Below are 144,179 nucleotides of genomic sequence, written 5' to 3'. Positions count from 1 at the left end.
ACAGATGCCCATTTTTCACTTCTCTTCTTTGTGCTATATAGGTCCTAGCCTGAAAAGAAAAAAAAAAAAAAAACAAAGAAAGAAAGAAAAAAAGAAGGAAAGAAATGCAAGCCATGAGAATTGGAAGGGAAGAAATAAAATTTTGCATAGGAGATTTTCTGCATAGAAACCCCCTCCACAATTTACTAAGTTTTAGAAATAATAGAATTTATCAAAGTGGATACCTAGAAGATCAATGTACTATGCTTTCTACATCAATAACAAAATAATTTTAATGTTATTTTATAAAAAATTTACAGAAACAACAGTAAGTACTTAAAAACATAAAATACTTAGGAAGGAATGAAACTAACAAAAGGCAAGCAAGACTTATTTGCAGAATATGCAGATGACTTTTTCTAAAAGAATGTCATGTAAAATAATGTTGAGATTCAATACAGAAAGATTATCCTTTTGATAAAGTTAAGCAAAACTAAAGTTAAATAATACTTTGTTGAGCTGTGTGTATATAAATAAAACTAATTTTAAAAAGCAAGGGAGTGACGGGTGCACAACAGTGTGAATGTACTTAATGCCACTGAACTGACACTTAAAAATGTTTAAGACAGGGACTTCCCTGGTGGCGCAGTGGTTAAGAATCCGCCTGCCAATGCAGGGGACACAGGTTCGATCCCTGGTCCGGGAAGATCCCACATGCCGCGGAGCAACTAAGCCCCTGAGCCACAACTACTGAGCCTGCGCTCTAGTGCCCATGAGGCGCAACTACTGAAGCCCACACGCCTAGAGCCTGTGCTCTGCAACAAGAGAAGCCACAGCAATGAGAAGCCCGTTCACTGCAACAAAGAGTAGTCCCCGCTCGCCACAACTAGAGAAAGCCCGCATGCAGCAACGAAGACCCAACGCAGCCAAAAGTGAAGGGAGGAAGGGAGGGAGGAAGGGAGGGAGGGAGGGAGGAAAAAATGTTTAAGATAGTAAAATGTTATGTGTGTTTTACCAAAATATTTTTTTAACATCTTTATTGGAGTATAATTGCTTTACAGTGTTGTGTTAGTTTCTGCTGTATAACAAAGTGAATCAGCTATATGCATACGTATATCTCCATATCCCCTCCCTCTTACGTCTCCCTCCCACCCTCCTTATCCCACCCCTCTAGGTGGTCGCAAAGTACCGAGCTGATCTCCCTGTGCCATGCAGCTGCTTCCCACTAGCTATTTTACATTTGGTAGTGTATATATGTCAATGCTACTCTCTTACTTCATCCCAGCTCACCCTTCCCCCTCCCTGTGTCCTCAAGTCCATTCTCTACATCTGTGTCTTTATTCCTGTCCTGCTCCTAGGTTCATCAGACCATTTTTTTTAAGATTCCATATATATGTGTTAGCATACGGTATTTGTTTTTCTCTTTCTGACTTACTTCACTCTGTATGACAGACTCTAGGTCCATCCACCTCACTACAAATAACTCAAATGCGTTTCTTTTTATGGCTGAGTAATATTCCATTGTATATATGTGCCACATCTTCTTTATCCATTCATGTGTCGATGGACACTTAGGTTGCCTCCATGTCCTGGCTATTGTAAATAGAGCTGCAAGGAACATTGTGGTACATGATGCTTTCTGAATTATGGTTTTCTCAGGGTATATGCCCAGTAGTGGGATTGCTGGGTCATATGGTGGTTCTATTTTTAGTCTTTTAAGGAACCTCCATACTGTTCTCTATAGTGGCTGTACCAATTTACATTCCCACCAACAGTGCAAGAGGGTTCCCTTTTCTTCACACCCTCTCCAGCATTTATTGTTTGTAGATTTTTTTGGTGATGGCCATTCTGACTGGTGTGAGGTGATACCTCATTGTAGTTTTGATTTGCATTTCTCTGATGATTGGTCATGTTGACCATCTTTTCATGTGTTTGTTGGCAATCTGTATATCTTCTTTGAAGAAATGTCTATTTAGGTTGCTGCTCGTTTTTGGATTGCGTTGTTGGTTTTTTTGATATTGAGCTGCATGAGCTGCTTGTAAATTTTGGAGATTAATCCTTTGTCAGTTGCTTCATTTGCAAATATTTTCTCCCATTCTGAGGGTTGTCTTTTCATCTTGTTTATGGTTTCCTTTGCTGTGCAAAAGCTTTGAAGTTTTATTAGGTCCCATTTGTTTATTTTTGTTTTTATTTCCATTTCTCTAGTAGGTGGGTCAAAAAGGATCTTGCTGTGATTTATGTCATAGAGTGTTCTGCCTATGTTTTCCTCTAAAGGTTTTATAGTGTCTGGCCTTACATTTAGGTCTTTAATCCATTTTGAGTTTATTTTTGTGTATGGTGTTAGGAAGTGTTCTAATTTCATTCTTTTACATGTAGCTGTCCAGTGTTCCCAGCACCACTTATTGAAGAGGCTGTCTTTTCTCCATTGTATACTCTTGCCTCCTTTATCAAAGATAAGGTGACCATATGTGCGTGGGGTTTATCTCTGGGCTTTCTATCCTGTTCCATTGATCTATATTTCTGTTTTTGTGCCGGTACCATACTGCCATGATTACTGTAGCTTTGTAGTATAGTCTGAAGTCTGGGCGCCTGATTCCTCCAGCTCTGTTTTTCTTTCTCAAGGTTGTTTTGGCTATTCGGGGTCTTTTGTGTTTCCATACAAATTGTGTACTTTTTTGTTCTAGTTCTGTGAAAAATGCCATTAGTAGTTTGATAGGGATTGCATTGAATCTGTAGATTGCTTTGGGTAGTATAGTCATTTACACAATGCTGATTCTTCCAATCCTAGAGCATAGTATATCTCTCCATTTGTTTGTATCATCTTTAATTTCTTTCATCAGTGTCTTATAGTTTTCTGCATACAGGTCTTTTGTCTCCTTAGGTAGGTTTATTCCTAGGTATTTTATTCTTTTTGTTGTAGTGGTAAATGGGAGTGTTTCCTTCATTTCTCTTTCAGATTTTTCATCATTAGTGTATAAGAATGCAAGAGATTTCTGTGCATTAATTTTGTATCCTGCTACTCTACCAAAATCATTGATTAGCTCTAGTAGTTTTCTGGTAGCATCTTTAGGATTCTCTATGGATAGTATCATGTCATCTGCAAACAGTGACAGTTTTCCTTCTTCTTTTCCAATTTGGATTCCTTTTTATTTCTTTTTCTTCTCTGATTGCCATGGCTAAAACTTCCAAAACTATGTTGAATAATAGTGGTGAGAGTGGGCAACCTTGCTTTGTTCCTGATCTTAGAGGAAATGGTTTCAGTTTTTCACCATTGAGAACGATGTTGGCTGTGGGTTTGTCATATATAGCCTTTATTATGTTGAGGTAGGGTCCCTCTATGCCTACTTTCTGGAGAGTTTTTATCATATATGGGTGTTGAATTTTGTTGAAAGCTTTTTCTGCATCTATTGAGATGATCATATGGTTTTTCTCCTTCAATTTGTTGATATGGTGTATCACATTGATTGATTTGCATATATTGAAGAATCCTTGCATTCCTGGGATAAACCCCACTTGATCATGGTGTATGATTCTTTTAATGTGCTGTTGGAGTCTGTTTGCTAGTATTTTGTTGAAGATTTTTGCATCTATGTTCATCAGTAATATTGGCCTGTAGTTTTCTTTTTTTGTGACATCTTTGTTTGGTTTTGGTATCAGGGTGATGGTGGCCTTGTAGAATGAGTTTGGGAGTGTTCCTCCCTCTGCTCTATTTTGGAAGAGTTTGAGAAGGATAGGTGTTAGCTCTTCTCTAAATGTTTGATAGAATTCGCCTGTGAAGCCATCTGGTCCTGGGCTTTTGTTTGTTGGAAGATTTTTAATCACACTTTCAATTTCAGCGCTTGTGATTGGTCTGTTTATATTTTCTATTTCTTCTTGGTTCAGTCTCGGAAGGTTGTTACCACAATTTTTAAAAAAGCAAAGGAAGAATAAACACAGAATTCAGGATAGTGATTGTCTTGGGGTTGGAAGAGGCAAGGGAATAGGATAGGGAAGGAGCACGTAGCTGTATTTTAAGTTATTATTAATGTTCTAGTTCTTGATTTGGGTAGTGAGTTCATGGGTCTTCACTGTATTACAAACATACGGTATATGCATGCATGGATCAGAGATGACAGTATATGAATCATCAACTAAAATGATTAATCCAAATCTGTGCACCAAATCTGTGGTCCATTAAAAAAGTAATTGACCGTACACGTCTCATTTCGGCACAGGAGTGAGAGTAAGTTTTAGATTCCTGGTTCCTCCTTTGGAGAGAAGCAAAAGGAATGTGGCATAATTATGCCACTGCTTTTCTGAGTCATTTCTTATCTTAAAAATTGGGAAGTTTCCAAGACACTCTATTAAATTGTAGCAATATTTTGGCTTAACAGAGCGACTGATGAATTTACATCAGCGTGCTATTCAGAGAGGGACATTGAGTTGTATTAATCCAGAGATCAAAGAACTGGAGAGGGAGAAATGGCCAGATTATGGCTAGTGCATTAAATTGAATAGTTGAGATGGTAGGAGATAAAACCAGAGGATTGGCATAGAAGAGAGGGAGGTGGGAATTGGTTTCCTTTCCTTTTCCTTTCTTCCTCCTGCCCCTCCCCTCCAGTATATATCTATTTCCCCCTGTGTCTCTTTCTTTTTTTCACTTTCTTTCTTCAGCTCTCTTTTTTCCTTTTCTCTCTCTCTTTTTTTTCTCTTTCTCTCTGTCTCTGTCTCATTTTCTTTCTTCATGACCCAAGTAGGGCAGGAAGACTCTGGATTAAAATGTAGTGACAAATCCCAGTACAGGGGACTCTCAAGTTATGCATGGTTCTTAAGACAAAGAGTCTGAAGGATGGCTGGTTTCCATATTAAATGTCTGCATAACCACATAGCACAGGAAGATCAGCTCAGAGCTTTGTGACCACCTAGAGGGGTGGGATAGGGAGGGTGGGAGGGAGGTGCAAGAGGGAGGAGATATGGGAATATATGTATAAGTATAGCTGATTCACTTTGTTATAAAGCAGAAACTAACACACCATTGTAAAGCAATTACACTCCAATAAAGATATTTCTTAAAAAGTCTGCATAAGCTGCTTAGCATTAGAATTTATTTTACAAAAATATATTAAGGGCTTCCCTGGTGGCGCAGTGGTTGAGACTCTGCCTGCCAATGCAGGGAACACGGGTTCGAGCCCTGGTCCGGGAAGATCCCACATGCCGCGGAGCAACTGGGCCCGTGAGCCACAATTACTGAGCCTGCGCGTCTGGAGCCTGTGCTCCGCAACAAGAGAGGCCACGACAGTGAGAGGCCCGCGCACCGCGATGAAGAGTGGCCCCTGCTTGCCACAACTAGAGAAAGCCCTCACACAGAAACGAAGGCCCAACACAGCCATAAATAAATTAATTAATTAATTTAAAAAAAATTAAAAAATATATATATATTAAAATTAATATTTACTATATGCTTTCTTTTTTGCTGTGTTGTTTTTTTAAATTTACCATATTTACTTTTAGTGACCACTCTGTAAGGTGTACCTGTTTTATAGTAAGCTAAAATGGGGTTCCATAGCAAGAACACACTCAGGCAGTCTAACTCCGGAGTCTAACCAGTGTACTATATTGCTTCTGTGAGTTGTTTTTGTCATCAGCCTCTGTTGACAAAATCTTTGACATCAATCAGCAGATCAGGGCAGCTGGTCATCTTAAATTAGTAGCATCAGTTGTCCCTCAGGAAGAAGCAGGGTCTGTTGCTGAATCTGCCTGAGGAGGATCAAGAGGAGTGTATATCAGACAGGGACCTGGGAGGAAATGGGGGTATACTCAGCTGGACTTCAGAAAAGAATTTAACGACGGTGTGGGCAGGAGTAAAGGAACCAACAGGGGATATTGAGAGCATCCAGAAAGAAGCTGTTATCATCTGTCAGAAAGAGGCAAGGTAAGGAAAGGATGTTACTGGAACCTAGTGATAAACCCATTACATATTAACATAAAAACATATTTTATGAAAATAGCTATATTTTCCAAACAAAAATAATTTAGTGAAAAGAGTAACATTGTTTTACATTTCCAGAAATCTCTTTAATGTCTAGCTTAATAAAAGATAGCTAGATTCTCATATCTCCTTCTACATTTAATTTATTGCAATATTACCTGCCATGTAGCCTCTGGGAAACTGGTGAGAGAATGAGAATAAAAAAGACAAATAAATTTTTTTTTTTTTTAAGAAACTGTCTTTTAAGTTTTTGATCCTCTTCAGCCTCTATTTGGATTTCTTTTTCTTTTTTTTACAATTTAATTTTTATTTTATACTGGAATATAGTTGATTTACATTGTTGTGTTAGTTGCAGGTGTACAGCAAAGTAATTCAGTTATACATATACATACATACATTCTTTTTCAGATTCTTTTCCCATATAGGTTATTACAGAATATTGAGTAGAGTTCCCTGTGCTATACAGTAGGTCCTTGTTGATTATCTGTTTTATATATAGTAGTGTGTATATGTTAATCCCAGCCTCCTAATTTATCCCTCCCCCCACCTTTCCCCTTGGGAAACCATAAGTCTGTTTCTGTTTTGTAAATAAGCACTCTTGTATCATTATTTTATATTCCACATATAAATCATATGACATGATATTTGAGAAAGACAAAATAACATCTTAATATTATTATGAAAATAGTTTTGACTTTACAAATTTTCTGAAAGTGTCTCAAGGACTCTTTAGAAAGTAGAGAGTAGGGAGAGTGTCACACTTTGAGAACTGCTGTTTTATAATATAGTATATTATAGCATAGTATGATCTGTGCTCATTCAACCCTTTCATAGTTGTTACACAGTGAGCAATTAAGACTTTGACTATAAAGCACATGTATGATATTCAGTGATTATGTTTATTAGAACCTTTAATGCAAAATAAAAAAAAGAACAGTAATGATGAAAGAATTTAATGAAAAAATATAAATGATACATAAGTAGTGATATACACTATCACTACTATAAATTAGAAAATCACAAGTATTTGAAACACCTGTGAGTGTTCTAAGAGCATTGTTTGATACAACATATGCCATTTATACAGATATGAGGATCACTTACTTTACAGCTTGGAGACCACTTATGCATAATTTGGTGAAAACCATTTGGTCTCTGGTGCTCTAGGCACCAAGAGTCCTATTTTACTAGCAAGTATTGAGCACCTGCCAAGGTACTGTACCATGGATGCTTCAGGAGTACAAGTTAACTATGACATGGTCTCAGTCCTGGAAAAGAAGTATTGTAAAGTAACCATTGACTGACAACCAGCCATGGATGCTCAGAGACTGTCAAAGAGATCCCATGATTGCTGAAAGGAGTCTTGGAATCTTCTAAGAGAGGAAGACCATTGTAAGCAGATGAGAGGAACGGTGTGTTATAGTGGAAGTAGTAAGATCCATTCTATAGTGTACATGTGTGGGATACCTCAGGAAGGATATGGCAGGTAACTCTTGAACAGAGTCTTGAAAGATGAGTAGGTATTCGACAAGTGGATAAAGGAGAAGGACATTTCAGATAGAAAATAGCAAGGAAATGGCAAATAATTGAATATTACTGGCGTAGAAAGTTCAAGGAGGTAACAATTAGAAGCAGCATCAGAGAGATAGGCTAAGCAATGTGGACTTTATTCTGAAGGCAATGAGAAGGTATTGAAAGGTTTTTAAAGGAGAGTAATATCAGATTCACATTTTAGAAGATGTCAGAGAAAACCAGAGCTGAACAATAGTTAAAGCAGAAAAAACAGATTTTGTTCAGGAACTATTGTAATAGGGGGAAAAGAGACCTCAGTATAGAACTGAGTTCAATTCTGAGTACTGCATGGAATAGTAGGGATTTATAGCCAAGGAGTGAGACTGTGTGTGTGTGTGTGTGTGTGTGTGTGTGTGTGTGTGTGTGTGAGAGAGAGAGAGAGAGAGAGAAGGGGAGCTGGGGATTAGTGGATGGAAAATTATGAAGGGAATAGGGTAATTTTTGCTAAACTGAGCTAATAGGATTCTGGCTGAAGGCAAGCCAGAGTGATCAGATGTCACTGGGGGATGGTGGGAGTTGAGAAGTTTGACCAGATATCAAGAGTGATTAGATATCAAGGGTGGGGATTCTTGCTAAACTGACTTAGCAGGATTCTTGCTAAAACTCCATTCTCCAAAGACAAGGAAACCTACATAAGAAGAGCGTTCAGAGGAGCAAACTAAAAGTTGGTCAAGGAGAGAGTCTTTGTCAAAAGTTACTTTGGAGCACTGTTGGAAGACTGAGGCAGGTAGACGGAAGTTCTTACAGTAGTCTGGATAAGAGCTAACTGGGGACAACTAAGCTTTACTCATAGAGATAGGAGTGAAAGGGATGAATTAAATAAATTTAATGTGATATGGATTGTATATTCATGTAATGCTATTTGGACAGGTGCTGTATATAAATGACAAGAGATTCCTAAATCCTTGCTTTGCTTCCTATTATCTTTTTTAATGGGCTGAATGGAATATATGTGTGTGAATGTGTGTGTGTGTGTGTGTGTGTGTGTGTGTGTGTGTGTGTGTAGATATAGATGTATTTGTTGTTGGATTGACATACATATTAAAGGCAATTTTTTTTTTGGCCACGCCGTGCAGCCTGTGGGATCTTAGTTCCCCAACCAGGGATGGAACCCGAGCCCCCTGCAGTGGAAGCGTGGAGTCCTAACCACTAGACCACCAGGGAATTCCCCTAAAGGCAATTTAAATGATTTTAGTTTCAGAATCTTGTGACAACTTGGGGTGTGAAGAAACCAGGGCAGGAAGTCCATAGGCATATGGCTTTATTGAAGAGAGGCCCACAGTCATGGTAGAGGTAGAGGTATGGGCAGACCTGGTATTTTTTGGGGAACTGCCATAGATGACAGAGAATAATATACCTTGGAATAGAGTGCTATGTTCCTGAATACATGCATTTGGGAGGACTTTTACAAATGTGACAGACAATCATTTGGGGGAGGAGATAACTATAAAAGATATATATATATGATAACTGTAGTGAGAGCACTATAAAAGTAAAGGTGTTTTGAAAAGTATGGTACATTTTCCCCCTCCCATAAATCAGAGATTTAAATAACGTAAATAGGAATTTTATGAATATTTTGTTCCATTTTGAATTAGAAGCTTTAGAAAAGGTCTAGTTTTTAATTTTGATTCATTGTTGTCTTTTTGGGGATGAGGAATCTTAAGTATATAGTTCAATATGATATAGTTCAATAGTACATGTTATTCCATATTTTAGATCATCATTTTTTTTCCCTGTTTCAAGAGGTAAATTTTACTCACACTGTTTAAAAAAAAAAAAAAAGCATATATGAAGATACTCACCATTGCTTTGTGTTAGAAAAATGCAAATCAAACGTACAAAGAAGCATCACCTAGAACCACTCAGAATGGCCATCATCACAAAGTCTACAAACAAGAAATACTTGAGAGGGTGTGGAGAAAAGGAAAACCTATTACGCTATTGGTGGGAATGCCAACTGGTAACAGCCACCATGGAGCACAGAATGGAGGTTACCAGGGGATGGGGGGGGGAGGGATAAAATGGAAATTGCGATTGACATATACACACTACTGTATATAAAAAAGACAACAAATAAGGACCTACTGTATATAACACAGGGAACTCTACTCAGTACTCTGTAATGACCTATATGGGAAAGGAATCTAAAAAGGAGTGGATATATGTACATGTATAACTGATTCACTTTGCTGTGCAGCAGAAAGCAGCAAAACATTGTAAATCAACTATACTCCAAAAAAATTGAAACTGAAGTGAAATGAAATGAAATAAAATAAAACAAAATAAAATAGAGCTACCAGATGATCTAGCAAGTTCACTCCTGTGCACATATCTGGAGAAAAGCATAAATTGAAAAGATGCATCTTCCCCAGTGTTCACTGCAGCACTGTTTACAATAGCCAAGACATGGAAGCAACCAAAAGGTCCATTGACATATGAATGGGTAAAGAATATGTGGTACATATATACAATGGAATATGACTCAGCCATAAAATAGAACAAAATAATGCCATTTGCAGTAACATGGATGGACCTGGAGATGATCACACCAAGTGAAGCAAGTCAGAGTAAGACAAATACCTTATGGTATCACTTATAGGTGGAATCCCCAAATTGATACAAATGAACTAACTTACAAAACAGAAACAGACTCACAGACTTAGAAAACAAAATTATGGTTACCAAAGGGGAAAGGTGGTGGGGGGGGTAGGGATAACTCCGGAACTTAGGGTGAACATGAAAACACTACTATACATAAGATAAATAAGCAACAAGGACCTACTATATAGCACAGGGAACTCTACTCAATACTCTGGGAATACCTTTATGAGAAAATAATCTGAAAAAGAATGAATATATGCATATATGTAACTGAATCACTTGTGCACCTGAAACTAACACAACATTGTAAATCAATTATACTCCAATAAAATTTAAATTAAACAATAAAATCACCTATACTTCAAAAGAAAAAAAAAGAATTCACATATATTTTTATGGCTTGACAGCTTACTTTTTTAGTACTCAATGTTATTCCATTCCCAGAATATATTAATACTATATTGTTTCATTCATCTGTTGGAGAACACCTTAGTTTCATTCACATTTTGGCAATATTGAATAAGGTGCTATAAATATCCATATGCAGGTTTTTGTCTGGATGTATGTTTAAACTACTTTCAGTATATATCCATGAGAACACTTGCTGGTTTGTATGGTAAGAGAATGTTCAATATTATAGCAAGTGTCAATCAGACTACCAAAGTAACTGTATTATTTTTCATTTCCACCAATAACAAATGAGATTTCCTATTGTTCCACGTCCTTTACAGCATTTGTTCTTGTCATTGTTCACATTTTGGCCATTCTAAGTGTTACATAGTGGTATTTAATTGTATTTTTAATTTGCTTTTTAGTGGCAGCATGTAGTCTGGATTATTCTTCCATATACTTATATGCAAAGTGTCTATTTTCTTTGGTGAGATGTCCATAAAGTATATTGGTCTACATTTTATTTAGGCTGCTTTTATTTTTTTCTACCCAATCTGTATTTATTTTATTTCTTTTTGTGCCTTATTGCATTAGCATGGACTTGGAGTAAAACATTGAAAAGGAGTGATGAAAGGGAACATCCTTGCTTTTTACCTGAACTTAGTGGAAAATCTTCACATTTTTTACTGTTAATCATGATGTAAGATAAAAGTTTTTTGTAGATTTTTTTGTTATCAACTTTAGAAAGCTTCAGTCTATTTCTTTAACGAGAATTTTTATGAAGAATGGGTGTTGGATTTTTTCAGAGGTCTTCTGAAAATCTATTGATATGCTGATGATTGTCTTCTTTAGGGTGTTGATATGATGGATATAATTATTTGATTTTAGAATATTGAAGCAGACTTGCATACCTGGGATTAATCCCTCTCATTCATGATAAAAAATTCTCTCAAAATATTGTTGAATTTGATTTGTTAATATTTTGTTGAGGATTTTTGCATCGATGTTCCTGAGAGATATTAGTCAGTAGTTTTCTCTACTATTCATATTTTCCTCTGAGTTTGGATATTTTGGTTTTCATGTCAGACATTCATTTGGGGAAATTCTCAGTCTTTTTAAAAAATATTTTCTGTTCTTTATTATCTTTATTCTCCTCCTGCCATACCCATTATGTATATTTCTCACAGATATTTCTCCTCAGCCAGCTCTTTGACTGCTTTTTTTTTAGATTCCACATATAAGCAATATCATATGACATTGTCCCTCTGTGTCTGACTCGCTTCACTCAATATAACAATCTCTAGGTCCATCCATGTTGCTGCAAAACCCTTCATTGTTAAGGATAACTCTCAATTTTTTTCCAGTGCTGTCAGCAGTTCTTTCTGGCAGACATGTGATAACACTTTTTAAACAGGGGTATTGAGACCAAGGCTCCTGACCTCTGACATGTTGACCTCCAAATGGAAAAATCCTTTCTCTGTGTGAATAAAGGCGGCCTTCGAGGTCCAGGTTTCAGGGAACTGGCCCGGGGTCCCAAGGATGGTAGCGGCTTCAGCCGGTGGGGTCCCTCCAGAGCTGGCAGCCTCAGTGAGGCCACCCTCCCATTGGGCTCCGGGGCAGCTCAGTGACAGCGGAGGGAAGAGACCCCGAGCCAGGAGTTCCAGCTCTGCAGAAACGCGGGCTCCATTCTGGGTGCTGGGGGTGGAGCTATATCACCATTTAGTTTTCTTCAAGCTCTTACTGACAATTTGTCTTTTCTTTGTGAACAATATACAGAGGAACGCTAAATCATGATCTATGGGAAATTATATGAAGCCTGTAATTTACCTCAGGGCATTTCCAATCTACTAGTAGTTTATTGAGCAGCCAGCACCAAGCAACTATATCTGCATTTATGGTGCTAGGATTTCCAGCAAATGTAGTTGTCCTTCTTTGGTACTTAAGTGAAACTATAGTTGCAGTGTACGTAATGATCTCAGTCTCAAATAAAATTTGTAGACAAGGCAAGAAGAAGCAACTAACTTTGTCTTGCCACCCACCCTCAGAAAACCCCACAAAAAACCCAAACAGTTGTGTGTGTGAGAGTGTACTATTATTATACACCACAGAATGCATTGAATACATCATGAAGATTTATATTTGTTGGTTCTGGAAATCTTTAAGGAACATATACTAAAGAGGTATATTAATTCTCTATGGGTATATTAAATACCATGCTCAGTAGCCAAAAGTAATTAAATATAATCTTTCTTTTTCTACCAGTATTATCCAAAACTGCTTCATCTGTTTCAAAGCTCCTCTTGGTTAATTAGAAGAAACAGTTCTGAACTTCTAAATCACTGTGGATATTTGACATCTCAGGTTTCATATATTTAAAACCCAACCTTCAGTTTTCTCTGCTAAACCACACCTTCCCCTGATCTACCTATTCCTGTTAGTGGCAGTACTTTTCTTCTAAACCTCAAAACCTCAGCTTCTTTTCTCGATTCCTTTCACTGCCTCTACTTCAAATTCAAATCCTTAGCATTTTCCTCGATTCCTTTCCTCAGCTTCAGCCTTCACATACAATCTATCACTAAGTCTTATTGATTCTTTTTGCAGTGTAATCTCATTATATTTCCATTTTCACCGTTACCACCTTATTTTAGCCATTATTATTTTTGTGGTAAAATACACAAAACATAAAAGCTACCATTTTAACCATATAAAATTATAAAATTCAGTGGCATTAAGTTCACAGTGTTGAACATTCACAGTGTTGTATGATCATCATTAGAATCTAGTTCCAGAACTTTTATCACCAACCCAAGCAGAAACTCTGGATCCATTAAGCAGTCTCTCCTCATTACCTCCTCCCCGTAGGCCCTGACAACTATTAATCTGCTTTCTGTTTCTATGGATTTGCCTATTCAGAGTATTTCATATAAATGCAGTCATACAATATGTTGCCTTTTGCATCGGGCTTTTTTTTTTTTTTTTTTTTTTTACTGAGTATGTTTTCAGGGTTCATCCATGTTGTAGCGTGTATCAGTATTTCATTCATTTAAAAATTTTTTAAATTTTATATTGGAGTATAGTTGATTTAAAATGTTGAGTTAGTTTCAGGTGTACAGCAAAGTGATTCAGTTATACATATATCTATTCTTTTCCAGATTCTTTTCCCGTATAGGTTATTACAGAGTATTTATTTATTTATTTATATTTTATTGGAGTATAGTTGCTCTACAATGTTGTGTCAGTTTCTGCTGTACAACGAAGTGAATCAGCCATATGTATACATATATCCCCATATCTCCTCCCTCTTGGACCTCCCTCCCACCCCACCCCCACCATCCCACCCATCTAGTTCATCACAGAGCATGGAGCTGAGCTCCCTGTGCTATACAACAGGTTCCCACTAGCTATCAGTTTTACACATGGTAGTGTATCTATGTCAATCCCAGTCTCCCAATCCATCCCACCTCCCCCTCCCCCCCCGTTATCCATACATTTGTTCTCCATGTTTTTGTCTCTATTTCTGCTTTGCAAATAAGTTCATCTATACTATTTTTCCAGATTCCACATATATGCATTAATATGCAATATTTGTTTTTCTCTTTCTGACTTACTTCACTCTGTATGGCAGTCTCTAGGTCCATCCACATCTCTGCAAATGGCACAATTTCATTCCTTTTTATGGCTGAGTAATATTCCATTGTATATATGTACTACATCTTCTTTATCCATTCCTCTTTTGATGGGCATTTAGGTTGCTTCCATGTCCTGGCTATTGTAAATAGTGCTGCAGTGAACACTGGGGTGCATGTATCTTTTTGAATTATGGTTTTCTCAGGGTATGTGCCCAGGAATGGGATTGCTGGATCACATGGTAGTTCTGTTTTTAGTTTTTTAAGGAACCTCCATACTGTTCTCCATAGTGGCTGTATCAATTTACGTTCCCACCAACAGTGCAAGAGTGTTCCTTTTTCTCCCCAGCCTCTCCAGCATTTATTTTTTGTAGATTTTTTTGATGATGGCCATTCTGACTGGTGTGAGGTGATACCTCATTATAGTATTGATCTGCATTTCTCTAATAATTAGTGATGTTGAGCATCTTTTCATGTGTTTGTTGGCCATCTGTATGTCTTCTTTCAAGAAATGTTTGTGAAGTCTTCTGCCCATTTTTTTGATTGGGTTGTTTGGTTTTTTTGATATTGAGCCACATGAGCTGTTTGTATGTTTTGGAGATTAATCCCTTGTCAGTTGCTTTGTTTGCAAATATTTTCTCCCATTCTGAGGGTTGTCTTTTGGTCTTGTTTATGGTTTCCTTTGCTGTGCAAAAGCTTTTAAGTTTAATTGGTACCATTTGTTTATTTTTGTTTTTATCTTCATTACTCTAGGAGGTGGGTCAAAAAAGATCTTGCTGCGATTTATGTCAAAGAGTGGTTTTTTCCTCCAAGAGTTTTATAGTGTCTGGATTTACATTCAGGTCTTTAATCCATTTTGAGTTTATTTTTGTGTATGGTGTTACAGAGTGTTCCAATTTCATTCTTTTACATGTAGCTGTCCAGTTTTCCCAGCACCACTTACTGAAGAGACTGTCCTTTCTCCATTGTGTACTCTTGCCTCCTTTGTCGTAGATTAATTGACCATATGTGCATGGGTTTATCTCTAGGCTTTCTACCCTGTACCATTGATTTATATTTCTGTTTTAGTGCCAGTACCATACTATCTTGATTGCTGTAGCTCTGTAGTATAGTCTGAAGTCAGGGAGCCTGATTCCTCCAGCTCCATTTTTCTTTCTCAAGATTGCTTTGGCTATTCGGGTTCTTTTGTGTTTCCATACAAATTTAAAAATTTTTTGTTCCTTTTCTGTGAAAAATGCCATTGGTATTTTGATAGGGATTGCATTGAGTCTGTAGATTACCTTGGGTAGTATAGTTGTTTTGATAATGCTGATTCTTACAGTCCAGAAACATGGTATATCTTACCATCTGTTTGTGTCATCTTCGGTTTCTTTCATCAGTATCTTATAGTTTTCTGCATACAGGTCTTTTGCCTCCTTTGGTAGGTTTATTCCTAGTTATTTTATTCTTTTTGATGTGATGGTAAATGAGACTATTTCTTTAATTTCTCTTTGTGATTTTTTTGTTGTTAGTGTATAGAAATGCAACAGATTTCTCTGTATTAATTTTGTATCCTGCAACTTTACTGAATTCATTGATGAGCTCTAGTAGTTTTCTGGTAGCATCTTTAGGACTTTTTTATGTATAGTATCATGTCATCTGCAAACAGTGACAGTTTTATTTCTTCTTTTCCAATTTGTATTCCTTTTATTTCTTTTTCTTCTCTGATTGCCATGGCTAGGACTTCCAAAACTATGTTGAGTAATAGTGGTGAGAGTGGACAACCTTGTCTTGTTCCTGATCTTAGAGGAAATTATTTCAGCTTTTCACTGTTGAGTGTGATGTTACCTGTGGATTTGTCATATATGGCCTTTATTATGTTGAGGTACGTTCCCTATGCCCCCACTTTCTGGAGAGTTTTTATCATAAATGGGTGTTGAATTTTGTCAAAAGCTTTTTCTGCATCTATTGAGATGATCATATGGTTTTTATTCTTCAGTTTGTTAATGTGGTGTATCACACTGATTTGTAGATATTGAAAAATCCTTGCATCCCTGGGATAAATTCCACATGATTGTGGTGTATGATCCTTTTACTGTATTGTTGGATTCAGTTTGCTAGTATGTTGTTGAGGATTTTTGCATCTATGTTCATCAGTGATACTGGCCTGTAATTTTCTTTTTCTTGTGGTATCTTTGTCTGGTTTTGGTATCAGGGTGATAGTGGCCTCATAGAATGAGTCTGGGAGTGTTCCTTTGCAAGTTTTTGGAATAGTTCCAGATGGATAGGTGTTAACTCTTCTCTAAATGTTTCATAAAATTCGCCTGTGAAGCCATCTGTCCTGGACTTTTGTTTGTTGGGAGTTTTTAAAATCACAGTTTCAACTTTAGTACTTGTGATGGGCCTGTTCATATTTTATATTTCTTCCTGGTTCAGTTTTGGGAGATTGTACCTTTCTGAGAATTTGTCTTATTTCCTTTTATTGTTACATTTTATTTCTATAGCAAGTGATGCTGATTTCACATGTACAGTAGTGAAAGTTTGCTTTTTATGCAAATGTAAGCAAAATAAAGGTGGTACACAGAAGTTGCTAAGGATAATGAAAATTGATCAGAAATGTGGTAAAAAAAAATTGTGATGATGGTATGAGAATGACTTGAATTTTGGTAAATACAGACCTGAGCTATGGCAACATATTTCCTTTCCCAAGCTTTTCTAGTTCCAGTCAACCTTCTATACCATTCCCAGAATAATTTAGAATAACTTGGAATAACTTGGATAAGGTCATTCTCTTATTCGTGAACATTTAATGAATCCCCATTTTATAGAAAGTAAAATTCAAGGTTGTTTAGCTAGACATTTGATGTCCTTCATACTCACTTCAACCAAACTAATTTAATTATTATTTTCAAAGCTCACCTTATACTTTCCTACCATTGTGCATTCCTTCATGACATTCCTCTGCTGTAAGTTCCTTTCCCCTTAGTTTCTATTGCCATTCAGTCATTGTATTCTTAAATATTTGTCAAGGGGTCTCATATCTGCTAGGCACTGTACTGTGGGCTAGGACTACAGTAGCTTTCTTATTGAGCTTACACTTGTGGGAGAGGAGATATTAAGTACAGGAATTGAGATTGAAGGGGTTGTTTCAAGGATGACCACTTGGAGAAAATGTCACTTAAGCTGAGATCTTATTGATGAATAGGCATTAGCTTAATGAAGGAATGGGCTAAGGGAATAGTCTGTGCAAAGGTACTGAGGTGGGAAGGATCTTGGCTCAAGTATGTTAATTCATTCATATGTTTATTTTGCTGTGAAGAAATTTAAGTTTTATGTTGTTTCTCAATAATAATGTACTGGTCTATGCTACTTTACTTTAAAAAAATAAATATCTCAATCATATGTTTATTCTATGATATATAATATAGATATATAGTTTAAAAAATACCAAATTTATCATGTAGTTCTTACTCAGTGAATTTTTTTATTTTTAAAGAGACTCTTAAAAAAAATACTGTAAATAGTCAAATAATAGATCCAGGTTTTAAAACTATCTAGGGAATTCATCTAGAAGTCCCATTTCTATGTAGAAATTTATATAGATTTGTGATATATACATATATAATATTTATACTACATATCTATATTATATATCATAGAATAAACATATGATTGAGATATTTATTTATTTATATACAAATCCCCTAGATAACATTTTGGTTTCTCATTATTGCTTGTAGGCACCAGTCAAAAAGTTAGTCAGTAGGAGGGCCTGTTAGGTTCTAGGCAGCCTACTCTGCTATTTACTTTTCTGTCCATTCTCTGATCTGCTTTATGGTTGGCTCTTTGATATCGATGAGAAGGGTACACCAAAGATGCATTTAAATTGTTCTTTTGTTTTCAAATAAACAGAAATACCTGATTTTTGGTAATTCTATAAATATTTTCATTTTTCAAATGTATAGTTGTCTATATAAACAGTGATGTAACAGCTAAGGTTTTTGGATACACGCAGAGAAACCAATTCTGGCTAGCTTCAGCAGGAAAGGAATTTAACTGGTAGTTGAAGAAGCCACAGGAAGACTGAAGAATCAAACTTGGAAAATATACAAAACCTAAGGGTGCTAGGTGGCAGGAAGGACTATAGCCAAAGTCATGCTACAGGAACGTGTTAGGAAGCCTGTACTATCAGACTTACACTGTTACTACTGCTACTTTAAATATTTCTTAGTGATAGCATCTTTGTGGTGCTAGCTGGAGTTCAAAGTCTAGGAACTTCTTACTTTGGCTTCTGCCTTTTGGCTTCCCACCAAAGCTCACATAATAAGAAATTTGCCCTGAGTAAGAAGGGAGTTTGAGCCTAGGAAGACCCTTTAAAAAAAGGGATAGCTGTCCTTCACAACTACTCATTAAAATATATTTCAATACAATTCTGTGTGATGACAGGTAGCTGTATGCCTCTTGAAATACAAGGTAAAATTGTTCAAGGCATCTCACATTTCTTGAAAACATATAATTGTTTCTGTTTTAAGAAGGGTTGTGGTGGTTTATTAGAGAAAAATTATTTTCTTTTCAAAGTGAAACTATCATAGATATCTCTAAATTTTATAGTACAGGCATGACTAAAATAGATTAGATATGTATTTTTCTAAGAAAAAGAATCACAGAAAGTAAAGGTGATTGCCAGATATGCACATATACTTATTTCAACATTTTTATTTGGTAGAGAAAAGCATTTCATATTTAAAATGTGTTCAAAATATTAGTATAATTTATAACAGTAGATAAAACCAAAATTCACGGTAAACACATACATCCTAATTGCTTCAAAATATCTCAATGAAAAAAAAGTTGCTAAAAAAAATCAAGGGCTTCCCTGGTGGAGCAGTGGTTAAGGATCCGCCTGCCAATGCAGGGGACACGGGTTCGAGCCCTGGTGTGGGAAGATCCCACATGCCGCGGAGCAACTAAGCCCGTGTGCCACAACTACTGACCCTGCGCTCTAGAGCCCACGAGCCACAACTACTGAAGCCCTCGTGCCGCAACTACTGAAGCCCATGTGCCTAGAGCCCGTGCTCTGCAACAAGAGAAGCCACCACAATGAGAAGCCCGCGCACCGCAACGAAGAGTAGCCCCCGCTCACCGCAACTAGAGAAAGCCCGTGCGCAGCAACGAAGACCGAACGCAGCCAAAAATTAAAAAAAAAAAAAAAAAAAAATCAAATCAAGACCAGAGCTACTAATTCTGTTATGAAATATTTGCACTCTTATCAGTTACCCTTAGCTTATAATTGTCTTCATAGTACATTTCATGAATTACAGCCTTTTTTATAAAACAAGATGGTGTTTAAGGACTTTTTCCAATTTGTAGGAAAAGGAATGTGGATTTGCATAAAAATATTTAGGGAATGTTCATGGCTGCTTTTGACTTATGAGTCATGGTCTTGATTTCAGTAATAATACATATGGTAATATAAAATATAGGTCAAATACAGACAGATAACTTTTAGAGACAGAAATGTTTTTATAGCCACAGCAGAATAGTTACAAGCATCAAATCTCCTAGAAAGTTTCCTAACCTAGAAGTGCATGAATGTTCATTACAACAGGCAGGAGAAAGTCAGTTTCCTATTGCAGAATTCTTATCATGTCTGTAGTCAGTTACACTTGTTCTAGGTTTTCAAATCCTCCTTTCCAGGACTTCATACTTTTTGATATTTTAAAAAATTCATTCTTTCAACTTTCTGTAATGAGAAGATGAGAGTTTTACAAACTTGGGCTGTTCTTGTTTCCCAGTGATTTAGAAGTTGACATACAAAAACATACAGCAGGAAAGGGAAGCTAATTATAACCAGAGACCCCTTATCAAAACATTTACACAGGATCATAGCAGAACAATTCTGCAGTTGTCAATTTTATTTTTTCAAAAGATTTGTCTTGGATAAAACAGATTATAAAATGGAAGTAATCTAGTAACCTACCTTCATTATAACTTTTGCTTGCTTTGACTTGGTATTTAGGCATCTTTGTCCTCTGTGTGTTTTCAGGGTGATACTGTTAAGGGAAGATCCAAAACAGTCTTAAATTTTGGATGGAAAAGCATAAGAAAAACAAAGCAAAAAAGCCACCACCATTGTTATCTTCAGTGAGTCCATTACTTACATCACTTCTGTTTTGTCACAGTTATTACTTGGGTAAATTATGGAGACTTTCTCAATATCTGCCACTTTCACTGCTTTTACTCCAGGGCCTGTGCAAAGACACCGTCCCACTTTGAACATGGGGAAGCCTAGAACAGATCATAGCATCAGTTACTAATACATCTGATTGCAATCATATAGCTATGATTTATTTATAATCTTGATTGAAGAATGTGGGCCAGGTTTTCATTAAGGCTAAAGATAGTAATTTGTCAAATAGCACTCAACACTGCTGTTACTGGGAAAGGAGCTTAAGTAAGAAGTTGATGATCTTCTCTTTAAATTTGTAAGCAAATCATTACAGAATAAGGGGAAGAATGAAAGACGTTTATTGGAGATCAAGCTTATTTGCCTCTTGCTTTTATGCTCAAGAATTTTTCCAGAAAGCTAATAACATTATCTCATATAAAATCTTCTTAGCAGACATTTAAAACTATTGCTAAAGGCTCTTACCAGATTTTGTAGCCAAATAAGAAATTCTATTAAATTTATCATCTCTAGTTTAAGTAATCATCTCTAGTATTTTAAACATTTCCAATATTCTCTGCCAAACCTATAGTAACTTCTAATGTGTGAGGTTAAATAAAAATTTACTGTATCTTTTAGGATAAAAGTGGAAGAAAAGACATTTGAAGCATTAGAAAAGAAATTTATAGGTTGAGATGTAAAAAGTACCATATACCTTGAACAATTGTAGCACAGAATATCACAGCCAGGACTGTAGCCATGCCCTTCATATTCATGTTTGTCTGTTGCTGCTGCTTTGGCTTTGATACTCTTCTTGGAGGGAGTAGAAATGCTGATCATGGAAGAGAAGTCTTAATTGGCATATGTAAGGCATTTTATACACCAGCAGTCCTCTTACGGCAATAGGAATTTCCCTCCTTGAGTCATGTTCCTTTCTTCCAATAGTTTCTATTTTGTTCTCATCTAAATATTACTCTCTCTTCCTTTTGTTACAGGGTTGAAAGTAATACGAATGTGAAAGCTCTTTGTAGGTAGTAAAGTGCTGTATAAATATGGAATAGAGTACACCCACATGGGAACCAGCCTTAAGGTAGCATTTCCTAGAAATGTATTTAATTATTGGACTACCCTGGGCAGTGAAATTCTGATTGCCATTCATTCTTCCATTCAGGAAGATTGTCTTCCTATATTCAGTCCTTTCACTCTCCATCCTTCACATAACTATATAAAAGAACATTCTTTTAAAAAATTATACTTTTTTGGACTTCCCTGGTGGCACAGTGGTTAAGAATCCGCCTGCCAATTCAGGGAACACGGGTTCGATCCCTGGTGCAGGAAGACCCCACATCGTGGAGCTACTAAGCCCGTGCTTGACAACTACTGAGTCTGTGCTCTAGAGCCCGTGAACCACAACTACTGAGCCCGTGCGCCACAACTACTGAAGCCTGCATGCCCTAGAGCCCATGCTCCGCAACAAGAGAAGCCACGCAATGAGAAGCCCGTGCACCGCAACAAAGAGTAACCCCCGCTCACTGCAACTAGAGAAAACCTGCGTGCCGCAATGAAGACCCAGCACAGCCAAAAAAATGAATAAATAACTAAATAAAGTTAAAAAAAAGTATACTTTTTCTTTTGCTTTTAAGTCCAAACTCTTACATGTAAGGCCTATTTTATTTGACATCAAACGACCTTTTATTTCACCTTATTTATATTTTGCTGACTATAATTGCATGTCTGAAGAAGTCTCCTAAACAGCTATACTTCTGAATTTATATCCATTTCTTTTTGCATGTTTAACAGTTTTTACATATATATATACGTCTCAAGCACTGTTATTTAGTACATAAAGTTGTATGAGTTGTGGATTTTTAAAAAATAATTTTCTTTTCTCATGTGATGTTTTTATTTCTTGGATTCTACTTCCATGTAACCCCTGTTTTCTTTTTCTTTTTACCTTTCCCTCTTAAGCTTTCTAAATCTGTTTATTTTAAATATGTCACTTGCAAACACTTAAAAAATCATATCAAAGGGAACTTCTAATAGGTGAATTTAATTATTTTCCATGTAATTGGTAATCTGTAAGCTTTTTAAAATGCTTCCTTTATGTATCTTTTCTGTCTTTGTTTTCTTTGATTTCTTTCTAACTTTAAATATATTTTCTTTAACATTTTCTTATGTGATTTGAACAAAATACATTGTTTTGTGTTTTGCTAGTAATCTTAGAAAAAGTCAGGTTAAAATTTTTCTTAATAATTTACATCAACCATAAATAGAATCTTCTGGTTCCTCCCTTTGTAAGATGAGAAGAATCGCTGTAACTTTCTTTCAAACATTTCTTCCTATTTCCTAGTTTTGTTGGTATAATCTGGGGTTCGTAGCTAGTTTACTATTTTCAGATGATTATTTCACATTACTCAACTTCTTTTTTGAGAATTATGATTACATTTTATTCTGAAATCATATATTTATTTAGACATATCCTACATTTAAATTATTTTATCAAACACTACAAGTCTTGAAAACCTCTTAGTCTTTATTTTAATTAATCTCAAAGTAGCTGGATATTATTTCTCATTCATTCATTCATTTAACATATATGATTCAAGGCAAATTTTCTCACAGGAAAACTGGTAAAGTATCAATAAAAGGAATATGTTCTTGGATTTCATAAATCCTTACCCATTATTTTTTCTTCACTTCAAGTTCTCAGGTAATATGTAGATCCAGAATTATGCAGAGTTGGGACAGGAGGTGGTTCTGTGCTTTAACCTTTTTCCTTCTTTATTTGGAACATACAAAAAGTAAGCCCGATTAGGCTCTGGCAGGTGCTAATATGGATGTTCTCTCTTTCCTTAACACTCTCTCCCTTTTTACTGCCTTTTCCTCCCAGAGTCCCGCCTTAAAGTTTACTGGAAAGCACCACCCCATTCTACAATAGTTCATTGCTCATTCATTCATAGAACAAATATTTATTTTAGGTGTCTATTACCTGCCTGGCACTCTTTTGAGATTTGAAAATAGAGCAGTGAAAAAATCAACCAAGTTCATTTTTGTGTCTTTCACGTTTTACAGTGTTCTATTGTAGAAGGCAGTCTGCCTAATTTCTACTGGTTCTGTAGATGTGTGTCTTTAAGACTATGACTTCTTCTGACCTAAATGCTTTCTATTATCACATGAGGAGGATTAATTTCTATTCATATGTTATGGTTCCTTTAGCACTTTCCTCAGCTTTCCTGTATCCTTTCCTTCTTTTAAGTTTTGATATCTTCATAAAGTCTTCTTCAATACATAGTGATTTCTTCTCCTGGCTTTAGAGCACTTACTGTCTTGTCTAGCTTTATCCAGAAGAAATATAATGGCCACCTACTTAACTTTAAATATTCTAGTAGCCACATTTTTAAATGTTTTTTATTTTTATTCTTTTGGCCATGCTGCGCGGCTTGTGGGATCCTTGTTCTCCAACCAGGTATCAAACCCGTGCTCCCTGCAGGGGAAGTGCGGAGTCCTAACCACTGGACCGCCAGGGAATTATCTCTAGTAGCCACATTTAAAAAGTAAAAAGAAACAGGTAAAATTAATTTTAATAATATATTTTATGAAACATGAAAAAGTTATTTCAAAGTGTAATCATTATAAAAACATTAAGAGATTTTAATTTTTTTAGTACTACATCTTCAAATTAGACTAGCCACATTTCAGATGCTTCGTAGCCACGTGTGTTTAGAGATGACCATATTGGACAATACATGTCTAGTTATTCATTTAGCGTATTCTACTACCTTGATACTAAATTTTAAATAAAGATGGGTATGGAAAGAAGGAGAGATACTGTGCTTTTTTTTTTTTTGGTTTGTTTTAGAAACTTTTCTAAATCTTCCTAGTCCTTTTGTTCTTTCTCTCTTCACTAAGTCATTATATCTCATTGCTCTTTCTTTTTGTTTTATTTATTTATTTATTGGCTGTGTTGGGTCTTCGTTTCGTGCGAGGGCTTTCTCTAGTTGCGGCGAGCGGGGGCCACTCTTCATCGTGGTGTGGGAGCTACTCTTCATCGCCGTGCGCGGGCCTTTCACTATGGCGGCCCCTCCCATTGCGGGGCACAGGCTCCAGACGCACAGGCTCAGCACCTGTGGCTCACGGGCCCAGTTGCTCCACGGCACGTGGGATCTTCCCAGACCAGGGCTCGAACCCGTGTCCCCTGCATTGGCAGGCAGATTCTCAACCACTGCACCACCAGGGAAGCCCTGCTCTTTCTTTTTGATTAAGCAGGACAAAAATTAAACTGTATTCTCTCTCTTTTTAGTAGTGTTTGCCATTTTTTGGTTGTTTCTGGAACTGGACTATTCTAAGTTCATCCACTCAAACAAGTTTCCCCTTGAATTTAAAGGAGAATCCCAGGAAACGAATGTAGTTTTTATAATTAATCACCAAAAACCTTTCCAACTTAACATTTCTATAGTCTGTGATTCGTATGAAGTTTTAGTTATGATCCCCAATTATGCAATTAATGTAGAATTTTAAAATGTTTTCAAGTGGGAAGAGATTAGTGAAGGCATTTAAAGATAATTCCCGACCCGCCATTCACTAAGTTTTTGAATAATATATGGCTTGCAGAGAAAAGTAATTGAGACTATTTTGCCAGTTAAATTAGTGAAAAATGGGTTAGGAATGAAACAGTTCCCATTTATTATAAATCAGTATAATGTAACAGAATCCTGTTGTTCTGAGCTTATCACTCCTAGGGAAGAGGTTGCCACACATGTGATAGGCACCTAAAATAATGAATAGATGGAACAGATTGACATAGAGTTCTTAACTCTTAAAAGTATAGTAGTACAAAACCTGAATTCTCTTTTATAAAGGAATTAAGGCATATAAGGAGCTGCCAGTGGATTTTTTCAGAAACCCTTAGTGGAATACTACTTCTGTGATTTTCTTATAACATTATTAAAATACTTTTCCCAGAAATCAGACAGATCCTACAGACTGTATTCAAGGCAGTTATTAGGCACTGGGCAAGGCTGTATTTTTTCCAAAAAATATTTTGGGAAAAAATTGTATAAACAATAAAAAAATTCATTAAGACAGTAAGGAATAGTGCATATTTTATTGCTGTTTGAAATCATTCCACAGAGACAGTGAATTTTGAATAAGGATGTTTCTGAGCCTATACTTAATCTCTTTGTTTGAGATTAACATAAGACATTTTCAAAAGCTGTACCCTGATAATGTAATCTGGTATTTGAGAATGAGATGTACAGAAGCTAACATTTCATAAGGACGACTTCATCCGTGATATGTGCTACCCCAAACATTGCAGTCTCAAATGCACACACAAAAGAAGAACCAATTTTCAGGGGCCTCCATCACCATACTGACCAACTGCTAGCCATCTACCTTTCCTCTCCTTTTCAGAATGACAGAAGGAATGGAATCAGAACCTGATACACCTTGCATCAAAGATTACTGAACTCTACCAAATTTCTAATGTTAAAGGAGAGACAGTTATCTGTACTCTGAAGGATGAACACAAAAAGAAAAATGACCTTTTAGCTTTCAGTGATTGAAGATTTGAAAGTTACAGTTCAATTTACTTTGCTTTTTAACTATGCCTTTTCATGCTGGTCAGACACAGGCTATCTGTATCTTGTTCCTGAAGTTGGATGGCTTTCCATTATCTTATTAAATTTATTGCAAAGGAGAGGGTTTCCTGGAACAGCTAAGCTACAGGTGATTTATTGAACTATAACTCTTTGATTTTCTGGGAAATAAGTTGATTACAATTTCAATCTACCATTCTTCTTCTGAAAAGAAAACTTAATGTTTTACTTTTTTGGAAGGAGAGTTATCAAATAATAATTATTTGCTTTTTTTTTTTAACATCGTTATTAGAGTATAATTGCTTTACAATGTTGTGTTTCTGCTGTATAACAAAGTGAATCAGCTATATGTATACATATATCCCCATATCCCCTCCCTCTTGCGTCTCCCTCCCACCCTCCCTATCCCACCCCTCTAGATGGTCACAAAGCACCGAGCTGATCTCCCTGTGCAATGCAACTGCTTCCCACTAGCTATCTATTTTACATTTGATAGTATATATACGGCAATGCTACTCTCTCACTTTGTCCCAGCTTACCCTTCCCCATCCCTGTGTCCTCAAGTCTCTTCTCTACGTCTGCGTCTTTATTCCTGTCCTGCCCCTAGGTTCATCAGAACCATTTTTTTTTTTAGATTCCATATATATGTGTTAGCATACGGTATTTGTTTTTCTGTTTCTGACTTACTTCACTCTGTATGACAGACTCTAGGTCCATCCGCCTCACTACAAACAACTCAATTTCGTTTCTTCTTATGGCTGAGTAATATTCCATTGTATATATGTGCCACATCTTTTTTTTTTTTAACATCTTTATTGGGGTATGATTGCTTTATAATGTTGTGTTAGTTTCTGCTGTATAACAAAGTGAATCAGCTATACATATACATATATCTCCATATCCCCTCCCTCTTGCGTCTCCCTCCCACTTTCCCTATCCCACCCCTGTCGGTGGTCACACAGCACCAAGCTGATCTCCCATGTGCCACACCTTCTTTATGTATTCATCTGTTGATGGACACTTAGGTTGCTTCCATGTCCCGGCTATTGTATATTTGCTTTTTTTTTTAATTTGCTTTTTTTAACCTGTTTGTTTTATGTAGAACCAAACTTACTTGCCTTGGAATATTACTTTTTGCCAAGTTGATTTTATTAGAGTATAATTAACAAGTGTCAAAGAGAAGCTACTTGATTTGTTTTCACAGTAATTCAGAAGGAAAAAAAAACACATGGGTTTGAAAATGAATTACTTTCCTCTAGAATTTTGGGTAAAATTTTAAGACCTCATGTGTTAAAATTTAGAAGACAGAAGAAGAAACAGTCAAGTTCTGTTATCTCACTGAACAGATTAACCCTCTTTTCCATGTCCTCTATACTCCTCACAGAATGTTTGCTGCTATTTGCGTGTATTTGAGCCAGTAGCAGTGGGTTGTATAAAGCAGCTTCAGCATCACCATAAACTTCAAAGTAATCATTTTTCTCACAGCAAAGGCAGCTCTGTGCATGGCCTTAAATTGCCTGCCTGTAAAATGACTGCAATCTACAACTGCCAGGTCCATGTAGATGTTCATGTTAATTTTCCAAGTTGGGAAACAACATGCTTATTGTTAGGTGATAGAAACATGTGAGAGTTTAGCAATGAACAACTTTACAAACAACTAACTGAAAGAAGTTTGATTCAATAAGTGGAAGGAAAATTTTCCCATAGCCTCCTGTATCATTACTCTATTTTTTCTGGTACTCAGAGAAGCTGAAGGAGAGGGAAAAATAGATCTGGAAGATATTATTTCAGGGCTAGTTGAAAAGAGGGTGGTACACAAAAGGATCTTGCCTGGAGAGATGAGTCCTGCATGTGAATGTTAGAGGCACTATGTATGTAAGGTATGAAGTTGCATTGGATTTATTTGTATTTTTAAAAAATAGGATAAATGGTGATTTATAAGGAGCATTTCAGTACACAGGGTTTGACGATATGAACTTTAGCTAAATGTAATGTTTTAAATAGGAGATACAGTCAAGAATGTGAAAAAAAGAACTGGAAGGACTTTTTCTGTTACAAAATTTTATTTCTTATATTATCTTGATACTTAGAATAAATGAATGTCTTTTGGATTCAAAACAAGAACAACTCTTTAAAATATTTAGATAGGCTGTGTATTATTTTTATTTTATAGATTATGCTGAACGCTATTTCCCTTTTTAATAAAAAGCCAACAAAATGTTCTTGTCTTTTTCCTATTTCTAAGGCTTTCCTGGTTATTGGTTTCACCTTAGAAGCATACATAATCTAGCTTACTTTCCATGTTTCTTGCTTCTCTAGTCTTTAACTTAATTTACTTATTTTTTAACATCTTTATTGGAGTATAATTGCTTTACAATGTTGTGTTAGTTTCTGCTGTATAACAAAGTGAATCAGCTATATGTATACATATATCCCCATGTCCCCTCCCTCTTGCACCTCCCTCCCACTCTCCCTATCCCACCCCTCTAGGTGGTCACGAAGCACCGAGCTAATCTCCGTGTGCTATGCAGCTGCTTCCCACTAGCTATCTATTTTACATTTGGTAGTGTATACATGTCAGTGCTACTCTCTCACTTTGTCCCAGCTTACCCTTCCCCCTCCCCGTGTCCTCAAGTCCATTCACTACATGTGCATCTTTATTCCTGTCCTGCCCCTAGGTTCGTGAGAACCATTTTTTTTTTTAGATTCCATATATATGTGTTAGCATACGGTATTTGTTTTTCTCTTTCTGACTTACTTCACTCTGTATGACAGACTCTAGGTCCATCCACCTCACTACCAATAACTCAATTGTGTTTCTTTTTTATGGCTGAGTAATATTCCATTGTATATATGTGCCACATCTTCTTTATCCATTCATCTGTTGATGGACACTTAGGTTGCTTCCATGACCTGGGTATTGTAAATAGTGCTGCAATGAACATTATGGTAAATGTCTCTTTTTGAATTATGGTTTTCTTAGGGTATAAGCCCACTAGTGGGATTGCTAGGTCATATGGTAGTTCTATTTTTAGTTTTTTAAGGACCCTCCATACTGTTTTCCATAGTGGCTGTATCAATTTACATTCCCACCAACAGTGCAAGAGGGTTCCCTTTTCTCCACCCCCTCTCCAGCATTTATTGTTTGTAGATTTTTTGATGATGACCATTCTGACCGTTGTGAGGTGACACCTCATTGTAGTTTTAATTTGCATTTCTCTAATGATTAGTGATGTTGAGAATCCTTTCATGTGTTTGTTGGCCATCTGTATGTCTTCTTTGGAGAAATGTCTATTTAGGTCTTCTGCCCATTTTTGGATTGGGTTGTTTGTTTTTTTGATATTGAGCTGCATGAGCTGCTTGTATATTTTGGAGATTAATCCTTTGTCAGTTGCTTCATTTGCAAATATTTTCTCCCATTCTGAGGGTGGCCTTTTTGTCTTGTTTATGGTCTCCTTTGCTGTGCAAAAGCTTTTAAGTTTCATTAGGTCCCATTTGTTTATGTTTTTATTTCCATTTCTCTAGGAGGTAGGTCAAAAAGGATCTTGCTGTGATTTATGTCATACAGTGTTCTGCCTATGTTTCCTCTAAGAGTTTTATAGTGTCTCACCTTACATTTAGGTCTTTAATCCATTTTGAGTTTATTTTTGTGTATGGTGTTAGGAAGTGCTCTAATTTCATTCTTTTACAGGTAACTGTCCAGTTTTCCCAGCACCACTTATTGAAGAGGCTGTCTTTTCTCCATTGTATATTCTTGCCTCCTTTATCAAAGATAAGGTGACCATATGTGTGTGGGTTTATCTCTGGGCTTTCTATCCTGTTCCATTGATCTATATTTCTGTTTTTGTGCCAGTACCATACTGTCTTAATTACTGTAGCTTTGTAGTATAGTCTGAAGTCCAGGAGCCTGATTCCTCCAGCTCTGTTTTTCTTTCTCAAGATTGCTTTGGCTATTCGGGGTCTTTTGTGTTTCCATCCAAAATTGTGAAATTTTTGTTCTACTTCTTTGAAGAACACCATTGGTATTTTGATAGGGATTGCACTGAATCTGTAGATTCTTTGGGTACTTTAGTCATTTTCACAATATTGATTCTTCCAATCCAAGAACATGGTATATCTCTCCATCTGTTTGTATCATCTTTAATTTCTTTCATCAGTCTCTTATAGTGTTCTGCATACAGGTCTTTTGTCTCCTTAGGTAGGTTTATTTCTAGGTATTTTACTCCTTTTGTTGCAGTGGTAACTGGGAGTGTTTCCTTCATTTCTCTTTCAGATTTTTCATCATTAGTGTATAGGAATGCAAGAGATTTCTGTGCATTAATTTTGTATTCTGCTACTTTACCATATTCATTGATTAGCTCTAGTAGGTTTCTGGTAGCATCTTTAGGATTCTCTATGTATAGTATCATGTCATCTGCAAACAGTGACAGTCTTCCTTCTTCTTTTCCAATTTGGATTCCTTTTTCTTCTCTAATTGCCATGGCTAAAGCTTCCAAAACTATGTTGAATACTAGTGGTGAGAGTGGGCAACCTTGCCTTGTTTCTGATCTTAGAGGAAATGGTTTCAGTTTTTCACCATTGAGAACGATGTTGGCTGTGGGTTTGTCATATATGGCCTTTATTATGTTGAGGTAGGTTCCCTCTATGCCTACTTTCTGGAGAGTTTTTATCATAAATGGGTGTTGAATTTTGTTGAAAGCTTTTTCTGCATCTATTGAGGTGATTATATGGTTTTTCTCCTTCAATTTGTTGATATGGTGTATCACATTGATTGATTTGCACATATTGAAGAATCCTTGCATTCCTGGGATAAACCCCACTTGATCGTGGTGTATGACCCTTTTAATGTGCTGTTGGATTCTGTTTGCTAGTATTTTGTTGAGGATTTTTGCATCTATGTTCATCAGTGATATTGGCCTGTAGTTTTCTTTTTTTGTGACATCTTTGTCTGGTTTTGGTATCAGGGTGATGGTGGCCTCGTAGAATGAGTTTGGGAGTGTTCCTCCCTCTACTATATTTTGGAAGAGTTTGAGAAGGATGGGTGTTAGCTCTTCTCTAAATGTTTGATAGAATTCGCCTGTGAAGCCATCTGGTCCTGGGCTTTTGTTTGTTGGAAGATTTTTAATCACAGTTTCAATATCAGTGCTTGCGATTGGTCTGTTCATATTTTCTATTTCTTCCTGGTTCAGTCTTGGAATGTTGTGCTTTTCTAAGAATTCATCCATTTCTTCCAGGTTGTTCATTTTATTGGCATATAGTTGCTTATAGTAATCTCTCATGATCCTTTGTATTTCTGCAGTGTCAGTTGTTACTTCTCCTTTTTCATTTCTAATTCTGTTGATTTGAGTTTTCTCCCTTTTTTTCTTGATGAGTCTGGCAAATGTATTTTCAATTTTGTTTATCGTCTCAAAGAACCAGCTTTCAGTTTTATTGGTCTTTGCTATTGTTTTCTTCATTTCTTTTTCATTTATTTCTGATCTGATCTTTATGATTTCTTTCCTTCTGTTAATTGGGGGTTTTTTGTTCTTCTTTCTCTATTTGCTTTAAGTGTAAGGTTAGGTTGTTTATTTGAGATTTTTCTTGTTTCTTGAGGTAGAATTGTATTGCTATAAACTTCCCTCTTAGAACTGCTTTTGTTGCATCCCATAGGTTTTGGGTTGTCGTGTTTTCATTGTCATTTGTTTCTAGGTATTTTTTGATTTCCTCTTTGATTTCTTCAGTAACCTCTTGGTTATTTAGTAGTGTATTGTTTAGCCACCATGTGTTTGTATTTTTTACACTTTTTTTCCCCTGGAATTGATGTCTAGTGTCAAAGCATTGTGGTTGGAAAAAATTATTGATACGATTTCAATTTTCTTAAATTTACCAAGGCTTGATTTATGACCCAAGATATTATCTATCCTGGAGAATATTCCATGAGCACTTGAGAAGAAAGTGTATTCTGTTGTTTTTGGATGGAATGTCCTATAAATATCAATTAAGTCCATTTTGTCTAATGTGTCATTTAAAGCTTGTGTTTCCTTATTTTCATTTTGGATGATCTGTCTATTGGTGAAAGTGGGGTGTTAAAGTCCCCTACTATGATTGTGTTGCTCTCGGTTTCCCCTTTTGTGGCCGTTAGTATATGCCTTATGTATTGAGGGGCTCCTATGTTGGGTGCATAAATATTTACAATTGTTATATTTTCTTCTTGGATTGATCCCTTGATCTTTATGTAGTGTCCTTCTTTGTCTCTTGTAATAGTCTTTATTTTAAAGTCTATTTTGTATGATATGAGAATGGCTACTCCAGTTTTCTTTTGATTTCCATTTGCATGGAATATCTTTTTCCATCGCCTCACTTTCAGTCTCTATGTGTCCCTAGGTCTGAAGTGGGTCTCTTGTAGACAGCATATATATGGGTCTTGTTTTTGTATCCATTCAGCCAGTCTATGTCTTTTGGTTGGAGTATTTAATCCATTTACATTTAAGGTAATTATCGTATGTATGTTCCTATTTCCATTTTCTTAATTGTTTTTGGTTTGCTTTTGTAAGTCTTTTCCTTCTCTTGTGTTTCCTTCCTAGAGAGGTTCCTTTAGCATTTGTTGTAAAGCTGGTTTGGTGGTGCTGAATTGTCTTAACTTTTGCTTGTCTGTAAAGGTTTTAATTTCTCTGTCAAATCTGAATGAGATCCTTGCTGGGTAGAGTAATCTTGGTTGTAAGTTTTTCCCTTTCATCACTTTAAATATGTCCTGCCTCTCCCTCTGGCTTGCAGAGTTTCTGCTGAAAGATCAGCTGTTAACCTTATGGGGATTCCCTTGCATGTTATTTGTTGCTTTTCCCTTGCTGCTTTTTATATTTTTTCTTTGTATTTAATTTTTGATAGTTTGAGTAATATGTGTCTTGGCATGTTTCTCCTTGAATTTATCCTGTATGGGATTCTCTGTGCCTCCTGGACTTGATTGACTATTTCCTTTCCCATGTTAGGGAAGTTTTCAACTATAATCTCTTCAAATATTTTCTCAGACCCTTACTTTCCTCTTCTTCTTCTGGGACCCCTATAATTCGAATGTTGGTGTGTTTAATGTTGTCCCAGAGGTCTCTGAGACTGTCCTCAATTCTTTTTATTCTTTATTCTGCTCTGCAGCAGTTATTTCCACTATTGTGTCTTCCAGGTCACTTATCCGTTTTTCTGCCTCAGTTATTCTGCTATTAATTCCTTCTAGAAAATTTTAAATTTCATTTATTGTGTTGTTCATCATTGTTTGTTTTCTCTTTAGTTCTTCTAAATCCTTGTTAAATGTTTCTTATATTTTCTCTATTCTATTTCCAAGATTTTGGATCATCTTTACTATCATTATTCTTAATTCTTATTCAGGTTGACTGCCTATTTCCTCTTCATCTGTTTGTTCTGGTGGATTTTTACCCTGTTCCTTCATCTGCTGCATATTTCTCTGTCTTCTCATTTTGTTTAACTTACTGTGTTTGGGGTCTCCTTTTCACAGGCTACAGGTTCGTAGTTCCCGTTGTTTTTGGTGTCTGCCCCCATTGGTCAGTTTGGTTCAGTGGCTTGTGTAGGCTTCCTGGTGGAGGGGACTGGTGCCTGTGTTCTGGTGGGTGGGACTGGATCTTGTCTTTCTTGTGGGCAGGGCTGTGTCCGTTTGGGGTGTCTGTGAACTTAGTACGATTTTAGGTAGACTATCTGCTAATGGGTGGGGTTGTGTCCCTGTTTTGCCAGTTGTTTTGCATGGGGCATCCAGCACTGGTGCTTGCTGGCCGTTGGGTGGAGCTGGGTCTTAGTGTTGATACGGAGATCTCTGGGAGAACCGTTGCCAATTGATATTATGTGGAGCTGGGAGGTCTCTGGTGGTCCAGTGTCCTGGGCTTGTCTCTCCTACCTCGGAGGCTCAGGCCTAACACCCGGCCGGAACACCAAGACCCTGTCAGCCACATGGTCAGAAGAAAAGGGAGAAAAAAAAGAAAGCAAATAAAACAAAGTAAAAGAATTAAAAAATGATAAAACAAAAAATAATAAAAATAAATAAATAAATAAAAGAGAGCAACCAAACCAATAAACAAATCCACCAATGATCACAAGCACTAAAAACTGAGATAAACGTAAAAATCAGAAACAAATCAATTGCAGACATCAAACCCCAAGTCTACAGTTGCTCCCAAAGTCCACCACCTCAATTTTGAGAACATTTGTTGTCTGTTCAGGTATTCCACAGATGCAGGGTACATCAAGTTGATTGTGGGGATTTAATCCGCTGCTCCTGAGGCTGCTGGGAGAAATTTCCCTTTCTCTTCTTTGTTCGCACAGCTCCTGGGGTTCAGCTTTGGTTTTGGCCCCACCTCTGCATGTAGGTCACTCTCAGGCGTCTGTTCCCCGCCCAGACAGGAGGGGGTTAAAGCAGAGGCTGATCAAGGCTCTCTTGCTCTCTCAGGCTGGGGAGAGGGAGGGGTATGGTAGTCATAATTGGAACGTGGGGCGAGCCTGTGGTGGCAGATGCTGGCGTGACGTTGCAACAGCCTGAGGCATGCCGTGTGTTCTCCCAGGGAAGTTGTCCCTGGATCTCGGGACCCTGGCAGTGGCGGGCTGCACAGGCTTCAGGGTGGGGTGTGGGTAGTGACCTGTGCTTGCACACAGGATTCTTGGTGCCAGCAGCAGCAACGTTAGCGTTTCATGCCTGTCTCTGGGGTCCAAGTTGATAGCTGTGGCTTGTACCTGTCTCTGGAGCTGGCTTAGGTGGTGCTCTGCCTTCTATGGGCACACTGGGAAGGAATCCCCTCACCACATGCACCCCGAAACAGTGGTCTCTTGCCTCTTCAGCAGTTCCAGACTTTTTCCCGGACTCCCTCCCGGCTAGCTGTGGTGCACTAGGCCCCTTCAGGCTGTGTTAACACCGCCAACCCCAGTCCTCTCCCTGGGGTCTGACCTCCGAAGCCCGAGCCTCAGCTCTCAGCCCCCGCCCGCCCTGGCGGGTGAGCAGACAAGCCTCTCAGGCTGGTGAGTGCTGGTCGGCACCGATCCTCTGTGCGGGAATCTCTCTGCTTTTCCCTCTGCACCCCTGTGGCTGCGCTCTCCTCCGTGGCTCCAAAGCTTCCCCCCCCACCCCCCATCTCCACCAGTGAAGGGGCTTCCTAGTGTGTGGAAACCTTTCCTCCTTCACAGCTCCCTCCCAGAGGTGCGGGTCCCGTCCCTATTCTTTTGTCTCTGTTTTTTCTTTTTTCTTTTGCCCTACCCAGGTACTTGGGGAGTTTCTTGCCTTTTGGGAGGTCTGACGTCTTCTGCCAGCATTCAGTAGGTGTTCTGTAAGAGTTGTTCCACACGTAGATGTATTTTTGATGTATTTGTGGGTAGGAAGGTGATCTCCACATCTTACTCCTCCGCCATCTTGAAGGCCCCCCTTAGTCTTTTAATTTTAATGTGTGGGTAGCTGAGCACTAAGAGGTGTGGTCAGGGAAACATGGCTTACTCCTCAGCTCTGGTCTCCTACTTCACACCTTGCATCTGTGCCAGTTGGTGGTAGCAGGATGGGTGATGGAGACCATAATATTTGCGATCATTTGTTGGATGCCTGCCATGTGCCAGGTACTGTACATAGTGTCTCACTAGTCTTTACAATAATTCCGTAGGAAAGAGCACTGGTATTCTCTTTTTAAAGAAGAAGAAAATGAGGCTTCACAAGATTGTGTAACTCTTCCCCAAGTCATTTAACACATTTAATAAGTACTAGAGTCAGAGGACAAGAGCAATGAAAAAGCCTACCTGAGTTCCCTTCTTCTGTGATGAAACAGGGGAGTGAAAGGGAACCTCAGGGGTTTGTATAATTCCAGACCCAAACCTCCCCAGCAAATAGAAAGCTCAGAATATTGAAGTAGAGGACCAAGTATGGAACAATTTGAGATAAATAGAATCTGAGGTTTTTGGTGAGAGAGATCAATCAGAAAAGCTTGAGAAAGTATAGAGCCCCATTTAATTTATATTTCATTGAATACCAGGAGAATGGTTATTGTGACTTAAAACTTGCCCTGTGTTAGTCATGTTTATACTCTATTTCCCCATCATGACTAGTAGTCATAACCATTAGAAAACTTTGCTTATTCCAGGGAGAGAGAGAAAGGGAAGAAGACTGTATTCTTTTCTACAATTAGCTGAGATGGACAGAAAGTCTGGTCAGAGGCAGTAGTTGATTTCAGTGCACTAGGCAGCCAGCAGTCCGTGTTCCTGGGAATTTACACCAGATGAAGGCCTTAGATTCTTCCAGGGAAAACAGGGAGGGATAGAGTAGGAGGCAAGGAAACTGCTTTAGGACGTTAGCGCTAATTATTGCCGTGCTGCTCCCTTATTCTCATTCCTCCATTCCACTAACATTTTTTCTCTAGCCTATATTCTGAATCCTTTCTAGAGTACTAGTTGCTACCGCTCCTCATCCCAGGTCCCTTCTGGACCCCTCTAAGTTTGAATTTACATATTTGGAAGGATGCCAAGGATCATCCCAGCTAGTAGATGGAGTTCTGTAAGAGTTAAACTAGTGGAGGGAGACTTTTACTTATACCTGTGGAGTCTTCTCAAAATCTGAAGAATGTGCAGAGTCCAGAGCTGAGTCTGGAAAGCCTCAGAACAGAGGCATATGAACATATTGCCAAAACTGAGGGCTCCAGAAATAGGTCTCAAATTGCCAGGAATCCAAGAGTTTGGGAAGGGGAAAAGAGAAGTAGTTCTAGAGTAAAAGGGGAGCCATCCTGGGAATTACCAAGAACCAGCATTATTGTTTAACAGCAGCAGAGTAATGGGGTGTTGCATGTGTTTAGATAGACCAGGAAAGAGGCAGAGTTCCTGTTGCTCAGCAGGTTGGGGACAGAGTAAATAAGAGAAAGAGGTGTATTCCTGACATCTCTAGTTGAGACCCATAATACCTTTCTCTCTAGAAAAATAATATATATTAGGTTAGTTAGATTTCTAGGCTAGCCTGCTAAAATAGAGTTACCTCATAATGAACTTGAAATATAGGCTCTGTCATGAAAAAAATCATCTTGGTGGAAAATAATGGGTCTTCAAATGAACTTTTGAATTAGGTTCCATTGATAAGTGGGGAACTACCTGTAAATTAGAATTAAAGTTAGCCAAATTTTGAGATGTTATCATGGCTTACAGATATTCATTAAAAATATAATTTACTCTTAATTTTTGAAAAGTTAAAAAATGATAGTGATACTTTTGAAGAGTACTGATCAGTTATTTTGTAGAATGTGCCTCAATTTTGGCTTAACTTATGTTTTCTCATAATTGGAATGAGGTTATGCATTTTTGGCAAGAAAACAACCAAATGCTGTTATGTCCTTTTTAGTATATCATATCAAGGAACTTATATTGTTTTTTTAAAATTAATTAATTAATTAATTAATTTATTTTTGGCTGCGTTGGGTCTTTGTTGCTGCGCGCAGGCTTTTCTCTGGTTGTGGAGAGCGGGGACTACACTTCGTTGTGGTGCGCGGGCTTCTCATTTCTGTGGCTTCTCTTGTTGCAGAGCACGGGCTCTAGGCACGAGGGCTTCAGTAGTTGTGGCACACGGGCTTAGTTGCTCCGAGGCATGTGGGATCTTCCCGGACCAGGGCTTGAACCTGTGTTCCTTGTATTGGCAGGCGGATTCTTAACCACTGAGCCACCAGGGAAGTCCCGGAACTTATACTGTTGATATGTCTTATGACTAGTGATATTTACTTTGATCATTTGGTTAAGTTTGTGTCTGCAAGGAAAAACTATCACATTTGGAAACTAAGTAGGAATACAATATGGGTCCTGGATAGGATCTTAGACAAAAAATGTTAGTGGAAAAAATTGGTGAAATATAAATAAAGTCTGTCATTTAGTTAACAATATTGTACCAATGTTCATTTCCTGTTCTTGATAATTGTGCTATGGTAACATAAGATGTTAACATTAGGGGAAGGGAAGTGATGGAGATAAGGATACCTGTACTATTTTTGCAGCTTTCTATAAGTCTAAAATTAACTCAAAAAGTTAAAAATTAACATAATGATATCTAATATTTACATAGTGCCTACTGTGCGCCACACTCTATATCTATTAACTCTTTGATTCTTCTCAACCCAGTGAGGGGAACTATTATTATCACCATTGACAGATGAGGAAACTGGATACAGAGAAGTAAGAAACATGTCCATTGTCACATAGTTATTAAATGATCACATAGCTAGAAAGTGGCTGAGTTGGGATTTGAACTGAGGCATTCTGGATCCAGAAATCCATTATGTTATACTGACTTTCATTGTGATATGTGTGCGTGTGTGTATGCACACACACACACACACACAGTTTAAAAATAATTCAGACATACAAAAAACAGGTCTACCTTTCCCTGAGGCAATCTCTGTTACTAGGGTTTTCGTTGTTGTTTGTTTGTTTGTTTTAAACCTTCAGAGAAGAATTTACTCTTGAACATTGATAGCAGCCCATTTTGGTTTTTATCCATAATATTCAGAGTTGCGCTGTCGCAGTGTTTTGTTCTCTCTTCAGAAGTTTCTCATGGTATGCTGACTATTAAGAGATAGCAGCTGTATTGGAAACTTAGGGAATCCCTTCTGAGATGGTTGGACAGGAAACCTTTATGAATAAGGTGCTAATTACTCATAACTACAAGGTGCATTCTGTATGATAAGATTAAGTAGAACCAAACTTAGTTCAGAATTTAGCCAAGAAGTTCTGCTGTCGCTCTCATGAATGCTTTAATTAGTATAAATGTCTTTTTTTATCTTAGTATTGAGATTATTTATTTATATTTTAAAAACCCCAACTTGGTAGCCATTGTAACAACAGCTTTGTTTGTATTCTTTGAAAATAAAGAAAGATTATTATATATGGAATACTGTAGATAGGCCCTTTGGGAGTCTGCATGAATTACTTGAGCCTGGTTTCCAGATAAGGTAGAGACTGAACCTGAGCTTCCTGTAACGGCTAGAGGTACAGGCTTCCACAAAGAACATATTACTCTGAAGAAAGATTTTATCTTTGAGTGAAATAGAGAGTTGATAAAATACATATATTAACAGTTACTGACTCCCTGAGCTTCATAATTCTAGGAATTAATCATTGCTGATGCATATGTTTAAAGAAATTCATTTCTATCTTTCATCTTGGCCCAAAAGAAAAGAAACTAGTTATTTAAAAGGTGTTAAAAAGAGTGGGAATTTCCTGCCTATTTATGTACATACAGTCTTTGCTGCAGAAGCAACTAGTGTTTGTCTTTCTTTCCATGGTTAGGGCATTTTTTCCTGTGTTTTGAATTAAATTTGTAAACAGCAGCAATAGTGACTTCTTTCCTGTTAGCTTTGTATTCATGGTGCAGGGGAAGAATCTCATAGCAGATATTTGCTTTGGAAAGTCCAAAGGTCAAAGTTCCTTTAATTTTCTTACTGTCTTTCCTTCCCTTTCTTTTGTTTTTATTTCAAAATTTATTCATATCTCTATTTTTTTCATCCTTACTTTTTTTAAACACTTTTTTAAAAAAATTTATTTATTTATTTATTTATTTATTTTTGGCTGTGTTGGGTCTTCGTTTCTGTGCGAGGGCTTTCTCTAGTTGCGGCGAGCGGGGGCCACTCTTCATCGTGGTGCGCGGGCCTCTCACTATCGCGGCCTCTCTTGTTGCGGAGCACAGGCTCCAGACGCGCAGGCTCAGTAGTTGTGGCTCACGGGCCTAGTTGCTCCGCGGCATGCGGGATCTTCCCAGACCAGGGCTCGAACCCGTGTCCCCTGCATTGGCAGGGAGACTCTCAACCACTGCGCCACCAGGGAAGCCCCATCCTTACTTTTTAATTGATTGTAATATGGACTTAAATTTTTTAAAATGTCTGTAAAATTTATTTTTAAAAAGTTATATCTTGAAAAAAGTTATTTCTGTGTTTTAAATTTAAAAGATTGTGAGTTGAACCTTTCTTATTTCTCTAAAAACTTGAATTAACTGGCTTTTTACTTATAGTCTCAATTGTTCTCAATTGATTTTTCCCCTTTTAGGGAAAAAGAAATGTCTTTTACTTGCTGCTCAGTACTCTCATTACATATTCAGGGCATTCCAAATTGTGTGAATAGCTAAATTAAACTACTAAGTGACTTTGACAATTTAGAGAAATGAATAAGTGTGAAGTGCAGTAGCATTAAGGGCAAGGGAATTAAGAGAATAGACTATAGACATATGAGCTGGAAAACTACTATGTTTGTGCATGTATGACAAAGAGAGATGAAGGACACCATTCATCTCTCACCAAAATAAACCATTAGCTAAATATGAGTTAAATGTGCATCACTAACATTTATAAAATTAGGAAAAGGGTTGTTGATGGGGTGATATTCAAGATATCTGTGAGATATTAGTTAGGAAATCAGAAGCTACTTTCCTATAGATGTTAAAATGATGGTGGTGATTGTTAAACTTGAGAGGTCCTTCCAGGGCAGGAACCTTGTCTGATTTATTTTTTATCTCCAATTTATTTGCCTTGCATAAAGTAAAGTGTGTGTGTGTGTGTGTATAAATAATTGAGATTTCAGGTGTAAAACATAATGATTTGATGTTTGTATATACTGCAAAATGATCACCACAATAAGTCAAGTGAACATCTGTCACCATACATAGTTACAGAATTTTTTTCTTGTGATGAAAAATTTTAAGATCTACTCTCTCAGGAACTTTCAAATATGCCATACAGTATTATTATTAACTATAATCACCATGCTGTGAATTAGATCCCTGGGACTTATTTATTTTATAACTGGAAGTTTGTATATTTTGACTCTCTTCACCCATTTTGTCCATTCCTCCCCCCCAACCCCCACCCCGGCAGCCAGTCTGTTCTCTGCATCTATGAGCTTGGTTTTTTTAGATTCCACATATAATTGAGATCAAGTAAAGTCTTAATAAATATATTTATGTAATCCTTGGCCTCCAAAATCTAGTTAACTTCTAAAGTACTTTTAAATTCAAGTGCAAAAGTACTATAGAACTTAGCCATTATATAATAATAATGTCTTTTAAAGTTGTTGTAAGGTGTTGCCACAACTTCCGTCTCTCCTTACTTACTTTTTCTGGCCACTAGCCACTGCACACCTGTACCTGCACCGAGCCTAGGGCAAGAAAGAGTAAATTGGGACAGCTTTGATCTCAGGAAAACCTATTATTTGCAATGGATAGAGATGGGGAGGTGTGAAGAAGCGGGAAACCTCAGAATCCTGTGCTGTGTTTCTGGGTTGGAAAACAGAACCTTTCTGGTTTGTGAACCAGTCTACTGATGCTGAGGTGGTATGTAAAGGATGTACCATAATAATGAGTTACGCTAATTAGGTGCATTAGGATTAACCCACGTGGGAATCCTGCGTTACAGAATCAAATATCTATTTCCAAAACTTATTAGCATTGTCATATATTCTAAGGCTTTCATGGATACACAAAAGGTCTTCATTCATTCTAATCCTATATAAGTTTAGGAAGGAAGCCTCTTAAATAAAAAAAATTGATTAACCATCTACTTCAGAGACCGGTATTGACAGTGTGAAACAACTAGGGCGTCTATAAATGTAAACAGAAACAAAAAAACCCAGCAGCTGCATTGAGACAATGCATCAGTTTAAAAGGTGATGCTATTCTTTAATAGCATGGAGTGAGGAGCAGGGTTTGGGACATACACCACAACAATCTTTCCAGCCTATCTTGAGATATGTTTTGACAGGATTGTTCTTTATTTTAAAGTATTATGGGTTCCTGGTTATCAGTCATAAACCAAATTCAGATGTTAAGATATTTTGAAAATGAAATATATTCCAAAAACAAATGAGTTTTGAATTATCCACTGTCAGACTGATTGTCTATGGAATATGTTTCCCTTCATTCAAAAGATAATTTAGAATTGGCTATATGGTACTCATAATAATTGCCTCAATTGTCTCTGTCATGTAAAATCACTGAATAAAAGGGGAGGAAAGAGACTGTGTCCCATCTTCCTGCGTTCCTTCCACCTCTCCTTCCTTTATTTCTCCACCCCTTTATCTCTGTGGGGCTGAACTTTTAATTTTACCTGGGCAAGAGAGGATGACTGAGTATGCCAACTTGACAAAGAGTTAGGCTCCAGGTCTTTCTTCCAATTGTTTCCCAGTTAAGCAGTCTTTCCTTTGAATACAAAGTGTAGGATGCTGTGCTGAGATACTGATGCCTAACAGCTTTAGTAGGTGCGGTGGGGGGTGGGCGCAGGGGGGGAAGGGAGTGGCTGGGGGTGGTAAAGGAGTGGGTGGCAACTTATTTTCTGGTTGCAGAGCCAGATCAATCAACAACCTAATTTAGGGTTTAGTGCAGGCTTCTCTTAGAATGGATTATGATTTAAAGGACTTGGAGAAGCTTCAGAAGTATGGCATTAAAATAGCCAGAGGTTTGGTGAAAGACTAAAGTAGTAGAGGTGATTTAATTAAAAAGGAAAAGCTGAGTCAAGTAATCGTCATCAGGCAAATGAATGTATGAAAAGAGTATTGGCCTCTGTATTGGGAATTATGGGTTTAATCTAGATTCGACTAGTTAACTAGTGTATTACCTGAATCCTAATTCCATAATTTGGGAAATAATGGGGCACTGGATGATGTCTCAGTTCCCTGTAAACTCCGATAGTCTGTGAATTGGTGTCTATCAGCAGCATTTTATGCTTTTGAACCCCTCCTCCTTGCAATTCTCTTCCTTTGGTGTCTGTGATACGGAACTCATGGTTTTCCTTCTGCCTCTCTTGCTGTTCCCTCTTTGCAGTCTCATCTTCCTCTCCTTGATAATTAAATGTTGTGTATATCTTCAAGATTTAGGCCTAGGCAGTCTTTTATCACTTTCTATCCTATATCTTCCATCCTATAACACTAGCTATATCTTAGGCAGCGTAGTCAATGATCATACTTCAGTAATTATGTATATATGTCAATGGTTCCCAAATTATATTTCCACTCTAGACCTCTTCTCTGAGTTCTAGACCTGTGTATAAACTGCTTACTCAGCATCCCTATTTGAGTAGTTAAGAGACACCTCAAACTCAACATATCCAAAACCAAACTCATAAAAGCTTTCCCTCTACAGTGTACCTAATCTGAGTGTATGGCACCATCACCCATCAGTTACAACCAGTTGTGCAAGCCAGAAACATGGGAGTCTGCAGTAGTCTCTTAATAGATCAACCCACATCCGTTCTGTTTTCCCCCTAATCTAGTCTCTACAGTGGAGCCAGAGGGACTTTTTTTAAGGCAGATCTAATCTTGTGTGTCTGTGATACTCTTAAAATATTCCAGCAGCCTTTAAGATTAAGACCAAGTTCATTATCATGGCCCTGCCTGCCTCCTCAGCTTCATCTTCCACCATTCTGCGCTTTGTTATTTCAACACTAACCACAGTAACCTTCTTTCATTTCCTCAAGTATGCCATAGCCCTCCCACACATCCCACAGGGTATTTGCCTTGCTCTTCCTTGTGCCCAGACTATTACCCATCCCCTTCGCCATTGCACATATTACTCGTTCTTCTGTTTTGAGCTCAGTAGTAACTTTCTTTTAGAGTAGTCTTCCCTGACCCCCTCCAATCTAGATCAGGTTCCTTTATTAAATGTTCTCTTAGAAGTATGTTCTTTTCTTTCATAGCACTTATCTCAGTTTATTATTATATAATCCTTTCTGATTATTTAATTAGTCCTGCCTCCCCCACTAGACCGTTAAGTACTATAAGGGCAAGGACAGTTTCTGGTTTTTGCTCACTATTATAAGATTCTTGTATAGTGCCTGTCACATGATAAGTAGTTAAGAATTATTTGTAGAGGGAATGACTTAAATAGCTGTGTGTTGTAACTTTTATTTTTCAGTTTTCATCAAGATCAGGCAGAAGCTAAAAGTGACACAGTAGAATCAATCTTCAACCTCTCCCTTTCTCTGAGCTTTTTCCTATTTAGTGTATTATCTTGTTCAAGCCATCCTTAGCTTTGGACTAGTAAAAACAAGACAAAAGCAAAGGAAAGAACAAAAAACCTTCCTCATCTTCATATTCTCACCTGGCTGCTTTCTTATTTGTTTCCGTTCCATTACAGCTATTTAAAAAGTAGAGATAGCATTGTGTTTGAAAACATGGGCTTAAGCTAAAAGACCAGGATTCAAGTTTCAGCTCTGCCACCTGTAGATGTACGATTTTGCTTCAGCTTTTCAAATGATGAAATGAGAGAAATAATGGTTCTTTATAGGTTTGCTTTGAGGATCAAATGACAATACATGTGAAATATTTAGCACTATGCCTGGCATACAGTAAGCACTCCATAAATGTTAGCAGCGATCATTATTATCATCATCGTCATCATCGTAGTTATAAGCTGAGTTGCGTCCTCTCATAATTTATAGCTTGAAGCCCTAAAACCCATTGTGACTGTATTTGGAGATCGGGCCTTTAAGGAGATAATTGAGGTTAAATGAGGTTATAAGACTGGAGGCCCTAATCCGATAGGAACGGTGTCCTTGCAAGAAAAAGAAGAGGCACCAGGGGCATGTGCACAAAGAAAAAGGCCCTGTGAGGACATAGAGAAAAGGTGGCCATCTGCAAGCCAAGGAGAGAGGCCTCAGGAGAAACAAAACCTGTTGGCACCTTGATCTTGGACTTCCAGCCTCCAGGACTGGGAGAAAATAAATTTCTGTTGTTTAGGCCACCCAGTGTGTACTATTTGTTATGGCAGCACAAGTGGACGAACACCACCACCACCACTACCACCATCATCATCATCCTATTGTTTCAGTAAGGATCCCATCCTTTCTCCCATTTTCTCCTTAATCTACTGATGTCAGAATTTCTTCTGTTGTGGAACTGTCCTAAGTTACTGGTTATTCTTATATAACCAAGTTCAAAAGACTCTTTTCGTGTCTTATATAGCTTGACTTTGTGGTCCTTGAAAGTCAACTTTTCCTCCCTCATAAAATCTCTCTTCTTTTTTTATTGAAGTATAGTTGTTTTACAATATTTTGTTAGTTTCAGGTGTACAGCAAAGTGATTCAGTTATGTATATATATTTTCAGATTATTTTCCATTATAGGTTGTTATAAGATATTGAATATTGTTCCCTGTGTTACATAGTAAATCCTTATTGCCTATGTATTCTATATATAGTAGTGTGTATCTGTTAATCCCATGTTCCTAATTTGTCCCTCCCCCTCCTACCTTTTCCCTTTGGTAACCATAAGTTTGTTTTCTATGTCTGTGAGTCTGTTTCTATTTTGTAAATAGATTCATTTGTATTATTTTGTATTTTTTAATTTTTATTTTATTTTATTTTATTTTTTTGGCCATGCAGCATGCAGGATCTTAGTTCCCTGACTAGGGATCGAACCCGTGCCCCTCTCAGTGGAAGCTTAGAGTCTCAACCACTGGACCACCAGGGAATTCCCTGTATTATTTTTTAGATTCCACATGTAAGTGATATCATATAATATTTGTCTTTGTCTGACTGACTTCACTTAGTATGATATTCTCTAGGTCATCCATGTTGCTGCAAATGGCAATATTTCATTCTTTTTATGCACATCTTCTTTATCCATTCATCTGTTGATGGACACTTATGTTCCTTCCATGTCTTGGCTATTGTAAATAGTGCTGCTGTGAACATTGGGGTGCATGTATCTTTTTGAATTAGAGTTTTCCATCTTTTCTGGTATGTGCCCAGGAGTGGGATTGCTGGATCATATGGTAGCTCTAAAAAAATCTCTCTTCTTGAAACTTCTGCTTAGTCTCCTTCTTAATTTCCATCTTGAACCTTGTCTCCAGCTGCACCTAAATACCAGTGTTTTCCAGGGCATTATCCCCTGCATTCAAGTCTACCACACCATTTGGCTAATATGATAGGCAGAATAATGCCCGCCCCCCGGATGTCCATGCTCTAACGTTTTGAAGCTGTGAATATGGCAAAAGGAACCTTGCAATTGGAGTTAAGGTTATGGACCTTAAAATATATACATACATATATTAAGTGGAACCAATGTAATCACATGGGTGCTTAAGAGTGAAAGAGGAAAACAGAACAGTTAGAGAGATACAACAAAAAAAGAGGAAGGGGGGACTCAAGTGTGAGAGGGACTCCACGTGCTGTTGTTGGCTTTGAAGAGGGAGGAAAGGGGCCAGAAACCAAGGAATGTGGTGTCCTCTAGAAACTGGGAATAGCTCTCAGCCGACAGCCAGCAAGGAAATAGGGATTTCAGTCCTACATCTATCTACAAGGAACAGAAATCTGCCAACAACCTGAATGAGAAAAGAAATGGATTCTCCCCTAGAGCCTCTAGAAAGAATGTCGAGTCACATATAAGAAAGCTACCAGACCTGTTCATGTAATCATTAACTTCTCTCATCTCCTTAAGGGACCACCCCTTTCAGTTTTGCTTCCCTTTTTTTAAAAGCTAAGATTTTCTGTTCCAGAAGAGAGTAAGCTTAAATTGAAAAGCATTAGGTTATCTTCAGTTTTCTTTTAAGTTTGAACGATGTTCCGACAGTAGTTGCTTCATGGGGGTTTCCAGCTTTGACAAAAAAGTTAATAACTAAACTCTTGATTACAACATTAACCATGCCTAGGGACAGAATTTTTCTCTATTCTTCATGTTATATAAAATGCTAACCTTTTTGATAATGTTCTTATGCATTTTAAAAAAATGTACAGGCTTGAAAGTAAACATTATTCTTCCTTTTTTCCCCTTCTTATTTAGGAATGTGTAACTTCCACAGGATTTTCCAATCAGTAAATGAGATCCTGTTTACCCTTATTTTGTGTGCTCAGTCCACAAGATCCCACGCAATTTTGGACATCTTATAGCTGATAAGTGAATGAAAATAGCTTATTTTCCATCTGATTTAAAAGCTTTTTTTCTTTCTAAATCTATGTTAATTAATCGATTTTGTATTGTATGGAGAAAAAAGGCAGATGAAGATACGGCTATTGCTTCAGCTGCTCTTGAAATTTTTTTAATAAAAAAAGTCTTAATAAGCACCCCCCCCCCCAAGTCTCCCACCCTGAGGAGAAGGACTGAACAAAATGGGAGGTTCCCATTTCTTCAGGGAGAGAGAGGGTGAGTGCTGCCGTGGATCAGGGATCCTTTCCCTAGGTTTAAAAGGTGTATGAGCACCTACATGACATGGACCCTTTACCTCTCTGACCTCATCATCTGCTATACTTTTCACTCACTCTCCATCAGCCAGCCACAATTACCTTTCCTCAGACATAGGAGGAAGGCTCCTTGTTCTAGCTCAGTGTTGTCCAAAAGAAATACAAAGCAAACCACATGTGCAATTTAATATTTTCTAGCAGCAAGGAGGACTTCCCTGGCGATCCAATGATTAAGACTCCGCGCTTCCAGTGCAAGGGGCACGGGTTCACTCCCTGGTTGGGGAACTAAGATCCCACATGCCGCACAGTGTGACCAAAAAAAAAAAAAAAAAAAAAGTAAGTAAATAAATAGATAAATAAATAAAAATTTCTAGCAGCACCATTAAAAAAGATTAAAAGAAACAAGTGAAATTAATTTTATTAATGAATTATTTAACCCAATATATCTAAATAAGAAGTTTTACTATTTTTTCTCCTACTTTGTGTTTGAAATCTGTGTTTTACACTGACAGCACGTTTCACTTGGGCACTGAATTTTCATCAGAGATACTTGATCTGTATTTAGATTTTATAAAGTTTACAGTTGAAGCATAGAATCACATATCCTAGTTATTCTAAACATAACTTAAATTTTTTAAAATAAATCCAGTATCAGCTTTTTTTTTTTTTTTTTGAATTTATTTATTTATTTATTTATCCTTGGCTGTGTTGGGTCTTCGTTTCTGTGCGAGGGCTTTCCCCAGTTGCGGCGAGCAGGGGCTACTCTTCATCGCGGTGCACGGGCCTCTCACTGTCGCGGCCTCTCTTGTTGCGGAGCACAGGCTCCAGACACGCAGGCTCAGTAGTTGTGGCTCACGGGCCCAGCCGCTTCGTGGCATGTGGGATCTTCCCAGACCAGGGCTCGAACCCATGTCCCCTGCACTGGCAGGCAGACTCTCAACCACTGCGCCACCAGGGAAGCCCCAGTATCAGCTTTTAAGTTTAAATTAAATAAGTTGAAACACAGTAAAAACAATTCAGTTCCTTAGCCACCAAGTCACATTTCAAGTGTTCAGTAGGCATAGTTGTTACTGGACAGTGCAGTTCTAACTATTCTCTCTCTGTAAAGAATGCTTTCCTACAGATAACGGCTTGGTTAACTCCCTTACCTCCTTAAGTTTTTTTCTCAAATCTCACCTTCTCAGTGAGGCCTGCCAACCATTCTACTTAATACTACAATCTGCCCATAACTCACCATACTCCATACTTCTAATCTGCCATACTCCACCCTACTTCATCTCTCTTCACTGTATAATTGCTAATTTATTATTTTCATTGTCAGTTGCTTCCCTCCCTTTCTTCTGCTGCTTGCTAGATGGAAGCTTCCTGAAGGCAGAGATCTTTGTTTTGTTCACTGATATATCCCAACACCTAGAATAGTGCTTGGCCTGTAACAGGTACTCAATAAACATTTAGATCAAATTTATTAAATGAATGAATCATTATAAAAACTTGTTGAAATTATTAATAAATACATATTAGGTTCTAGATATAATTCAGACAGAGTTAAAAAGCATTATTGACCAAATTCTGCTTAAATATATCTTGAATGCATTCTTTGTACCTTTATATTGTTTTAATCTGGAAGTCGTGGGAAGAGAAATGAGGAGTACAAAAGAAGTTTATAATCTAGTTAGGAAAGTTGATTCACAAAAAAGAGAAAATATGAAAAATGATGCATTCTGCTGCAAACATTAGAGAATTGACTTAAAATATGGTGCCTCTAGTCGTGCTGCATATATTCCTTTGAGAATTTCTCAATATATATTTGAGTATTTATGTGTTTATCATTTGACAAGACTTGAACACGACAAATAGAAAAACTAAAAGTATTATAAAACCTACACTTGAAAACTAGATAGAACAATGACAAAGAGAGAATAATTTCAGTTCTGAAAATTGAATTTAGCAAAAATAATCTTTTAAAGAAATGTTGCTGGAACAACTAGACATAAACATGCAAAAGAATGAATCTAGTCTCAGACCTTATACCCTTCACAAAAATTAACTCAAAATATATCACAGACCTAAATATGAAATGCAAAACTATAAAACTAGAAGATAACATAAGGAAAAACCTAGATAGCCTTGGGTATGGTGATGATTTTTTGGCTATAACACTAAAAGGCACAATCCATGAAAGAAATAATTGTTAAGTTGGACTTAGTTAAAATTAAAGAGTTCTGCTCTGTGAAGGATAATGTTAAGAGAATAAGAAGAGAAACCACAGACTGGGAGAAAATATTTGCAAAGACACATCTGATAAAGGACAGTTATCCAAAATATACAAAGAAATCTTAAAACTCAACAATAAGAAAACAAAAAACCTGATTAAAAATGGGCCAAAGACCTTAATAGACATCTCACCAAAGAAGATATACAAATGGCAAATAAAGCTCATGAAAAGATGCTCCACATCATCTGTCATCAGATGCAAATTAACACAACTATGAAATATCATTAGACACCTATTAGAACGGCCAAATCCGGAACACTGATGACAACAAATGCTGGGGCAAAAATGTGGAGCAACAGAAACTCTCATTAATTGCTGATGGAAATGCAAAATTATGCAACCACTTTGGAAGACAGTTTGGGGGGTTCTTACAAAACTAAATATACAACATGGTCCATCAGTCACACTCCTTGGTATTTACCCAAATGAATTGAAAACTCAGGTCCACAAGAAACCTGCACATGGATATTTATAGCAGCTTTAACCATAACTGCCAGAACTGGGAAGCAACCAAGATGTCCTTCAGTAGGTGAATGGATAAATAAACTGGGGTACATCCAGACAACAGAATATTCCTCCCTAAAAAGAAATGAGTTATCATGCTTTGAAAAGACATGGGGGAAGACTAAAATTAGACTTCAAGAACAAGCACAGAATAGATTTCAATCAATAAAATTGGAAACAGAAATACATTAGAGATATGATGGAGGCATTATTTCGCCTAAGAGCAACATCAGAGTCACTGGGAAACTCAAGGAAAAATTAAAAAATTGTAATGATCCAAATATGAAACAGACCAAAATGGGGCATGATTTCAAGTGATTAGTGGAGTATATTCCACTAGAAAGGATTTTTCATTTGATCTTAACACTAAAATGCTTTACTTTGTGTGTGATAGCGATCTTGACATTGGAACAGAACAGCAGAGATGGAAGTACAATCCTAGGTGTTTCTTGGCTTTATCCTAAAGAATATTTATTCTTTAGGTGGTTGCAATGTTATAAACAATATTTTTGGGTTTTGTTGTTTTTATTGAAGTATAGTTGATTTACAGTATTAGTTTCAGATGTATGACATAGTGATTCAATATTTTTATAGATTATACTCCATTTAAAGTTACTAGAAAATAATGGCTTACTTCCACTGTGCTATACAATATATCCTTGTTGCTTAACTATTTTATACATAGTAGTTTGTGTCTTTTAATCTCATACCCCTATTGTGCCTCTACCCCCTTGCCTCTCCCCCTGGTAACCACTAGTTTGTCCTCTATGTCTGTGAATCTGTTTCTGTTTCTGTTATATACATTTGTTTATTTTTTAGATTCCACATATAAGTGATAACATAGAGTATTTATCTTTATCTGGCTTATTTCACTAAGGATAATAATCTGTGTGTCCATCCACATTGTTGCAAATGGCAGAATTTCATTCTTTTTTATGACTGAGTAATATTCCATTGTGTATGTATACCATATCTTCTTTACCCATTCATCTGTTCATGGACACTTAGGATTGCTTTCATATCTTGGCTGTTGTAAATAATGCTGCTCTGAACATTGGGGTGCATTTATCTTTTTATTTTTTAAAATTTATTTATATATTTATTTATGGCTGTGTTGGGTCTTCGTTTCTGTGTGAGGGCTTTCTCTAGTTGTGGCAAGCGGGGGCCACTCTTCATCGCGGTGCGTGGGCCTCTCACTATCGCGGCCTCTCTTGTTGCGGAGCACAGGCTCCAGACGCGCAGGCTCAGTAATTGTGGCTCACGGGCCCAGTTGCTCCGCAGCATGTGGGATCCTCCCAGACCAGGGCTCGAACCCGTGTCCCCTTCATTGGCAGGCAGATTCTCAACTACTGCACCACCAGGGAAGCCCGCATTTATCTTTTCAAATTAGTGTTTTTGTTTTCTTTGGATATAGACCCAGGAATGGAATTGCTGAATCATATAGTAGTTCTATTTTTAGTGTTTTGAAGACCTGCTATACTTTTTTCCACAGCGGCTGCACCAACTTACATTCCCATCAACAGTTACAGGGATTCTTTTCTATGTACATCCTCATCAACATTTGTTATTTGTAGACTTCTTGATGTAGCCATTCTGACAGGTGTGAGGAGATATCTCATCATGGTTTTGATTTGCATTTCTCTGATAATTAGTTATGTGGAACATCTTTTCATGTGCCTCTTGGCCATCTGTATGTCTTCTTTGGAGAAATGTCTATTCAGGTCTTCTGCCCATTTGTTAATTGGGTTGTTTGGGTTTCTTTTGATATTGAGTTGTATGAGCTCTTTATATATTTTGGATATCAACCCCTTATTGGTGATATCATTTGCAAATATTTTCTCCCATTTGGTAGGATGTTTTTTCTTTTGTTGATGATTTTCTTTGCTGTGCAAAAGTTTTATGTTTAATTAGGTCCTGTTTGTTTACTTTTGCTTTTATTTCTTTTGCCTTAGGAGACAGATCCAAAAAAATATTGCTACAATTTATGTCAGAGACTGTTCTGCCTATGTTTTCTTCCTAGCTTTATGGTTTCCAGTCTTACATTGATACCTTTAATCCATTTTGAGTTTGGTTTTGTATATGGTGTGAGGTAATGTTCTAATCTCACTCTTTTACATGTATCTGCCAGTTTTCCCAGCACCACTTATTGACAAGTCTTTTCTCCATTGTATATTCTTGACTCCTTTGTTGTAGATTAATTGACTATAAGTGCATGGGTTTATTCCTGGGCTCTCTATTCTGTTCCATTGATCTATGTGTCTGTTTTTTGCCAGTACCATGCTGTTTTTATTACTGTAGTTTTGTAGTGTAGTCTGAAGTCAGGGAGGGTGATACCACCAGCTTTGTTCTTTTTTCTCAAGATTGCTTTGGCAATTAGGGGTCTTTTGGGGTTCCATATAAATTTTAGGATTATTTGTTGTAGTTCTATGAAAAATGCCATGGGTATTTTGATGAGGATTGTGATAAATCTGTAGATTGCCTTGGTTAATATGGACATTTTAGTAATACTAATCCTTCCAATCCAAGAACATAGAGTATCTTTCTATTTCTTTGTATCATTTTCACATTCCTTCATCAGTGTTTTATAGTTTTCAGAGTATAGGTCTTTCACCTCTTTGTTTAACTTTATTCCTAGGTATTTTATTCTCTTTGATGGAATTGTAAATGGGATTGTTTTCTTGAATTCTCTTTCTGTTGATTCATTGTTAGTGTATAGAAAAGCAACGGATTTCTGTGCATTAATCTTATATCCTGCAACTTACTGAATTCATTTATTCTAATAGTTTTTTCTATATGTAGTATCATGTCATCTGCAGATCTGAATATTACTTCTTCCCTTCCAGTTTGGATGCCTTTTATTTATTTTTTTGTTTGTTTGTTTTTTTGTTTACTGTGGCTAAGTCTTCCAATACTGTGTTAAGTAGAAGTGGCAAGAGTGGGTACCTTGTCTTGTTCCTGATTTTAGAGGAAAGGTTTTCAGCTTTTCATCATTGAGTATGATGTTAGCTGTTAGTTTGTCATAAATGGTGCTTATTATGTTGACGTATGTTCCCTCTATACCGATTTTGATGAGAGTTTTTATCATAAATTGGTGTTGAATTTTGTCAAATGCTTTTTTCTGTGTCTCTTGAGATGATCATGTGATTTTTATCCTCCTTTGGTTAATGTGGTATATCTCATTGATTGATTTGCAAATATTGAACTACCTTTGCATCCCTGAAATAAATCGCTCTTGAGAATGGTGTATGTTCCTTTTTATATACTGTTGAATTTCATTTGCTAATATTTTGTTGAGGAATCTTACATCTACATTCATCAGAGATATTGGCCTGTAATTTTCTTTTTTTGTAGTGTCTTTGTCTACTTTTGGTATCAGGGTAATGGTAGCTTCATAGAATGAATTTGGGAATATTCCTTTCTCTTTAATTTTTTGGAATAAGTTTGAGAAGGATAGGTATTAGCTTTTCTTTATATGTTCAGTGGAATTCCCCAGTGAAGTCATCCAGTCCTGGATTTTTGTTTGCTGGGAATTTTTAAATTATAAATTCAGTTTCACTACTAGTGAATAGTCTGTTCAGCTTGTCTATTTCTTTTTATTCAGTCTTGGCAGATTGTATGTTTCTAGGAATTTGTCAGTTTTTTCTAGGTTGTCATTTTGTTGGCATATAACTGTTTGTAGTGTTCTCTATGAGTTTTTTGTATCTCTGTGGTGTTAGGTGTGATTTCTCTTCTTTCATTTCTTACTTCATTTATTTGGGTCCTCTCTCTTTTTTTCTTAATGAGCGAGGCTAAAGCTTTATCAATTTAGTTTATCTTTTCCAAAAACCAGCTCTTGGTTTCATTGATCTTTTCTTTCTTTCTTTTTCTTGTCTCTATTTTATTTATTTCTTCTTTGATCATTATTATTTCTTTCCTTCTGCTGAATTTGGATTTCGGTTTTTTTCAAATTCCTTTAGATGGTAGGTTAGGTTTTTATTTGAGATTTTTCTTGTTTTTTGAGATAAACCTGTATTGCTGTAAACTTCCCTCTTAGAACTGCTTTTGCTGCATCCCATAGATTTTGAAAGTTGTATTTTCATTTTCATTTGTCTCAAGGTATTTTCTGGTTTCCTCTTTGATTTCTTTATTGACACATTGGTGTTTTAGTAGAATGTTATTTAGTCTCCATGTGTTTGTGCTTTTGTCTCCATGTGTTTGTGCTTTTCCATTTTTCTTCCTGTAATTGATTTCTAGTTATACTGTTGTTGTCAGAGAAAATGCTTGATACAATTTCTATCCTCTTAAATTTGTTGAGACTTACTTTGTGGCCTAGCATGAGATCTATCCTGGAGAATGTTCCATGTGCACTTGAAAAGAATATGTATTCTGCTGTTTTTGGATAGAATATCCTGTAGATATCTATTAAATCCAACTGCTCTATTGTGTCATTTAAGAATACTGTTGTCTTATTGATTTTCTGTCTGAATGATCTGTCCATTGATATAAGTGGGCCGTTAAAGTCCCCTACTGTTATTATATTATTGTCAGTTTCTCCATTTATGTCTGTTAATGTTTGCTTTATATATTTAGCTGTTCCTGTATTGGGTTAATAATATATTGGGTTGGCCAAAAAGTGCCTTCAGTTTTTAAGTAAAAATAAAAGACACATTTTTCATTTCACCAAGAACTTTATCGAACAACATATTCACCCTTTTGTTCCACTACCTTCTGCCATTTTTCAGGCAACTTCATAATTCCACCTTCCCAAAACTTTTTATCTTTTTGAGCAAAGAACTGTTCTGGGTGCCTTTTACAGTCTTCCAGGGAATTGAAATTTTTTCCACTAAGAGAATTTTGTAAAGACCATAATAAATGGAAATCTGAAATTGCAATGTCTGGTGAATACAGTGGTTGAATCAGAACTTCCCAGCCAAGCTGTAACAGTTTTTATCTGGTCATCAAAGAAACATGCTGCCTTGTGTCATTCTGATGGAAGATTATTCGTTCTCTGTTGACTAATTCTGGACACTTTTCATCGAGTGCTGCTTTCAGTTGGTCTAACTGGGAGCAGTGCTTGTTGGAATTAATTGTTTGGTTTTCCAGAAGGAGCTCATAATAGAGGACTCCCTTCCAATCCCACCATATACATAACATCACCTTCTTTGGATGAAGACTGGCCTTTGGTGTGGTTGGTTGTGGTTCATTTCACTTGCCCAACGATCTCTTCCGTTCCACATTATTGTACAGTATCCACTTTGCATCACCCGTCACAATTTGTTTAAAAACAGAACGTTTTCATTACATTTAAGTAGAGAATCACATGCGGAAATACAGTCAAGAGGTTTTTTTCACTTGTGTGGAACCCAAACGTCAAAGCAAGTCACATAACCAAGCTGGTGCAAATGATTTTCAGCGCTTGATTTGGATATCTTGAGTATGTCAGCTATCTCCTGCCTGGTATAATGTCGATTGTTCTCAATTAACGTCTCGATTTGATCGCTATCAACTTCAACTGGTCTACCCAACTGTGGAGCATCATCCAGCGAGAAAACTCCAGCACAAAACTTCGCAAACCGCTTTTGACATGTTCCATCAGTCACAGCACTTTCTCCATACACTACACAAATCTTTTTTTGTGTTTCAGTTGCGTTTTTATCTTCCTTGAAATAATAAAGCATAATATGCTGAAAATGTTGCTTTTTTTCTTCCATCTTCCATATTAAAATGGATACACAAACATTAACCAATTTTGATGTCTTTTTTTAAATGCATGCTGATATGACAGTTGTCACATACAATCTAACAATATTGTTTCAAATGAAGTTAAAGACAACTAAGTGCTACTAGAGCCATCTTACGGAAAGAACTGAATGAACCTTTTGGCCAACCCAATATAATGAGTGTAATATCCTCTTCTTGTATTGACCTCTTTGTCGTTATGTAATGCCCTTCCTTTGTCTTTTGTTATAGAGTTAGTTTAGAGTCTATTTTGTCTGATCTGAGTATTGCTACCCCACTTTCTTGTCATTTCCATTTGAATGAAATATCTTTTCCCATCCCCTCATTTCAGTCTCTGTGTCTTTAGCGCTGAAGTGAGTCTCTTGCAAGCACATAGATGGATTTTTTTTTTTAATTTTAGAATAGACCTATAATCAAAATATGGAAGATTTTATTGTGGCTGTAGAATAGAAAGCAAATGTTATTAAATTTTAACAATGTAAAGATAAAAGAATTACTGACAGGAATTGGAAGGTAGAAGGCAGTAAAGAGATGAAGGGAAGGATAGGAGTACTAATGTCCTCCTATTATAAAATGAGTTCCAGAAAGAGAATGTTGAAAGCTGATTCTTTTAAATATACTAAAACTACTTTTACAATTATCTGTATTGGGAGGAAGAAGGGAGTTGGAATAGTGTAAAATCTTTGTCTATAATAGTAAGAAGTCAGTAGATTTATTTTCAAGTTGATATACTAGTAGTATAGAAGTGATATAAGCAAATGCTAGTAGTATAAACAGAAGAACTTGAAATAGAAGTGATTATTTCTGGGAACAAATGGAGCACTGGCTATTGTTTATCATTTATACACCCTCTGAAATATTTGATGTTTAAGCTATATATATTACTTGTATAAAATTTAACTTAAAAAGTTAACTTTATGAGGCCTTGGATAATAGACACTTTGAAATTGATGTATTCAGAAGAAAGGATCATTATAAGGCAATATCCTTTGGAGGAAAACCAAATTATATATCTGTAAGAAAGAGAAATTCTTCTTATCAAGACCTCTCTATTCCTTCCTATTGATATTATGATCTTAAACTTCTTCATCTTAAATCTGTTACCATCACCAGATGGTATCTTGAGGCCAAGGACTCTCTTAAAATTTTTAGTATCCTTCACCTGACTTAACACATAGTACTCAATAAATATTTGAGTTGCTTGTTTGTGTAAACCTTGTACGCACTTAAGGTTCAGATTACCCTATTCAGAGGCAGAGTGAGGTATAGAGGTGTCACATCCACTTGGCCTTAGTTTCCATCCAGCACCTAGGAGAATACTCAACAGATAACTCAGTGCTTCCCATTGACAAGTGTTTCTATCACAGTGGTGAAGAAAATTAAGTTAATTTACAAATATTAGAACATTGACATTGAACGCTATAGTCTGGCACATAGTAGACACCTCAAGTGGTTTTTTTTTTTTTTGAGTAAGTATTTGAGTGAATGAACAAATGAATAAATGAACGACTACCTTTGCTGAATCATATGGATACAGAGAATCCCACAAAAATATAATCTCTGGAGTTACCTTTGTCATCAGTCAGTCACTCAGGAATGGGCCCTTGCCTGGAGAAGAATTCTGATGTAGTTGACTCCTGTGTACTGTGTTCTTGCATATCCCTTTTCTAGAGAGTATCTTTTAAGTGTCATCTCCTAGATTATTGATACCTTTTCTCATTCTTTTAAAGTACTTCATGAGCTCAAATGAATCTCTAATTTTACTAATGTCATATTTCATTTTTTGCTTTTCTACTTTAGTATCAATATTGTTCTTAGTCAGAAGTTCCATTTACAGTCCATTGTCCCAGAATCTTGGTTTGCAAGTTTTAGAAGTCTTCTGAAAGGATGGAATGCAAGGGGGAATTGTCATACGCCCTTATTTCTTTTCCTTGGAGGTGCTTTACTATCCAAGTCAGTGATTAGTATATGAGAAACCAAATCCTCAGCAGTTACCATGGGTTCATTCATACTTGGTTGAGTGATGTCTGCCTACGACATTTTGGGTGCTCAGTAAAACGATTCTCTAAATAGTTTTTTAAAAAAATTACGCCACAGTAGTCTCAGTTACTCTTTTTCCATGGTGATTGTTTGTGGGTTGGACTCTGGAGTTTTACTCTGCAAAAAAGACAATTGCTAATAACTTCACGATCTTGGTCTAGATTTCTTGACAACCAGCCAAATTATCTGATTTAAATAATCAAATAAAGGCTGCCTGTAGATTTCAGTGTACTAAAAAAAATTCCTGGGGTGATTTCTAGTACTTGCAAAAGAGATCTGTAAGACCATAACAGGTTAGCTAGGAACAGTCACTGTTCACTTGGCTTTAGCCTCCTTCCAGCATGTAGGAAAATACTCACCAGATAGCTTAGTGCTTCCCACTTGCAAGTGCTCCTATCACAGTGGTGAAGAAAATAAAGTTAATTTGCAAATATTAGAGCACTGACATTGAACTCTATGGCCTGGAACATAGTGTTATATGTGAACTTGCGACTGAGTGTGTCTGTGTGTGTAACAGGTATAAATAAATAGTACAAGACTGCTGAAGCATATGGTTTCAAGTCATAGTTCATCTAAGTGTTCACTGAAGCCTAAATTGTAAGTCCAGGTAACCAAAACCAGGACAAATTAATACTTTTACTGGAAAGTTCCTATGAGTAAAGCTTCTTCCCCAAGGAAGTGGGCACATTAGATCTAGTTACAAAAACTAAATTGTTTCCCTTAGTGTCTAAAGATGTTGATACTGTTACTGCTAATGTTCATCCTGGAAATCTCATGAAGCTTAGTAAGCCTACTGACTTTCTTTCCTCTCTCTCTCCTTCCCTCTCTTTCCTTGTTTCATAAACATATTTGAAGCTCTCACAGTGTAAAAGACATATACTAAGGAGCATTCTAGGAGATTCGAAGATAAGTTAACATATGTCATGAAGGACATGTGAAAAACATCTGAAGGCATTAAAAAAAAGATACTGTGTCTCTCGCACTGTAATATAACCCACTCCACTCATACACATAAACACTTTTAAATCATTGCCATAGAGATCCATTGTCCTCGTTAAGAATGTGTCTCTAGTTGTAGTAGAAAAAGGAAGTTGAGAATTAAAGCCTAGAGGCTTAAAATTTACCAACAGAAACATGTCTACAAATATAATAATATATTTTAATCATTGTATATTGAATGTTATAGGGGTAATATTCTGGATTATTTTGAAAATACTAAGTAAATATGCTTTCATTCCCTCTGTAGATTCTGTTCTGTCTGTTCTCCAAACACCTTTAAGATTAAGTCATTAGTAGTCCAAGGGAAGGAAAAGGTAGAAAATGCAGAACAAGGAGGTTCATAGGCTAGAGGAGGAGGAAATAGCATGTAGGAAGTACCCTACAGGAACTGGGAGTAGAAGAGTAAAACAGAAAGAAAAGGAAAAGGGGAAGATTAGACTCCTATGTCCTGGCTCCTCTGACCGAAACTCTGGAAAGGGCTGGTGTAGGAGTTTAGAAACAACCTGTTTCAGGGACTCCTGGCACAGTAGTGATTGTTTTCTTTTGCCTCTCCTTGGGAAAACTGGGCTATTTTCAAGGTCTCTTAGAAAACCATCCTGTATAACATGAGACCACCCAAGCAATAAGTTGGAAATAGCAAGGTAACAGAATGAGTTGGGAGCAGACAAAGGTTCCTTCTCTCCAGTTTTCTACAAAATCAAGGTTGTTATGGTGGAAGTCCTAGGTTTCCCTTTGGGCCTATGAAGGTAACTGGGGCACAAACCAGCTATAATCTTCTGTAAGAAGATGCCTAGCAGGGCCAAGGAAGCTCATCTAGAGTTTGTGGGAGGACCACCCAATACAGGTGAGAGGACATAGAAATTGTTCTTTAGAATCCCCAGTGCCAGGAGGCTGTAATGGGGGGATTTACTGGTGGAGGGATTGACCAACAGGGCACCCAACAATCTGTAGGAAATACTAAGTCATTAAACCAGCAATTAAATGTCACCATTGCTGGAAACCATACCAACAGCTAGAGCCAGCAGAGAACAGAGTACAGTTTTCCCCAATAGCAGAGTGCCACAATGTAGATGGGGAACCATGTGCAGAAAGGAAACCGTATCTGTCTATATTGGAAATAAACATAATTCACAAACTCTCATGTCCACTAATGGTAGAACATTAATCTTGCCAATTAAAATTTAGTTACTTCTAAGCTGAAGCAGTCTTCTTTAGGTAAAAATTTAGTTAAATTCGGAATTATTTTCTCCCCTTCTCCTCTTTGTCCTTCCCAAGAGCAAGCTAAGTCCTGCCATTGTGGTGAGAGGTAACTTGTTCTGGTGCTGACCTCTAGTGGTCTCTGGCCTTCCTTGAAGTGTCTGATCCTGCTGGTCTTTGGATGATGGTAATTTGAAATTTACTTTCTCTGCTTAATATCCTGCCTTGGGCTCCAGTCTCTAAGATAACATGTCCTTTGCATTAGCTGATCACAACCCTGAGCTCCTTTGGATTTCCTAGCTCTCTTTCAAGCCTCTTCCTTTGGCCATTGCAACATTACAGATGCTTTCCAATAGTAGTCTTCAAACTGGGATACATATAAGTCTGGAGGTCATGAAAACATTCCAGGGAGTATGTGGGCAAGGTTGTTGTTGTTATTGTTATTTTAAAAAATTAATTGTATTTATGTATGATTTATATAAATAAAATTCATCAATTTTAAGTGTACAATTCTATGACCCTTAACAAATGTGTATCATCATGTAACTGCCAATACAATCATAATATAAAACATTTCATCACCCCAAAAGGTTTGTAGTCAGCCTCCTCCCTCCATCCAAGGCCCTGGCAGTCACTGATCTGCTTTCTGTCACTACATTTTTGTCTTTTCTAGAATGACAAAGTTCTAGAATGACAAAGTTTCTGTACGGTGTTATGGAAAAACCCAAACGAACATTTTGGCCAACCCAACATTATCATACTTAGTGTAATGCTTTTCAGATTCATCCATGTTATTTGTATCAGCAGTTCATTCCTCTTTTAAAAAACAGCTTTACTGAGATTTAATTCAGATACCATGTAATTCATAATTCATGTAATTCATGTAATTCACATATTTAAAGTATATGATTCAGGGAATTCGCTGGTGGTCCAGTGGTTAGGACTCTGCCCTCTCACTGCTGAGGGCCCGGGTTCAATCCCTGGTCGGGGAACTAACATCCTGCAAACTGTGCAGCGCAGCCAAAAAAATAAATAGATAAGATAAATAAATAAAGTATACAATTCATTGGTCTTTGGTACATTCACAGAATTGTGAAACCATCACTGTAGTTAGTTTTAGAACTATTGACGCGTGCAACAACGTGGGTGGATTTCAAAGCGTTATGCTAAGAACTCAGTCACAACCTCACCGCCTTTATTGCTGCCATCTTGGTTCAAGCCACCATAATCTCTGCTTGCATTATCGTAATAACCTGTAAACTGGTTGACTTTCACCCTATAGACTACTCTCAGCATAGCAGCCAGGGTCATCATCTTAAAAAATAAGTCAAATCTTTTCATAATTCCATTCAAACCTTGTGATTTGCTCCCTTTCTCTTAAAGTAAAATCCAAGATTCTTAAAATAGCCTACAAAGACTTATCTTCCCACTACCACCCTTACCTTGCTGACCTTATCTCCTACAACTCTTCCCTTACTTATGACTCTTCTGTTCCAGCCATATCAGCCTCTTCTATTCCTTCTGCCTGACCACTCTTCCACCACATGGCTGATCTCCCTCATCTCCTTCAAGTCTTTGCTTATATATCACGTGTTCAGGGATTCCCCCAACCATCCAATTTAAATGACAAACTCTCCATGCACTCGCAGTCTCTCTTGTATTACTTTTTAAAAAACGTAACCCTACTATATTCTAACATACTTATATAATTTACTTATTTATTTTAGTTGTTATTTGACTGCCCCCCTCCCACAAAATGCATTTGACAAGGGCAAGATGTTTATTTATTTTGTTCACTGATATACCTCCAGTACCTAAAAGAGTTCCTGGAACATTGTGAGGACTCAAATATTTGTTGAATGAATGGATGGATGAATGAAATCAAGAGTTAAAAACTGGAGGTTCCAGTTCAAGATAGCGACATAAGAAGATCCTGAACTCACCTCCTCCCATGGGCATACCAAATCTACAGCCATATATGGAACAGTTTCCTCTGGGAAAAAGCTAAAAACAGGTGGAGCAATCCTTCACATTAGACAGATGAGAAGGAAACCACATTTAAGTGGGTAGGAAAGGCTGAGGCACAATCTTGCCATAAATTCCGTCTCTGATGCTGCGACCCACAATTGGAAGGTAGCTCAGAACTTGGAGCTTTGCTTTGAGGAGTAAAGGGTTCTTACTGCACGCTGGGCACCCCAACTTTAAAGACAGTCACCTGAGAGACAAGCCCTCAAAACACCTGGGTCTAATGACCAGCAGGGCTCACATACACGAGACCTGTGGGGCTGAGGCAAACCGAGGTACAGTTCTTAAAGGGACCGTGTGCAGACTCACCTGCTCTAGGGTGCAGCGCAGAAGCAGCCCTTGAAAATCGCCCAGACCTATATGTAGAAGACTCATTTGCTAATTTTAAAGCAATTGGTCTGAGGAGCAGGGGTCTGCTGGAATATTCTTCTGGGACGGAGGCTAGTGGGCGTCGTCATCATGCCCTCCCTCTCCTTTGCTAAAGCCCACGGGCGCCATCTTTTCTTCTTCTTTCTTTTTTCCCCCTTCCGATGGGTGTCATCTTTATGCTCCAGTCGGTGGGCGCCATTTTTCACAATTTTATTTCTGTCTTGCTGAAACCAGCGGGTGCCATCTCCCCCGACTTTTAAAAAATTTGTTTCTTTATCTTTCCTTTTTTTGGCAGGTGCCATTTTGGCACACCCTCCCCCCACCCACCTCCCATCTAGCCAGTGGGTGCCGTTTTGTGCTCTCCCTCTGCTGCACTCCAGAGCACCTGTATTTCTCAGAGAGGAGTTTCTGTATACATCTGGTGCCCTGGTTTTCATATTTGGTGGCCCAGTTTTTGCAGCTACCACCTGGGGGATCACCTGGCTTTGGAGGCCAAGAGGACTTCTGCCCCTGGGTTTCATAGGACTATAACAATAGGAGATTCAGTTCTTGGCAGACTACCACTCCTAGGGCACTGCACGGAGAGCAGACTGAAACACACTTCTAGTCTTTCTGAGGAAGAGACCTATTTGCTTGTCCAGGAGCTTTGGCCTGAGGGACAGACTTCTGGTTTGGCATACTTATAGGGGCTTATAGAGCTGCTCTCAGGGAATGGAGGCAGGTGGACTCCGTCTTTGCGCTCTCCCTCTGCTTTATTCCAGCTCGCTGGTATCTTCCAGAAAGGAGCTTATACCCTTCTCTGGTGCCCTGATTTTTGCAGATGCTACCAGGGGACACCTCTACATCACTTGGCTCTGGTGGCCAGCCAGGCTTAGCTCGTGGGCCCCACGAGACTATAACCAATGAGAAAGAGTTCTTAAACAGCAATGACCGCCAGGGCACAGCAGGAGGTAACAGACTCAGGAGCTCAGTGTTTTTGTGAAAAAGGCCTATTAGCTTATCATTATTGCTGCAACATGAGAGGCAGGCTTCTAATTAAACACACAGCAAGGGCTGACTGTAAACCTTTCCTGAGAATGCGGAGGGCAGGCATTATCTTCCCCTTCTCCTGCTGTACCCCAGAGTGTCAGCATCTCTCGAAAGGGAGCTCTTATAAGTGTCTGGGGTCCCAGTTTTTGCATCTGGTGCCCTGGTTTTTGCAGCTGCTGCCCAGGGAATATCCCTTGATTGCCTGACTCTGGTGGTTAGGGGGGATGACGTTCCTAGGTCCCACAGGATTGTAACAATTAGAGAGAGAGTTCTTGGAAGGCTACCCATCCTCAGGGCACTGCACAGACAGTGGACTAAAACACTCCCCTAGTCTTTCTGTGAAAGAGGCCTACTTGCTAGTCCTGGAACTTTGGCCACAGGGACAGGCCTCAGGTATGAAACATGTTCAGAGGCTATAGAGGTGCTCTCAGGGAATGTAGGCTGGGGAATACCATCTTTTTGCCCTCCCTCTGCCTTGCGACAGCTTACTGGTATCTCCCAGAAAGGAGCTTACACACTCATCTGGAGCCCTGATTTTTATGATTGCTGCCCAGGGGATACCTCCAAATCACTTGGCTCTGGGGACCAGCAGGGCTTGCACTTGTGGTCTGACAAAACTGTTTATTTTGTATTTTTAAAAGCTGCTGGGGACTTCCCTGCTGGCACAGTGGCTAAGAATCCTCCTGCCAGTGCAGGGGATGCGGGTTTGAGCCCTGGTCTGGGAAGATCCCACATGCCACGGAGCAGCTAAGCCCGTGCGCCACAACTACTGAGCCTGTGCTCTAGAGCCCGCGAGCCACAACTACTAAGCCCACACACCGCAACTACTGAAGCCCACTGCCTAGAGCTCGTGCTCTGCAACAAGAGAAGCCACCGCAACAAGAAGCCCACGCACCACAACAAAGACCCAATGCAGCCAAAAATAAAAAAAAAAAAAAAAAAAAAAAAAGCTGCTGCCTGAGGGTCTGGCTTGTAATCAGCCTGAACTAGATGCTGAGTGACATCCTTCCCTTTGGGACACTAACTAGTCTTAGCGCACCCTCAGCTACCGGGAGCTATTAAATATAAAATAGGCTGCTTGGATAATCACAAACATGTTGAGAAACAACCAAGAGTGCTAGGGCAGGGTTGAATGGTAAGGTTTGTGTCCTACACAGGGCCAACCCTTCCGAACTGGGAGAAGCAGCTCTTTCATCTAATGCATAGAAACCAACATAGAGAGTCTAGCAAAGTGAAGAAACAGAGGAGTGTGTTCCAAATGGAAGAACAAGATAAAACCTCAGGAAAAAATCTTAATAAAATAGAGATAAGTAATTAACCCGATAAAGGGTTCAAAGGTAGTGGTCATAAAAATGCTCACTGTGCAAGAGGGAGGAGATATGGGGATATATGTATATGTATAGCTGATTCACTTTGTTATAAAGCAGAAACTAACACACCATTGTAAAGAAATTACACTCCAATAAAGATGCTAAAAACATAAAAAAATAATAATAATTAAAAAAAAAAATGCTCCCTGAACTCAGAAGAGGAATGGATGAACACAGTGAGAACTTCAGCAAAGACATAGAAAATATTTAAAAGTTGTGAACAGAAGTCACAGAGCAAAGAATATGGTAACTGAACTGAAAAATACACTAGTGGGATTCAACAGCAGACTAGATGAAACAGAAGAAAGGGTCAGTGAACTCAAAAACAGGGTAGAAGAACTCACCAAATCAGAGTAGCAAAAAAAGAAAAAAGAATGCAAAAAAGTGAAGATAGCCTAAGGAACTTATGGGGCAACATCAAGTGGACTAACATTTGTATTATAGGAGTCTCAGAAGGACAGGAGAGAGAGAAAGGGGAGAAAATTTATTTGAATAAATGATGGTTGAAACTTCCCTAACCTGGGGAAGGAAACAGACATCCAGATCCAGGAAACCCAGAGAGTTCCAAATAAGATGAACCTAAAGAGACCCACAGTAAAACTCATTATAATTAAAACGTCAAAAGTTAAAGACAAGGAGGGAGTCTTAAAACAGAAAGAGAAAAACAACTTGTTATGTATAGGGGAACCCCCATAAGACCAGCAGCAGACTTTTCAGCAGAAACTTTGCAGACCAGAAGGGAGTGGCAAGGAAAGGAAAAAAACCTACCACCAAGAATACTCTACCTGCAAAGTTATCATTCAGAACTGAAGGAGAGATAAGAGTTTCCAGACAAGCAAAAGCTAAAGGAGTGCATCACCACTAAACTGTCATTACAAGAAATGTTAAAGGGACATATTTAAGCTGAAAAGAAAGGACACTAATTAGTAACGACAAACCATATGAAAGTATAAAACTCACTGCTGAAGATAAATATATGAGCATACCTCAGAGATATGGTGGCTTGGTTCCAGACCACCACAATAAAGTGAATATCACAATAAAGTAAGTCACATGAATTTTTTTGTTTCCCAATGCATATAAAAGTTATGTTTATTCTGTGCTATAGACTATTAATTATGCAATAGCATATGCCTAAAAAACCAGTATGCATACCTTAATTTAAAAATACTTTATGGCTAAAAAATGCTAACCATTATCTGAGCCTTCAGCAAGCTGTATAGTAGTACCATCAAAGATCACAGATCGGGGCTTCCCTGGTGGCGCAGTGGTTGAGAATCTGCCTGCCAATGCAGGGGACGCAGGTTCGAACCCTGGTCTGGGAAGATCCCACATGCCATGGAGCAACTGGGCCCGTGAGCCACAACTACTGAGCCTGCGCGTCTGGAGCCTGTGCTCCGCAACAAGAGAGGCCACGATAGTGAGAGGCCCACGCACCGCAATGAAGAGTGGCCCCCGCTTGCCGCAACTAGAGAAAGCCCTTGCACAGAAACGAAGACCCAACACAGCCAAAAATAAGTAAATAAATAAATTATTAATTAAAAAAAAAAAATCACAGATCACCATGACATAATAATTTAAAAGTTTGAAAATTTTCAAGAATTACCAAAATATGACACAGAGACATGAAGTGAGCAAATGCTGTTGGAAAAATAGCACCTACAGAATTGGTCAGGGCAAGGTTGCCACAAAAAAGTGCAATAAAATAAGGTATTCCTGTATGGTAAAGGTAGTAGATTAGTCACTTTTAAAGCTAGTATGAAGGTTAAAAGACAAAGTAGTAAAAGTAACCATAACTACCATAATTAGTTAAGGAATACACACTATTTTTTTTCATATTTGAACATGTATATTTATTGCCTATGTATTTTACAATCAACTTATCTTAGTATACAATCCTTGAGTCATCCACTTTACCCTCAAAATATTATAGACATTGCTCCATTGTCTTCTTTTTTCCCCAGTATTTTTTAATGAACATTTTCAAACATAGAGGGAAGTTGAAAGAATTTTACGGTGAACACCCAAATACTGACCAGTTAGATTCTATCATTAGCATTTTACCATGTTTGCTTTATCATATATCCATCCACCTATCCACCCCTGTATCCATTTCTTTTTTTTTAAACATCTTTATTGGAGTATAATTGCTTTACAATGGTGTGTTAGTTTCTGCTTTATAACAAAGTGAATCAGTTATACATATACATATGTTCCCATATCTCTTTCTTCTTGCATCTCCCTGCCTCCCACCCTCCCTATCCCACCCCTCTAGGTGGTCACAAAGCACCGAGCTGATCTCCCTGTGCTATGCGGCTGCTTCCCACTAGCTATCTATTTTACATTTAGTAGTGTATATATGTCCATGCCACTCTCTCACCCTGTCACATCTTACCCCTCCCCCTCCCCATATCCTCAAGTCCATTCTCTAGTAGGTCTGTGTCTTTATTCCCGTCTTGCCACTAAGTTTTTCATGACCTTTATTTTCCCTTAGATTCCATATATATGTGTTAGCATACTGTATTTGTTTTTCTCTTTCTGACTTACTTCACTCTGTATGACAGACTCTAACTCCATCCACCTCATTACAAATACCTCCATTTCATTTCTTTTTATGGCTGAGTAATATTCCATTGTATATATGTGCCACATCTTCTTTATCCATTCATCTGTCGATGGACATTTAGGTTGCTTCCATGTCCTGGCTATTGTAAATAGAGCTGCAATGAACATTTTGGTACATGACTCTTTTTGACCTATGGTTTTCTCAGGGTATATGCCCAGTATTGGGATTGCTGGGTCGTATGGTAGTTCTATTTGTAGTTTTTTAAGGAACCTCCATACTGTTCTCCATAGTGGCTGTATCAATTTACATTCCCACCAACAGTGCAAGAGTGTTCCCTTTTCTCCACACCCTCTCCAGCATTTATTGTTTCTAGATTTTTTGATGATGGCCATTCTGACCGGCGTGAGATGATATCTCATTGTAGTTTTGATTTGCATTTCTCTAATGATTAATGATGTTGAGCATTCTTTCATGTGTCTGTAGGCCATCTGTATATCTTCTTTGGAGAAATGTCTATTTAGGTCTTCGGCCCATTTTTGGATTGGGTTGTTCGTTTTTTTGTTATTGAGCTGCATGAGCTGCTTGTAAATCTTGGAGATTAATCCTTTGTCAGTTGCTTCATTTGCAAATATTTTCTCCCATTCTGATGGTGTTGTCTTTTGGTCTTGTTTATGGTTTCCTTTGCTGTGCAAAAGCTTTTAAGTTTCATTAGGTCCCATTTGTTTATTTGTGTTCTTATTTCCATTTCTCTGGGAGCTGGGTCAAAAAGAATCTTGCTGTGATGTATGTCATAGAGTGTTCTGCCTATGTTTTCCTCTAAGAGTTTGATAGTGTCTGCCCTTACACTTAGGTCTTTAATCCATTTTGAGTTTATTTTTGTGTATGGTGTCAGGGAGTGTTCTAGTTTCATACTTTTACATGTACCTGTCCAATTTTCCCAGCACCACTTATTGAAGAGGCTGTCTTTTCTCCACTGTATATGCTTGCCTCCTTTATCAAAGATAAGGTGACCATATGTGCGTGGGTTTATCTCTGGGCTTTCTATCCTGTTCCATTGATCTATATTTCTGTTTTTGTGCCAGTACCAAACTGTCTTGATGACTGTAGCTTTGTAATAAAGTCTGAAGTCAGGGAGCCTGATTCCTCCAGCTCCATTTTTCGTTCTCAAGATTGCTTTGGCTATTCTGGGTCTTTTGTGTTTCCATACAAATTGTGAATTTTTTTGTTCTAGTTCTGTGAAAAATGCCAGTGGTAGTTTGATAGGGATTGCATTGAATCTGTAGATTGCTTTAGGTAGTAGAGTCATTTTCACAATGTTGATTCTTCCAATCCAAGAACATGGTATATCTCTCCATCTATTCGTATCATCTTTAATTTCTTTCATCAGTGTCTTATAATTTTCTGCATACAGGTCTTTTGTCTCCTTAGGTAGGTTTATTCCTAGATATTTTATTCTTTTTGTTGCAATGGTAAACGGGAGTGTTTTCTTAATTTCACTTTCAGATTTTTCATCATTAGTGTATAGAAATGCAAGAGATTTCTGTGCATTAATTTTGTATCCTGCTACTTTACCAAATTCATTGATTAGCTCTAGTAGTTTTCTGGTAGCATCTTTAGGATTCTCTATGTATAGTATCATGTCATCTGCAAACAGTGACAGCTTTACTTCTTCTTTTCCGATTTGGATTCCTTTTATTTCTTTTTCTTCTCTGATTGCTGTGGCTAACACTTCCACAACTATGTTGAATAATAGTGGTGAGACTGGGCAACCTTATCTTGTTCCTGATCTTAGTGGAAATGGTTTCAGTTTTTCACCATTGAGGACAATGTTGACTGTGGGTTTGTCATATATGGCCTTTATTATGTTGAGGAAATTTCCCTCTATGCCTACTTTCTGCAGGGCTTTTATCATGAATGGGTGTTGAATTTTGTTGAAAGCTTTCTCTGCATCTATTGAGATGATCATATGGTTTTTCTCCTTCAGTTTGTTAATATGATGTATCACGTTGATTGATTTGCTTATATTGAAGAATCCTTGCATTCCTGGGATAAACCCCACTTGATCATGGTGTATGATCCTTTTAATGTGCTGTTGGATTCTGTGTGCTAGTATTTTGTTGAGGATTTTTGCATCTATGTTCATCAGTGATATTGGCCTGTAGTTTTCTTTCTTTGTGACATCTTTGTTTGGTTTTGGTATCAGGGTGATGGTGGCCTCGTAGAATGAGTTTGGGAGTGTTCCTCCCTCTGCAGTATTTTGGAAGAGTTTGAGAAGGATAGGTGTTAGCTCTTCTCTAAATGTTTGATAGAATTCGCCTGTGAAGCCATCTGGTCCTGGGCTTTTGTTTGTTGGAAGATTTTTAATCACAGTTTCAATTTCAGTGCCTGTGATTGGTCTGTTCATATTTTCTATTTCTTCCTGGTTCAGTCTCGGCAGTTTGTGCATTTCAAAGAATCTGTCCATTTCTTCCAGGTTGTCCATTTTATTGGCATAGAGTTGCTTGTAGTAATCTCTCATGATCGTTTGTATTTCTGCAGTGTCAGTTGTTACTTCTCCTTTTTCATTTCTAATTCTGTTGATTTGAGTTTTCTCCCTTTTTTTCTTGATGAGTCTGGCAAATGGATTATCAATTTTGTTTATCGTCTCAAAGAACTAGCTTTTAGTTTTATTGATCTTCGCTATTGTCGCCTTCATTTCTTTTTCATTCATTTCTGATCTGATCTTTATGATTTCTTTCCTTCTGCTAGCTTTGGGGTTTTTTTGTTCTTCTTTCTCTAATTGCTTTAGGTGCAAGGTTAGGTTGTTTATTCGAGATGTTTCCTGTTTCTTAAGGTAGGCTTGTATTGCTATAAACTTCCCTCTTAGAACTGCTTTTGCTGCATCCCATAGGTTTTGGGTCATCGTGTCTCCATTGCCATTTGTTTCTAGGTATTTTTTGATTTCCCCTTTGATTTCTTCAGTGATCACTTCGTTATTAAGTAGTGTATTGTGTAGCCTCCATGTGTTTGTATTTTTTACAGATCTTTGCCTGTAATTGATATCTAGTTTCATAGTGTTGTGGTCGGAAAAGATACTTGATGTGATTTCAATTTTCTTAAATTTACCAAGGCTTGATTTGTGACCCCAGATATGATCTATCCTGGAGAATGTTCCATGAGCACTTGAGAAAAATGTGTATTCTGTTGTTTTTGGGTGGAATGTCCTATAAATATCAATTAAGTCCATCTTGTTTAATGTATCATTTAAAGCTTGTGTTTCCTTATTTATTTTCATTTTGGATGATCTGTCCATTGGTGAAAGTGGGGTGTTAAAGTCCCCTACTATGATTGTGTTGCTGTCGATTTCCCCTTTTATGGCTGTTAGTATTTGCCTTATGTATTGAGGTGCTCCTATGTTGAGTGCATAAATATTTACAATTGTTATACCTTCCTCTTGGATCGATGCCTTGATCATTATATAGTGTCCTTCTTTGTCTCTTGTAATAGTCTTTATTTTAAAGTCTATTTCGTCTGATATGAGAATGGCTACTCCAGCTTTCTTTTGATTTCCATTTGCATGGAATATCTTTTTCCATCCCCTCACTTTCAGTCTGTATGTGTCTCTAGGTCTGAAGTGGGTCTCTTGTAGACAGCATATATATGGCTCTTGTTTTTGTATCCATTCAGCCAGTCTGTGTCTTTTGGTGGGAGCATTTAATCCATTTACATTTAAGGTAATTATCGATATCTATGTTCCTATTCCCATTTTCTTAAATGTTTTGGGTTTGTTAATGTAGGTATTTTCCTTCTCTTGTGTTTCTTGCCTAGAGAAGTTCCTTTAGTATTTGTTGTAAAGCTGGTTTGGTGGTGCTGAACTCTCTCAGCTTTTGCTTGTCTGTAAAGGTTTTAATTTCTCCCTCAAATCTGAATGAGATCCTTGCTGGGTAGAGTAATCTTGGTTGTAGGTTTTTCTCCTTCATCACTTTAAGTATATCCTGCCACTCCCTTCTGGCTTGCAGAGTTTCTGCTGAAAGATCAGCTGTTAACCATATGGGGATTCCCTTGTGTGTTATTTGTTGTTTTTCCCTTGCTGCTTTTAATATGTTTTCTTTATATTTAATTTTTGATAGTTTGATTAATATGTGTCTTGGCGTGTTTCTCCTTGGATTTATCCTGTATGGGACTCTGTGCTTCCAGGACTTGATTAACTATTTCCTTTCCCATATTAGGGAAGTTTTCAACTATAATCTCTTCAAATATTTTCTCAGTCCCTTTCTTTTTCTCTTCTTCTTCTGGGACCCCTATAATTTGACTGTTGGTACGTTTAATGTTGTCCCAGAGGTCTCTGAGACTGTCCTCAGTTCCTTTCATTCTTTTTTCTTTATTCTGCTCTGCAGTAGTTATTTCCACCATTTTACCTTCCAGGTCACTTATCCATTCTTCTGCCTCAGTTATTCTGAAGAGGCCCGTGTGCCTCTTCCAGTTACTACCTCCCATTCAGGGTACTGTTCTGACATCTGATGCCGTAGAAGTGTTTTGCCTGATTTTGTACTCTGTGCTAATTAAATCATTCAGTGTGTAGATGTTTGTATCTGTTCATAGGTTTAAAATTTGTGGTATTTATGCACATACATGTAGTTAAGAGTTTATTAATTTTCAATACTATACAAAATTCCATGGTATAAATACACCACAATTTATCTATTCTACTATTTATAGGCATTTGGATGGTTTGCAGTTTGGGGCTTTTATGAATAGCGCTACTTTCTAAATATTCTATTAATTAATTTTGATACACATATGCGTGAATTTCCTAGGATATTTCATGGTTTTTTTTTCCATAGTCAGTGAATTCTTAAGTATTCTTCAGCACTGCAGTCAATATATTTACTAGGTGTACTTTACTCAAATGAGAGCTATAGTTGTAGATATTACCAAATCCTTCCCTTCTTAGTGTTCTCACTGGGCTTTGCCTATACCTAAGATTTTTAACATGTATTCTGGCTAAGTATGCGTATTCATGTCTTTTGTTAGTTTGAGTGCTTTTCAGCTTTATGTTACTTACTTGTGTGTCCCAGCACCTGGCACAGTACCTAAAATATAGTAAGCCTGTTGAGTGAATGGTGATAGCCATCAACATTGCCAGTGATTAACACAGCAAGTCCCCTGAGTTATGTGAACCATTTAGCTAGGGTAAAATCCTCGCTTTAGTCTGACATCTCAGAGTCAAAGGGTCAAAGGGTCAAAGGGTTAGGAATGGGAAGTGATCACTCTCTGAGAAGCCCAGAACTGAGGGCTCAGAACTGAACATGCTGTGTGGTTAGAGGGAATTTCTGTGGCTTTACAAACCTCTTGGAGATTTCATGTGTTAACAGTAATGATTCCAAGGGATAGTCTGGGGGGCAGATATAAATAGCAGAACACAAATGAGGTAATGTGCCACTGCCAAGCTATTGCTGGGGATGTTTATAAAAAGAAAAGCATTCCCTTCTCAGCTCTCAGCGTCAGCAGCCTCCTATCCTGAAGACACGCTCACCGCCACTGAGAGAGTGGGGAAACAGTTTGAGACCTAGCATCATTTAAACCTCCACAGGCAGAAAAGCCAGGTAAACATTTTGACTTATTTACACTCAGACTATGGAAGTGAAGAATTTTCAAGAAAATCCTGATTCAGAGCTTGCTTGGTACATACTGCCTTGTGACAGTTATCTGTCAAGTATTATTTTCCAAATCTTTTTTTAAAGGGAAGCTTCACACAAAAGTGGCATGTTTGTACTATCTTTTGATATCTTTAGTGAAAGAAACTGCTCCTGAATAAAGATGGGGATCTGGGGCCAAAGGGAAGACTATCTTCTTTCCCCTGTGCTGTTCTTCCCCATTTTCAGATGCCATAATATGGTGATTGGTAGGATAAAAAAAGAGATTTCAGTTCAGTTCCAGCCATGTCAACTTTGTTGTAGGTATGTGGAAGGAACTATAAACCAGTCTTTAATTGAATCAGTTAATGGCTCTGGGACAGCTTCAGCCCTTGACGGCCTCTTTCCCTCCTGTTTACCTGTTCCTGTCTCATGAACTTTGGGATGAATATTGGGTATTCAGCCAACAGGATTATATAATCTTACTAGAATTGCTTCCTACCCAGTTCCTTCTTATTCTCATTCCTGCCTTCAGAAAGTTATGCAAGACGCTTGTTTTATCCTTGGCTTCTCTTAAATGTGCATATTTGGGAGAAGCAGACTGCCTCGGATAACCTTCTGGTTTTTACCTCTACTGGCCTCCATCCTAGCCAAATGGGCATGACTTGGTTTGCAAAGAAGATCAAAGAATGGATGATATGCGTGGATACTAACTCCTGGAGAATTCTTGGAGACTGGGAGCTAGGGGACCAATTTGAAATGGTTGTTTTTTAGTTTGTGATTTCCTATGTATGCTGAGGGGAGATTTAGAGATAGGAAGAAAAAATGACTACCAGTGACTATGGTGGGAGAGACAACATGTCTAAAAGAGAATGGAAATGGACAGATTTAATCTTGAGCAAATTGCTGAAGTTCTCCGAGCTTTGGTTTCTTCATCTGTAGAATGAGGGTCTTAGACCACCAGACAAAGTGTAATGACCCTTCCAGCCATTGGAAATTTATTAATAATCACTTCCTAACCATCATGATACCCACTCTTACCCAGAATGAAAAAATATATAGTGTGTGTCATCCTGTTCTACTTCCCTAAACCTTTTTTTTAAAGTCTGCTAAATTGGAATTTTTTCTTTTTAATTTAGAAGAGAAAAATGAAGGCAGGACATTTTGAAGTGGTCACCATGCTGCTGGCACCTATGATTCTAATGGACATCTTCCAGGTAATGTTAGGAATGGGAAGCATGTGGTCACTGGAATGGGAACTCTTGATATGAGGTTGCCTGAGGCATTTGTGTGGGTTGATGATGGAAATGAGAACAGAGAGAGTAGGTAAGTTAGTTTTTTACAAGTAAATCTTATCTTTTACACGCTGATACGTGTTAACTGTAGAAAATTGAAAAATTAAAACTAAGCAAAAAGAGGAAAGTAAAAATCATCCACAGTCTTCCACCCAGAGGGAAAGACTCAATCTGTTGGTGTGTATTCTTCTCAGCTTTCTTCTGTGTGTTTATGTTTGTAATTTACAAAAATGGATTCACACTATACATAGTATTTTTTTACCTTTTTAAGTTAATATTGTGCTACAGATGTCTGTCCATGGCATCAGATATTCTAAAAATATGTATTTTTCTTTAGATAAGATGACACTGCAATGTTTATCTACGTTTTCCATTAAACTATATAGTGACTATTTTCCCACATTCAGTATTCTTTTTTTTTTCTGATAGTTTATGATTTTATTTTTTACAATTGAATCTTTAAACATTCTGTATCATATTTTTATGTAAAATATGAGCCAGGTATCTCACTTGATATTTCTCGCCACATTGTTAACTCTCACATCACTACTGAATGAGTATTTGTCCACTGGTTTGAAGTATGTTCTTTAAAATGTGTTAAATTCTTAAAATTTTATCCATTTTTAAATTTAATATTCTGATATATTGTTTATAGAATCACTGTATATTCTGTTACCTGGTCTGCAGTGTGACTTTTTAAAAATTGAAGTATAATTCACATATAAAAATATACCATTTTACTTTTTAAAAAAAATTTTTTTTAATTTATTTATTTTGGCTGTGTTGGGTCTTCGTTGCTGCGTGCCGGCTTTCTCTAGTTGCGGCTAGCGGGGGCTACTCTTTGTTGCGGTGCGCGGGCTTCTCATCGCGGTGGCTTCTCTTGTTGCAGAGCACAGGCTCTAGGCGCACGGGCTTCAGTAGTTGCAGCACATGGGCTCAGTAGTTGTGGCTTGTGGGCTCTAGAGTGCAGTCTCAGTAGTTGTGGCACACAGACTTAGTTGCTCCGCGGCATGTGGGATCTTCCTGGACCAGGGATCAAACCCGTGTCCCCTGCATTGGCAGGCGGATTCTTAACCGCTGCTCCACCAGGGAAGTCCCCAAAATAAACCATTTTAAAGTGTACAGTTCAGTGATTTTCATATATTCACTATGTTGTGCAACCATCACCACTATCTCATTATAGGACATGCCCATCATGACAAAAAAGAAATCCTGTAGCTATTAGCAGTCAATCCCAATTCCCTCTTCCCTGCATCCCCTGGGATGCACTTTGTCTCTATGGATTTGCATATTCTGGACATTTTATCTGGCCTTTTGTGCGGCTTCTTTTACTTAGCATAACATTTTGAAGGTTCATCCATGTTGCAGTGTATATTAGTACATCCTTCTTTTTTATAGTTTAATAATATTCCATTGCATGGCTATGCCACATTTTTTTTATCCATTCATTAATTGATGGACATTTGGGTTGGCCCCACTTTTTTGTTCTTATGAATGAATAGTCCTGCCACAAACTTTCATGCAAAGGTTTTTGTTTGTGGGAACATATATTTTCAGTTCCCTTGGGTATATACCCAAGAGTAGAATTGCTGGGTCATATGGTGACTCTATGTTTAATATTTTGAGGAAGTGCCCCAAACTGTTTTCCACAGTGGCTGCACCATTTTAATTACTTATACAGCAGGGTATGAGTGTTCTATTTCTCTACATCCTTGCTGACACTTGCTATTTTCCTTTTTTTTGGCTGTGTTGGGTCTTCGTTGCTGCACGCAGTCTTTCTCTAGTTGCAGCGAGCAGGGGCTACTCTTTGTTGCGGTGCGCAGGCTTCTCATTGCAGTGGCTTCTCTTGTTGTGGAGCACAGGCTCTAGGCACGTGAGCTTCGGTAGTTGTGGCATGCAAGCTCAGTAGTTGTGACGCACGGGCTTAGTTGTTCCGAGGTATGTGGGATCTTCCCAGACCAGAGGTCGAACCTGTGTCTCGTGTCTCCTGCCCTGGCAGGCGGATTCTTAACCACTGCGCCACCAGGGAAGTCCCTATTTTCCTTTTTTTCCTTATCTTTATAGCCATCCTAATGGGTGTGAGGTGGTATCTCACTGTGGTTTTGATTTGCCTTTTAATATTCTTCTGCAACATAAATTTGATGTGTTTGTTTTATGAATGTTTCATAATTTGTTTAACCAATTTCTTTTTTTTAACCATTTAGGTCATTTTTACATTTTTGTAATAAACTTTTGGTAATTGAATTTCATCCATATAGGTTTTTGTTTCAATGGATAACTCAGAGGAAGAAAATATAATCAGTGTGTTCACCCAGCCTTTGTACCTGTTCCTTGTCCGTTCAGTTTCCCCTGAATTGTGGTGGCATTTGTGGGCTTTTTCAGTGCTCAAGGTACTCACTATACAGAACACACAATCAACGGTGGCCTTTGGCCAGAAAGACTTGATGTCTAAAATTAGACATGCAGAGACTGGTTAGAGGCACAGGGGGAAAGACAGGATCATATTGGATCAACCCTTGATATGATGTGAGGAATGTGGGGGGGGTGGTTTCAGGGTATGATGTCTTATAAGATGTTGAAGTCTTGAAGATAAATTAGGCATTGGCGCCCAAGATGCACTCTGATACATTCTGTGCTGTGGAGCAAAGTGCATTTCTTGGCTAGGAGATGGCAATGATTTCATCTCATGAAGCTCAAATTCCCACTTCAAGAAAGTGACCTACAGACCCAGGAGTTCAGGGGTCTCAGTGACTTCCCCAGCAGAATATTCTGTGGCTGGTAATCAAGACCGTTTCTGATGCCAGCACAATTCCTACATTCGTAACACGGTGTTGTGAATTGTCTGCCCAACCTTTCATAAGGGTTGTTATGAGGACAAAATTTAACTCTTTTTTTTTAAAAGTGCTACATAAATGTCAGTGGTCTTCATCATCAGAAACACAACATTTTGGTTAAGAGAACGGACTCTGGAGCCAGATTGCCTGGGTTCAAATATCAATTCCAAACAAGTTAATCTCTCTGTGCCTTAGTTTCCTCATCCTTAAAAAAGGAACTAATAATAGTACCTACCTACCTCACAGGGTTACCATAAAAATTAAATGAATTAATATATATGAACACTTAGTGCTTCACATACAGAAAGCACTCTGGAGAAGTTTGTTAGGCCTTAATGATGAAGTGGCCACAGGGGGTGACTGAGAAGGAGAAATCTAAGAAAATTTCACAAATGAATAAGTTGATGGTAGTTGTAGGCAGTAAGATTATAAGTTTGGTCTTGGTCTTAGATTGTTTTGTTTGAAGGGTCTTTGAGCAATTCAAGTGGAGTTATTAAGTAGGCAGTTGCTCTACAGATCTTGCACTTACAGGACAGGTCAGAGGTATTTAGATGATAACTGAAACTATGGGTCTTATATAATTGCCTAAGGGTAGAATTGAGAGTTGGAAAATAAGTAGCCTTGAGAAACTCCAGCATTTAATGGCCAACTAGAATATGCTAGGTCTGCAAAGGAGTCTAAGAAGAAATGTTTCCTTAGTGAGAGCTGTTTGGATGGAGGAATGGGGATCGGAAACCGGATTGAAGAGGGCTGGGATATGAGTGGAAATGAAACGGAGATGGCAAAGATAGATGTCTTTTTGAAGAAGTTTGACTATGAGGGGAGAAGAGAGATAGTGAGAAGGAGATAGTGTGGGATGTGGAATCAAGTTATATTTTGCTTTCTTAAGTTGGTTCTCTACACCGCCTCTTCCTCTCCACACACACACTCACACACTTTAAGAATCATTCACATGGAGCCTGCAACTTTAACAGATCCTGGCTAAGTGTTTCTATAAAGTCTCCAACTGAGGTGGCAACTTATGCAGTCAGTGTACCATACAAGTATAGAGTAGTGGAAAGAGACAATGATATGGAGGGCATTATCCTTTTACTTGCAGAAACCCTTAGATGGTGTCTCTGGGCAGATGTGCTCATCCTGTGTTTTGATCCATAGGCCTGAGCACAGGGTTCTTACTTAGTTCACTTGAACTAAGTATTTTGCCAGTTGCTATGCTAGATGCTTGGAATTCAGAAGATAAATATGATACATATCGTGCCCTTGAGGAACTTACAGTATAATATAGTCTGCCCTCCATATCCATACATGCATGACCCCGCAGATAGAGAGGGCCCACTGTATTCATTGTACTGTGCCTTTTTTTTTGGCTGCACCACGTGGCATGCGGGATCTTAGTTCCCCGACCAGGGTTCAAACCAGCACCCCTGGTTTGTGCAAGTGCGGAGCCTTAACCACTGGACCGCCGGGGAAGGCTGTACTATGCCAGTTTTATAAGGAACTTGAGCATTTATGGATTTTGGTGTTTGCGGGGGCTCCTGGAACCAATCCCCCATGGATACTGAGGGAAGACTGTACATATATTCCTATTACGAAATGATAAAAATAACCACAGCTTGTTGAAGGCTTGATACGTGCCAGGCATGGGGCTAAGGACTTTGCATATATTCATTATATCATTTAATCCTCACAACAATCCTGCAATTAAGATATTATTTCCTCACGTTATCCCCATTTTTTAGATGAAAAAAATTGAAGCTCAGAAATGTCAAGTAACTTTCCCATAAGTAATTAGTACCTAGTTAGTAACAGAAATGGAATTTGAATCCAGATCTATCTGATTCAAAGCTAGTAGTGTTCGTTACACTACACTGCCCTGCTTCTTATGTTATGTGTGTCACATAAAGATGCTTAGTCCTTTTGCAGTTACTTGTAACGGAAAGACAATTCAAACTAGCTCAGATAAATAGGGAATTTACTGATTCTTATGACTGAAGTAAAATACAGTTTTCAGGTAAAGCTAGACTCAGGCCTTAAGTAATGTTATCAGGGCCTCATCTCTCTCTTCACCTCTCAGCTCTGCAAACCTTCCTTTGTTGGCTTTATTTGTAGACAGGATTCTCCATGGGACTAAATGGATAACTATTGGCTGCCTCAAGCCAATATTATCCTTAGAGCTTATGGTTATAGGGAAAGAAAGCCTTTTGTTTTTCTGGGACTGCTCTGGTTTTTAAGCCTGCATCGTTGCTTATCATAGGGGCTGAAGATGCAGAATCAGTCCTAGCCGAACCACACAGACAAGGGGGAGGGGGCAGCCTCAAAGCAAAAGGGGTAATATTTGCCTTTATATATTTATCCTTCATTTAAAGTGTTTCACACAAGATATTTCAAATTCACTCAACAGTCTTGAGTGGTTGAGGAAATCTAGCTAAGAATTTGTTCAAAGCCAGGACTGCCACCCATTTTCTTCAGTTTCACCCTCATTGTCTTTCCTCCGTACCACAGGGTTCAAACGAATGAGTTGTAGGCATGGTCATTTACTCTTTCGTATAAATATGTGAGAAAAGTTATCATTAGCAGTGGAAGATACTTCCTATGTAAAAACATATCCAAAGTTCATTGTAAGCAAGGGAGAGGGTCTTGGCATGAGGGGGTGGATGCGATAAATTGAGAGAAATGATGTACACCAGATGTCTTTATTTCAAGAGTATTAATGTCCTTTTCCTTTGAAGGTACAAGCTGAAATGTTAGATATGGCAGATAATGCATTTGATGACGAATACCTGAAATGCACTGACAGGATGGAAATGAAATATGTTCCCCAATTGCTCAAGGACGAAAAAGCAAGCCTCCAGCTCTTGGAAGATGTGTGGGAAAATGCAGAAGCCAAGTGGGAAGCTCGGAAGACTCAGCTCTTTCTCCCTGTGGGTTTTAAGGATAACCATGGAATAGCCCTGATGGCATATATTTCTGAAGCTCAAGAGCAAACTTCCTTTTACCATCTGTTCAATGAAGCTGGGAAAATGGCTGGCCAGTCTCGAAAAGATTATGTCTATGGCTTCCAGTTCAAAGCTTTTCATTTTTACCTGACAAAAGCTCTGCAGTTGCTGAGAAGATCTTGTGAGAACAGTTACAAAAATGTGGTGTATAGCGTAAGGCAGACTACTTTATTTACATTTGGAGGACTAAACCAAGTCCGATTTGGCCATTTCACCTTGGCATATTCAACCAAACCTCAAGTTGCTAATGACCAAGACGTTCTGTTAACCATCAACACATGCTTTGGAATTGCCGTTGAAAAATTTTTTGATAAAGAAAGTGAAAGAATTATTTTAATACCTCTGAATGAGGTTTTTCATGTGTCACAGGGTGGGGCTGGCAATAACCTTATCCTTCAAAGCACAAACAAGACCTGCAGCCATTATGAGTGTGCATTTCTAGGTGGTAAGTGTCTCTGTTCTGTCTGTGCTTGTCTGGGAAAGAAGGAGTGGCGCTCTTAGGCCCAGGGAGAGGTCAGGAAGAAAATTGGGAGGTTTTAAAAGGAGACAAAACATTGGAGGTCTCTCATCTAGCTCTTTTCATACTGTTAGTTTCTTTTTTCATAATTTAATTGTATCAAAATAATACATTTACGGTATGATTGAAAGTTAAAAAACCAAAATACTAATATAAGGTAATGGTTCTCAACTAGCAGTTTTGCCCACTAGGGTCAGTTGACCGTAGCTGGAAACATTTTTAATTGTCACAACTATCTTTAGTTGCTGCTAGCATCTAGTGGGTATAGGCCAAGGAACAAAACCTGCCTTGCGGCTCTCATCTAACTGGAAGTCTAGAGGTGGGCTGTCCAGAGTCGGTACAGGGGCTCAACTACATCATGAGAAACTCAGACTCTCTGTCGTCCACCAATTTTAGCATGTTGGTTTGTTGATTCATGTTTTCAGTGTGACTGTTGGCAGCTGTAGGCATCAATCCATGTTCAAGACAAAAAGAAAGGATAGGAGGAGGGCAGCCAAATCTGCCTGTTTAATCAGGAGAGTAAAGAAATTCTGAGTAGACTTCTGATTGCATATCATTGACCGGAACAGCTACTTGATCATCTGTAACTACAAGAAAATCTTGAAAAGAGAATAATTAGCTTTTTCAGACTCTGTTGTGTAGGGAGGCAGGGGAGAAGGGAATTAGAAGAATCTGATCACCACCACCCTCCTCAACATTTGTGCATTTCCCCTTCCCATTCTCCCAGTGTAGTAAAGACTGGTACTGTTTTGTTTTTAAGTACTACTTTTACCTCAGAGTTATTAGTTGTATGATCTTCTGTTTCCTTAGCTTTTTATATCCCATCAATAATTCACCCCCTGAATCCTTAGACATATAAATCTCCTCTTAATACATTTAGGTATATCAGATACTCTCTCTCTCTTTTTTTTTTTTTTTCTGGATATACTCCTGGATTCCGTCATCTTGCTTTATGAAAATATCCTGAAATCTCTCCTCACTACTATTCTGAGACTTTCTTTTGCTTCTACCCTATGAGGAATCCCCTATATCTTGGATTTCCTTCTCTTTCTTGAATTACTCCTTAGTTTGAAAGGGGGTAGGGATTCTTCAGAAGTTTTCTGAGAAAAGAGACATTGAGGCAAATTTTCTAAGACTTTGTATACCTGAAAAATCTGTCTTTGAGACCTTGAATAATAGTTTGTAGATTTGTATTTTTGTCTTGGAAATTATTTTCCTTGGAATTTTGGAGATGTTCCTTCATTGTCTTTTAGTTTCTGATGCTGCTGTTAAAAAGTGTGAAACCATTCTAGTTACTAAAACTTTGAATGAGACTTGTTTTTCCCTCTGGGAGGTTTTAGGATATTTTCTTTATCGCCAGCGTTCTGAAATTTTATGGTATTGTGCTTTGGGGTAACCCTTTCTCCTTCCTCTTATGAAAATGACCTCTTGTTGATCTTCTTCTAGCGCTATTTCTCTGTAATCTACTAAAGGTGGAATGACAACTGTATAACCATGCAGCACTGCCTAATGGTAAACATAACCGTTGATCGTTACAGTGCCTCTGAGCTGGGAGGTTGTGAATAAAGTATAAATACCTGGAGGGAAGCCATAGCTTTGGGCATTCTTGAATGTGGTGTGACACACTGAGGTATTCTTCTTGCTGAGTCCTGGAGTATACTCATGGAGTGACTGATATAAGAGATGCTGTCTTCTATGTGTGGCATGAGGCTACTAAGCTAGGATAGTTCCTGCACCCACCTGTGTAACCTTGTTTTCTTGTATTTGAGATGTCATTCTGGGGACTGAAGGACAGCCCTGGACTGCTGTGAGGACTTGCATTGAAGGTGTATCTCTCATGCTACCCTTTAATAGGTATGCTGTGTTCCCTGACTTGCATTCTTCTGCAAAACTGAGTAAACTGGTGAGGGGATGCCTTTTGGAGTCTTATGAGTATGATTGTCTAGCTGAACCCAAAACCATAGCTGCTGGTCAAGCAGAGCGAGTATTGAAGTAGGGCCTTGGAAGTGGGATAGACCTTTAGACCTTGACTCAAATGTGCCAGCGCATTATGAGATAAAAAAGAACAGGTAGAGAAGTGCTGATGAGACATTATACCTGTGAGAAGGAGTGGGGAGGGGAGCTGGTCCACTTTTGATTTAATGGCAGAAGCTATGTGGCCATTGAGATCCCTGGGGCACAAAATTTAAGGATGTCTTCATGCTTAGGGTCGTATATTTGCACAACCTGCACCTGCATGATCCTAAGAGTGAGTGCCTCGTTAAATTTTGCACCCTAAACACCTCATTTGCCTCGCCTTAGTCCTGGCCCTGAGTTGGAAGTTAGACCAACTGTTCTCCTTGAGGGGGCAGACGAAGACTGAAGTGAGCAAATTTATGTTGAGAGGAAAAGTGCCCATTTCCCTCACCCAACCATACATTGGACCTGACCAAAAACGAAATCAGTTGGAGCCAGCTCATACCAGCTCACGGGAGCTGACTGTGGGCATATATCTCTTGGCAATTCCTCATACATCACGATGGCTTGAAATTGGCCATGGATGAGAGTTATACCATGGACATCAGCAAACACTACAGATCAGAACCCCCATTCTCCACCCCAGAACCTGTTCAATTTTACCAGCACATTATAGCCAGAAACCCAGTTGCAGCTGGGCTGACAAAATGATACCACTTTTGGTGCTTCTAATGCACTCAGCCAAATGCTATTTGTGGAGGCATTGGTTCTGCAGAAACCCTGGCTACGGTAGCTGCAGTAGGCCAGATGAATCACTCGTATCTGGTTGATGAACAGAGGTGGGCAGTGGAGCCCACAGAGTTCATGTTTGTGAGTAGCATTACGATAAACAAAAGGGGTGGAGCCGCTGGGTTGATTCAGAATGAGCCAAGTCTCAGACCTACATGGGGAAGTGTGTTATGAGCCCAGTGTGAGGAAGGGGGAGGAGAGTGGGCAAACTTCTGCGGGCCTGCCCAGAAAGTCAAGCAGAGGCTACGCAGCAGGTTAATGTTCAAACCAGCCACAAGGGAAAACCTCCGTGGAGGCTCACCTGTACTATTTGTTTGTAGAGCTCTGGCAAAGTCAGGCCACTGCACTTGATTGTGTTGCTTTACCTCTAAACTGGAGTCTGACCAATGTCCTCTGCTGCCATCTGGAGATAACTAATGAGAACTCAGGATCAAAAACACCCTGAAGTGATCATTAAAGCTAGGCTGTTTGAAACACTATGAAGGATAATAACCAGGGGTTTTAAAAGCTCAAGCCAGGAGGATATAATCAGAACCTTGTTCCATTGTGACTGAATATACCTCTGGATGTAAAAAGGCAGCATTTATGAAAGTGATTAAAAAATTATACTGTGCTAAATTTAGTGTGCTAACACAGTCCTGTGCTGTTACTTTAAACTTGCTTGTGATTTTCAAGATAAAAATGTATGTGGGCCTTACAAAAACTAGTTAGCTAAAGAAAATAGTTCAGTTGGTTAGGAAGTGGAGAGGATAATTCCTGGTGGTCAAAGATACTCGTATTAATCCAAGATAATGGGAGTGAGTAGATGGTAACAAAACCCTTGATCCGTCCTTATGGGAAAATTACCACAGGTTAACCTTCTTTTATACTGTTTTTCTAGAAAACTTGATAAAAGTAGAATGTCAGCTGTGTAATCAGGCTACATTCCTCATTGTTTAAAATGACCCCATCTGAAAACTGCACTTGGATTGGGAGGACTATAGATGAATTATAAAAACCTGGTAGGAAGCCATAGCTTTGAGATTTCATGCCCCTTACAGTGTAGATATAATATGATTCATTGGAAGAAAATTATAAGCAGAGAAATAGTAGCGTATACCTCATCCCCTGAACTCTCATTATTTTACTGAACAGGCTGGTCATAGATCATCTGGTATTTTGGACAGTATTTCCATAGAGAGGGACCAGACTGTATATATGTAAATATATTTTACATATTAATAGAGTCATAGGGGCGGGGAATATCAGTGTTCCCTGACTGCAAAAGTAATCTTGTTAGAAAGGAAGAGCCCCTGAACTCCAGTGGCTGGTGTTAGTCTATTTTGTTGAGCTTACTCAGACCTGCTGAGCCAACTCTCTGCTAAGCCATCAAAAGGGGGAAAGGAGATGAACCTACAGAGCTATCCAGATTTATTTTTTATAAATTCACCGCTAGTACTTGAGGGCTCATCAAATATAAGTACCTTCATTGGTTCTGATGGACACTCTTTTAGCCTTCCCTGGGAGTAGCGAAGTTTCTGTGTTGTTGTCTGGGATTGGGGATTCAACAAGATTCCGTATAGGTAAACCAGATAGGAAGTGACATATCACATATCCATCACCTTGAGAAATTCACATTATGAATCAATGCCTGGAACATTTGGAAGGCTGTTCAGACTGTTTATTCCATATTTATAGGAAAAGGGAGAACTCTTCATTACCAACCCCCTCCAGACTTTCACCCACCAGACTTGTTCATGCTGATTGTATCAGTCAAGGTTTCCAACCAGAGAAACAGAATCAGTTGTAAGGAATTGGCTTACATGATTGTATGGGCTAGCAAGACAAGTCTGAAATCCATAGGTCAGGCTGTCAGGAAGGGCAGGCTGGAACTCTTGGGTATGAGCTGAAACTGTGTCCACAGGCAGAATTTCTTCTTTTGGGAAGCCTAAGCGCTTAAGGCCTTTCTACTCATTGTATCAGGCCCACCAGATTATCTTGGATAATCTCCCTTATATAAAGGTAACTGATTATAGATTTTAATCCCATCTACAAAATACCTTCAAGGCAACAACTTAGATTAATGTTTGATTGAATAACTAGGGACTGTATCCTAGACAAGTTGATACATAAAACTGACCCTCACACCTGTATTAGTTATCCATCACTGCGTAACAAATTACTCCAAGATTTAGTGGCTAAAAACAACATTTATTGTCTCATAGTTGCTGTGTCAGGAATCTGGGTTCAGTGTAGCTGGGTCTTTTGACTCGGGATCTCTCACAAGGCTGCAGTCATCATAATACTTGACTGGGGAAGATGTACTTCCCAGCTCACGCACATGGTTGATGGCAGGATTCAGTTCCTCGTGGGTTGTTGACTAAGGCCTTAGTTCCTCATGAGCTGTTGGCTGGAGGCCTCCCTTGTTCCTAACTACATAGGCCTCTCCATAGACTGTCTCACTGCATGGCAGCTGTCTTTTCAGGTGTGAAGTCTTACAGGTAAGGCCCCCATTGAGCCAATAGTTTGGATAAAGTAGTAGGTGAGGCTTTGTACTGTCTAATGCAGAGGTTCTCAGACTTTCTTGCTTCTTGGTGTCCTTAGTGTTGTCATAATTTTTTTCAGAGTGTCCCTAGGCTAAAATAAATGCCTAAGAATTCCATTTATTAAGTAAACTCAAACAACTCAATAAGTATTTATGCCCTAATATCTTAGTAGCTGTTTTTTAAGAAGTAATATATATAAAAAGTTTTAAGAACTATTATTTCATTTTTAACCACAGTGACTTGCTAATGGGATGTACGTGCCTATTGGACACTGACTGCACAGCTTCTCAAACCTTGGTGTCAGATTAGATACCACCTTATTTCCTGATCCACATTGATTTTTCACATATATTTGCTTTTTATCACAACACTTGCTAAAAACCCAGCTTTGCAAATATGTGATGTTATCGAATAGAATGTAGCATAACTTTGAAACTGTGTTCTATCTAAAGCTAGTAGTTCATGCAGTGTCTGAAAGATATCAAGTCGGGCTGTGTTTGTCTTGCAGTTTTAAAATATCCCTTGGTACCCCTGTGAATTTGCTAGAGCGTGCAGGGACACCTCTGCCACTGTTTGGAGACTGCAGGTCTAATGGATGGACAGCCATTTATTTGAGGAATGGCTAAGGCTTTAGGAGCAGGTTTGGCCCTTAATTGGAGGTAAAAGTTCCATGTGACAATGGAACTTTTGGGAGTTTGTCCTGCTTCATGGGAATTTAGTTCAAAGAGAACCCATTGCACAATAAGATATTAGGTTGGAGAATCATGACTTTTCTTTTAGTGAGACAGTCTGTCTCATTAGGCCCAGTAACAGGCTAGCAGTAGCAGGGCCTACAAAGGGAGGAGTCCTTGTGTCCAAAAGTGCAGTGGCCAACAAATACTGCTGTAGTCTTGTTGCCAGAAATTCCAATCAGCTATGAGTTTGGTCACAGACATCTGTAATTTCTTGAGATCTGAAGGAGATAGGAACTCCTGGGAGGGCTTTATTTACTGTTGTCTGAACTGCTTCCAAGGCTTCTTACTGTAGAGCTCCCCGCTAAAATAACAACTTATAAGGTTTTCCAGTGTGGCTGGTAGGAATAGTCACTATTCTTCATCCTTTGAGTTCTTTCCCTGGCCTTGGGTAGTTTCCTTAGACAAGTATAAACTGATCAGTACTTTGCTGAGTACTGGAAACCCTTTGAAGATCTCTGGGGTTCTCTCTGCAGCTCCTTTCTCTTTAGTACTCTGTAAAAACCAAACTATCCTGGTATTTTTCATTGTGGAAAAAGTTTAAACTGCTTAATAGTTATAATACCATGTGAGTTTTCGGTTTATTCTTGAGTTATTTTTGATAAGTTCCATTTTTCTAGGAATTGTCCATTTGTCTTATATTTCAAATTTATTGGCATAAAGCTAGTCACAGTAATCTCATGTCTTTTTACACCTGCTGAATCCGTGGTTATATTCCCTTTTTCAATCCCTATATATATTTGTGTCTTCTCCCGTTCATTTCTGGATCAATCTCTTACCCATTTTTAACCCTCCTACTTTTTTTTAATTGAAGTATAGTTGATTTACAATATTGTGTTAGGTTCAGGTGTACAGCAAAGTGATTCAGTTATATATATATATTTTTTTTTCAGATTATTTTCCATTATAGGTTACACAGGACATTCTGAATATAGTTCCTCATGTTATACAGTAAATCCTTATTGCTTATCTATTTTATATATAGTAGTTTGTATCTGTTAATCGCATATTCCTAATTTATCCCTACCCCCTCCTCCCTTTCCCCTTTGGTAACCATAAGTTTGTTTTCTGTGTCTGTAATCTGTTTGTTTTGTATATAGATTCATTTGTATTATTTTTTAGTTTCTACATATAAGAGATATTATATAATATTTGTATTTCACTGTTTGACTTACTTCACTTAGTATGATGTTCTCTAGGTCCATCCATGTTGCCGCAAATGACAATATTTCATTCTTTTTTATGGCTGAGTAATATTCCATTGTGTTTATACATATACATACACAATGGAATATTATATATATAATATATTATAATACATATATGTGGTATATAGAGATATATACCACATCTTCTTAAGCCAATCATCTATTGATGGGCACTTAGGTTGTTTCCACATCTTGGCTATTCTAAGTAGTGCTGCTTTGAACATTGAGGTGCATGTATCTTTTTTTTTTCTTTAATTAATTAATTCATTAATTTATTTATTTTTGGCTGTGTTGGGTCTTCGTTTCTGTGCGAGGGCTTTCTCTAGTTGCGGCAAGTGGGGGCCACTCTTCATCGCGGTGCACGAGCCTCTCACTATCGTGGCCTCTCTTGTTGCGGAGCACAGGCTCCAGACACGCAGGCTCAGTAGTTGTGGCTCACGGGCCTAGTTGCTCCGCGGCATGTGGGATCTTCCCAGACCAGGGCTCGAACCCATGTCCCCTGCATCGGCAGGCAGATTCTCAACCACTGCGCCACCAGGGAAGCCCGCATGTATCTTTTTGAATTAGGGTTTTCATCTTTTCTGGATATATGCTCAAGAGTGGGATTGCTGGATCATATGGTAGCTCTATTTTTAGTTTCTTAAGGAAACTCCATACTGTTTTCCATAGTGGCTGCACCAATTTACATTCCCACCAACAGTGTAGGAGGGTTTCCTTTTCTCTACACTCTCTCCAGCATTTATTGTTTGCAGACTTTTTGATGATAGACATTCTGATAGGTGTGAGGTGATACCTCATTGTAGTTTTGATTTACTTGTCTCTAATAATTATGATGTTGAACATCTTTTCATGTGCCTGTTGGCCATCTGTATGTCTTCTTTGGAAAAATATCTATTCAAGTTTTCTTTCTATTTTTTGTTTGGACTGTTTGGTTTTTTGCTGTTGAGTTGTATGAGCTGTTTGTATATTTTGGATATTAACTCCTGTCAGTTGCATTCCGTAGGTTGTCTTTTTTTGCTGTTGATTGTTTCCTTTGCTGTGCAAAAGCTTTTATGTTTGTTTAGGTCCCATTTGCTTATTTTTGCTTTAATTTTTTTCTTTTTTTGCCTTGGGAGACTGATCTAAGAAAATACTGCTACAATTTATGTCAGAGAATGTTTTGCCTGTGTTCTCTTCTAGGAATTTTATGGAATTATGTCTTATATTTAGGTCTTTAAACCATTTGAGTTTATTTTTGTATATGCTATGGGAGAGTGTTCTAATTTCATTGATTTTTATGTAGCTGTCCAGCTTTCCCAACACCACTTGTTGAAGAGACTGTCTTTTCTCCATTGTATGTTCTTGCCTCCTTTGTTGTAGATTAATTGACTATAGGTGTGTTGGTTTATTTCTGGACTCTCTATTCTGTTCCATTGATCTATTTGTTTTTGTGCCAATTCCATGCTATTTTGATTACTGTAGCTTTGTAGTATTGTCTGAAGTCTTGGGAGGGTTATGCCTCCAGCTTTGTTCTTTTTCCTCAGGATTGCTTTGGCAATTCTGGGTCTTCCATGGTTCCATATAAATTTTAGGACTATTAGTTCTAGTATTGTGAAAATGGAATGGATATTTTGATAGGGATTACATTAAATCTGTAGATTGCTTCAGGTAGTATGGTCATTTTAATAATATTAATTTTTCTAATCCAAGAGCATGGGATACCTTTCCATTTCTTTGAAGCATCTTCAGTCTCTTTATCAGTGTTTTATAGTTTTCAACATATAGGTCTTTCACCTCCTTGCTTAAAAGTTTTTTTCCTAGTTTTTTTTTTTTTTGACATGATTTTAAACAGGATTTTTTTTTTTTTTTTTTTTTTACTTTCTGATATTTCATTGTTAGTGTAAAGAAATACAACAGATTTCTATATATCAATATTACATCCTGTTGCCTTGCTGAGTTCATTTATTAGTTCTAATAGTTTTTGTGTGGTGTCTTTAGGGTTCTCTATATAGAGTATCATGTCATCTGCAAATAGTGATAGTTTTACCTCTTCCCTTCAAATTTGGATACCTTTTGTTTTTCTTGTCTGATTGCTGTGCTAGGATTTCTAATACTGTGTTGAATAGAAGTGGTGAGAGTGGGCATCCTTGTCTTATTCCTGAATTTAGCAGGAAGGCTTTTAGCTTTGAGTATGATGTTGGCTGTGGGTTTGTTGTAAATGGCTTTTATTGTGTTGAGTTATGTTCCCTCTGTACCCACTTTGGTGAGAGTTTTTATCTTGAATGGATGTTGAATTTTATCAGTTGCTTTTTCTGCATCTGTTGAGATGGTCATGTGGTTTTGTCTTTTCTTTTGTTGATGTGGTGTATCACATTGATTGATTTACTTATTTGAACCATCCTTGTGACCCTGGAATGAATCCAACTTAAACATTCTGCATGACCCTTTTTAGGTATTGTTAGATTAGGTTTGCTAATATTTTGTTGAGGATTTTTGATCTATATTCATCAAAGATATTGGCCTGTAATTTCCATTTTTTGTAGTGTTTTTGTCTGGTTTTGGTATCAGGGTGATGGTGGCTTCATAAGAATTTGGGAGCGTTCCCTCCTCTTTAGTCTCTTGGAATAGTTTGAGAAGGATAGGTATAAGTTCTTCTTTATATGTTTGGTAGAATTCCCCAGTGAAGCCGTCCATTCCTAGACTTTTGTTTGCAGGGAATTTTTAAATTACGGATTTTATTTCACTTCTAATGATTGGTTTGTTCAAATTATCTGTTCTTTTTGACTCAATTTTGGCAGGCTGTTTCTAGAAACTTGTCCATTTCTTCTAGGTTGTCCAATTTGTTGGCATATAACTGTGCATAGTATTCTCTTATGATTTTTTGTATTTCTGCACTATTGGTTGTTATTTCTCATCTTTCATTTCTTATTTTGTTTATTTGGGTCCTCTTTCTTTTCTTCTTGGTGAGCCTGGCTAGAGGTTTGTCGATTTTGTTTGTCTTTTTAAAAAAACCAGCTCTTGGTTTTATTGATCTTTTCTATTGTTTTTTATCTCTATTTTTATTTAGTTCCTTTCTGATCTTTATTATTTCCTTCCTTCTGCTGACTTTGGGTTTTGTTTGGTCTTTTTCTAATTCTTTTAGGTGACAGTTTGTTTATTTGAGACTTGTTTCTTAAGGAAGGCCTGTATTGCTATGACCGTCTCTCTTAGAACTGCTTTTGCTGTATCCCATAGATTTTGTAAGGCTGTATTTTCATTGTCACTTGTTTCAAGGTGTTCTCTGATTTCCTCTTTGAGTTCATCATCAACCCATTGTTTTTTTTTAGTAGCATGTTGTTTAGTCTCCATGTGATCGGTTTCTACCTTTTTTTTCTTTTCGTGGTTGATTTCTAGTTTCATACTGTGGTGGTCAAAAAAGATGCTTGAAATAATTTCTATCCTCTTAAAATTGTTGAGGCTTGTTTTGTGTCCTAGTATGTGGTCTATTCTAGAGAATGGTCCATGCACCCTTGAAAAGAATGTGTATTCTGGTTTTTTTGGATGTAATGTCCTGTAGATATCAATTAAATCCAACTGGTCTATTGTGTCATTTAGAATCTTTGTTGCCTTATTGATTTCATCTGGAATATCTGTCTATTGATGTCAGTAGAGTGTTAAAGTCTCATACTATTACTGTATTCCTGTCAGTTTCTCCTTCTATGTCTGTTCATATTTGTTTTATATATCTAGGTGCTTCTATACTGGGTGAATATGTTAATGAGTGTAATATCCTCTTCTTGTATTGATCCCTTTATCATTATATAGTGTCCTTCTTTGTTTTTCCTTATGGACTTTGTTTTAGTCTGTATTGTCTGATATGGATATTGCTACCCCCGCTTTCTTGTTGTTTTCATTTGCATGAAGTACCTTTTTCCATCCCCTCACTTTCAATCTATGTATGTCTTTGCCCTAAAGTGAGTCTCTTGTAAGCAGCATATTGTAGGTTCTTTTTTTTTTTTTTTTTTTTAAATCTGCCATTCTGTGTCTTTTGATTGGAGCATTTAGTCCATTGACATTTAAAGTAATTATTGACAAGTATATATTTATTGCCATTTTAAACCTTGTTTTCCAGGTGATTTTGTAGTTGTTCCCTGTTCATTTCTTCTTCTTTTTGTGGTTTGATGGTTTTCTTTTGTATTATGCTTGAATTGCTTTCTTTTTGTTTTTGGTGACTCTATCATACGGTTTTGACTTGTGGTTACCCTTGTTTTCAAGTATGTTAACCCGTAACTATATCTACTTGCTTTAGACTGGTAGTCATATAAGTTCAAACACATTCTAAAAGATCTACAATTTTAATCCCCTCTCCCATATTTCATGATTTTGATGTCCTGTTTTACATCTTAATGTTTATGTTTTTGCTGTTAATTGTAGTTATCACTTTTACAAAAATTTTCTGATTATTTTTTAATCTATGTACTGGCTTATTTAAGTGGTCTTCAATCCTTTTATACATTTGTCGTTCCTATTGTGATTTTCCCTTTCCTATAGATTCTTGATTCTTTTCTGTTTAGAGAAGACCTTTCAATATTTCTTTTAGGTTAGGTTTAGTAGTGCTGTATTCTTTTAGTTTTTGCTTGTCTGAGACATCCTTTATCTCTTCTTCTAGCCTAAAGGATAGTCTTGCTGGGTAGAGTATCCTAGGTTGCAGATTTTTCCCTTTCATGACTTTGTCTGACAGTGTTTCTGCAGAGAAATTAGCTAAGAGCTTTATGGGGGTTCCTTTGTAACTGACTCTTTGTTTCTCTTTTGCTGCCTTTAGATTCCTCTCTTTATCTTGAACTTTTTCCGTTTTAATTATAATATGTCTTGGTGTTGGTCTGTTTAGGTTCATCTTATTTGGGACCCTCTGTGCTTCCTGTACCTAGATATCTGTTTCCTTCTTTAGGTTTGGAAAGGTTTCAGCCATAATTTCTTCAAATACATTTTTTTTTTTTTGGCCTTGCCATGCAGCTTGTGGGACCTTAAGGTTGGCACGTTTTATATCATCCCATAGACCGCGTATATTGCTTTCATTTTTTTTTTTTCATTTGTCTTTCTGTCTTTTGTTCTGATTGGGTGATTTCCATTATTCTATCTTCCAGATCACTTATTCGTTCTTCTACATTATTTAGTCTGCTATTCATTGCTTCTAGATTGGTGTTTATCTTGGTAATTGAATTGTTTTTGATTGGCTCCTCTTTATAGTTTCTAGTTCCTTGTTACAGTGATTCTGCATTTCTATCAATAATCGTTCTTAATTCCTTTAGCATTTTTATTACCTCCTTTTTGAACTCAGGGTCAAGTAGAGTGGAGAGGTCTGTTTCATTGTTTGTTCTTTCAGAGGATTTCTCTTGTTTTTTAATTTATTTAAAAAAAATTTTTTTTATAACTTTAAAAAATTTATTTATTTATTTATTTTTGACTGCATTGGGTCTTCATTGCTGTACACAGGCTTTCTCTAGTTTCAGTGAGTGAGGCCTACTCTTCGTTGCAGTGTGCGGGCTTCTCATTGTGGTGGCTTCTCTTGTTGCTGAGCATGGGCTCTAGGTGCGTGGGCTTCAGTAGTAGTGGCGCGCTGGCTCAGTAATTGGCAGTTTATGGGCTCTAGAGCGCAGGCTCAGTAGTTGTGGCGCACGGACTTAGTTGCTCCGCCGCATGTGGGATCTTCCTGGACCAGGGCTCGAACCTGTGTCCCCTGCATTGGCAGGCGGATTCTTAACCACTGGGCCACCAGGGAAGCCCCTCTCTTGTTCTTTTAACTGGGAGCAGTTCCTGTGCTTTTTAAATTTTACTTAAATTTATGTCTCTATAAATTTAGGAGAAACAGTTATCTACTGTGGTCTTGAGGGGCTGGTTTTTATGTGGGAGCATTCCTGAGTAGACTGTATGAGTCCAATAATTTTGGTGCAAGGGCTGCTTTTGGTATGGATGCTAGCCACATCTTTCCTCAGAGCATTATCCCCTTGATAGGGCATGTGATTGGTGTTGTGGTGACCAGAGCCTTCACTGGATTTGGGTGGGGCCTCCTCTTTGCTCCATGGCTGTCACAGCCCTGTAGGGGGTTGGGATCTGCTCCCCAGTAGAAGCCCTGAGTGTTGGTTTGATAAGGCTCCATTGCCCTTAAGTGTGTGCTCTGTCCCAAAGGAGGTGAGCACTAAATCAAGTGAGGCCCATATGGTCACAGTGAAACTGTCCACTGCCCACTTAGGCACCCATGGTTCTGCCCACAGCAGTCCAAGGTCCCATCCCTTTTTTTTTTTTTTTTTTTATAAATTTATTTTATTTTTACTTTTGGCTGTGTTGGATCTTCGTTGCGGTGCGTGGGCTTCCCACTGCAGTGGCTTCTCTTATTGCGGAGCATGGCGCGTGGACTTCAGTAGTTGTGGCGCATGGGCTTAGCCGCTCCGCGTCATGTGGGATCTGCCCGGGCCAGGGCTCGAACCTGTGTCCCTTGCATTGGCAGGCGGATTCTTAACCACTGCGCCACCAGGGAAGCCCCCATCCCTTTTTTGCCTAGTGCTAGGCTGGTGCTGGGGGCTGAGGTGTTGTGACTGCAGGAATCGTGGTGATTGTGTTGCCACCTGGGACTGGGGCTGCCTCTATGGTAGGGCTCTCCCAGGACCTGTCTGCCCCAAATCCGGCTCCAAGCTGCTGTGTGAGGTGGGCAGAACTGGAGCCCTTCTGCTGGGAAAGGAACATCTGAGTACTCCTCACGTGTGATTCTCTGATGCTGCTTGTCACCTACTGTGCACACCAACAGAGTCCACTGCTGGAGCCAAGCCCTACCATGCACGCTGACAATGAGCTCTGGTTTGGCCCAGACTACACCCCAGGCCCTTCAGGCTGTTTCTGCACAGCTAGACAGAGTCCTTTCCCAGGGTCCGTCTCCCTGAGTTTCAGTGCCTAGCCACTGCACATGCTAGCAGCCCCACCCAGCAGGCCTTTCAGGCTGGGAAGTGCAGCAACATGGAAGCCGTCAACACCAGTCTCTCTCCACTCTGATTGCTAGCAAGCCATAGTAAAGGGTTAGGTTAACTGTTGAGGAGAACATTTAGTATCTGAAGAGAGAATTAGTTAAACAGACAGATAAATTTTCTCCTAATTTTTTCAGACTAATCATATAATCATAAAGTGTTAGCTTCATGGGGCAGAGTCAAGATGGCAGTGTGGGAAGATACCGAGTTAGGGCTCCCCACAACTAGGGTGCCTGCTGGCTGCTGATGGGGGACACTGACGGCCAAGGAGATGGGAGGAACCCCCAAGCGAACTGGTAGGACATGGCGGGACTGAGGGGGGAGGAGAAGTGGAGGCCAGATTGGCGCCCCTGAGGCCAGGGAGATCAGGAGAGGCAGGTGGAGGGGCCCTCCAGGAGGATTGGGAGAGGAGCAGAGGGCAATTGCCCGCCCACTCGGGCCCGGGGAGCCTGCTGAGCTCCCAGGCCGGTCCCCTGCCCTCCAAGGCCCCCCCCCCCAACCCTGGCCGCATTGGTCCTGGGGGCATAGGAAGGAGGCAGGGGAGATCAGGAGAGGCAGGTGGGAGGGGCCCTTCAGGACCAGAGGAGCGGGAGAGGAGAGGAAGGCATTTGTTCCTCTCACTCGGGCCCAGGAAGCCTGCTGGGCTCCCAGGTGAGGTCCCCCACCCTCTGAGACCAGGGGTGGGGGGCATGCCTGGGCCCCTTCTGTTCCATTGAGCCTAAGCCCCACCTCCTACAGCCCCCAGGGCCTTTTCCAGCCCTGTGGGTCCTGAGCACTGGCCTCGTCCAATGCCCAAACCTTGCCCTTGCTTAGGCCCCGCCCTCCAGAGCCAAGGCATTTTCCCCCCTTTTTTTTTTCTTCTTTTCCCTCCTCCCCTCTTTTACTATTGTGGTACTGTTGTACCTTCTGGTTGTTGTTTCATCTATATTTTTATTTTTATATTCTTTTTAACATATCTGTTAGTTTCCTAGTCTAATTTTATTTTTTACTTTGCTATTGTTCTTTTTTTTTTTTTTGCCACCCCACGTGGCTTGCGGGATCTTGGTTCACGAGCCGGGGGTTGGGCGACAGCTCCTGCGGTGGGAGCTCTGAGTCCTAACCACTGGGCTAACAGAGAACCTCAGACACCTCAGAGAATATTCATTGGAGTGAGGTCTTACGGAGGTCCTCATCTCAGCACCAAGACCCATCTCTACGCAACAGCCTACAAAATCCAGTGTTGGAAGCCTCAGACCATACAACCAGTAAGACAGGAACACAATCCCACTCATTAAAAAAAAAAAAAAAAAAAAAGAGATGGCAAAAAAAAGTCACAGATGAAGGAGCAAGGTAAAAACCTACAAGACCAAATAAATGATGAGGAAATAGGCAATCTACCTGAAAAAGAATTCAGAGTAATGATAGTAAAGATGATCCAGAATCTTAGAAATAGAATGGAAGCACGGATTGAGAAAATACAAGAAATGTTTAACAAAGATCTAGAAGAACTAAAGAACAAACAAACAGAGATGAACAACACAGTAACTGAAATGAAAAATACACTAGAAGGAATCAATAACAGAATAACTGAGGCAGAAAATGAATAAGTGAGCTGGAAGACAAAATGGTGGAAATAACTGCCAAAGAGCAGAATAAAGAAAAAAGAATGAAAAGAATTGAAGACAATCTCAGAGACTTCTGGGATAACACTAAACACACCAACATTCGAATTATAGAGGTCCCAGAAGAAGAAGAGAAAAAGAAAGGGTCTGAGAAAATATTTGAAGAGATTATAGTGGAAAACTTCCCTAACATGGGAAAAGAAATAGTCATCCAAGTCCAGGAAGCACAGAGAGTCCCATACAGGATGAACCCTAGGAGAAGCACACCAAGACACATATTAATCAAACTAGCAAAAGTTAAATTCAAAGAAAAAATATTAAAGGCAGCAAGGGAAAAACAAAAAGTAACATACAAAGGAATCCCCATAAGGTTATCAGCTGATTTTTCAGCAGAAACTCTACAGGCCAGAGGGAGTGGCAGGATATACTTAAAGTGATGAGAGAGAAAAACCTACAACCAAGATTACTCTACCCAGCAAGGATCTCATTCAGATTCGAAGGAGAAATCAAAAGCTTCTCAAACAAGCAAAAGCTAAGAGAATTCAGCACCACCAAAGAAACTTCTCTAGGCAGGAAACACAAGAGAAGAAAAAGACCCACATAACCAAACCCAGAACAATTAAGAAAATGGTAATAGGAACATACATATTGATAATAACCTTGAATGTAAATGGATTAAATGCCCCAACCAAAAGACACAGACTGGCTGAATGGATACAAAAACAAGACCCATATATATGCTGTTAGCAAGAGACCCACTTCAGACCTAGGGACACATAGAGGCTGAAAGTGATGGGATGGGAAAAGATATTCCATGCAAATGGAAATCAAAAGAAAGCTGGAGTAGCAGTACTTGTATCAGATAAAATAGACTTTAAAATAAAGACTGTTACAAGAGATAGGAGGGGCACTACATAACAATCAAAGGATCAATCCAAAAAAAAAAAAAGGATCAATCCAAGAAGAAGATATAACAATTGTAAATGTTTAGTCACCCAACATAGGAGCACCTCAATACATGAGGCAAATGCTAACAACCATGAAAGGAGAAATCAACAGTAACACAATAATAGTAGGGGATTTTAACATGCTACTTACACCAATGGACAGATCATCCAAACAGAAAATAAATAAGGAAACACAAGCTTTAAATGACACAATAGACCAGATAGATTTAACTGATATCTATAGAATGTTCCAGCCGAAAGTGGCAGAATACACTTTCTTCTCAAATGCTCACAGAACATTCTCCAGGATAGATCACATCTTGGATCACAAATCAAGCCTCCGTAAATTTAAGAAAATTGAAATTGTATCAAGCATCTTTTCTGACCACAACACTATGAGATTGGAAATCAATTACAGGAAAAAAACTGTAAAAAACACAAATACATGGAGGCTAAACAACCAAGAGATCAGTGAAGAAGTCAAAGAAGAAATAAAAAAATACATAGAATCAAATGACAACAAAAATACAATGACCCAAAACCTATGGGACTCAGCAAAAGCAGTTCTAAGAAGGAAGTTTATAGCAATTCAGTCTCACCTCAAGAAACAAGAAAAATCTCAAATAAACAATCTAACCCTACACTTAAAACATCTAGAGAAAGAAGAACAAAGAAAACCCAAAGTCAGTAGAAGGAAAGAAATCATAAAGATCAGAGCAGAAATAAATGAAATAGAAATGAAGAAAACAATAGCAAAGATCAATAAAACTAAAATCTAAAATCTTTGAGAAGATAAACAAAATTGATAAACCCTTAGCCAGCCTCATCAAGAAAGAGAGAGGATGCAAATCAATAAAATTAGAAATGAAAAAGGAGAAATCACAACTGACACTGCAGAAATACAAAGGATTATGAGACTACTACAAACAACTATATGCCAATAAAATGGACAGCCACGAAGAAATGGACAAATTCTTGGAAAGATACAATTTTCCAAGACTGAACCAGGAAGAATTAGAAAATATGAACAGACCAATCACAAGCACTGAAATTGAAACTGTGATTAAAAATCTTCCAACAAACAAAAGTCCAGGACCAGATGGCTTCACAGGTGAATTCTATCAAACATTTAGAGAAGAGCTAACTAACACCCATCCTTCTCAAACTCTTCCAAAAAATTGCAGAGGGAGAAACACTCCCAAATTCATTCTGCGAAGTCACCATCACCCTGATACCACAACCAGAAAAAGATATCACAAAAAAAGAAAATTATAGACCAATATCACTGATGAACATAGATGCAAAAATCCTGAGCAAAATACTAGCAAACAGAATCCAACAACATATTAAAAGGATCATACACCACGATCAAGTGGGATTTATCCCAGGGATGCAAGGATTCTTCAATATACGCAAATAAATCAATGTGATACACCACCTTAACAAATTAAGGAATAAAAACCATATGATCATCTCAATAGATGCAGAAAATGCTTTTGACAACATTCAACACCCATTTATGATAAAAACTCTCCAGAAAATGAGCATAGAGGGAACCTACCTCAACATAAAAAAGACCATATATGACAAATCCACAGCAAGCATCATACTCAATGGTGAAAAACTGAAAGCATTTTCACTAAGATCAGGAACAAGACAAGGACGTCCACTCTCGCCACTCTTATTCAACATAGTTTTGGAAGTCCTAGCCACGGCCATCAGAGAAGAAAAAGAAGTAAAAGAATACAAATTGGAAAAGAAGTAGTAAACTGTCACTGCAGATGACATGATACTATACATAGAAAATCCTAAAGATGCCACCAGAAAACTACTAGAAAACAGTATGGAGGTTCCTTAAAAAACTAAAAATAGAACTACCATGTGACCCAGCAATCCCACTACTGGGCATATACCCTGAGAAAACCGTAATTCAAAAAGACATGTACCACAATGTTCATTGCAGCACTATTTACAATAGCCAGGGCATGGAACCAACCAAAATGTCCATCGACAGATGAATGGATAAAGAAGATGTGGCACATATATACGATGGAATGTTACTCAGTCATAAAAAGGAATGAAATTGAGTTATTTGTAGTGAGATGGATGGACCTAGAGTCTGTCATACAGAGTGAAGTAAGTCAGAAAGAGAAAAACAAATATCGTATGCTAACACATATGTATGGAATCCAAAAAAAAATTGGTACTGGTGAACCTAGTTGCAGGGCAGGAATAAAGATGTAGACATAGAGAATGGACTTGAGGACACGGGGTGAGAGGGGGAAGCCGGCGTGAAGTGAGAGTACCATCGACATATATACATTATTGAATGTAAAATAGATAGCTAGTGGGAAGCAGCAGCATAGCATAGGGAGATCAGGTCGTGCTCTGTGATGACCTAGAGGGGTGGGATGGGGAGGATGGGAGGGAGGTTCAAGAGGGAGGGGATATGGGGATATGTGTATAGATATAGCTTATTCACTTCGTTATACAGCAGAAACTAACACAGTATTGTGAAGCAATTATACTCCAATAAAGATCTATTAAAAATAAATACATAAATAAATAGTTAGCTTTGGATGGGACTCTGGAGGTCATTTGAAGCAATCTCCCAATAAAAGATACACATAAGGGAACTGAATTCCAGAAAAGTTAGATGTTTTATCTAGAGCTGCTGCTCTTTGGTGACTGTACTATGAATACAAAAATATAATTTGCTTCCCACTAAATTATGAGTCTGATAGACTAGGAGCTGACAGATTAGAGTACCAGTAGGCACAGACCAATTTGAAATCTTTACTAAGGTAGATTGTATCTAACTAATAAACTTTATCTTTATGTTTCAGGACTAAAAACTGCAAATTGTGTTGAGAACATGGGTAAGATATGGTCTAGAGTATTATCTCTGTAACGGGAATTTTATCAGTGTTATTTCTCACAGGAATAGGTCAGAGCCACCCCACTGTACTGTCATACTGTCAGCCATTGTCTTCTCAAGGCTGAGTTGTGCTACTGCTACTACCTTTTCAGGGGGAGGGTACAGGAGCCCACCCTAAGCCTATCCCAGCCTTGCCTGTGGCTGTTCTCTCAAGCATTGCATTTGCCTTGGGCATGCAGGGACCATGCCACTCTGACCCTAGCCTATCATTACAGGATTTTGACTCCTGAATACCCCTACATGACTCCTATGCACAGAGTTAGACTTGTATTCCTTTGTTTTGACATCTTGGGAAGTAATATTTGGGAGACTGATGAAGGATTCCTTCATCAGGGGAAAGACTTGGGGGACAGAACGGTAATGTGGTCTGTTTCCTCTTCCTCAGGGAAAAATAGAATATAACAAAAATAGGCTGTCTTAGAGGACCATGGAAAAGATTTGGGAAGGTAAACAGGAATTCTAAGAGTACTCAGGAACAACATTATCAAATTAGGCTCAACCGATCTGAACCAAAGTTGACAGGAAATGCCTTGGACTGATGCATGCTTTGGGTGGATCCTTTTGAAGATTTATTTAAATAGTTTGAAAATAAGGGTCCATTTCTAGCTGTCTTCCTGGTTAGTTTTTCTTTGAATTCTTCTTAAAGTAATTAAAATGAATCTATATCCATCTATTTTTGAGACTGAAATTTTATATTTCTCATATTGCCATATTTTGCATGTATCTTGACTGAACCTGACATTCACATCTAAGTATAGTACTGTGTAATGAAAACATGTTTGTATTTCAGAATATTTTCAACCCTTCCATGTCTACAACTCTGGTAAGTATGCTCTGTTTTTAAAAATAGTGGATGTTTATTAGCTACACGGATGTTTAATAGCTCTTTCCTGTTCAGCAAATTCAATTCTTAGCTGAAGAAAAAGAGTACTTTGCACATATGAAGGAGTAACCTGGCAGATACGAGGCGGAAAAAAAGAATCCATTCTGGGGAAATTTACCTCCTTGCAAATGAGAGAGTTGGCTCTCTGGAGATCTGATCAATATGGAAACATTCTGGGGAATAAGGCTGGGCGGACCTGAAGAGCTAGGCACTCTGGACAGGTCTGAGGCCTCTTATGTATAGCTCTGTTTTCAGTCATTGAGATTAGCCTGTGTGACACCAAACATCCAGATGAAAGTAGAAAGTTAGTCATTTGCCTTTTTCAAGTAAGGTGACGTTTGGTGTCATTTGACTAAAACATCTGGGTGATTAGACGCTTTCCCCAGCCGCTACGTTTCCACTTATGGTGATATGGCCCAAATCACTTCTTTGCATTTAAGTTCCTTGTTATGTATTTGACCCATGTAGCTACAATAAGTTTTTCTTTATTGAAGAGAGAAAAGTATCTGGCCTTTCCTTAAGTATGCAGTTTACCTGACGTTTGGAAGATATTTCCTGTCCTTGTGTGAAGCATTTCATGCTTAGTAACACTTCTTATTGGCAGGGCAGCCACAAGTTTTACTGGTCACTTCACAGGGACTTCAGCTAACTCTTCAAGACAGACATTTTTCTAGCTTGTGGAGATCGCTAGGAGACTTACTGTATATAACAGTTTCTCTTAGTAGGAGTGTCCAGGGGAATGTTCCAGCCCAGTTAGCCAAGGTGCATTTAGACTGTGGCCGACACTTAAATTTAGTAGCATTAGTTTACTGGATATTATCAAGTGGATCTTTATGGCCATAATTACCTGAAAATAGTTCTGCTCTAACTGTGGTAACTCCCAATTACTTTGTTCTATCATTAAAACTGGTAAGTTTCTTTTTGTAACTTAAGTGAGAAAAACCAGAAACTTGAAGACCCTGGTAAGACATTTTTCATAAACTCTAGGGACTTACATTTGTAAGACAGCTTCCTTAAGGGTGGGAGCAGGTGGGCATGGCATGGTAAGGAAAAGTGGGAAGAAGGCAGAACCCACATTAGCTTACTACTTTGGTATATAAGAGACGCTCCTGAGTTCCAGATATCCTTCTTTATAAGGACGACACAGCAGCTCTGTCTGTCTCCTATCTAACAACCATAAGTCATTCCAGCGGAGCAGTTAGAGACATGACATAAGAAACTAGTTCTAGAGAACTTACTATTTTCTGCTTTAGGCTAGCTGTTACATGGATAGAGGAAGGTGTGACTAATTATTCCACAAACTCTGTAACATAGGGTGTTCATCAGGAGCAGAACAAATGGCATTTTTTTCTAAACTAAAATGATTTTATATACGTATATATATTCCTGTTTCTAGCAATCTGAGTAACAAATGCTATTAGCTATATCCATTTGATTATTTAGTATATTCCAAAGTATGACTCATTCCCAATTTTTTTTGTCTTTCTTAAAAATGATATTCTTCAAGGGTGCTGGGACAGAAACACTCCCATAAATTACTGGTGAGATTGTAAGTTGGAACTTTTCTGGAGGACAGTTTCAATAGTATGTATCACTAGGCTTAAAAATGTCCATACCTTTTAACCTAGCTATAACACTTTTAGATATTTGTCCTAAGGAAATAAACATAAAAATTTGTGTACAAAATATGTACAGAAATGTTTATGCAGTGTTATGGTAGCCAAAATTTATAAATAACCTTAGTATCCAACAGTTGGGTATTGTTAAATAAGTTATATTCATATTATGGAACACTAACCAATTTATTTATTTATTTTTGGCTGTGTTGGTTCTTCGTTTCTGTGCGAGGGCTTTCTCTAGTTGTGGCAAGTGGGGGCCACTCTTCATCGCGGTGCGCGGGCCTCTCACTATCGCGGCCTCTCTTGTTGCGGAGCACAGGCTCCAGATGCGCAGGCTCAGTAATTGTGGCTCACAGGCCTAGTTGCTCCGCGGCATGTGGGATCTTCCCGGACCAGGGCTCGAACCCGTGTCCCCTGCATTGGCAGGCAGATTCTCAACCACTGCGCCACCAGGGAAGCCCAACACTAACCAATTTAAAAACCATGTGTTTGAAAAATAAAGATATGAGAAAATACTTATAATACAGTGACAATAAAAATAGGATAAAAACAAACTCTACTCAATACTCTGTAATGGCCTATATGGGAAAAGAATCTAAAAAAGAGTGGATATATGTATATTTATAACAGATTCACTTTGCTGTACACCTGAAACTAACACATTGTAAATCAACTATACTCCAATAAAAAGTTTTTAAAAGATAGGATAAAAACAGCATATGGAGTATAATATCAAATTTATTTTAAAATGTCAAAAGGTACAAACTTCCAGTTATAAGATAAATAAGTACAAGGGATGTAATGTACAACATGACTGTAGTTAACAGCTGTATGGTATATTTGAAAGCTGTTAAGAGAATAGATCCTAAGAGTTCTTATCACAAGGAAAAAAAAACATTTTTTCTTTTTTTTTTTTTTTTGGTATCTGTATGAGATGCAATAAACTTATTGTGGTAATCCTGTCACAATATATGTAACTCAAGTCATTATGCTGTATACCATAAACTTATACAGTGTTTTATGTGAATTATATCTCAATAAAACTGAGAAAAGTAGTAAAAAATGTATATGAGCATGTACATATATATATATATACATATATATATATATATATAGCAAAGAGACAGGAAATATACCAAAATATTAAGACTGAATAGCTCTGATATCTGGGATTATGAGTAATTTTTAATAATTTCCTATATTCTTCCGAAGTATCTGTAATTATATTACTTATATAATCAAGAAGTTTCATTTTTAAAAATAAATCATGACAAATGTAGGTCAGAGTCTAAAAAAAAAATCAACAAGAGATATTTTGCTTAATCTAGGAGAGTGCCTGGGTCACTGGCCATAGTTCTCACAGTAAGTCAGGCACCAGTGGGTTCAATCTCTTTCCCTTTTACCCAAAACTCTAAAAGCTTTGAGAGTGGGTCATCTCTCAAAGCTTTTAGAGTTTTCTACTGTAAATAGCTATGTAAATATAAGGTTAAATTTTCAAGCTTACTGCGTTTATCACTAAACATTTCCTATTCTCATCTTCAGGAATGGAAAGCCAGGAGTCCACAGTCTTACCTGGTAAGTGATCTTTTACTTACTCTCAGAGACTAGCTACAAGGTTAGAAGGAGGCATGAGGACTCGTAGAACTAAGGACATTACTGGACATGGAGAGTTTGAGGAATAAGTTAAGTCAGAACAGAGGGGCTCTAGTTATTGAGAGCTTATTATGTTCCATGCAGTAATGTACTAAGCAGTTTTATAATGTATCACCTTTAATCGCCACTTACTACAAACCTACAAGGTATTTCTTTTGAGTAAATAAGGAAATGAAGGTCAGAGGGATTAAGCCTGCCCAATCATAGAGCTAATAACTGTAATGACAATAGAGCTAAACCAAGCAGAGTCTTGGACCCAGTACTATTTCATTTAAAAACCGATGTACTAGGACTGACTGCCTTATGAAGATAAGGTTGGCCAGATAATGAAGTTCTTGAAGTCCACCATAAGGAGTTTGGGCTTTGTCCAGTTAGAGAATGAACAGCAATTGAAAGGTGTTTTTGTTGTTACTGTTTTCTTTCTCCTTGTTTGGTGGGGGGTTGAAGATGGGGGAGGTATAGACCAAAGGGAGCATTAACATTGCAAGATAGTCGATTAACACTAACCAATATTCATTTCTGTCTTCAGGTATGAAGAGCCAAGAAGCCACCCAAGTACCTGGTAAGACAGCTTTATTTACTTTCTTGGCCAAAGTATGACAAGAGAAGGATCCCCCCGTGTATTAAAGAGAATATGAAGAGTCATGAGATTATTATTCATTAATATTTCCCTTACAGCTGCCTGCCGGTCGTTCTACAAAGATTTAGCTGGGTAGGAGAGTAGAAAATTACCTTTCCTCCCTAGTGTTCATGCCTTCCTGGAGCAGGAAAGTTAGCTCTGCTGGGGGCATGGCTGAAGGCAAGGCTGCTGGGCCCTGGATGCACGCAGCCCAGCCTTAGATTCTATAGCTAAAGGTACTCAATAGAAACTTCAACTGCATGCAAAAGCTAACTGCTAGCTTTGGCTAATAACATCTCAGCATCTAGGATCTCCAGGTAACTAAGCATAGTACTCTCCTGGCATAGAGGGAGGCTTAACGAGGCGCCATGGCAGAAGTCTCCTCTGAATTTGGCAAGGATTTGCACAGTGAGGGTTCATGTAGCCAGAACTTGCAAGTAAAAAGCCAGAAACTACAGTGCCGTGGGACCTTTGGTGCTTGTATCTCGTGAGTTCATGAGACAAGAAGGAGTTTGGAAAGTGTACTCACAGGAACAAACTGCAAGTCGCTGAAAATTTCTTTCTCATTTAGGAATGAAAACTCCAGAACCTTTTTCACTACCTGGTAAGCGATGTTAGGCATGCTGGAGAGGAAGCTGCCAATCTGGGGAGTATAGATATAATTGTCACCATTAGATACGCAAGGAAGGCTAAGTACTTTGCACAGCAAGGTCACGTGAGTGAGTGAAGGACCCAGGTCTCTTACCTTATGGCCAAGCACCTGTTTCTTAAAACCTGTGGTTCCTCTAGTGTTTTTCCAGTATATTTATCATGACACATTTAACCTACCTTCAAGATATAACCATGAAAGCAGGTATTTAAAAAGAATGAGGCTGTTGCTGAGCACGGGGCCTTGAGTTTCTGTGGCCAGAGAAACTGAACAGTGTGACTCCTGTCAAGTCAAAAGGGCCTCAGAACTCACGCTTACAGGGGAGGAAAAAAATGAAAAGGCCCTCAAACTTAATTTTTTTCCTGAGACAAGGAGAAGTGAAAAAAAAAAAAGTGGACATTGTCTAATATTTTACCAGAGAGCTATGGACAGTAGTAACACTTCTCTAGGCCTCAGAATTGTCATCTTTCAAAGGGGGCTAACACATGTCATGTTACCTTGCAGGGATATCTGTAAGGACTATAAAAACACAAAATCTCAGGGCGCAAACCCCTATCTGATGGTTCAATCCTGCTTCCGAGTTCATGTAGTGTTTTGGAAATAATTTGTGTTAGGTTTTGTGATTATGGAATGATCATCTGTTAAGGAAATTAGATTGTTGGCATCTGCGAAATGACATCCACCCGCACCGTACTGAGCTTTGCCTCGCATTGCTGCCTTTGGATATTGTGTGCTGTGTACAGAAACAGCCATTCCCAGTTCATGATCTAAAGCACTGACAGACCCAGAGGGAGAGGTTCCGGCAATACCTTTATATTCACCCAGATTCGAACTGTTGGGCTTATTTGGCCGCGACTTTGAAGTGAACCTCTAATGACGCTGATGACACACTGTGTGTGTCTACATCTCTTCAGCTCGCTGCAGCTGAGTTTGCACACTACTCTCGCGGGCACCTTACTAGGCGCCCCGGTTGCCTGAAAGGCAGCTGCGGAGCAGCATGTGGAGGATGGACACGGTCTGTGTGGTCCAGACAGACCCAGCTTCATGAAGTCTCTCCTCTGCCATTTTCCTCCGGCTAACTTTGTGTAGAGGTAACTTTATTTCACTTTTCTGCACCTCTGCTCCCACATCTGTAAAATGAAGAAAATTTCTGTCTTGCAAGACTGATTAAAATCCTAATGAGACAAAAGCACTGGCAAAACGAATGGTGCCTTAAAATAGTAGTAAATGGTAGACGCCTTTATTATTATCTGAAAATCTTTTTTTCATTTAGGAATAAAAATGTTACAACCGGGTGAAAAACCTGGTAATAAATTCTTTACTGGGGGTGGGGGCACCATGGGGTTCTGAGTCCTTTACCATAATCGTTCAGTTAGCTCCATCTTAAGGGGGATGGGGAGGGGACACTTGAGCTGTACAGCTTCTGACACCCCAGGCTGCAAGCCGGAGGGGGAAATGTTGAGAACTCCTTTCAGTGTGTGCAGCAGACTGCTATTATGGCTGCCCGGGTCAGGCAGAGAAAAAGGCAGTTGACGTGAAACTGGGACAGTTGGCTTCCCGCTGCGCCTGTCTATTCCGGAATGGGACAGGAGGCTTCCCAGGGTGCGCAGGCTGCCTGAGAGAATCTGTAGTCACAGGAACAGCATCATCAAAGAGGTGTGTGTGAGACCCGTACAGTGTGGGACCAGCCATTCTGCGCTCCTTAACTACACTCTCCATGTTCTCCAACAAACAGGCCACTCAGTTTTGCTGGGACTGTTTTGTATTGTGCCCTCTCCTAGAAAGCTGTTGTGTACTGCAGGCTTTTTAAAAAGGGGTGTCAAAACATTTACACAGGATCTCGTAGAATCCAATAAAAGAAATATTGTTATCACCGTTTCAGAGATGGAAACATGGAATATAGGAAGTTAAGGGACCTGTCAAAGGCTAGAATGAGACAGTCAAGACCCAAACTTTTCAAGTTTTGTTCATTTTCTGTCACATGACACTTGTCTTCCAGCTAGATGTAGTTCTAGAAAATACTCCTCTAACCTGGGATCCTAGAACTGGCATTTGGCTTCACAGCTGTCAGAATATGGCAATATTGTAATATTTCAAGGTTCACACACTTGGAGTTAGAATAGCATAGTAAGTAAGAGCAGAGGGTTTGAAAGCAGGCATTGCTACCACTGATTACCTCTGTGATTTTATGCAAGTTTTGGGGAACCTCTGTATAATATGGGTAACTCTACTACCTACTAGGAGTGTAACAAGTAACAGTAATAATGTACATAAAGCATTTGGTCAATGCGTGACACACAGTAAGCATTCAATAAATGATTAGTGTTATGGTTGTGCTTGGGAATCTGAGTTCAATATGTAGAAAAAAGACTTTTCTGTAAACAAAGTTTAACCTTTCTTTTAATGGAAACACACACATGGTAAAAAATTTCAAAGCATGCAAATGTGTAAACACTGAACCCTTCCCCCAGTCCCACCTATACCTCTAAAACTAGTGCCCTGCCCCTCAGTCCCACACGCAGAGATAACCAAGTTTGCTTAATCATTTAATCAGATTTTTCTCTTTGGGATAAATCTGTGTACAATGCAGTTAACTCAAAATCTGTTTATATTTTAGAAGACAAAAGTCAAGATATCGACAGTCCTAGTAAGAAATATCTCATTTCCTTAGTTGATAAATATCTGTTTCTGCAATATAGAAAAACTGAGAAATTTATTTTCTCTTAATAAACGGAACAAAATCTCGAGTTTAAAGCATCATAACAGAATATAATGTCATATCCAAATGCTTGTATGTGCAAATGGGGGGGGGTCAACTTGATTTTGCTTCTTAAGCACTCATTTTCAACTGTGTATATAGACTGTACTTTTTCGAGCAATGGTTCTCAACCCTGCAACCCAATTCTCTCTTTTTAGAACAAATATTTTATAAAGGTATCCTGAAATAAGATTCATAAGTAAGTCCCACTTGCACCATAAAAAAATCAATATAATGTCCTAACTATATAACAAAATTATATACATTTCAATATGTAAATGCCTCGATTATTCTAGGAGACGTCATGAAGTAGTCAGATTGTATTTACTTACACAGAGAAATCTGGATTTAAGAGAGGACTGGAAGCTATTCTATACAAATATAAGAAAATGAAAGTGAAGAAATACCATGGGCACTAGAAGCCAATATTTATTAAAACTATCCAAAAATATTTTGCTTATATGTAAAACTTAGGTCCTGGGTTTGAGCATTATAAATAGGTTTTTAACATATATATATGTCTAGCAGTGCATTTGAAATTTATGTGCAAGTGGGTCGATTTTTCCTTGTGCAAGACTGTCGAGAGCACTGCAGGATACTAGCCCTCTACTTCCACCCCAGTGCTGTGACAATCAAAAATATACCCTGACAAATTTCCAAACTGCCTTAGGGGGCAATACCGCCGCCTTGAGAACCACTGCTCTCTAGTAACAGACTAATGCATGAGTGCATCTACTTATCCATTTCCCCCACCTGTATACATATAACTGCACGTTTATAATTATAGCAAGTAAATTTATGAGTTGAAGGTTTTTATAACATTTACTAGCTACTTCTTTTGATTTCACTTATGTGAGTGGTGATCCCATTTGGATATTTCCAATCAGTCTTCCCTTGTACAGTCTAAACCAAAACACAGCCAGAAGTCAGATATCTGAGTTAAGGGCAGTGTGAAACAGACCATCCTGAGATGGCTGGACTCCACTGTACCTCTCTCCACTAGTTCAGGTGAAAGGGAAGCAGTTTTCTCCAGAGCAGTGTTTTATGTATAGAGGGAAAAAAATTTTTTTTATCAGCTTGCAGGGCTGTTTAAAAAACGCAATTTTTTTTTACACTGTAAAATATTTTACACTGTAAAATATTACACTGTATATTGGTAGAATATGCATATGCAATATACTACCTCGAAATAGAAAAGACACAGAATTAAACTTTATCTTGCATATACAGAAAATGAAAATTTTAAATTGCCAAGAAATTCTAGAGAACTTGAACAAAAAATTACCTTGTCTACAAAGATAATAAAAAGCCTGTGAAATCCTAGATAAAACCTAGATCAGCACACCCTGATGATATATATGAAAATATAGCCCCATATCTGTAATGAACTATATCTAAAGTTGTCCTGGTTAGAATTACTTCATGTAAGTTTCTAACTCAACCTGAATGTTCACATATTCAGGATATACGGTGTAGGTGGAGGAAACTTGATACTAAAAATAACATGTGTCAATGACTATGTGTTCTCATTAACAGCTCCAGCTCCAGCTCCAGCTCCAGCTCCAGGTCCCAAAACCCATACCTCTGCATCTTCTGGCAAAATGCTCCTTCCACCGTTTGGGACGTTCATCATTTTAATCAGTGTTTCTGCTATAAATCTCTGTCACTCTGTAGTCTGATACATTCTTTTTAATTTTTTTTGGGGGGGGGGGCGTGCTGATTTATTTATTTATTAGACTCGAGTGCTTTAGTACAGAACAGTACAGAGATGTTTGTGCTTCAGTACCTTCAAACACTGAGATTCTGATAATTTCAAGGTAAGCAAGTTTCAAGACAGACTAGCTTTTTGATACATTCTTTATTACTTGAAATATGCTACAGGCATCCCACAGAAATCATCAAAAGGAATGATGTATTTTTCACTTGTTGGCCAAAGTCATTTGATAAAATGAGAATTACATATTTGTTAATGTAATTAGCAAATTCAGGTAGCTGACCCAGATGTCATAGAATTCATTTTTCACTTATTTCTATATTAATCTTACGATTGCAAAAAACTGTATACTTTTGATTTAATTCAATAAAAGACAAATTATTAGCTATAATTTCAGTAGAATTGCTAGATATTAAAATGTCAGTAATGCTAGTGGTTAACATGAATTTAATTCCTAATTAGAATTTAAAGGTGTTCTACTTATCTTTAAAGGATCAAACTTTGACTTCAAATAGTGTATTCTTTCAATCTCTTCATTTTCCTTCTATATATGAACACCTTATATTTTTATAACCACAACAGTTTACCAAGTATTATTTCACATACGTAGTCCCTAACTTGAACCTCATGTTAACCCAGGAAGGCAGACAGTACTGAATGAATATGTGGGCTCAATAAGCAAGGGAAATGAGTACAGTACAGTAGTCTTTTCCCCCAGGTATTGTGCTGGTTGAATAGTAATTGATTTAGGCATGGGCTTTGGTAACTGACACTTGTTTACACTGCCAGTGTTTCAAAAAAGGACTTAAGGCCCCTTTCAGAGATTCAGAAAAACTACATGAAATCTAAACTAGGTGTTTGTTAGCGGTTCAGTGTGCTTTAATTCTACCATTTACCTCTCTTCATGTTCAGAATTTTGAGTGGACTTACTTACCACAAGAACCATTAGCCAGTTCACAGAACGTCTATAAATTGTGCTGGAGAACACAACTTAGTCCAGAGGCCAAAGTTGGTCTTTTCTTCTCATTTCCTCCCAAATCTAGAACTTGGTTATCAGTTGCTTGGAACACAGCTCAGGTACAGACCAAGTCCAGTTATCTAACCAGCTACATGAACAAGGACCACAGGCCTTGCCTTAAACGTGTAGTCACCAGCAGGATCAAAACTTAGGAGGCTAACTGGGCCTGTCTTTAAAAGGCAGACCCCCGAGCCCTACCTAGGGCTTGTGAAATTAGAAACCTAACAATATGAGAGGACGAGAAATGAAAGGCTAGAGGAGTAAGCATGGTATGTATGATCAGCCATCTGTCCAGCAGAGAATGTGGCTCAATGAGTGACGACAGTTCTCATCTATTAGATCACCAGCTCTTCCTACAGTAAGAGGGTGTGCACAGGGCGAATGTGCTCTTCCACATTCGGCTACATGGATGAGAAAGATGAGCGGTGTTAAAAGAAACAGCCCCGTGAACCTTGTTTGTGTCTCCTACACAACCGTTAGCTAGCTGGTCTGCATCGTGACAGATTCCTTCAGTGGGCTCTCAGAGGGAGGCCTCTGGATAGACCGTGCACCACACCCCTCGCCATCCTCATAATACACACGGTGGCACGGTTCATGGGGCTGTTTCTTTTAACACCTCTCATCATAAGACAAAGCATTACGCAGAAATGCAGAGTTAAAGCATTCCAAGAGGGGCCAATATGATGCAGCCCAGGTGTGCAGTCTGTAGTCAGAAAAATTGTTTAAAATTATCTAGTTGTTAAAGAATCACTATTGCACATTATCAATCATGTCTAATTCAGATTTTCCAGTGTGTTCAGGTACTAATGATGTATTAGAGAATTCTTTATCCTGGATGATACAGGAAGTAATTTTTATTTGCTGTACCCTAGTCAAAATATATCAGTATTGATATACTTTCCTTAGGAGGGTAAAGTCAGACTTAAGTCCAGGTTAAAACTGAAATTCTTGAGCTGTGATTATGATTTAATATTTGTGTGGACATGAATGGTCATTCTCCCGGAGCCAAATAAACAAAGCACCAGACAGAATTATATAAAAAGTAATTATAATCAAGAATTTATTTATAACTTTTCATCTTTTTTAGAAATAAAAAGAGGTTTAAAAAAAAGTTGTAAAAATGATAAAATGTAATTTTGTTATATCCTAATTGCTTAGGTATGTTCTGTAAATTCCAAATAAGTAAAATAATATAAAAATATATTTTTCAAATCTTTATAGAATGAAAAGAAAACCACATTAATCATTAAATACTCTTGGATTTTCTTTACTCCTCCCACAGATGAATTCACAAGTATAAAAACTGACATACATTTACATTCTGAAGTACAAATCTCCAACAGCCAAGTAATTATACAGTTTGTTATGTGCAAAGTAGACATTTCCTATTTACTTGCTATGGAGAGCAGAATACAGGCTCAATGGAGAATAATCATTAAACACTGATTATTTTTAAGAAGAGTGCTGTTGTAAAAATATACAATAGGAAATATTTTTGGTAATTATGTACTTCTTTTTTAAAGTAATTACAGCTTTTAGATGTAAATCTTTCAAAGGCTATCTCTGAAGAGCAGTGAAGTGACAGTTATTTCAGATTTGATGAACAATAATTTGTCAGGAACCTTCTCAAAAACCAAGTCAGGAGAGAGGATTGTTTTCTTTCTTTTCCCCTCCACGTGGTCAGTTCCATTCTTAAGGAAGGCCTGATATAACAAGAAAATGTATTTCACAAACCTTTAACACAAGTTTGTGAACTGTCAACTGAAGACACCACCTCTGATGTGGATGGTTTCATTCAATCCATGTTCTACCAACTTGATATCTTCTAAGTCATCTTTTATGATGCTAATCAAGTGGCTAAGGCCTTCCTGTTGTTGTTTCAAATGCTAGAAGGAATTTAAAAAATATCAATGTATTATTAAACTGCACGCTACTCACAGGAAAAAGGCTATTTTTCACTATTTTACCAGCAACACAGCACTTAGTGGCTGCTCTCATTATCTGCATATTTAAACATTTGTACTATATCTTTTGCTAACACTTTTAAATACAGTAAAATACTACTGTAAAAAGCAATAAAATCAAATATACAATGAACAATATCTGTAACAGAAATTTTACAAAAGATGCAGAGTTTTAAAGGTTCCTTTTATCAACTTTTGATTAAAAACAAAGGTACTATTAAAACAATGCAAGAAGGTACTCAAATATAGATGACTAGCAAAATAATCATTCTCAAAACTGAGGATTTCCATGTTTTAAAGTACAAAGTATAAACTGATGATAATGGTGATAACTACAATTGCTAGCATTTTAAAGAGTCCTTCCCAGATGTTAAGGCAGCTTGAAGAGTTTCATGGGTATTAACTCATTTAAAATCCCTTTGAGCACACACTTTGGGGGTACCATTATTACCTCTTCTCTACAGATAAGGAAACTGAGATACAGGTGATGAGCCATGATGCTTCAATTCCAAAACAATATACTGCTTTTCATCGTTTTAGGTGGGTGTTTACATTATTCCCAATTTTACTGCATACATAAACTCTTTTATATAGTTCTTTATTCTAACATGCTGGACTCTTTCTCAGTTAATTTTATTGTAAATATGAATATCATCAAGTGTATGTACACTTTTCGAGAACCCAGGAGCCAAACTAGTTTTTAGCTGCATATAACGGCAATATCCATTCTAAAGCACATAATAAAATCAGATTTGCTGATGACATTTATAACTACCTAATATCCTCAGGTCATACCAACCTGCCACGCCAATTAATCCTGCCTAATATGTTCCACAAAGTTTACCATCTTAATATATTTTTTTAGACACAGTTAATGGTTGGATAACTTTTATTAAACCAATCTATATTTATACTAATGAAACTAAGCTAGAGCAGTACGTCCCAACTTCTTCATTGAAAATGAGCCTTAGACAAGTGGTTGGAGGTTTTGGCTACCCCAGTCTACACCCAGGTCCCCTGAGGGCTGACAGGATCAGTAACTCTACATATTTATAATTGATATGTGGCATCATATGAGTTGGGAATATGTGACATAGAGCAGTTACTTCTGAAACTTTAACTGTGCATACAAATCACTCTGTGATCTTGAAAAATGCAGCTTCAGGAGGTCTGGCGTACGGCCTGAGTGTCTGCATTTCTAACGACCCCCCAGGTGCTGCTGTTGCCGCCCACACACAGCAGCAGGGTCTAGGGTACTTCGGTTGTCTGTATTACCTCTGAATTCATCGATTTGGGGGACAGGGGAAGAGAACGGTAACCTTTTTTTGGTGGGAAAATATACATAACATGTCCATTTTAACCATTTTATGTCCAGTCCAGTAGCACTGAGTAAATCATGTTGTGCAACAATCACTACCATCTATCTGTAGAACTTTTTCATCTTCTCAAACTGAAATTCTGTACCCATTAAACACTAGCTCCCCATTCCCCTTCCCCTCAGCCCCTGGCAACTACCATTCTATGGTAGTCTCTATGAATCGGACTACTCTAGGTACCCCCTATAAGTGGAATCATACAACTTTTGTCCTTTTACACTGGCTTATTTCACATAATGTAGTGTGTGCATGTGAGAATTTCCTTCCTTTTTAAGACTAATATTCCATTGTATATATACCATATTTTGTTTATTCATCCATCTATGGACACTTGGATTGCTTCCACTTTGGCTACTGTGAATAATGCTTCTATGAACCTGGCTATACAAATAATCTGTTTGAGTCCCTACTTTCAGTTCTTTTAAGTATGCACCCAGAAGCAGAATTGCTGGACTATATTGTAATTCTATGTTTAATATTTTGAGGAACCATTTTTCACAGTGGCTGCATGCACCATTTTTACACTGCCACAAGCTATGCACAAGGGTTCCATTTTCTTCACATCCTCTAAACCCTTGTTATTTTGTTTTGTTTTTGTTTTTTTTTTTTTGGATAATAGCCATCCTAATGGATGTGAAGTGGTGAATTCACCTTTTTAAAAGGTGACTCTAGTGCAACACTTACCTGCTTGATTTCTCGTAACAGATCTGCATCTATGTAATATCTTTCTTCAGATTTGACTGCTCCAAAATGATTCTGCATCCTGATTTGGGACATCAGTTCATTCAGTCGGCCCTAAAAATAATACAGAGTTGAGGGACTTCCCTGGTGTCATGGTGGATAGGACTCGGCACTCCCAGCGCAGGGGGCCTGGGTTCGATCCCTGGTCAGGGAACTAGATCCCACATGCATGCTGCAACTAAGGAGCCCGCCTGCCACAACTAAGGAGCCAGCAAGCCGCAACTAAGGAGCCCGCCTGCCACAACTAAGACCCGGCACAACCAAATAAATAAATAAATAAATAAAAATACTGAGTTGCATTACAACTGCTCACAACAGCAACCATTTCTAAAAGAGAATGTTTTATTTTAAAAGGATAGGTACTACTCTAATTAAAGGTGTCAATTCTCCCTCTGTACATTATTTGAAACACTAATACAAGGCCAAAACATCATGATTAAGAGTCTACTTTAGAAAGGAAGTTTTGATTAAAGAGAACAAATACTTAATAAAAAACAAGTATACAAAATTCCTCTTTTTGAAGACCAAGTAACATTTCTCTGCAGATCCACCTGAAACAAATTCTAGCTTTATGGTCTTATAAGTGCTTACCTTAAACTGAGTAGGGGCATTTAGTTCACACTGAATTGTATCTAGCTGAACTCGCAGCTGCTCTTCATCAGCCTGGATGGCATACCCGCTCTTCCTCTGAATTTCCTGTTTGATTAGGACCTATACAAAGAACACCCACCAATAACGACAGAATCATCTCTTTTCAGTTATGCAAGTAATTTTATTACACATCAACTGTTGAAAGAAATTAGCTGAATACACTAACAATAGTTAGAATCATTAACAGTTCAAGATTTGAATTATGTTTGCCCATTTTTATTAGGCAAGTTACATTAATTTGTTACTTTTAATGACTACATAATTTTCATGCATTATTAATCAATAAACTCAAGTATTCTTATGTTGAGGGGCATATATTTTATTTCTAGTTTTGACACTATGAACAATGCTGTAATAAACATTTTTGTATATGTATCTTTATTTACTGGTATAGACCCCCAGGAATGAGATTGCTGCGTTTAGAAGTGTGTGTTCAATCTTTAGAAGCTGCTAGATTGCTTTCCCAAAGATCCTCCTGATGAGTATTAAAGAGATCACACAAATTTTTTTTAAAACCTGCATTCCCTTGAATGTGTTTGTTTTTTTTGGCCGCGCCACTTGGCCTGTGGGATCGGCTAGCAGGATCTTAGTTCCCTGACCAGGGATCAAACCTGGGGCCCCTGCAGTGGAAGCGCAGAGTCATACTCACTGGACCACCAGGGAATTCCCCCTTTGAATGTTAAAGGACCGTCTTTTAACAGTTAAGAACTACTTTGCATCTGTTCTTCTGTGAACTGCCTTTATACATTCTTTGCCCGTATTTCACTTGGGGTTTTTTAGGTCAAATTATAGGATCTCTGTATAATACAAACACTACAACTGAAGTCAGTGCTGTTTGCAAATTCAAATTTTTCTTTTTCTGAAATCACTTGACTATTGACAAATGGCTTCTGTTACCTTTTACTATACAAAATTTTCTAATTCTTACATAGTCAATTTTGTTTTACGGTTTCTGGCTTTCTAGCTAAAAGTCTCTCCAGTCCCTAGGCTGTACATGCAGCCTCGTCTTTAATACACCTTATTTTTGTATATGGTGTGATACAGTGGTCTAATTTTATTTTCCAGATGGATAGCCAATTACTCTAGCATTACTTACTAAATAAACCTACGGAGCTGAAATAGCACCTTTGTCATGTTAAGATACATGTGCGTCTATTTCTGGATTGTCCGTTCTTTTCTATGGATCTTTATATCCAACCCTACTCCAATCCCATATTGATTTGATTACAAGAGCTTTAAATAGGTTCTAAAACTTGATAAGGCAAGTCCCCTTCACTCTCTTTTTTGTTCCCCCCAGAAGCTATTCTCAAAACGGTTATCTTTATTTATGAACTGAAAGATTTTAATCAATTTTTTTAAAGTTGTAATTCATTTTAAAATTTTATAAAGTAGATATTGTCTTCTCATCTAAGAATATGGTTTATCTATTTGTGAAAACCTTAATTCAGATTGTATATTTTCCTCAAATTTATTCCTAAGTATTTTACAGTTTTTTCATAATAGTGAATGAAATATTTTCCTATTTCCATTAATAGTATAAAGAAACACTGATTTTTGTACATTTACCTCATATTGAGCCATCTTGCCACATTAATTCTATAGTTTATTTCCTTGGGTTTTCTAGATGTACAATCATGTCATCAGCAAAAAGAGATGATATCTTTTCAGTGTTTATACTAGTTAACTACCGTGCTCATTACATTTATGAAAACTTGTATATTTTCCATGTGTTGCTATGATAAATTATGTTGATAGATATCCTGTTATAAAACCAACCCTCCATTCCTGAAATAAACCTTACTCAAAGTATATTCCTTTAGAATTTGATAAATAGCTGGATTCTCTTTACTTATATTTCATTTAGAATTTCTGTACTTGTTTTCTTTGGTCAGATTTATTGAGGTATAATCCACATACAACAAAATTGACCCTTTTTAGGTGGACAGTTCTATGTATTTGGACAAACACAAGTTACCATCACCACAGTCAAGATACAGAACATTTCCATCACCCCAAAAAGTTCCCTCCTGCCTCCTGGAGTCTCCTCTCCCTTACCTCCTGCTCCTAGCAACTACTGATCTATTACCCACCTCTAGTTGTACTTTTGCATGAATCATATAAATGGAATCATACCATATGTAGCCTTTCAGTCTGGCTTCTTTTGCTTAGCATAATTTGCATCTCTACTAGAATGATCTGTCTATAAATTTTTGTTTTGGGGTACTAAAAACAGAGATGTAAAATGCTGCCACTGCTCTGAGAAACAATTTGGTAGTTCTTCAAAAAGTTGAACATGAGTTACCACATAACCAAGCAATTTCCATCCTAGGTTTATGTATCCAAGAGAAACAAGAGCATACATCCACACAAACACTTGTACACAAGCGTTAATAGCAACATTATTCATATTAGCCAAAAAGTGGAAACAACCAAAATGTTTATCAATTGATGAATAAATTAAAATGTTGTATAGTCATACAATGAAATATTATTCATCAATAAAAAGGAATGAAGTGCTGTTACATGCTACAACATAAATGAACCTTGAAAATATTATGCTATGTGAAAGAAAGCCAGTCAAAAAATACCACATACCATATGATTTCATTTATATGAAGTGTCCAAAAGAGGCAAATCCATACAAACAGAAAGTGGTTGCCTAGGGCTGGGGGGGTTTGGGATGAAATGGGGAGTTGCTGCTAATGGGTATGGAGTTTGTTTTCAGAGTGATGAAAATGTTCTAAAACTGACTGTGATGATGGTTTTACAAAACAGTGCATATACTAAAAATCATTGAATTACATTAAATAGGTGAATTGTATGGTATGTGAATTATATCTCAATGAAACTGTGTAAAAAAATCTATAATTTTCATTTTGTCTGAAATAAAGTAACTTTGGAATTAGCTCTTTAATGGTTAGACAAAATTCAGCAATGAAACTATCTGACCTTGGTGCTTTTTCCATGGTTGATCTTTAATAACTTTCCCAATTGCTTCTATGGTATTTGTCTATTTAAGATTTTTCTCTGTAGATCAATTTTGCTAGAAAATCATGTTTTCTCTAACTTCTCAGTTTACTGCTGTGAATTCCATTGCAGTATTTTCTTATTCTCTTGTGTATATCTGTGGTAATGCCTCCTTTCTCACTTCTAATTTTTCTTTACCTTCTTCAGGCTCATGAGATGAGTCTTTTTTTCCTTCTTCAGACTCATGTTTCGCCATTTTAATGGTCTTTTTTTCCCCCTTAAATTATTTATTTATTTATTTATTTATTTATTTGGCTGCACCGGGTCTTAGTTGCAGCGTGCAGAATCTTTTAGTTGCAGCATGTGGGATCTTTTAGTTGCAGTGTGCAGGATCTTTAGTTGCAGCATGCGAACCCGTAGCTGCAGCATATGGGATATAGTTCCCTGACCAGGGATCAAACCCAGGCCCCCTGCATTGGGAGCGTGGAATTCTTAGCCACTGGGCCACCAGGGAAGTCCCTTAATGGTCTTTTCAAAGAAACAGCTTTTCCATTTAATCTTTCTATTATGATTAATTTTTTTTTGTTTTACTTATTTCACTTTTATTTCTCTCTTATTGGTTTCTGTTGGCTTATTGATAGTATTTTTCTAACTTAATATCAGTACTAAGTTCTTTACTTTTTGCATTTGTACTTTTAAAAAATGAAGATTTTTTTTAAGGTTATAAATTGTCCTCTGAGTACAGCTTTTGCTGTATCCCACTGATTCTGCTATATAATGTTTGTTTTCATGATAATTTCAACTTTTGTTGCTATTCATTCTTTTACTTCCTCTTGTTAATTTGCAAGTTCTGTTGTTGTTTTTCATTCATTAACAGTTACACTCCCTTTTCTAGCACTCAAAATCAAAACTGTATTTTTCTACTATTTTTATGAAAACCAGATATTAATGATCTGATGCATACTTTTCTTGTACCAAGATGATTTTTTTTTTCCACTGCTTTCCCCCCACCCTCTCAATAAAATGCTAATTTTAAGATATTTTCACGTTCTTCACCCAGTCCTGTAAGATCTCTCCTCCAACTTCCAGGTTTTAATGAGAAAGTTTGGTACTTTCAGTTTCAGACTATTATTGTTATTTCCTTTTAGTCTGTTTTTTTCTATTGCAAAAATCCATATTTAGCATTTCCATCATGTATACAGTCTTATAAATGTTGGAAAAAAGTCCAAATTACTACCTGTAAGGTTCTATGGGAAAGGTCCATGAGTTTCCTCTTGTATTGTGCAATTTTGGCCATAGTTGTAGTTTGATTCTTCTGTAATTCACCAATATCTTCAGATATGATCTGTTTTTTTAAAAAAAAATTTTTTTTAAGGTAAATCAAATATAGGTATCACAACTATTTATCAGGGTTACCTATATGCAAAAAATGAACCTAAGAGTCATCTTTCAAAATATAAACTCTTTCCCTTTAAATCTCCTTTTATATTTCTTCCCCTTTTGTACATCTAAAAATTAAAAAGTACCATTCAAAAATTTCTTTAGAGCTCCAGAAAATTTAGTGACGAGGCAAAGTGTATAGAAAAATAATATACTTCAGAAATAATTAAGGAACTTGAAGTAATACTGTAGAACAGAGCCAACAACCAGGCCATTAATAGAAAAAGCTAAGATCTATAAAGTGACATGCAAGAGGGGCCTAAAATATAGTATATAGTCGAATATCAACTGTAACAGAATATTATGGAGGGATATGCTCACAGTGGAGGGGAAAAGGATGGATATTAATTACACAACTGAAGACATTTTTATGTCTCTGGATCTTTGATTTGCTCTTTCCCTAGCCTGAAATCTTACTGTTCCACCTTATGAAAGTCTTAACCTTAAAGAGTGAGTTAAAATCCTATTTTATTATAGCTTCCCAATCAAAATTAACCCCATTATTGTTCCTATCATAATTAATCATTCTATGACACTAGCTTATATTGAGATGTTATAAGTAAGAGGGTAAGAAGATTGTACAAGACATATTTTAGCATGTCTACCTACACATGTCACCTTTTAAGGAAATTTTCCAATGCCAGGCCATGTTGAAGGGACAAAATTAGGTGACCATATTTTATATTATGTAACCCAGGCACCCTCCCCATCTCAGTTTTGAAAAGTTGGCAGGGCTTCTAGACAACAAGAGTAATTATTCTTCTATACCAGCAATATTAAGAAAAATAGAAATGTTACCACTCCCAGTATTTACTGACAAACACTAAAACATTCTAGGAATTAACCAAGAAAAAATGCCTATGATTTTTAAAGAGGTTATTTTAAAACTGTTACAAAGGACACAAGACACCTCAATAAGTAAAGAAACAACATGTTCATGATGGAATAATTTAATATTACTAAGATTCAATTATCTACAAATTATATATTTAATGCAATTCCAACTAAAATTCTAGCATTTTGACAAACTCATTCTAAAACTGTTATAGAAGAATGAAGATCCATAAAGAACTTAAAAATGTGAAAAGAACGAAGATTGGAGATTCACTCTACCACATATATTTAAGATATACTACAAAGCCATAAGAGTAAAAAAATGTGAAACTGATTTAAGAACAGACTACATCACATATATATGGGAACTTGGTTTGATAAATGCTTTGATAAATCATTGAGGAAAATAGTTTTTTTGTGAATGACATTGGAAAAATTGACCCACTATTTAGAGAAAGTTGGGTTCATATCACTTAGTACATATAAAGTGAACTCCATGAAGACAGACGACTCAAATGTGAAAGGTTAAAGTATAAAATAATAGGAAAAAAAAAAAATGTAAGAGACTCTAAGACCTTGGGTGAGGAATGATTTCTTAAGCAAATTCCCGAAAAAGAAAACACAAGGCCAAAAAAAACCAATGGATATCATTACATTAAAATTAAGGTTTTCATAAACAACAAGATCCTACTTTATAGCACAGGGAACTATATTCAATATCCTGTGATACACCATAATGGAAAAGAATATGAAAAACAATATATATATGTAAAACTGAATCACTTTGCTGTATGGTAGAAATTAACACAGCATTGTAAATCAACAACAACAACAAAATAAAGGTTTGCTGTTCAACTATGGACACTAAAGACAGAGTTAGCAGAGAGATGAGAAAAGTAGGAGATATTTAAAATGTTATAAACAGACTAGGGGTTAAAATCTATAATAAATGATGAACTCCTGAAATTCAAAAAGAAAAGATATGACGCCCAATAGAAAAACTGGACAAGATAGACTAGGTACATGCCATTCTCTCTCTCCTGTTGAAGACAGCTGTAAAATGAACAGAATGCATGGGCAACTATCTGAGGACTGAAAAATGAAAAGTGGCAGGAGGAAGAAGACATGAATTTGAAGTACCACTGAACTAGTGGTGAGTTTACCATTATTTTCCTCTCTGGCAGCCCCCCAGGTTTGGTTTCAACACAGCCCAAAACCTGGAAGTTTTGGGCTGTGCTGAAACCCAGCTCTAGCTCTAGTGCAAGGAAATACATTATGGTATCTAGAAAAGAGTTTCTCAGTTTTAACACTATTAATTTGGGCCAGATAATTCTTCGTTGCAGTGCTACTGTTCTGTACGCTGTAGGATACTTATCAGAATCCTGGCTTCTACCCACTAGATGCCTGTAGCATCCCCCCAACCCCCCAGTTGTAACAACCAAAGAAGTCTCCAGATACTGCCAAATGTGCCCTGGGGGACAAAATCACCACCACCACAATCCCCAATGAGAACTACTGCCCTCGAGCAACCACTAAAAAAACTGATAGTTGAAATGACAATAAATTAAAAACAGAATACTAAAAAATGTCCAAATAACCCAGAAGAATGCAAAAAAGAGGAAAGAGAGGAAGGAAAAACAGAGCGAACAGATAACAATAAGACTGTAGGCCTAAATCTAAATTTTATGCTGTCTACAGAAAATGTACTTCAAATATGATAAACGTAGGTTAAAAGTAAAAGGATGGAGAAAGACATACCATTCAAACACTAATCAAAAGAAAGCTTGAGTGGCTTTATGTTAATATCAGAGAAAGTAGACTTCCGAGCAAAGAGGATTCCCAGGGATAAAGAGGAACATAATGGAATAATAAAAAGTATATATGCCAAAAAAATGTAACAATCCTAGATACTTAGGTACTTAACAGCAAACGTTCAAAATACATGAAAGGAGAAAAAGACAAATCCACAATTGTAACCGGAGACTTCAACTCTCCTCTTACAATAGAACTAGTAGACAGAAAAATCAGTAAGAATACAGAAAAACTGAACAATCTATCAAATGGATCCCACTGACATTAACAGAAAACTCCAAGAATAGCAGAATCCACATTCTTTTCATAGGCATATGGGTTAAAAACCTTTACAAAGTTAAGGACTTCCCTGGTGGTGCAGTGGTTAAGAATCTGCCTGCCAATGCAGGGGACATGGGTTCAAGCCCTGGTCCTGGAAGATCCCACATGCCACAGAGCAACTAAGCCCATGCACCACAACTACTGAACCTGTGCTCTAAAGCCCGCGAGCCACAACTACTGAGCCCACGTGCCACAACTACTGAAGCCCGTGCACCTAGACCCCATGCTCCACAACAAGAGAAGCCACCGCAATGAGAAGCCCACGCACTGCAATTAAGAGTAACTCCTGCTTGCCACAACTAGAGAAAGCCGGTGTGCAGCAACGAAGACCCAATGCAGCCAAAATAAATAAATTAATTATTTATTAAAAAAAAAAAAAAACCTTTACAAAGTTAAAAGAATTGAAATCATACAAAGTTCTCTGACCATAACAGAATTAGACTAGATAACAATAGAGTAACAGAAAAATCTCCAGACACTTGAATATGAAACAAGTCTAAATAATCCATTAGTCAAAAAAATCCAATAGTCAAATAGAATCCTCAAGGGAAATTAGAAAATATTTTTAATGAATCAAAGATGACAAATAGAACATTATCAAAACTTGGGGGATTCAGGTAAAGCAGCACTTAGAAGGCAATTAATAGCATCAAATGCCTTTATTAGAAGTCTCAAAAACCTAAGCTGCTACCTTAAGAAACTAGAAAAAGAAGAGAAAAACCCAAAGCAAGCAGAATAAAGGAAATGGTTAAGAGCAAAAACTTATGAAACTGTAAACAGAAAATCAGAAGAAGAAAAAAATCAACGAAACCAAGAACTTGTTCTTTGAAAAGATCAATAAAATTGACAAACCTCTAGCAAGACTGATAAAAATAAAGAGAAATAATAGCTTCTTTGGCTTTACTTTGAAGAAATTTGGTCACACCCCATTTATAGTACTATGGACAACTCATTTTAAAAGTGATGCCAATAAATTCAGTGTATCCAGCCTAAGATAATAAGGCATGGATATCATGTCACATTACAAAACCATGCTGGAATTTTTAGCCAGAGAAAATAATACAAAGGAAGAATGATTATGAAGTTCAAATATTTGTAGGGCTATCATAGGAACATAGTGATTACCTACAAAACATGCCAGAGAAAACGGGTGTAAATTATAGCAAGGCAGATTCTGGGTCAATGTAAGAAAGAGAACTTGTATCAATTAGAGCTGACAATGAAATGGGTTGCTTCATAAAACAGCTTTTCATTACTCAAACAGAGTCCAAATGAATATCTAATTAGGAATTCCATATAAGAGAACATGGAGGTGACGTCTAAGAACCTTTAGGCATTTGATTACAAAAGTCTACTTCATAAAATATTAAGTAGATTTAAGCATTCAATAATTTAAATTTGCTTCATTAAGCTACAAATTATAATACACTATGACAACATAATCATAATTGTAGCCTTCATTTTCAAAAGTGTTTAATAAAATAATATGCATTCTCTGGCTGGAATTGAAAATAACAGTCTAATTAATCTGTTAAAGCCAACAATTCTGGGACTTCCCTGGTGGCGCAGTGGTTAAGAATCCGCCTGCCAATGCAGGGGACACAGGTTTGAGCCCTGGTCTGGGAAGATCCCACATGCCGCAGAGCAACTAAGTCTGTGTGCCGCAGCTACTGAGCCTGCGCTCTAGAGCCTGCGAGCCACAACTACTGAAGCCCGTGCGCCTAGAGCCTGTGCTCCACAACAAGAGAAGCCACCACAATGAGAAGCCCGTGCACCGCAAAGAAGAATAGCCCCACTTGCTGCAACTAGAGAAAGCCCGCACACAGCAATGAAGACCCAATGCAGCCAAATATAAATAAATAAATAAATAAATAAATTTATATTATTAAAAAAAAAGCCAACAATTCTAAATTCATTGTTAGAATATAACAAATCAGATTTACATGAGTTTGGAGGCTCCATAATAAAGAAGTTATATGAAAGTATAATTGTTAATTTGCAGTATATACTCTATCATCTCCCCTAAGACAGAACAGTAACTAAAACACATGGTAAAAAGAAAGGTCTGTAACCCCTATACTACTCCTAGGGCCAGAGAATGAAGCTAGATTCTTACATCTAATCTGGTCTGATGCTGCTTAGTCATCTGATCTTGAACCTTCAGTCTTCGAAGAAGTTCTTTGAAACCCACCATTGGTACAGGAATTAACCTGAAGAAATACAAGTGGTCAATTTTCAGACCTAAGCCTGTTATTACAAAATACACGGTAAGGTTTTCATAATAACACTCATGTAATTTCACTATATTTCTAGGGTTCAAAGGCAGATCTATGACTATGAAATCAACAATGTTACACCACAGAGATTTCATCTAACCTCCTTATTTTACGAATGAGGAAATACAGTTTGGTCAAAAACTGCATTACTAAATGCAGATATATAATTAGGGCACTAGTACTCAGATTTTAATGTTTTCACCACACTATGCTGCTTTACCATAATCAACATTCTTTAAAAAGCAATGAAAAGGAAAATAAACTCACCTCGAATGTAAGAACTGTAGTTAACAGCTTGCATTTGTTTGCTTCCCTGGTAGTAAATATTAGTTCTTATATGAAAGCAAGATGAAGATACACTTACTTTTCAGAATCAGGGTTATCCACCTTGGCTTGTTCCCAGATAATTGGATCAACACCTACCACAAAGAAGAAATATTTTTTCTAAAAGGAACTATTTTCCATTTTTATAATATTTGTATGGGAAAAGCCCTGCTAAAGTAAGACACAAAACCTAGAAGCTGTAATGAAAAATGATTGTCAAATATGACCACAACAACAAAAAATTGTAAGATAAAGCTAAAAAAAAAAAGTGACTTGAAAGCACATATCTATAACCTATAGGGTAATAGATTAACCTCCAGAATATAGAAAGAGCTCTTCTAAATCAGAAAGACAAAAAATTTAATAGAAAATGGGCAAACGACATGAATAGGTAATTCACAAAAATTATAAACACGGGACTAATAAACATACAAAAAGCTGGTCAACTTTAGTAGTTATCAGGGAAATGCAAATGAAAATAAGTATTAATTTTTTGCCATCAGAGTGGCAAAATTAAAGACAGATAATCTCCATTGTTGGCAAAAATAGAGCAGAATGAGAAAATATTAGAAAAATTTAAAATATGAGGAGAAGTAACACATTCCTGTTATGAATGTAAATGGTAGAACCTCCCCTGGAGAGCCATTTGGCAGGTCCAACAATATGTTAAGTACAGTCATCCCTCTGGTATCCACAGAGGATAGGGTTGAGGCCCACCCCACTCCTTGGGGATGCTCAAGTCCCTTGTAAAAAATAGCGTAGTATTTGCATATAATCTACACCCATCCTACCATACACTTTAAATCATTTGTAGGTTACTTACAATATCTAATACAATGTAAATGCTTTGTAAATAGCTGCCAAGGCGCAGCAATTCAAATTTTGTTTTTTCGAACTTCCTAAGATCTTTTTTCTCCTATTTTGGAGCTGTGGTTAGTTGAATGTGCAAATGCAGAACCTACAGATGTGGAACTCCCATATACAGAGGGCTGACTGTACACATAATCTTGACTCAAAAATTTCAGTACCAGAGATTATTCTAAAAAAATACATGCCTATGTGTTCTAAGACATATTTACAAGGATGTTAATTGCTGCATAGTTTATAATAGTAAAAGGTAGAAACAACCTAGAGGTTAAATTCAGTAAGGTACATCCACAGTATTCCACGCAGCTTTTAAAAAGAATAAGATTTATGTACTGACATGGAAAATACTAAGAAATACTATAAGTCAAAAGGCAGGTTGCAGTAAATGTATAGTGCAGAATACTTTTTTCAAGGACTTAGTATACATATGCTTACATTAAAATTACAGATAAAGGATTAATAAAGTTCAATAAATTATTGATAATAGTTACTTCTATGGAAGAGAGGTAAAGATCCATCACACAGTCAATCTAGAAACTTTTATGGTGAGAACACATTCAGGTTTTACTTGAATACTTAGTTAAAATAAGAGATAAGCTAAACAAAAATAAAATACTAAGATTACATTATCTTTGGGTAGATGGAGTATGGACTATTTTTCTTTAGTTCATCATTGCCCAAATTTCTAACAAACATATTAGCTATATAATAGAAAAAACTAAATGAATGAATACAATAAAAACATTCAAAACTGTGTCCCAAATAAGCAGACACAATAAGCTGACACTGGTGTTATTAATATTAATAACCAAGCAACACCTCCCAAAATAGAGGAGGCATGTATTTCTGAATTTTTCATTTCCTCAACTCTATGACTCTGGAAACATACCAGCGGGAGGATTCTGTAAAAGCTGTTTGATCTGTGCAGGAGAAAGTTCTGTTCTAGTCATAGAAAGGGTTACACAAAGTTGCTGCAACTGTGTTCTTATATTGGTTTGTTCAAAATGGGCATATAGTGTTGTAGCTGGAACTCTTCTTGAAGTACCATTTGGAGAACGCTCAACAACATAAATGACAACTTCTGTCCTGGGGGAAAGATAACCAAGTTATAAAATATGGAGCATATAACAGCCACAAATATCAATGCAGCATGTGATTTTAGAAGGGTGCTAGCTGAATTCAGAAGCACCCTTCTAAATTAAAGGGTGCTAAATAAAGTTAAAATGAGGTAAGCAAGTAAGATATTATCTATAAAAGGTATGCTTAGCTGCAAAGTCCTATGTAAATGTTATTTTTTTTTCCCCAAAATTGAGAAGTACTTTGGAGATTCTGTTGAAGTTTATGGGTTGCTTCATTGCAATTTAGTCCAAAAAGTAAAATCTGATTTCAGTTATTATATCTCACTGATAACAGTAATTCTTCTAACCCAAGATATCCTAAAGCAAATGTCTTGACACTAAGCATGATAATTATACATAGGACAAGGGAAGTTAATCACATTTATCCATGAGTGAACATGTACAGTAATCAGTTAAAACATTCCAATGTCTTTGTGGCCCCTAATTTGCACACAGCCATAATTAAGTTTCCTCCTGTTTCTGAATGAGAAATCTAAGAAATTATTAGCATCTAATAAGAAACCCAAGATTAAGAAAAAAGCTTTTAAACAAATGCTTCTATAAATACTGAAGAATCACTAGCTGAGAAAGATTCTGCTTTGAGATTTAATTTGTGCTTTAGCAACAAAAACACTGTTGATCACTCTCTTTGGACCAGGCACACAGAAATATACAGTATATTTAATGTATACTTACTGATCATCTGGCAATGTTTTAACACCCTCTACATTTACAGTAAGGGTCTGGTTTCCTCCCAAAACTTTATGCAATGATTCTACCAATTGCTGTTGCTGGCTTCGAATATCTGTTTCTTTTTTGTTGAAAACTAAAACCACTAGCCCATCTTCATCTTTATTATTGGGCATACAACTATAACCTACTGCCTGTGGAATGACAAAACAAACAATATCAAAAACATGTACAGATCTCAAATCACGTGTTTAATATTAACAGCTTAACATCTGCTAAAACAGGGAAAACAGCTTAATGTCTGGTAATGAAGGGAATATGTAATGATTCTTTCCACAACTCTGTGCCCTAGAAGGTCACACAATTATAAAGAGAAACTTTCTAACCCAAGAATAACATAAACTTAGAGAGTGAAATTAAAATTTCCTCTTCCACAGAGTAACTAAATAGCTTTCTCCTCTGAAAAACTTTGATATCCATCATCGTTGGGTGTTTCCGAACACTGTGGAAACAACTCTGCATGCCATAAAAATGACTGCAAAAGTCATCGACCAAAATGTAATTTACTTTATTATATATCTGACTCATGGAATCTTAAGTGAAGTTTATATAAAGATATATAAAGAAATGTTTACCAAATAAATACTTTTAAAGTACCATAATAACACTGTCAACTTATAAATGCTATAAACAACGCCTACATTATTTTATGGTTTCATGTAATATAAAACTTTATGAAACAGGTTAGTTTTTTACATATATTAAATGACAAACTATACCTTCCTGAAGAATTACTCTTTTAGACAGAAGCCTTTTTTCTCTTTTGTCACCACTTATAATGCAATTTTTTAAAAAGAATTTAAATTCACTCTGTATTAGTTCATTATGCATTTTACCATATGTATGTTAATATATCAATTAAAAAAAGAAAAAAATTAAATTGTCATATTCAACCTATGTCTACTATATACCTCTTAGTCACTACACAAAAGTATTAAAATTTCAACTATATACACTCAAAAGATATACTTTCTTTTTGTAGAGTGATGAGATAAACAGGTTCCCTAACAAGATAGGTTGGTCACTTTCTGTTGTTTAACCATGTTCAAGGGTCTGATCCTCAGCCTTGCAACTCCAAACACCAGCCTATGTACACATTGATGAGGTTTAAGAGACTGACATAGGCCAACAAAACTTAAAAGAGGCTGACGTATAAACTGGATTGAAATACGTTAATTTTTTATGAAAGATACATCACCAAGTTGACCTAAATCTCACTGGCTGATAAGTAGAATCTCTGCGAAGTTAAATTCAAATGAGAAGGTTGTTTGGTAGGCATGGAATCACAGCAAGGAAAACATACTATGTTGTCGGAGTCCTGGCTTTGGCGTCAGCTATGATGACAGCAGTATACACGCCAAGCAGAAGAGGTACTCCGGTCTGCTGGTTAGGGTGTACTTTCCAGGACAATGTTAGACGAAAACCACTAAATTCTAGTTTTGGGTCTCCCCTTTATGGGTGCCAAGAAGACCATTTCCCCTCTGTTAACATTTTTTCCTGCTATAAATTACACTCTAGTCACACCTTCCTTCAGTCATATTCTAGTCATCTCAATCACACATATGTAAGAAATCACTTCAATTTTATAGTTTCTGTACTTTTAAAACGAAAGTGTTATTGTACCATGTTTAAGGAGTACTAAAAAACCAAACAATTGTTTTCATAGTATTATTTTAATCCAAATATCACATTTTCTCATACACTCTTCAAGTGAAGATCAAAAGCAGTATTAATACCTTAAAACGGCAAAATGGGTTTTCTTGTGTGAATTCCACTGGTGGAATGTTACTGTTGAAATATCCTTTTCCTGTTCCCCAAAAGGCCTGTAGTTGATTCCATTTTGCCAAAATAGCATCTCTCTCATCTCCCAGCAGTGTTGGAGCAGAAAGAGCACTTGCAGTATTTATCAGTTGGTTGGACTGGGCAGGAGCTTGTGTAGGCTGGCTGAAGAGACCACCTAATGCTAAAAATGTACCCCAAAATTAGTTTTTTAAAAAAAGAATCAATCAATTCAGGTCCTAGATATGGTAAGAATAATATCCCCCGCCCCAAGAGATCCACATATTAATCCCCAGAACCTGTAAATATGTTACCTTGCACAGCAAAAGGGACTTCGCAGATGTGATTAAATTAACTAAACTGAGATTATCCTGGATTATCAGAGTGGGTTCAACATAATATAAGGGCTCTTTAAAAGGGAAGAGGGAGGTCAGAGTCAAAGTGAGATTTGAAGATGCTGTGCTGCTGGCTTTGAAGATGGAGGAAGGAGCTATAAGCTAAGAAATGGAGACTCTAGAAGCTGGACAAGGCAAGGGGATGGATTCTCCCCAGAGCCCCCAGAAGTAACGCAGTCCTATTAACACCTTGATTTTAGCTCAGTGAAATTTAGTTCTGGATTTCTGATCTCCAGAACTGTAAGGTAATATGTTTTAAGTCACTAAGTTTGTGATGCTTTGTTATGGCAATAATAGGAAAGTAATATACCAGAACAATCCTTATAATGTTAAACTTGCATTTCTGATATCATCTTAATACAAATAATTCCATTAAACACAATTTAGATCCATGATATTAATATTAGACCCACACCGAAAAAAGGGTAAAGTCCGTGAAGTTGCAGAATTGTTTTTTTAAACAACCTTTACTACTGTTATATTTGTATAATATATACAAATTGGAGGATACAAAATAAGCCAAAAGAATCATTATATCAATGTTATATCAATATCAGCTTAATAAACAATTTCCTTCTCTTAGTGCAAAGAAATATATAGTAAAAAAAACAACAAATGGGCAAATCCTAAGCTAAAGCTTTAGCTGGCTGTGTAACTTTGGACAAGTTACTTACTCTGTGTTAAAATTTCTCCAATAGAAAGAAGGGCTGAGTTGTTAGATCAGACCAGTATTTCCAAAGTGCTAGATAAGCAAATAACCTTGGTACATGAAATTATTTTGTCAAGCAACAGTTGAGTCACCAGATGGACGAAATCATATGACAAAAACTTCTCTTTTAATTATCTGATTATATATATTTTTAAAGTCTCAGTTTGGTGCTAGTATGCCTTTAATGCCTCGTGTCATCACTTATCTCACTTTTTAACAAAGGGGAGAACAAATCTAAAACTAGGAGTTTAAAGCAAAGGTATCTAGCTAGAATTTATTAACACTATTATATTTTCTGTGGACTTAAGTTCAATTATTGTTTCTTTATAAAGAAACAATAGCTATAGCAAGTGATACTGGTTTTCCATTTATAGCAGTAGTTTGGATTTTCCTTTCAAAATAAACATATTTAATGTTTAAAAGTAAATTGATTTAAAGAAAATTCTCTAATAATAATACAAATGGTATGTAGATAAAAGAAAAATCATGAATACCAAAATGACCTGAATTTTAGGACCACTATATTAGATGATATTTAAGTTTTCTTTCAGCTTTAAAGATTGCAAGTACCACAAGGCCAATGGGGCTTCTACAGGGCTAGAGAGGGGCTGCTGTTACCCTCAACGTGAGAATTATTAATTCCCAAATGGGCATTTATGAAAATGGTAAAGAAGTGGATTAGAAGCCAGAAGACTTGAATCCTGATTTGCTATATGCTCACTTTGGAGCTTCCAACAAGAAATTCCTAGGTTTTATCTTCCTAAACTTTTAAATAAGATTAACAAACTATCATCTATACTAATTTACACTTCACACTAGAGTCCAACCACACTAGTCTACTCAGAGCTCACTAGCTGGAAGGCATTTGAGAAACGCAAATAACAAAATGCAACAGATGCTTTTAAAGCCTTAGCATATTAGATTTCTCACACCTTTCTACCTTCTCAGGCCCTCATGCTGTTGATTATTCATTCCTTCAATCCTCAGAGAAAATCTTCAACTTTCACTGAATACACATCCTTCTTGAAAAACTCTTCTCTCTTAGATTTCCTGACGATACAGTCTCTCCTGGTTTTATATATCATACATATATACATACATGCATATTTTCATTCATTCATTCACCATGCATTCATTCAACAAATATTTACTGAGTACCCCCTAAGTGTCAGACATAGAGGCAAACACTAAGGATACCATGGTAAACAAGACTGGTTCTTTAAACAAACTGAGCATATCAAACAAATATTAACAGTTGTGATAAGTGCCTCGAAGTAGAGGCTCTGAGAGTCCTAAATGAGGAAGCTAATCAAGCTTGGGGCAGGAGGGTTAAGAGAAGGCTGTCGCATAAGAACTTCAGCTAAGGTCTAAAGGAAGTAGTCAGCCAGGCCATGGGGTAGCGTCAAAGAAGAACAGCATGTGCAAAATCTCTGTGTCAAAGAGGAGGGGAAGATAAGCTGGCAAAAGGAATATGGAGTACTAAACAATAGGGTAAGAGAAAAAAAAGACCAGACTATCACTGAAGTTGAGGGCTCACATTGGCCAAAAATGTGACAATTTGAGCATCAAAAAGAATAATGAATGCCTCCAACTCAAACACATTCAATTTATTAAATCTCATGCATTCAAAATGATAATTTTTAAAATTAAAAATTAAAAATTCAGAAAAATCTCAACACCTTGGACACCATTGGAAATAATCAGGCCACCAACAACTTCTTACAAAAACTGTCAGTTAAAAAGAAAGAATTTATCTTGCCTTTCCTATACAGATTCCATTTCAGGGTGACCAAGCAGTCTTGGGGGGATGCAGAAAAACTCCTTTTACAGAAGAAGACTTTCAGTGCAGAAGAGAAGGCAGAATTAGAAAATCACTAACTCCTAATATTGCAACTCCTAATAAAATAACGGATTGAGGCAATGACCATCAATGAATGAAACCATTAGGTTAAAGACTGATGGGGAACTTTACAAGACAGACTGGCTCTCACCACCCGAACCCAATGATCTATCTTAGCATCTCTAAAAGAGATGGCCTCATAATACGATACAATAGGAAGCACACAGCACCACCCGCAAAGTATTCATGACAAAAAGTCAAACTTAAATCTAATAAAGTACCTAAAGCTAACTTCATTTACCAGAAATATGGGGCATAAAGTCAAATGATTCTACAAGGAAACAAACAAATCTAGATTGGGGGATATTTCACAGGACAACTGGTCCAGTTTCTGTAACAATTCATGAGTGGGGTAAAAAAAAACCCAAACAGGGAATTCTCTATACTAAAAAGAAGCTTAAGAGACATAATGTGTGGACCTTGTTTAGATCATGATTCAAATAAACCAACTGAAGAAAACTTTACTGAGACATATGGGGAAATCTGATTAAGGATGATACCAAGGAATTAGTAATTGTGAGTTGGAATGACTCCATGTTTTTAAAGAGAGAAGCATAGTAAAGCAGTAAAGTAAGGGTGAAATGACATGTTTGGGATTTGCTTTAAAGTACTGACACTTCAGCAATTCAAAAAAAAAAGGAGGGGGGAGGAAGGAGGATATAGATAAAACAAATGTGGCAAATTCTGACTTTTGTTGAATCTATTTGGTAGAACGTGGGGTCATTTTACTATTTTTGTGTTAGAATTTTTCACAATTAAAGAACAGCAGATGTTCATTGTATTTGAGATAATTAATGACCATAACTATTTGACTGGGTAAAGAAAGTAGAAAACAGATTAGTGTGGGCTAAGAGGTAACAGAAGACAGCAGCAGGGGATCCCATTCTTCTATATCTATTTCAAGTAGTTTATGAAGGGGAGAAGAGAGTGATAGCAAGAGATAACTGAAGTGAGATGTGAAATTAAAGTAGTTTTATTTTTTTGTTTCTGTTTTAAGAAAAAAGAAACTTCAGACGTTTAAATGTGAATGAGAATAATCCTGGGATAGAGAAGCTGAAGACTTTGTTTTTGGTGGGGGATGAGAGGTGGAATGGGGTGGGGGTCTGCTGGGAAAAATAATCAACAGCACAAGGAGCTCCAGAAGGTGGGAGGATATGAGATCCAGAGCACAGGCGAAAAGAGAAGAGGATGGGTTACAGGGGTAGGTAGATAAATAAGATTCGGTAGTGGGCAACTGAAGGAATTACAATGAGGCATTCTATTTTCTCTTTGAAGCAGAGGTCAAGGCCATCTACTAAAAGTGAGAACAGAGAACTTTGAGATTTGAAGAGAATAAAGGTTTAAAATAACTTACAGAAAGTGGGAGAAAATTTGAAAATAGAAACTTCACAGGATTACCAGGCAATGTTGAGGCCCCAACTTGGGTTGGTGATTAAGAATTTAGAGATTCAATCTTCTGTACTGTATGATTTTCTCAAGCAGTATCTAGACAGACAGTTGGGCTTACACAGGCTTGGGGTTGTTTTTTCCAGCGGACATGATACAAGGATAAGGAAGTTTAGCATACTGGCAAGAGTGACTGAAATGGAAGGACAAGGGCTCTAAGCTAATTAGAAAGGACAGTGAGACAGGAAGGAGCTGACGGAAGAGTAGAAAGTGTCAGTGCTCTAAGATCCTAATGAGGTCTAAGAACAGCTATGTTGGAAGTGGTTGAAAAGGCAGGCTAAAAGAGCAATAGGTTGTGGGATGTTTGATTATGGATTATTATTGATGATTGGAATTAGATTATTGATTGATTATGGAATTAGAACAGTTTCAGATGTTGCCAAAGTCCAAGGTAAGAATTGTGGCTAAAGTGAAATGGAAAAGGTCTTTGGAATAAAAGGTAGATGGTATGGCTGTCTGAGTACATAGCCATGTGAATGCTAACATAACCCAGATTGAGAGCACAAGTTGGAAAGAAAAGTGGGACTCAGAGCCAGCTGCCAAAGTGTTCAATGCCCAGGAAATCAGCAGATAACAGAGATCAGACACATCAGAGGTGGTGTAACCAGACAGCAAGCACCTCATGCAAGCCAGAGTTTTTAAAAATGAGGCAAAAACTCCACAATCTTTGCAGATTAAAGTCAAACTCCTTTCAACAGCAGGTCCCAAATTCATCACGCCATGTCATGCATTCGTGCCTTTGTCACTGTTATTCCCTCTGCCTGGAATACCCTTTTCTGATTTTATCCAACTGGCTAATTCCCTTAAGATTCAACTCTTCCTCTACATTCCAAAGCACCTTGTATGGGTCTAATTTAGTGCTTTCACACATATATATTTTTTATAATTGAATGTTTATTATTCTATCTAATTGGATGTTTGTTATTCTATCTCCTTATAGACTATGAGCAACCTTATATACCCAGTACATATACCTTATATACACAGTGCCTGACATAAAACATACACTCAGCAGAATGAGCCCTTTTCATTCTGAAAATGAACAGCACCAGATTCAAATTCCCATTTTTCCTAACAAGAGTAAGCACAACTATAACTTATAGTTGAAGAGACTTTATGTCAAGAAACAAAGAAAAAACTTCTTTTCCTTTCTTTTCCTTAACTACTTGGATTTCCATCAAACTTTGTATTGTTGCAGGAGGACAGTAAGAAAGATATAATTGTTACACTAGAAAGAATAATTCTATTATCTTCATCCTATTGGTTAGATAATTATTGAAATTCATTTTTAATACGTTACTAATCTTCAATGACTGAGTAGGATGAATTTCAGCCAATCAATCAACTTACCTAAGAAAAATGAAACAAAAGTGATTTTAAGAGGTAGCAAACTATGCAAAAGCAAAAGGAGCATTACAAAGGAAGTCAAGGAACTTGAATTTATGTTCCTATACTACATCTTGGAAGATATATGGAAAAGTCACAATTTTCTCAGTTACCTCTCTTCACCTATAAAATGGAGGTAACAAGAGTTCTATTTCATAGAGTTCTTGTGATAATTAAATAAACTAATCCATACAAGATAACCCTGCAACATACTGCCACACCAGCTAGTAAGGAAGCTATCAAAGACTAATTCTACACTTCTCTGAAAGGACCTGGGAACCAACCTGAAGAGGCTTACACTGGCCAAAGATGGAACAATTTAAACATCAATATGGAAAACTGCAATGGACTGAAAAATATCAAATAATTTAAATACTTGAGTTCCTGACATAAAAAAAAAAATTGGTTACCTTTGGAGAATGATAAGGAACCAACTCTTTATTTTGAAAGCTAAGAATAAAGGGAAAGAATCAACCAAATAGTGGATGAGGTAGTTTCTCTTTATAGAAGTATTTCAACAAATAAATGACAAAGGAATCAGATGGTTGGAATAATACCATTTTACAACCCCTAATGAATTAATGGATCTAGGTAATGATCACCAATGGCTGCTGCTAACATCACAAAAAATAGAATCAGACATTATATGCCTCTTGATAAAAATACAACACTACTTATAAAGTAGTCTTGCAAACAAACAAAAAAACTGAACTATCAACATAAATAAGCCCCTAGATCCAACCTAATTTACAAGAAATACAGAGGACAAGGGATATGCTAAGTGTACAAAGGAATATGCTAACTATACAATAGGAATGCAATCAGTAAAGTTCTGACTGACAACCTCTACAAGACAAATGATCTGATTTCTTCAACAAATTGAAAAATAAATAAAAAAGAAAGAGCTAAAAGGGGAACTTACAGAGATTTAAGACAAATGAAACTAAACAATACAAGACAAAACCATAAAGAAAAGTAAGGAAGTGATCAACACAAAAGGCAAAACTATATTTCCTCTGATGGGGAAGTGACTAGGAGGGAAACGTGGAGGGCTTCTGAAGTGGCTGGCCAGGGTCCACCTCCTGACATGGGCAGTGGTTACAATGGCGTAATTCATGAAGCTGTAATTTTGTGCCGCTTTCTATATTTGTTATTTTTATCAACAACAACAAAAATTTTAAAGGAGTGATACTAAACACAGAGGCCTTATAGTCAGAATCATGCCAATGTGTCTTTTCCCCAGGTGCTATCATCATATATGAACACAAGAAGTAGCTTTTAGAATACTTTATAATTCCTCCAAAAAAAAAAAAAAAGATATCCACTAAAGTGTTTTGAACAGTGCACTCAACAATGTTGCCTACATTGTTACGGCTTCATATCTGAAAATGAAAACCTCTTATACTTACTAGTCTGTTGCTGCTGCTGCTGCTGTGTATGAAATCCTCCAAATCCAAGTCCAGTTCCCAAACCAGTACCTAAACCAGTACTAGTTCCAGCTGTTGTACCAAAGCCAGTGCCAAATCCAAAACCTTTGTTCTGAGCACCACCGAAGAGTCCTTTGAATGAAAAATTTTAATTGTTTAAGGTAAAAAAACAAGCTGACTTGTAGCTCATTTGCTTCTACAAATGATATAAGATGTCCTCTTGGGCTTCCCTGGTGGTGCAGTGGTTAAGAATCCACCTGCCAATGCAGGGGACACGGGTTTGAGCCCTGGTCCGGGAAGATCCCACGTGCCATGGAGCAACTAAGCCCGTGCACCACAACTACTGAGCCTGTACTCTAGAGCCCGCGAGCCACAACTACTGAGCCCACGTGCTACAACTACTGAAGCCCACGCACCTAGAGCCTGTGCTCTGCAACAAGAGAAGTCACCGCAATGAGAAGCCCGCACACAGCAACAAAGAGTAGCCCCAGCTCGCCACAACTAGAGAAAGCCTGCACGCAGCAACGAGGACCCAACACAGTCAAAAAAAATAAAATAAAAATTAAAAAAAAAAAGGTGTCCTCTCACCAGTAGTGCCCGGGTTAGCTGGAGCAGAAAAGCTGAACGCAGAACCTGCTGTTGTAGACGGCGTCCCAAATCCACTAAACCCACCTAATTAAAAAAGGATAAATAAAATAGCAAGGAAGAATCTTTTGTATACATATGAGGTAATTTCCTTTTCAAATTACATGATAAGCAATTGCTCCATATAAAGACAAAATATATTGGTCTAACTTTTCCTTTCTCTACTTCAAGGTCAATTTTTAAAAAACTATACTACTAATCAAGAAGTCAGTATGTTGCAAGAAATGAGCTACTAAGTATTTAAAGTAGAAATACCACAATGCAATATATACCCTTCAACTAAAGAGGTGATTAAGCTACAGCTGAGTAAACATGTTAATAAGCCTATTGCCATAGTGTTAAGGCTAAAATAGACTGTGTACTTTTATAGCAGGGGTTGCAAATTCAAATGCCTACAAGATACAGGCTGATAACATTCATGAATGAAATAGACTAGGTGTTTACTGACTGCCAGAATGGATCAGTGTGAACAGTTTTTTTTAAATGGCAGCAGTTCCTAAATTCCAGCAAATTACTGCTGCAGGAGAATGGTAGTTTAGTAGTGTTGAATATTCCCATTTCTCCCGAGAAACAGAAAATCTAGATTTTCTGTGTGAAATTTACACAATTTTAAACGTGAAGTCAATTGATTTTTTTGTAACTAATTCAAATATTTTTACAACAGTGTGACAAACAGATCATACTGGCAGACTGTGCTGCCAGTTTGCAACCCTGGCTTCAGTGAATTAATTTATACTCTACTTTAGCTTATATTTCTACTTAGTCTCCATCAAGACTGAGCAACTTTTCAAATGAAACATACCAATATACTGACTCTTATATTGGTATGTAAACAAGAATGTGTTTCTTGAAGAGATAAGGGGAAAAAAAATCACAAGGCAACAGTGGCCCACAAGTAGAGCAGAGCTATCACCATGGCGCTCTGCGCCACAACACTGACAGATACACAAATTTCAGTTTTAGATAAATCTAGAGATGAAGTTAATCTTAACCATATCGAAGCTGACATATGAATGGAATGGAATGCTGGCCAATACACAATGGCTTTTTTCCCCTTACTGTCAGTCTTTACCTGATTACGAATGTGGTGTCAAAAAAGACTTTTAAGACAAATGTTTGAACCATTAGTGCTGAGTTATACTGCAGACTCTCTGGGATTCTAACTTTTAGTCTCATATATTTCTGGCATAAGAGACAGAGATTCATCAATATTGTAACATAAAAGATATAAGAAGGAAAAAAACCCAACCCACTGATAGTCATCATATGACTCTGACTTGGAAAATTACTCAAGAATAGACTACGTGTTGCATGCAGGCACAACCAAATACTCTATTTACTTGTAGGTTCTACTGCAGTACTGCAAACTATAAACATTTTGATAAAAATCACCTAAAGTACTGAACATTGTTCCTAATCTTTTTTCATTACTTCTAATTTTCACAGAAAAACTAAGATATATTCTGAATTGGCTATACAATAAAAACATTGGTATCTTAACATGCTTCATAATATGAAAATGTTTATTAGTAAAAATGGATCTGCAAGGATATAAAATAAAAAAGTAAACAAGAATTTCAATCAGCCTTTTGAAGTTGATGAACATACATAAACATACATAAAAGTAGTTAAAACAGTTATATTATCACAACTCAAAACTTCACAGTGATAACTCCAAATGAACATGAAATCAAGCAAATACCAACAGGTTTATTTATTACTGTTGAATTATGAGCTGGGTGGGTTTGTTCGGAAACACAAACTTCAAAATAATGTTTCTGTTTTACCCAGTGCCAATTTTAAGCAAACATGGAAAAGTAAACATACCAAACAACAGTGATATGTGATCACTTTAAATATACCTTAGTGATAATGGATTGTTTAATCTTTGGAATTTCAAGTATTCTTCAAAACGTTTTCAAATCAGATTGCCAAGGTCATATTCACACTGCAGTAACAAGTAACTGCACAAAATGCCAGACTTCCCAAATATGTCGTAGGGAATAAATCATGCTTACCAAATGCATATAATTGGCATGGGCATAAGTGGCATATGTAAGAGAATATGAATAATAAATTCATATACGAGCAGCTGAGGAACAAGGCTTTTCTATAGGGTCACTGTATGCAAGGTACACATAGACCTATTTTAAATTTATAAATATATATATATACACACACACACACACACACACGTTATAGTTTGTGTTTTGCAGAATTTCCAACGAGCTTCAAACAATCCATATAGATACCAGAATCTTCATAACTACCTTCTTGAGTACAAAGACGTCTAGCCTATCTTTTAGAAATTAATGCTATCTGACAATAAATTAAATTGCTCTCTCTGATCATTTCTCAAAAAATCCAGTAAAGAACTGGGGATTCTTTCTATAATTGCGTTATCTTATAGAAATGTATCCTAATCTGCTTAGTTGGCCAAAGAAACACATTATTATTATTGTACAGGTTAAAAAACAAGATAGGTTGCTGCTGTTCGTATAAGACTTGTTTCTCTCAGGAAACACAAGGACAATCAAATGAAATTCCAATGAAAGATGCAGGAAAAAATGGAAAAAAAATGACTGCAGGAGTCCAAGAATTCCAGGAAAATGGGCCTGACTGTTGAGCTTATACTTCGAAAGAGATATCTAATAATCTGGGAAATATATTCTACTCAAAATAAAAATCCATTCCAAATACTTATCACTTGGAAGGTATATTCTGTTCAATTAAATGCAAATTTAACAAAGGAACTTTATAACTTGCAAGACTTCCCCAAACCAAATCTTTTAAGAGAGTCAAAACTTGCTACAAATGTTTTTGATTCGACATTAGGAAAGGAATTTCCTTTCCTTGTTAGACAAGTCGCTGTTCTTTCCCAAACTCTGGAACCACAAAATATTCTTGGACTCCAGCTCCCAACATTCGTTACACAGACGACCCGCATATCTACCTGCACTTGCCAGACTGTTACCAAAATTGAACGGAGTCGCCGAGGTAGTAGAAACACCGAAATTCCCAATATTAAAGTTCACTGCAGGATTAGCAGTTAATCCGAAACCCCCAAAATTAAACCCACTGGCGGTGGAGTTGGCAGTCTCAAGCCCACCAAATCCTGATAGGCGTGTAGGCAAAGAAACAAACAGAATTTTAAAAGGGGGAGGGGGGAAGAAGAAAGAAGAAAAAGAAGAGAAAGCAAGGTAAAGATTAGAAGAGTTTGCAGGAGGTTTCAAAGAAGTGAACAAAGACAAACCCGGACTTCGCTCCAAACGAGTTAAGAAAGCCGCGGAGGCGGGGACGGGAAGAAGGAGCCGGAGCGTGTAGTCCCGCAGCAAGAACCGAAGGGGCCAGGGCCGAGGGAGCCGCAGAGCAGCGCCCAAGGCTCCCCAACCCTGTCCTCGCCGAGCCCAGCAGCGGGAACCAAGCGAGCGTTCGCGCCCGTCCCGGACGCTGAGGTGGGGAGGGGTGAGTAGGGTTGGGGAGGGAAGGATGGGTCTCCGGCAAAGGGTGAGAGGAGCCGCCTCCGGTCTCTCCGAGTCCGACTCCCGGGCGGCGGGAAACGAACCCTAGGAGGAGAGGGCCCTGCGGGGACCCACCCGCAGCGCGCGAGCTCTGGGTTGGGCCTCCATTCTCCCCGCGGCCTCCTCAGGAGCCGTCTCTGCCCGCTCTGCTGCCGCCCGCCCTTTTCCGAAGCCCCTAAAGTCTCCGCGCGGGCAGAAGACCCCAGGATCCCCAAGCCGAAGAGTCTCGGACCGAAGGGCTGGACCAAAGGCCTTCCCTCCTCCCCGGGAGAGGGTCCGGGGGACTCACTCACCCGCGGGGGCCGCGGTGGCTGCAGCTGTACCAGAGGTGCCCGAGGGAGCCCCAAAGTTGAAGGCCATGTCGCGGGAGCAGGGGACCAAGGTGCTGCTCCCGCGGCGCTCGGTGCACTCCGCTCTGCGATCCGCGGGGAAACCACTCCCGGATCTCGGCGTTCCGCCTCTTTTCTGGCCTAGCCTAAGAGGCCGGAACGCCTGAAAAGCGTAGGGGGTGGAGGATGGAGAGGGAACGCCCCCGGCAGGGCTCGCTTCCGGGGGCCTGTGGCTTCACGTGGTGTGGAGCGTCACAACCAATGTGAGATGCTGGGAAGCTCGCCGTGGCGTGCCGCCTGAGAGCCCTTAAAAACTGCTTTAGGGAGGCCCCTTGGGAAAGATGTGCAGCAGGCTGAATACCAGTGTCCAATGAAGACAGGGTAGGAAAGAAAGCTAAATCCTTGTTCTCCATAGTGGGGAGACAGTGGATAACACTAAAACTGAAAATTGACGAAGCAGCATGTCACTTAAAGTCATGGGGTAATGGTGGGGAAAAGAAGAAGAAAGAAAGAAAAAAGAAGGCTAAAAGAAGTGCCTCTGAGAATGATGTCCATTTAGGTTTTTGGTTTTTTGTTTTGTAGAATTCTTGGTAGAAACTTTGTAGAATTATTTGCTTCTTAAACCTATGTGCTTCTGTAACTTTAATAAAAATAAAAACAAAGTCATTGTGTCTATCGAAATTAAAATTGTCTTTGGACCTAGCAATGCTGCTTCTAGGAATTTATCTTGTAAATGATTTGGCAAAATTAATGGAATACAAGGTTATAGGTTACAGCATTATTTATAATAACAAATGATTGGGACCAGTGTTTTGCTTAAATAGTTGCATTCATACAAAGGAATACTATTCAGCCAAGTAAAGCTCTTTATGTACTGAAAAGACAGATCTCAAAGGTAAATTATATAAACAATTTAGAACACTGTATATGGTATGCTACAATTTGGATGGGAAAAAAAGAGGGCTAGAATATGTAATTACATATATTTATATGAAATATTCCTGGAAAGATACATTTTTAAAATGAGTAACATCGGTTGCCTCTGAGAAGATGAATTGGGTGGCAAGAAGATGGGTGGAGGAGGACTTTGCAGCATAAACCCCGTTTAGTTTTTGAAAATGTAAATGGGTTACCTACTCATACAATTAAATAATGCTAATAGTGGTCATCGCAGAAGTCTCAGTGAGAACGCTGATATGCGGATGAGGACGGCAGGAATGGAGACTGAGGAGCAGGCGGACTTGATGATTGACGGGGTGTGGAGAGGCGGGCAAAGAGGACTCTAGCAAGAGTCCCTGGTTCCTGGCTTGTACACTGTGATGCCATTGGAATTTGGGAGGGAGACCAGAACAAATGAGTTCCTTTCTTTACTTACTGGATTTGAGGACAACCTGGCTGAGGATATGCAGCTGGCGCTTGGATATGTGGGACTGAGGTGGAACGGAGAGGCCCATGTTTAGGGTGTAATGGAAGTCTGGGAGCCAATGAGGTTGTCAGGGAGAGAGGATCAAGTGAGAAGATGCAGCTGAGCATCAGTAATTCGACCAGAGGAGACAGCGCTCAAGAGAGCCTGCGAGAACGAAGAAGAACCAGCCGAGCCAAATCCAGAAATTATGGATGGAAGGGGAGAACGATCTCAGATGGAAAAGAATGGATGACTATTTCTTCAGTAGGAAGCCATCCCTGATCACCCTTTCTAAAGTTGCACATCCCACTGCTGTCACTGGCTGCTTTAATATTCTTAGCATTACCACCACCTAATTATTGCCCCCCAGCCCCCATTTCATGTTAGCTCCATGAGGGCAGCAAACTTTATTTACTGGCTGTGTCCCTAGTGCTGGCAGAGTGCCCACCCACGTGATAGGCCCTTATTCAGTACTGTGGAATGAACGAATGATTTCCTTGACATGTTTCTCTCCCTTGCCTTTCCCATTTTCATCTCCAAGTCCTATATATTTTATCTTTTAAATATTTCTAAAATATTTCATTTCCACTGCCATCTCCCTGATTCAAATTACCATAATCTCTTGCCTAGACCAGGGATCAGCAGACAGCCCATGAGCCAAATGTAGGCTGCTGCCTATTTTGTACAGTTTCCTTGGAACACAGACATATGCATTTGCTTACGTCTTGTCTATGACTGCTTTCATGCTACAAGTACAGAGTTGAGTAGTTGTGATAGAGAGGCTTGCAAAGCCGAAACTATTTTCTAAGTGGCCCTTTACAGAAAAAGAAGTTTGCCAGCTCCTACCT

At 37.8% G+C, this 144,179-nt stretch overlaps 3 protein-coding genes across 11 annotated transcripts; 1 reads left to right on the top strand and 2 right to left on the bottom strand.

The window, feature by feature from the left end:
• Positions 1-17,254: 17,254 nt before the first annotated feature.
• CXCL11 (C-X-C motif chemokine ligand 11) lies at positions 17,255-23,284 on the bottom strand. The gene is made up of 4 exons (XM_082464006.1): positions 21,000-23,284; positions 20,280-20,406; positions 20,099-20,171; positions 17,255-19,861 (listed from the first exon to the last, which is right to left on the bottom strand). Exons 1-4 carry the CDS (start codon positions 21,058-21,060, stop codon positions 19,820-19,822), a joined length of 303 nt encoding a protein of 100 aa, XP_082320132.1. The 5' UTR covers positions 21,061-23,284; the 3' UTR covers positions 17,255-19,819.
• Positions 23,285-71,579: 48,295 nt separating this feature from the next.
• ART3 (ADP-ribosyltransferase 3 (inactive)) lies at positions 71,580-110,321 on the top strand. Of its 7 annotated transcripts, none has more exons than XM_082463854.1 (11): positions 71,580-72,694; positions 73,864-73,941; positions 79,583-80,294; positions 99,944-99,976; positions 100,826-100,858; positions 104,080-104,112; positions 104,720-104,752; positions 105,381-105,413; positions 107,038-107,114; positions 108,076-108,105; positions 109,753-110,321. In XM_082463854.1, exons 2-11 carry the CDS (start codon positions 73,873-73,875, stop codon positions 109,852-109,854), a joined length of 1,155 nt encoding a protein of 384 aa, XP_082319980.1. In that variant the 5' UTR covers positions 71,580-72,694; positions 73,864-73,872; the 3' UTR covers positions 109,855-110,321. The 7 variants fall into 7 exon arrangements, with proteins under 7 accessions (XP_082319980.1, XP_082319976.1, XP_082319975.1 ...); XM_082463850.1 differs by having other exon boundaries at positions 72,674-72,694; positions 109,771-110,321; XM_082463849.1 differs by having other exon boundaries at positions 72,674-72,694; positions 109,765-110,321.
• A 1,658-nt stretch (positions 110,322-111,979) lies between these two features.
• NUP54 (nucleoporin 54) lies at positions 111,980-142,082 on the bottom strand. Of its 3 annotated transcripts, XM_082463831.1 has the most exons (13): positions 141,891-142,050; positions 141,030-141,191; positions 138,020-138,103; positions 137,414-137,563; positions 130,126-130,352; positions 128,336-128,523; positions 127,411-127,607; positions 125,695-125,749; positions 125,171-125,264; positions 119,885-119,992; positions 115,621-115,740; positions 114,973-115,083; positions 111,980-112,834 (listed from the first exon to the last, which is right to left on the bottom strand). In XM_082463831.1, the coding sequence occupies exons 1-13, from the start codon at positions 141,955-141,957 to the stop codon at positions 112,706-112,708; spliced, it is 1,692 nt and encodes a 563-aa protein (XP_082319957.1). In that variant the 5' UTR covers positions 141,958-142,050; the 3' UTR covers positions 111,980-112,705. The 3 variants fall into 3 exon arrangements, with proteins under 3 accessions (XP_082319957.1, XP_082319955.1, XP_082319956.1); XM_082463829.1 differs by lacking the exon at positions 141,030-141,191 and having other exon boundaries at positions 141,891-142,082; XM_082463830.1 differs by lacking the exons at positions 138,020-138,103; positions 141,030-141,191 and having other exon boundaries at positions 141,891-142,048.
• Positions 142,083-144,179: the final 2,097 nt, after the last annotated feature.

This window comes from Balaenoptera physalus (assembly GCF_965194825.1).
Source record: "Balaenoptera physalus genome assembly, chromosome: 5".
NCBI classification, from domain to species: domain Eukaryota; kingdom Metazoa; phylum Chordata; class Mammalia; order Artiodactyla; family Balaenopteridae; genus Balaenoptera; species Balaenoptera physalus.
This window is presented reverse-complemented; position numbering and strand designations above follow the sequence as displayed.

Excerpts from the sequence above, each read along its gene's own strand:
- CXCL11 (XM_082464006.1), bottom strand. The coding sequence starts at position 21,060 with ATGAATATGAAGGGCATGGCTACAGTCCTGGCTGTGATATTCTGTGCT. Across the intron at positions 20,172-20,279 it reads TGTGACAAAACAGAAGTGAT|TATCACCCTGAAAACACACA; the intron begins GTAAGTAATGGA and ends TTCCCTTAACAG. Across the intron at positions 19,862-20,098 it reads AAGCAAAAGTTATAATGAAG|AAAGTTGAAAGAATGAATTT; the intron begins GTAGGTTACTAG and ends TTCTCATTACAG.
- NUP54 (XM_082463831.1), bottom strand. The coding sequence starts at position 141,957 with ATGGCCTTCAACTTTGGGGCTCCCTCGGGCACCTCTGGTACAGCTGCA. Across the intron at positions 127,608-128,335 it reads AAAACATTGCCAGATGATCA|GACAGAAGTTGTCATTTATG; the intron begins GTAAGTATACAT and ends TCTTTCCCCCAG. Across the intron at positions 115,084-115,620 it reads ATGCCCCTACTCAGTTTAAG|GGCCGACTGAATGAACTGAT; the intron begins GTAAGCACTTAT and ends TATTATTTTTAG.
- ART3 (XM_082463854.1), top strand. The coding sequence starts at position 73,873 with ATGAAGGCAGGACATTTTGAAGTGGTCACCATGCTGCTGGCACCTATG. Across the intron at positions 104,753-105,380 it reads AGAAGCCACCCAAGTACCTG|GAATGAAAACTCCAGAACCT; the intron begins GTAAGACAGCTT and ends TTTCTCATTTAG. Across the intron at positions 108,106-109,752 it reads TCAAGATATCGACAGTCCTA|CTCCAGCTCCAGCTCCAGCT; the intron begins GTAAGAAATATC and ends TCTCATTAACAG.